General features: G+C 42.4%; 1 protein-coding gene and 2 long non-coding RNA genes across 8 annotated transcripts; 1 reads left to right on the top strand and 2 right to left on the bottom strand.

Moving 5' to 3' along the window:
• The first annotated feature begins 30,544 nt into the window (after window positions 1-30,544).
• Window positions 30,545-104,693, top strand: RBM47 (RNA binding motif protein 47). 6 transcript variants are annotated; one of them, XM_079306905.1, is made up of 6 exons: window positions 30,545-30,680; window positions 30,836-30,976; window positions 97,023-98,182; window positions 99,603-99,809; window positions 103,388-103,593; window positions 103,942-104,693. In XM_079306905.1, exons 3-6 carry the CDS (start codon window positions 97,054-97,056, stop codon window positions 104,185-104,187), a joined length of 1,788 nt encoding a protein of 595 aa, XP_079163031.1. In that variant the 5' UTR covers window positions 30,545-30,680; window positions 30,836-30,976; window positions 97,023-97,053; the 3' UTR covers window positions 104,188-104,693. The 6 variants fall into 6 exon arrangements, with proteins under 6 accessions (XP_079163031.1, XP_079163030.1, XP_079163032.1 ...); XM_079306904.1 differs by lacking the exons at window positions 30,545-30,680; window positions 30,836-30,976 and adding an exon at window positions 31,914-32,068; XM_079306906.1 differs by lacking the exons at window positions 30,545-30,680; window positions 30,836-30,976 and adding an exon at window positions 64,598-64,732.
• LOC306802525 lies at window positions 60,251-64,500 on the bottom strand. Its single transcript, XR_013774390.1, has 3 exons — window positions 64,393-64,500; window positions 63,719-63,782; window positions 60,251-61,170 (listed from the first exon to the last, which is right to left on the bottom strand). It is a non-coding gene; the product is annotated as an uncharacterized lncRNA (long non-coding RNA).
• Window positions 104,694-110,367: 5,674 nt separating the features above from the next.
• LOC306802527 lies at window positions 110,368-116,352 on the bottom strand. The gene is made up of 3 exons (XR_013774392.1): window positions 116,272-116,352; window positions 113,675-113,785; window positions 110,368-111,010 (listed from the first exon to the last, which is right to left on the bottom strand). It is a non-coding gene; the product is annotated as an uncharacterized lncRNA (long non-coding RNA).
• Between the last annotated feature and the right edge of the window lie 1,812 nt (window positions 116,353-118,164).

Genomic DNA, 118,164 nt, shown 5'->3' with positions numbered 1-118,164 from the left:
CACTGAACTAGCAGAGGCAACATATTCATCAAAGCCAGGAGGATAAAGAAGAGAAACAGTGGTTTTGAATCACATTTCTGTTCTGGTTTTATGCTGAAGTTCAATGTTGCTCACGACATAACCTGAAACTAGAAGCAGGTTGTCACTGTTTGCCTTCTGATATATCTTAGTGACTTTATTAGACCTTTTGTCTGTAAAACAGGTAACCTGCATACTGTAATGACTTTTAAAGTTGTCTTTATGTTGCACTGCTGGGGCTTGGGGCCTGTCCTCACAGTGCCCATCCTTTCCTCTCTTTGTGTTCCTCACTTTCAGCCTGGTTTCTTTCAGGCAGTGAAGAACAGATGTGACCTGTTGTAAAGTCTGGCACTTCCCTAGCTTGTATCCTGCAGTGTTTAAGTACTCTAAGAAATGGGGCAGGCTTTAGAAAACACAGCCTTCCAACTGATTTCATGCATCTAATAATAGCCTCTCTGGTGAGGAACTGTGCATGTGACTCATGCAAACGATAACAGTGTCAGAGTAGACAGAGATATACAAGCTACAAGCTAAGAAAAACAGTTTTACAGGCTGTTGATAGGTTTCTGTTCTTCCCATGCAGGACAAATCAATTCAATATTGGAATGGCCAACATGGAGATAAGAAGACAATTTTCTTCCCCATGGTTTTAGCATAAAAGGATTTATCCAGCTCCTACTGTTCTCACTGGGGACTGGCCTGAGTCTTTCTTGCATATGATTTTATGGCTTGTTTGTTTTTTTGCATTACTCATGTTGGTGATAAGGTTGCACTTTCTGAGTGACTAAATTTGTTAATATTAATAGCTGGAGATACTAAAAGCTGTTGTGCACTGCTGTGATCATATTAGGTTTCCAAGCAAAACTTTCCTCAACAGAAATAGCAGTGTGCTTGTCTGTCCTAGATCAAAACAGCCATCAGGCTTCCATTTAAAATTTCACTGATTCTGCATCTGTATTCTAGTCTGGTTCAAGCCAAAGACCACTGTGTTCATTAGCATTTCACAACTTAGTAATTGCTCTCAAGCATTTTGAGTTTCCATAGAGATTGTTGGAATTAGATCTATTGCTTTTCTTGAGAGAAAAACCAGTTCTGTTCAAGACACTGCAAGAAAACGAACAGGAAAATACTAAAAAAAAGATGAGAGTATAAAAGATTGAGAATATATTCCCATTTATCATAATATCTTTTTTTCCAAATCTTTACATATATTAAATTATTTATGAAGCCCTCATTTAGTTATACTAGCAGAGGATATCATGACATTAACTTGCAAAATGACATGGAAGGTTGTTGTTCCTCTTTCATGTGTTAAAACCTTCAGTGATATTGTTAATCATCACAGAAGCACTGCAGGGCCCTGAGTTTTGCTCTTTTTATATAGGTGAGTGAAACAATGATTGTTTGATATCAGTGTATTTATTGGCAATTTGGAGATTTTTGTTCTTCCTGACAGAGCCTCTGAATTTCACTTGGTCTGTAGAAGTATCATTGGGAAGAAAATACAAAGATGCAAGTATAAGCAACTTTTTGCCTTTCTGAAACAAGAGCTCCAGTAGGTTTATATTTCAGTTACTCAATTATTTAATCTTTTTTTTCTGATTTATTAAATCCCTGTCTTGTTCATCCAAATCAACTCCTCTTAGATTCAGCAGTGTATTATTGGTCATAGGAAGCCCTGGGCAGTCAAAGTACTACATTAGCTCACCCAGGTGGAATTAAAAATGTCTTTGTTATGTGGGAATTGCATATTTTCTTAATTTATCTGTTCAGATGATTGTCAGTTAGAAAAACTGACAAAGGTTTCTAGAACAAATGAAGAATATTTTGCTTTTGCCTGAGGATATTCACCCAGCAGATTCATGCAGCTGAATTAGTGCAATTTTTCACTTGAGATGTACCAGTGAGAAGGAGAAACAATTAATAATTGTAATTTTAGTGATATTCCAATAAAAAATCTGGACATTGTCTTCTAAACAGGCATTGGGTTACTCCTAAGAAGTCTTCCAGATTTAATCTCTCAAGTTTGTGTTGCAAGTTCACAGCATGAAGTCCAATGATCCATTCAGCAAAAATCTCATACTCTTTTTACAGATTTCTCTTCTGGCACTTGGCTGCTTTGGCTCAGCAGTAACCCCCTGATGATGTGGAAGCTCCCAGAATGTATGGAAAGGATATCTAGGGGTAGGGGGCTATTCTCCTTAGTAATGATTTGTGTTATAATTTCAGCCAAGAGAACGGTTAATAGTAGTTTAAGCCTGGTCTGATTCTGGTGCTGAATTTCCTATGGTTCTGCTGCTGCTGGCACTGTTCAGACTCTTTCAGTTTATCATGGAGAATTCAGGCCATAGTTGTATCCTCATACCTACATAGAAGGAAATTGAACATACTGCCATCTGTTTCTCCACATGAGAAGAATTCCAGAGGAAAAGCAGTATTTCCAAACTGAACTATGGCAGAATATTTTCTTAATTGAATATTACAATAAAATTCTGTAACATTACACTGAATTTGCCATACAAAACGTGTATAAATTCAATAGAAGACATTGTTAATTTGGCAATGTTTCATCAGGCATCGTAGTTATCTGATTGAATTAATGCTACATATCCAAATTCTCCTTGTTCTGGTGTTATATCTCTCCCATTGGAATCCAAGCCCTGGAGTCAAATAAGAAAATACCCCCTCCTCTTTGAACATGTTGGATCAAAGGAATGAATGACATCTCTGATCTCAGAGAACACAAAAGCAGACACTTTGGTAAGATCTTGCTTACTGTTAAGAAACCATGACTGGAGACACAGCACATGGTTAAAGGAGTTGGGACCAACCCATAAAGTCCAGAGCTCAAACTTCATCTGTAACTGAATTAATGTGATTGCTGGTGCTAATGCTCACTCAGTCCCACACTGAAAATTGCCCATCCAACTTTTCTGTGTTTGGAACATAATGCTCAAATATCATAAAAGTCATTAAACTTTTCTCTAGCTAAGCTTAATTTAATCAGAGCCTTTCTGAGACCCTCATAACAATCTGGGGGGTTTTTGCTACGTTTCTGATGCATTATCAACTGCTATGAAAAAAATATCATCTTCAATCAAATGAAACAGCATCATTAGCTGGTTCAGCGAGCTCCTCAGGCACTGAGGAGATGTTGTGGAGTCAAGCGCTCTCTGTTAATTGGTTCGTTCAGACTGCCGGGGGAAAAGCGACCATCCGCAGCGCAGCGCATCCCAAAACGCGGGCAGCAAATCAACCTGGAAGGCTGGGGCACTCTGGAGCGGTCAGAGCTCTGGCAGAGGGGATCTGTACCGCTGTAAAAGCTGCCTGCTGTGCCAGGGAGCGCCGAGGTGCCCGGCTCGGCATTGCCACCTCCCGGCCCAGCCCCGGCATCCCGCCGGGAATCCTGCTGGATTCCGCGCAGCCCGAGCGCAGCAGTGTCATTGGGACTGGGAATCCCTGCCTGTAAACCCCCGTGTGACAGTATGAAAGTGCTTTCACGCGTGTGATGTTTGTGGATTCGCACAGGACACTGCATCCTCACTGTATTTTCAAATGCTAAGCTGGGCTGAGAATCCACTGTTGCTCCAGAGATGTCCTGACCCTCCACTTTGTTGGCTCTACATGTTGGACAAAGTTCAGTATTTCTTAACTAGTACCCAGAACAAATGGGAAGTAGCTTCATTCTCCTTGCCTGTGCTTCTCCATTTATCTCACCTTTCTATATAACCAATAGTTGCTGGAGACATATGACATTTGTCCATCACAAAAATAAACCTAAGCCTAAAACATTTGTTCACTTGACAAATGGGTTGGAGCTAATGCCTTTTCGCCACACCTCTTATCCTGGGATTTCTTATCTCCTCTGTGTCAGCTATCAGCGGTGTAATGGCACCTGAACACTCTGTGCCCATATCAGTGCAAAGTCTGATGGCTCAATTTAAGCTGTTGCACAAGGCAGTTGGAGTGAAGCTGGGGGCTATTGCATAGGTGATAGAAAATGCCCACGTGTTTTCTTTCAGCAGCAGAACTGAGAGGGACACACATTCAGAGGGGAGCATTCAGTTGGGAGCCATATGCATTGTCAATCTCTGGTATTTTTTTCAGGGAATATTTGTGTATGACTTCTATCACGCCTTTCACTGGGGGCTTTTAATAAAAATGTACTTAGAGCTTGGTCTTACTTAGAGTCATTCCATTTAAATATTCCTCAGCTTGCTGTGTATGAAACATTTTAACATCAAATTTAGAAAATGCACTCTCCCCATGCAGTTTTACAGGGGCATTTTCAATTTAAATCGCATTAATACATGAAAACATTGAAGTGCTGAGTGGCTAATAAATATAACAACACCAGCAGAAAAAATTATATAGTTAGCATTATATACCTTCTCTTCTGTGCCTCTGGTGGGATGAATATGGCCAGCTATAGAGTAGTTGAGGAGCCATTTTAATTACAATTTAAATTAGATTTTGTAGACCTGTGAAGAAGCAGGAGGCAAAAGCAGGCAACTGCTCTTTCTCTGCTACCAACTGCAGAGAAACTCATCATGCAGCAGAAGTGTCCTGGTAAAGACAATAATGTTCTCTAGCAAAAGTGAGAGAGCAAAAGTGTTGCAAACTCTATTGCAGAAAGAGTGCTTATATGAGGACTTCATACCAGCAGACATGAAGAGGGTTTCTACATATTCGAACCTCTCAGGAAGACACCTAAGACAGGAAAACATGAGCTATCAGCAGTGTTTTAGGTTTTCTACATCAGTAGCTTCATATGTCATTTTCCAAATGAAAAACTAACTTGATGAAAGTTTTGTAATATCCTATGTCAAAGCTAAGGCTAGTTTTTGGATACTTCTGTCCCGTGGGCAAATAGTACATGCCAGTCTTCAGAACTGTCAGCTCAGCACTTTCACCACCGTTCCATTAAAACGAACTTAAATGTTAAAATAAAATGTCTATGGATCTGCTGTTTCTCAAATAGAGCAGATATCATGGTGCTAATGGAGAGGCAAACTTCAAAGATCTCGTTTTTTCCTAGCTGCAGGTTGTGAACTGAAACTTAACTAGATTCAAAGTGCTGACTGGGTAAAAGCACCAGCATTTGGGGTCCCACGGATCATAACATTTACTGCAAGGTCAGAAGCTGTAACATGGACGCTGACTTTTGAGCTGTTTTCTCAATTAGTCATCAGAGTGCTGTGAAACTAAGTGTCTGGACTGACTATTGTGTGTATCACAGTAATTATCAGTGCGTTTTGCCGTATATTTTTCCTGCTGTAGAATCATCACAGAGTATCTAACACACATGCAAGCCAGAAGGCAAAACTTTTGGTGGTCCATAAGGGCTATTGCAGTATATAACTGCACTGTTTTATGTCTGCAGATATTTTCAGACTTTTCCTTTGTTAAAAGACGGAACGTTTCATTCAGCTCGGAAGAATGACTGATCTTGGCAGCTGCTCCCAGCACAGAGAATGAGGAGCCGCTCTCTCCTTTTCTTCCTGCAACTCTGCTGCTTGTCCAGCAGGGGAAGCTGCAGGAACAAGGAGCCAACTCTTCTCAAGCTTACACTAAGGAAAAACACCTGGGATCATTTGACAGGAGAGTTCCCCTTTGCCTACGCTGCTGCACAACAGGTCAAATACAAGATATTTTTGAGAGACTCATTTATTATCAACCGATTTATTCTTCGTTTTGCAAGGAGTTAAAGGTCTATCAAGTAGTACAATGTTTTTCCAAGCCCCAGTGTTGCGTACTCATTTATAGCAAATCTTTTTTGACTTTCAGCTGTCAGTCATTAGCAACTGAATACATGACAGCTGTGTAGAGGAGACATAAATATGGTTGAAAAGGACAGTATAGGTTTAGCTTTTTATTACTTAGGGCATTATTTTTAAACAAACAGAATAGTGCAACTAAGCAAAGGAAACTGAAGCGACAGGCTAAATAAATTGACTGTGCATGATAATAGATATTTTACTATGGGTAAAAGGAAGTTTGGCTATCTATTCAGCATGTAATTTTTCCTGTACCTTTCTTGTATATTGGTCTGTTTCATTTTAATAATCCTGCTGCCATATCTTCATCTATATCCTTGCTTTTTTTTCCATTGACATTTTTTTCTTATTGTTCATTTGTCTTACCTTAAGACTCTCTCATGACCAGATCCTGTAACTCGTTCTCTGCATGGGCTTGATTTCATTCCTACTCTTGTGCCAACAAGCATTTTTTTATACAATGGGAGCAAATAGACAACTTATATGCTCTGAATTAAGCGAGTGCAAAGCTCTGTGAGATTTTGGCCTTATTCATACCAGGTTTATTCAATAACTTCTGTCTGGTTAGGTTTTGCTGGCTGGTTTGGTTGTTATCCTTGCTCCTCATGGCTCTTTCCCAAACTGTGCAGTGTCACTGATCTTTTTCCCCCTCTCTCTTTAGGTATTTGTTAGACCAAGCTGGGTGCTGTAATAAACCAGAAAATAACTGGTCAGGTCCTGAAAGCATTGACATTTGTGCACAAGGAATCAATATAAAGTTATTTGGCACCTCAATACCTGGATACTTACACTGTGCTTTTTGCCTTGCTCCCTTTTATAAACGATTACTGTGCAGCTCTGGTAGAGCTTTGCATTCTGGCACAGGGTGTCACACTACAACTTCCTTAATTGGGAGTGTATTTAAACTGTGAAACAGAAGCAGCCTCCAGGCTGGGTAGAAAATATTCAAATCTAAACTTTATCAAAGTTTGGGTTTAGATATGAGTCCAGAACCTCACTGCCTCTGAAGCAGTCTTTTTGGGTGGTTTTCTCAATGCCTCCCCAGAGTTCCAGAGCCATGCTCATGAGTGTTGACATGACAGTTTGCAGAATAGATAACTTTCCAGTCATATTCATGTGCTCTTCTGCCTGCTGGTTATATCAGCTTCTAAATCCAGATAAAATAGTAGCAGAATCTTACTGAGGTGAAGTTTGTCTTATCTGCCTGTTTCATCACATGGTCAAAGGATGCATTAGCAGCCACTTCACTGTGAATAAATGTGTGTTAGTCCTGCCACACACGGAATTGTTAGAGTCAGGAATTGCTTCAGTCAGACTGAGACAGACAAATCCTCTTTCCAAAGAATGGGTAAGGCAAAGCCAGAGCTTGTTCTGAAAGCTTTCCAATCCAGACTAGGCAATGGTGTCAGATCGTCTCCTTCCTTTGACCAAAAGAGTGAACTTGCAGCATGTGCACTGTGAGCATGTTTATTTGTTTTGTTACTTGATGAGGTGGAAACAGGACATGGTCACAAGGGATAACCACAGAGCAGCCAGGCTGGGAGTGGTACTCACAGAGCTGTGCAAGTCTGGAGCTGAAAAGGAACAAAACATGAGGCTGGCCTGCCTCTGCCTCAAAAGGCAGGATCACCACTGTTTTGAGGGAGGAGATAATGAAAGGAGGCTGCACATATGCACTCTGGAGGGGCTCTAGGAATTTCCCCATGTCTGCCTGCCCAAGATTCTGATGAGTGCAAAATACTGTGAAATTTTTGTGGATGTTTGTGTTTAAGAGACTGAAGATCCAGTGAGTTGGCATCTTCCTGATTTCTAATACATTTCAGGCAAGAATCTTAGGCTGGAAACAGGTGTATCTTGGGGTGTAAATCTGGTGTTATAGTATCCTTATAATTGCATGCACACACATACAATCTGGGCCTTGAAATGCTGGCTTTTGAAAACATGGAAGGGGGGGGAAAGGTGGATTTGTATTTGATAATATTGTGAAGGAATTGCACTGCTTCTGAAGATTGCCTTATGTCTACATGTTTTTTAATGTCACGCAACTAGAATTTTTCCAGTTTCTATGCCTGAGTTAATGTGCTAAGGAAATGTAGGGACTCTGTCAGTCCTATTCTAAGTCTAGTTGAGACTCAGGGATGGACACCCACCATTATCTTCCTCACACTCATTTTTCTGGAGGCCTTCCCTTTGTTTCTTGTCTCCTGAAACAAAATTTTCCTGCCACCCTGTTCAGACTACAAAGAAAGTGATTTCGCTCCCCTTTCATCATTTGTGTTTTTTTAACCATCACCTTATCTCCAGCCTGAAAGGTGGGATCAGTTGTGTCTTCATTTGAGTATAGCTTCAGGCTTCCACTTAGAACATTACAGACATGATACTTAAAAGTCTGTTAAGAGAAGTGATCCTGGTCCAGTGATCCTTTAAAAGATGTAGATATTAAAATTCCAGGATCAGTGATCCTTCACCTCTGTAAAATAATTACTTATTAGATTTTTATCAAAAATAAAGATGCTTAATTTGCTCTCTGAATATGTGTAGGGCTTATACAAATTTTTTCATCATCGATGTTTTAATGATATAAAATAGATGTGTGTGTAAAAAAAATCTTTTCTCATTACTTAGAAAAATATCTAAATAAGTATAATATGGTGTTTGATTTTGAAAGATAATAGATTTATCATCAAATGTCAGATAAACTCAGAGTTTGGCTTGATTCTAGCTCAATTTCATGAATTAAAGGCAATAAAGCATAAGTTCATGGACTATCATTTTAAATTAGCATCGTTGATGAATAACAGTTTTAAGGAAATGATCCTTGTGTGTTTTTATGTTAAATACAGTTAACTGTGTCAATTTTCTGAAGAAATGTGTATCAAATTAATATCTGTTGATAGGTTTCCTACACTTGTAACAAACTGGGTAGAGATAACAAACCAGACTGTTTGGTTTCAATACAGAGGAAAAGAATATTGAAAGTATTCTTCTTTGGTACAGATTCTTTGTAATGAAGGTATGATCATCAGAGTGGAGTCTTATTCTGGCATTTCTTGCTAGAATAAGAAAGATTTGTGTATTTTAAGGGAGTATCTCTAATAATAGTCTACACAAAGGTAGAGTCCCTGCTCCTTCTGCCCCACTCCTCCCTGCCCATGAAAAGGATAAATTACTGCTGTGTATTTTATTACAGTTTTTCTTCATCTTCATTTAGTATGTGCCCTTTAGCTCCCTGATAGATAATTAATAATATATTTGGTCTTGGGGTTTTTTGTATTTGTAACTTTACTCTTGGGGAATCTTAACCAGCTCGAACTGTATCTGACCTCATTTTTCAAGTTTTTCTTAAGAGCAAAGTTATTAATCTTCAGATTTCTCAAGCTGAGTCACGCATCAATGTTCTCAAAGTAACAGCCACAAAAAGTCCCTGCTAGCCTTTCTCTTTTTTAAAATTTTGTTTGCACAGATACCTACTAGCTAACCAAGAAAGGCAGTTTCATGCTGTGGCCTCATAGCTTTTTTTGCACTTGCACTTTTGCCTTGGTGTCATGAGCAGTACAATGCTGATGTAATCAAAAGTATAGCCATGTCCTTGAAAGCTATTAAAATCACTTTTACATTCCTTAGATCATGACAGACATACATGCATGCACATATGCACACATTCATGAGGGTAAGGACTTTGCTAGTTTGGTAGGAGTCACTGCAAAGATGCTTGTTATTAACTAAAATCTTAAAAAAACAATAATAATCACTACTGGACTTTCAGCTACATTTTTTTGTCCATCATTTGTATTGACATGCCTCCTCCTTTTCATTTGCCACAAAACTAACAAACCACTCCTTTCTAATGTGAAGAGAAGGCAGAGCATTAATTGTTTGAGTGAAACATGAGGATAACAATTGCCATGATTACCAGGATGCATTTAGTGATCCTGAAAGCTGAGCATCAAAGCATTTCCCTTTGTTTTACATTCTCACAAAGCAAATCTATAGAATCTTGATGAATGTAATTTCCACCCCCACCCCCTTCTTATGATGCAAGAACTATTCTGAGTTCCTGCTATTGTCCTGTTTTCCAATTTGTCCCCATGCCTGGAGCATGTGTGTGCCATGTCTGTGCCACTGATTATTTTTGTTGGCAGATCAATGTTACCACACAACTCCTCAGAAACCCTTTTATCTCCACTTTCTCCTGTGATAGCACAGCAGTGTGCCAGCAGCTCCTTATTTTTCATGCTTAAACCACCTAGGTTGTGTAAGGTGCACAATATTGGTTGCCACTGTTTTGGAGAGTTCTTTGTGGTGACTTTTAATATAGGAGAGCACAACCTTCATGTGGCAGAAAAGGCAGGAATGAGAGCTGTTTACCAAAGTAATCATTACTAGTCTGACCAGCTTCACCAGGTCAGTGAGTAAATGATCCATTTCTCTCTGTCATGGTGAAAATATACTGCATGTATATTTTTATGTGCTGCTGATCCCTGTAGCAATTTCACCCAAATTCATGTAGCTTGGGATTTTAGCCATTAATTAATTTTTGGAGTGGTGACATTACAGAGACATATTTCTATAGATGCAAATCCTACCCCAAATTCCTCAGAGGCAGAGTGCCCAGCTTCCAAATCTTGTCCTTTCCAGCTCAAGAGAAGGTGGTTAGAAATTATTCAGAATTTGTGAAACTGTACACCAACTACAACCCCAACTGCTGAAGAACAGAAAATTTAGGAAACTGGTGTCAGTGGCCAGAGCCACTCAGTTGGGAAAAGTATGCAAGGAAAAAAAAAAAAAACAAGGAAAAAGAGAATGATCCCTATTTATCTCCTCCAGAACTGACCAAGCAGCTGTATATCCTCTTCAGGGGTCATACATAATCAGGATGTCAGGAGCAAGCTCAGCAGTTTCAGAGCTGAAAGCCTCTTGGGCAAGCAGAGGCTTTGCTGGTAGAAGATGCAATGTTTGTGTTTCCTAACCTGCTTCAGTGAATTCATTCTTCACTGCTTGTAATCTTCAAGTATTCTAGATCTTACTCTTCTGTTCTACAGACCTTTATTCCATGACAAATAAGTAAAAGTTATAGTTTGTGATCTTTTTCTGCCTCTATGCATGCTGAATTTGAAATTTCCACTACAGTAGACCCAGGAACATCCATGTTAGCTCATCCCAATTAGACAATAAATATATCTGCTGGTTCCTGTGCATGCAGTGGAATATTAGAAAACTGAAGTGTTTTCCTGTGTTTACCCATGGCTGTTTATATTTGGGTATGCTTCCCCTAAGTGTCACTCTGGTCTTGCTTTGAAGTCTTGGACTAAAACTAGTACTGCACTGATTTCCAAGGCCTTTGTGTACATAAGAGATTTGCTAGTGATGCCAAATACCACTAGTAAATGCTGGATTTCACAATGCAAAAAAGATGGGCTAGAACAGATTTCCAGGTTTCCATTCAAATGCATCATTCAGATGTTTTCTTAGGAAGCAGGAGAAGCTTTTAATTTGAAAAAAAAAAAAAAAAACGAGAGGCAAACCTTTTCCATGAGCTTATACAAGTCAGAGACCAAATATCTGAACTTCACTTTGCTCTTAGGAATCTGCAGGTTCTGCTGCTTATGAAGCTGAAGACCTGTATTATGTAGCTCTTATCACAGTTTTCAACAGATTTCTCTTAATATATGAGCTTCCTTAAATATCCTAATATCAGACAAAGGAGCCATTGTTCAATAATGTCAGAGAATGAAATGGGGCTTATTCCACCAGTCTAGTATATGTCTGGATAAAAAATTTATTTCCAGTAAAGTTTTGAAATTCATTTGCAAGGCAGAATTAACTTAAACAGCGAAACCATACATTTTCCTACATACTAACTCAACCCTGTGCAGCTCCAGCACAAGAGAAATTTTGAATTTGACCTATTTTTAATTTCACCTTTCTTTGTAGATATGCTTAGGTACTCATTCTCACAGCCATACAGTCCCATCAGTTATGCCTGCAAACCTGGAATTTTCTATGAAGGATGGAAATGAGCACCAGAAATTAAAGAAGGGGGATAAAATGCTTATGTTTGCAGTGCTACTGGAAAAAAGACCTGTGGAACCACAGATTTACAATGGTACCTGGGCAGCTGTGTGACTCTGGTGTGTTTTTTATTGCAAACCTCTTGCTCTGGGGAAGGTGGACAGAGTGAGGGTTGATCTCCTACAAGGTGAACATTTGGCTACTTCTTCTGTAGGAGTTTTTGACCTCTTTATGTCATCTCAGGAACACAAATACAGAAATTTGAAGCCAAAACAACATCCTGAAATGGTCAATTGTTTGCTACTTTACAGCTCATCAAAATCTGGCCAGTTCTTGAAAATAATTAGGCCAATCTAAGCCAAAATTCAGAAATATTCAGTCAGACTTATACTGTGACAAAATTTCACCACATTGGATCACAAATCAGCTCTGTAATCAAGGAAAGGCTGTTATGCTGCTATTTAATGCACTGCTATGCCAGATGAGGAAACCAGAAGTGCTTCCACACATCACTTATTTAGCAAAGCTCCCACTGACTGCATGTGAGATGCAAGGAGAGATACCTTGAGGCAAGAAAGGATTCTCATCTCTCTGTGTACACCTGGTGTGCCTTCTACAAGTTCTGTTTTCTAAAATGGCCTCACCTTCACGACCTTCTCATGTGGCTTAGCAGGAGAATCCATGCAGCCTTTGTGATGGGCTGTAATATACAGCAGGGGCAATGATGAGGTTCTGGGTTATTGTGGAGGTTCCCCCAGAACTCAGCTTCATTTATCTTCTGGATGGTGTCCCCTTCTCTGCCAAGGCACCTCCCCTGGTAGGCAGCAGTGGCTGAATTGCCAAAGCTGAATGATAGCTGCTACAGAAACTAGAATCAAACCAACAATTTGCAGGAAAAGCATTCTGTTCTGAGCAATCAGATTCCAAATTTCAGAAAGAATTACCTGTGATACCTTCACACTAAGACATATGTTAATTTCTGGGTAACAAACATGATTTTCTGCCTTTCAAGACTTCCAAAGCCTTCCATTTTATGGATAACCTAATTTACTACCTATGAGGCGAGAAGGCACAGAATTTCTGAACCCGTGTTTCCTGATGGTGGTAGACTTGGAAGGTGTTCTTTTTCCATTAAATTACATTGTTAGCTTTATTTATCTTCTCAACTTCTGTATAGGATGTTGCAGGATTTGTTAAAAGGCCTTTGCTACTCCACTGGATCTGTGAATCCATACTACAGCTGACTTTGAATAGCTTACTTGTCTGCATTCACATTCTGTCTTTCAACAAGCAGGACAAAAAGAAAAAATCCAAGTAATGCTGTTGGTTAGAAGCTTCCCGTGTTGTTCATCAAAAATAAGCACATTGTTAGCTTAAAGCCAGTTGAGAGTTTTGAGGAGAGTGGACAGAGGCTGCAAAGCCCTGGTTAAAAATGGAAAATTAAAAAAAGAAAAGGTTTTAAAAAAAGGTATAAATACAGTTTTTACAGATGACGGAATTTAAGAAAGGTGCACTAGGTCTTGTACACATTGTGTTTTTCTTCCACTGAAGTTTCCCTACATACTTTACAAATGCTTACTTTAGCTGATGAATTTAAGACTATTATTCAATACAATTTTCTGTTTGCAAACACTGGAAGGGAATGTTTTTCTCCAGTGAAAAGGGTTCTTTTATATAACTATGTTTCCATTCTTTGATGTGGGAGAGGTAATCTGTACCCAGTCAGTGCTTTAGAGTGTTTAGAAAGTGTTTTCAAAAAAAAAAAAAAAAGAAATAAAAATATTCAAGATTTTCTATATATTAGATGCTTTTAATTCCCTTGCAAGATGCCAAGAACCTAAACAAAAGCCTATCTATCTATGAATAGAGCTACCTGGCAAAAGAGGGTCTCACTGAGCTTTTGTTCACCTGTTTGTTTTGTCTGAAGCCTTTCAAGCGAGTCGTATTTCTGAATTCCGTTGTTCATGTTTTATGGGAATGACTAGCTGGTTGTACGGGGTTTGTGAAATGCCTGCAGATAAAAAACCAGGTGAGCATTTTAAAGGCTTTTGTAAAGGAGCTACTTTGAGATCTACCCCAAGCTGACCACAATCCTTTGCATTTGGGGCTCAGTGTGTCCTGTGCTGTTCCTGTGGTGTTTGGGAAGGCACAAAGGCTGGAGCTCCCTCTGTTCCACCCTTGATCCCAGGGATTAGCATTTAGCAGCAGTAACTAACAACAGAGGCCTTGCAGAGAAGCCAAACCCTATAAGCACAATTTGCATTTACATCACAGCCCCTGTTACAGTGAAGGAGCACAGCCCTCTTGGTTTCAATTGCCATGTCACCCAAATGAGTTATGTCACTATTATATGATACAACTCATTATGAGGAAGATAAGGTTATTCCCCTGTAACCTGAAGTCTGTGAGTTGCATTGTTTCTGCACAGCACTATTAAGTCCAGCTTGATAGACTTACCTTAAATAGCCATGTAGGTGGGGATTTTGAACAGTTTTCTGTTGAATACAAAGGATTTGAATTTGCAGGGTGTTCTCTGGCCTCAGCAATACATTGAGTTCATATTCCTCTAAAGAGCTCATGTTCAAAGGCAGCTGCTGTTTCTGAGCAGCTCTGCATTGCCATCAAGACAATACACCAGTGTTGATCCCCACTCTCAAAGTCATGGACAGGAAAAGAGATCTTTTAGTTCTGCATCTACCTCTTCCAGTTCTTCCAGACAGCTTTGTCCAGATCAGAGCAGGAAAACGGGAGATCTGTCCTACCCTTTCATCCAGCCATATGATGGACTCCATGGAATGACACCATGGGGGTTCATCTGGGATAACCCTTCAGAGGGTGTGGAGGGATATTCACACACTTAATAATGGAACACCTTCCTTCTCCTAGTTTAAGGAGACAGAGGGACATTATCATCTCAGGAGATCCTCACTGGCCTCCTCCTGGCCCTGGTCAGACTGATCTCATATACCAGCAGCAGGAGAAAGCTGTGTAGGCACCTTGGTGGTCTGTGTCCACACCAAGCCCTCTTGAGTCCCTGTGCACAGCAACCCAGCCTCTCTGGACATCTTCAAGGAGTGGTAGGTGCTCTCAAAGATGCTCTGCTTGTTGTCTCCCTCCAGTCCTCTACAGCTCAATTTATGAGCTTGTAAACTTTACATCCTTTGCCTTTTTTTTTTTCCCATTTGTTGTCTCCTGGAAGCAGTTTTGGTTTAGGGTTTTGTGGATTTGGTTTCTGGTTTGAGTTTCTTTGTATTGTTTTAGGGTTTTGGTTTGTTTTAAGGCCTTTCCCTTGTGGGAAGGGCTTGAAGATTTTGTTAGAGCCAGGAGCAGATGAAATGATATGGTGTCCTGGGTGCAGCCAATGGTTACTTGGAGAACCTGGGAGCTTGGCTGTGGCCCAAAAGGTGTAACCTGCCTGGAGAGAGGGTGCTGAGCTCCTGGGGTTGGCAAGAGACCAGAGCGTGGCAAAAGCTGAATTGCCCAATCAGGCTGAAGGAGAAGGAGCTCTGCTTGCTCTGGTAGAGATAGGAGGAAATGAATGGCTCTTTTGAAACTCAATAGTTCTGTCTGAAATTTTACATCCCAAGAGAAGAGTCATTTGTGTTTCCTACTAATTGTTTGGTGAGCATTGTGAAAAAGAACATAGGAATTTTTGCACAGGCAGCTATTTACAAGATTTTCTGAGGCTAATAATGGCTGAGATTTGGCCCAAGGTTTTGAAACCACAGGCCAGCACACACAGATGAAAATCTTAGCAGAAGGTTTTATCCAGAATTACTTTTTCTTTAGTTAACACAAGTGAGGTCAGACCCCAGACATGAGATTTCCATAAGCAGAAGATAACCAGCCCAACTGAGAAGTTTGCACTGGAGATGTCAAGTTTAGCTGGAAGAAGTTTATATCTGGACCTTTTCAGTCTGCTGAAACTCAGAAAAACAATTTCCCATGCAAAGCATTTGAGACTCTTAGCCTCAGACTGTACTGCTGGACCTTGATGTTCTTTGGGACATTCCAACTTGGGGTTGGAAAATATACCTGTAGTTGTAGGCAGTCATGTTTGACTGTGATGGAATTTCAGTTCCTGTAGCAGCCACACACACAAGTGGAGTATAACTTGTACCAGTGTTGGTGCACATCTCCTGCCAGACCTCACAATTAAATGCATGCCTATTTAAAACACCATGACAATGTTTTTAAATATAGGGTGGCATTATAACAACTTTACTCAGCAGTTTTCTGCAAATAATAGTCACTTTATTAAAAAAATTCCAGATCAGCTTACAGCTTAACCCCAGTCATTGACAACCATTTATAACAACAAACAGCTACTTTTCAGGGAATGGGACTCATGCAAATTATTGAAAGATCAAACTTGTGGCTGACATACTTTTAAAAGATCTTCAAAATTAGATACCTCTGATATCCTTGCAGAGTGAATTCAAATCTAAAAGTTCTTTAATCCTTCTGCAGGGGCTGCATGGGCAGCATGATCATGTCTTGGCCAGGGTTGGGAGGCTTTCATCCGTTCTGTGTTTCTGAGCCCAGGGTAGCTGCCCCTGTGCAGAGAGTGCAAAGCAGATGTCCCACAGCCATCACTGCTACAGGTGTTCATCTGTCCCTCAGCCACAATGATAGATGAAGAAAAGCCCAAAGATTTCTCTTTTTCCACCTCCCAAAGGAATTTTTTTGGTTATTTCATCCAGACATTAAATAGCTTTACCTTCTTCCCATCATTGTCAAAGCTTTGAATACTCTTTGTGTATCAAAAAACAGATTTGCTTTTGACCTCAGGTAATTAAAATTAAATAGAAATAATTAAAACTTTTTTTAAAAAAAGGGCTTAAAACATGTGAGCTGAAATAAGCTGGAAATTTATTCATTTTAAGAAATTGCTTTTCCAGTTGACAGTAGTTTAGAAATCTTCTTCATGCACCTGCAATCTGTTCATCTCTTAATTTCTTCACTAAGAATTGATGTTAATAAATGGAGAAAACATTAATTCCTTCACACAAAAAGACTCATGTTGTCATATGATCAACAGGGTCAATTTTTTCTGACTTCACTATACAAAGCCAGCCATCCACATTAGCTTAGAAACCTGACTGTACTTAATGCTCTCTTTTTTCCAGCAAAGGCACATCATCTTGTTCATTGAATAATGGCAGTTTTTGGATGTTCTTTGATGTTCTTAGGCTTATCAGGTTGCTAGTGTACTGTGTACCCTGAAGTGGGTGCATTACTGGCAACTGCAGCAGTTTGAGTCCATCATTGTCTTTTGAATTTTTCAGAAGCAATATATGTTGCTTTGCTCACAGTTTTTCCTATTGCAGTCTATGGAAAATTAGAAGTAAATTCACAAATGTAGCTCTTTCATTGTAGACAACAAAAACCCCTTTTGAGAAGAACTTGAAACCACATTGATATTGCTGTATTTAATCCCTCAAATAATTTTTACTAACTAACAAGTAATTTAAAGAAAGTTTACATCAAAACTTAGGTACTAGGGTATTACTGTGCCTGCATACTGCAGGTTTATATGCAACAGCTAAAATACACTTTTGATCATGCCCTGTAGCAAGCACATCAAGCTGGTGATGTAGCATTAGGTGTCATTTAACATAAGTCTCCTAAACCTTATAGACATAATCTTCCATTTTGCTTATAAATCAGCAATAATGGTACATTTGACTTTTGATTTTCTATATTCCTCTGTTTCAGAACTAGGTCAGCAGATAAATGTACAAGTACCTAAAGGAATCCCAGTTCCATCTCAGACTGTCACTTTTCATAAAATATTGCATATGCTGACAAAATACATACTGTGACCTTCCTTCTGCATCTCTTATTTATAAGTTTTCTGGAGATGCACTCCAAAGATACATTTCTTATTTAGAAAGAACAATTTTATTCGAAGAGCAAATAATGATTCTGAACATTTGCTTATTCCAAAATGGTGCTTTTTCACATGGGCTCACAGCACCAGTCTGCTCCTCTATAGTAGCAGCAAATCAACTTTTCTTGCTGTTAAATTATTGATTCTTCTCTCTGCAAAGTTTCCCATCAGAGAAGTGCACAGGGAGTGAAGGGACAATGACAGAGGTGGGGTGCACCACAGGTAAAACACACTTTTTACCAAGTAAAAAAATGCAAAGCAATGCCCAAGAGCAATTCTGGTAGTCAGGGACTTCATGGCCCCTCCACTCCCAGCACTCCCAGTGCACCCCCAGCTCCTGGCTCTCCTGCTCACAGCCAGTGGTGGCTGCCCCTCTGGCCTGGGCACCATGGTCTGGCAGACAGGGGTTTCTAAGCATGCCAAGGAAGCTAAAACAGAAACATTTCTAGAACAGCATGGTGGAATGATTCACAGATACACAGGTCCATTACATCACCACCCATCCCAAGTGATGCCCGTGTCTCCTACATTTAGTAAGGAATTCTGAGCATTTTCTCTCCCTCCAAACAGGGGAGAAAAATTTTTTAAAATGGCCAATACAAGACAAATTAAATCATCTCTCTAATTACTTCTTGAAAGCCAAACTCCTCCTCTGACACCTTATAGCTTTATCTCCAGCTGTGTCTTGGCGTATCTCTTTCCTGGTTTGCCTATGCCCTCCTTGGGTATTTTCTCACCAGTAACTAAAGACTGTCCCCCAAAACACTCTGGAGCAGCATCTGGTGTGGGAGCTGAAGCTCAAAACCCTCCTGCCTCCCCTCCATTTGCACTTCTGGTCTCTGTCAGGGCTTGCTCCAGTTCTGCTTATCCCGGGGATTCAACACCGTCTGCTGTCTAGGAGCTGTGAGTTTCCCGAGATTACTCCCAGCTGTGGGAATTGTCCCAAAACATCTCTGCTGTTGCGGCTGCCTTAGCCAGCATCTCTTTAAAATGCAGGCTCCAGGTGATTGACTTCCAAGTAAGAGGAGCTGAATGGGTTTAGACAGATTAACATTCTAGCAGTAAGTGGCAGTCATTCCAAGGAGCTAAATCAAATTCTCAAGTGCTCATTAGCAACAGGGGAGAAAAAAGGAAAAAAAAAAAAAAAAAAAAAAAAAAAAAAAAAAAAAAAAGTAAGGGAAAAAAAAACTAGTTTGAAAACATAAAAAAGAATGAGCACATAATGGAGAGATGTGGTGGAAGGTGGCTTTTCATTAGCTGGCCATCTCCCTAACACACCAGGTCATGGGGTGCTGCTGCATGGCATTTCCTTGTAACACAGAGTACGAAGGTGCAGTTGACCCAGGGTCACCTCAAGTTCAGAATCAGGTGAGTTTGGCTTAGGATGTGTTTTTGCCACGCCACATTCAGTGTCGGGGGAGAACTGCCGCAGCTGCCATTTGCTGTCTGGGCTTGGATGGACTGCTCTGCACCCTGAAAAACAACATACAAGTGTGCTGTGATGAGTTCACTCGGTCACCCGGGGCACTTCGCGTGCTCACAGTAATTCGCCTGTTTGGAGTGTCCTGATGGAGCGGAATTGCCGCAATCGCTGACGGGGGAGGCGAGGAGAGCTCACCGCTCAGCAATCCGGACAAGGAGCGGCGCTCTGCCCCGGGGCGAGCGGGGACAGGGGCTTCACCGCAGCTTCTGAAAGGTGCACTGACACTGCCATTGCCAGGCCACAGGCTGAGGAGACAGCACAAGCTCCCGGGATGGAGCTGTCCCCTGCATGGCACGGCCACCCTGCGCTCCCCTCCCAGCACCCACACTCCTGACACTGTCCTCATCCAGCCTTAGGGTGAGTCGTGGGTCCGAGCCCTACTGCTGAGTGAAGTAGTTTACATTTATACAAAATATTTACAGCTTTTTCTCAAGCTTGTTTTCCTACAGTTCTGCAAATCATGCAAACAGATTTTTGCAGTTTAGGCAGTTGCACTGCAGAACTTCACCTGTTCTCACTAAAAACAGATGAAAAGGCCTGAACAGGAGAGATTTGGAATTATGAACAACTAGTCCCATAAAAGTAAAATCAGCTCTACCTGAGTGCAGAGGGAAGTCCTCATTTACCTTTTAAATTTCAGAAAAAGCAGAGGCAAATCCTGCCCCAGGTTCCCTTTGCTGCTTGATTTACTCAGAGGAATATTTTCGCTGCTGTTTCACAGAGCACTAATGAGTTTAAAACTCAGTGGGTTCACAGCAGCTGAACAGCAGCAAAAGCACAACCCTGAACTGTATCCAGCTCCAGACTCGCCTGCAGGAAAGGAGGAAAACCCAAAACCCTTCTGCAGGCTTGAATGCTTGAAGGAAAGTTGTCTAAAGGTTTTGTTAAAGTCAGGCACCCACCTGGCTTTGTACACATCAGAGATTCTGATGCCAGCCCTTCCAGGTTCTGCTTGGCTGCTGGCTCATGCTGCTCCATTCCCTACATCTCCACCTGCTTTGCACAGTGTACTTTGCCTAAGTGAGGCTCACCCTTGGCACAGGAACATGATGGAAAGTGCCTGGGTGTTCTGGCAACAGAGTCAGCATTAAGCCTGGAGACAGTTGAATGCATTCCTTTGACCTGCACCCACATTTTTCAATGCCTTTTAGAAAGCAGCTTTCACAGAAAAAAAGAAACAGCAGTGAAGAGATCAAGACGTCAGGAAATGCTTTTGCTGACTTGGTGTGAAGAAAATATTTTTCTTATCCAAAGCCGCAGAAGAAGCTGAATAAGTCACTTGACCTTCCTTCCTTTCCTCTCCTTACCCTCCAGGCCTTTTGGCTCTGCAAAGGACATTTCTTCAGCCATTTGCCATCCTGTCTAGCACATTTCTTCATTGTTTTTTCCTTTACATAGTCAGCTCTTTGGCCTATTCAAAACACCTCTTGATTTACTCCTACCTTGCACTGATGGGCATGGCCAAGTCTTCTTGGATCCATCACACTCACAGTGGTTATAGATTTTTGCACAAGCAGTAGCTGAAATGATAGCAAGAGAGTTTTCTTTCTGGTACTTTGAATCCCTCTGCTATAATCTCAGTAGTTTACTGCAAATACCTGCAAATGTGTGGATCTAAGCCCATTATGCTTGAAAGCACTGCATACAGTAAAAATTCGTGCAGGAATTTGAGTCATTTTGCTAGGAAGTGTCATGCATAGCTCTCATGATCACTATTACAAAGTATGATCCTAATTAAAAGAAACTCAAACCATAAAAAGCACCTTTGTGTTCAGAATCCTGATAGTTTACTAGTCTAAATTATTGTTTCTTTCCCTTCTCCTCTGGATTTCTTTGATCCTATAAGCCAACACAGGTAAGGAGCAGAAAGTTGAATCTTTTCTCTACTACACCATTCATCTGCACTGCAAGTACTGTCCTCACTGCAAACACTGTGGGAACATAGTCTCCAGGTACATAATTAACAGTGAAGATTAATAGCAAATATCAGCCAGATACTGTGGCAATAACTGCTCATCCCTTAAGGAAGGGGATTACACAGGATGACCTCTCAAAGCCTCTTCCAGCACTGTGAGTCTGTGACAATACACAAACAAAAGGTCCCCAGCTTGTTTTTCAAGTAGTCAGCTCTTGCAGGGCTACAGCCAACAGCTAGGAAAAAACATCCTTCCATCTGCAAGCAGAGCTCATGGACAAGTGTGAAAAATTCTCCTGCCATGTAAAATTTGTATAAATATTTATTTTCTTCCAATTATTACCACAATTGTACTATAATGCTAGGGACAAATGACAGGCTCTCTGTTCAAAATTATGCTTTTAGTGACAGCTGTAGTGATCTGGAAATGGAGCCCCGATTGCAATAGATGTCCTGTTGTCTTATTAGTTTAGAGACTTCAACTCCATGAACTTTTTTAGAATTCAGTCCAATGATGTATAGTAAAATTACTGTTTTCTTACCTGTTGCAATGGAAACAGGTTTATATTAGAGAAGAAAGGAAACACCACATCTCAGAGATTTAGATTTTTGTAAACCCATTTATTACCATTAATCTTCTACCTTCCACAAGAAAACTAGGAACAAGAGCACACAAGTGAATGAAAATTCCAATTTTTAGAAAAGATCCTCATCTTATTATTTTACCTGGTGAAACTTTCCATGATGTTGATATGAACAGAAGTATGATGATATGAAACTGGTGCCACTGCAGTAGCTTGTGGGCATGGGCAGGTTTTTTCCCCTGTGGTGCCCATTCCTTGGTAACTGGGCATTTCCTCCCTTGCTGCCTTCAGTAGCACCTCCCTGGCAGCTCAGGGGCTATTTATGCTGAGTAAGATTGTTCTGACCAGAACTACATTTTGGAAATGCTTACATGATTTCTCTGTGAGCTCAGCTTCAGCTTGTACTCACAAAGTGATAGCAGATGGGAGAGAATATGGTCACAGCACTCTAGGTTTTTGTGTGGTTTCTGAAATCTGTCTGAAGTCTTTCTCAGGTGTTCAAAGCCTACTTCTGGATTTCTCCATTTGCTCCAGCACAATGTAATGAAAGAAAGAAAAAAAAAGAAAAAAAGAAAGAAAGAAAAAGAAAGAAAGAAAGAAAGAAAGAAAGAAAGAAAGAAAGAAAGAAAGAAAGAAAGAAAGAAGAAAGAAGAAAGAAAGAAAGAAAGAAAGAAAGAAAGAAAGAAAGAAAGAAAGAAAGAAAGAAAGAAAGAAGAAAGAAAGAAAGAAAGAAAGAAAGAAAGAAAGAAAGAAAGAAAGAAAGAAGAAAAGAAAGAAAGAAAGAAGAAAGAAAGAAAGAAAGAAAGAAAGAAAGAAAGAAAGAAAGAAAGAAAGAAAGAAAGAAAGAAAGAAAGAAAGAAAGAAAGAAAGAAAGAAAGAAAGAAAGAAAGAAAGAAAGAAAGAAAGAAAGAAAGAAAGAAAGAAAGAAAGAAAGAAAGAAAGAAAGAAAGAAAAAGAAAGAGAAAGAAAGAGAAAAGAGTACAGTTTTTGGAAGTAGAGGAAAAAAAGAAAAAAACACAAAGAGAAGGCCAAAAGCATCTTGGCCACTGTAGTAGGAAGTGCTGCTAAAAACCCAACCATATCAGCCTTACCTAGAGGGAAGGTGTTCCTGACTCTGTGCACCCTGTTCCTCTCCATCTCTCCTGCTTAAAACAATACCAGTAGATATTTTGGCTGTGTCAAGGTTATTATTAACAGACCACTAATTACTAAGCTAATAGAATTAAAAGAAACACCCTGCAATTAAGGCCTATAAAATTCATATAATCTCTCTACTTTTGCAGGAGCAGTCCGACAGGGATGGCAGAGCCCCATTACATGGCACAGAGGGTGGCTGGCTTCCAGGCAGTCAGTGTAAGTCATCAGCTCTGTGGCAACTTGTTCTTCTTACTGCTGCTGTTAAGAGAACTCTTCAGGGAGCACAGATTTATTTGACCTTCACTTCTAAGACCAGACTAAGCCATTAGTTTTCTTCTGGTGAATCCCAAATATTTTATCAGAGTTCCTAGTGGGAAAACCTACAGAGGAGCTGTAGCTTTTCATATTGTAGATCTGGAGGGACTTGGTCATGGATCAGGATCCTGTCGTGCTAAATGCTGCCCAGTGGATCCCATCCCATGTTTTTTCCCCATAGAACTTCTTTGAATAGAGTTTGTCAGCAGATCTTCCTTAGGGTCAAGTACCTCTGGACTGGAAAGATGAAACAGCAAGGATTGCCTTTTCTGTTATGAGTGGTACTCAAACAATATAAATATAAAAGTCATACTTATTTAAAAGTCAAACCAACTGTATCTGTGCTCCTGTTCGTGACTGTGTGCCAAATTCTTCCACTTGCCATGTTATGTCTAATCAGAAGTCATAGTTTTATTTTGATCTTGTTCATATTCAGGAATTGATATATGCAATGCTAAATATTTGATTAATTTTTTAAAAGAACAGTGAACTGCTTGGAATGTTGCAACTAAGACTAAAATAAAGCATGAATTTTAGTGTGCCATATCTTTCATTCAAATATATACAGTCCACATTTTTCACAGTCCACATTTTTCACATAGACAGAGTGAATTTCACCTTTACATTGCACATTTGTAATTAATTTTCAACTAGGGAAGATTTAATTAGTCTTTAAAACTGATTTGTTTGAACTCTCAGATTGAGCTGAAAAGATGCTGTGAAATATTGAAAAAGAGGAAGAAACAGAACCATACAAATGTTCATCATTACCCAGCTGCAGGACACTGCAAGTAAGGGAATTAAGCTGATAAATATGCTTTCTGTATAACACCTCAAGTCCATGTTGTACTGTTCATCTTGATGGTATGAATTTGAAGGGGCTGTTAGGAGTAGGGATCTTCAAATATTGCAGCAAGACACAGTGTGCTGCTGTTATATGATGATCAGTTATAAAATGATTATTATAGAAATTTTTAAAACTGGACTTCAGTGCTACTGAGAGTATTCCTGCCTGAGAACAGAGAAAATATTGTGGCCTCAACTATTTTCCTGTCACACAAGCTTCTGTTCCTGTTTCCCAGATAGATGTGTGGATCTTTTGTCATGTTTAATTACTTCTTCTATCCTCACTGCTAATGCTTATCTTTCCTAGTAGTTTGCATCTTCTTTTTCCCTTGTGCGTCACCTATGATTAATTATTGTGTCCTTTTGAGAGGGTAAGAGATGTGGAGTTGGATGCTGGCACTTGTGTTTGGGGTTTACTCAGCAGTGGGAGAAGGCAGCAGCTGCCCAAAGCCTGGGATGAGAAAACATGAGTAATGTTCAATCAAGGGTGTTCAAGTGCCCAATCTTACTTTTTGCTTTGCCCTATCATGGCACAATGGGAATATTTTAAGGAATTATTTCAAAAATTAGCTTGATTTAATGGAAGTTGGTTTCTGACATCTGTCATCCATAATTGAAGGGACTCTTGTACCAAAGTGAGTATTAGAAACAATAACAATGTCCAAATCCGAGTATTGACCCAGAACTTTGATGAAAGTCAAGGCAAATGTAAAGATAACTATAATTTTCTGCTGAAATTTGTCTTTGAGCATATGTCCTTCCAGGTTTAGACAGTCAAGAACATGAAAACTCAACATTTTTACAGAAAGTGTTACTTAAAAATTTTTAAAAGTTTCAGAAAGTGTTTTAAAGTGAAAGAGTGTAGACTTAGACTAGATTTTGGGAGGAAACTCCCCACAATGAGGATGTTGGGGCACTGGAGCAGGTTGCCCAGAGAATCTGTGGATGACCCATCCCTGGAACAACCTGGTCTAGAGAAAGATGTCCCTGCCTGTGGCAGGGGGTTGGAATTAGATGGTCTTTAGGATGGTCTTTTCTTTCCAACCTGAAACATTCTACAATGCCATGTTTACTCATGGGTGGGTAGGGTGGAGACAGCTGAGGGCTCAGAAGCTGCAAGCCAATGCACAATACAGAGAAGAAAAGGGAAAAGTTACAGCAGGTGGACAATCCTACTGAAAGCCTGCAGAGGACCTTTCTTATTTATCGTCATCTGTTGCTGAAATAAGCTATTTCATTATTATCTGATTTCTCCTGTATCGAGAAAATTCCTGGTTTTGTTGCAAACTGCTAATTAAAAAAAAAAAATACCTGGCTATTTAAGTCAAGAAGAATATAATTGTTAATATAGGGCTTATGTGGTACAGAGATCTTGTGTGTCTGGGTGACCTTCCTGTTTGATGGCTTCCTTTTCTTCATTGTAGTCCCACAGCTCATGTCCTATGTCCTGCTGGAGAATTCTGTTCACTGGAGCGTGGAAAGGGTTCAGCTGCCACCATTATTTTCAAGTTCCTGAGTCATCTGAGTCCTTTTTTTCTGGTAACCACCCATGATTATTATGGGATGTATGTGAACACCCCCTCTCTCCCTCCCACAGTCACAAACTTTCCTGGTTGTTCCCCTGACCTCTACTCAAGCTCACACCCAGCTGAGCACACAAGTGTCTACCTGCACCACAGTGATATCTGATGTTGTCTCAGTGGCCTCTCAGACCTTGCTGCTTATGTGGGCTGAGAGACAGAAGTGAATTTATGCCATGTCTTTTCTCTCTTCCCTCCCCCTTTTTACAAGGATTAATAAACATCTGAATTCTACTAGGCTGGACTTTTGTTCTGCTCCTAGGGCTTGCTTCAGTACATAACGATAATTTCCTGCTGAACTGCTTCTGCTGCACTTTGCCTGTTTCACTTCCTTTCCAAAAGAAGTGACTGCAGAGTAAATACCAGACCAGAACTGTGTGACTCCCAGCCAGGGTTAAATCTGACCACACAGCCTTGTGATTTTACCCAGTTTCTGATTTCACCAGCCATGGCTTCCAGTTTTGAGCTAAAGTATGTATGCTGCGAGGAGAGCACCCAAATTTTCAGCTGTGAATCCTCAACCATCTGCAAAGAAGAACACAGCTCCAAGATAACCTGAGCAAACTATCTACTTGTCTGAGCTGCAAAACTGTGGGAGAAGGGTAATACTACATTCAGAGTGCTTGCCTTTTCAGGTCCTCATTTTATTACGAGGACTGGAAAACCACTTTGTGTGAGAGAGTTCATCACAATAATAACAGAAATGACATGACTATTATTATTTCTGTGCTGGGGGTGGTGCTGCCTGTGGCTCTGTGAAAGTGTGAAGCTCTCTTCCCTCCAAAGCTTTAATAAAATCAAGAGGGGAGAAGAGCAGCAGCTTGTTGCAGTGCTCTGTGAATTGTGGGTTTGGTTGGAGGGTTATGTAAGGGCATGTTTGCACACAGCCAAGGTGCATCATGTAGACACCCCTGAACTTAAACACCCCAATATACACCTCTGGCCAGAAACCCCCAAGGTCTATTTGCCAGCCAAACACAGCAGCAGCACATGGCATATATGCTAACATGCCACTGCCCTGAGTGAAGGGCTTACATCAAACAGCCACTGCCATCAAATGCAGCACAGCTGGGACACCCCCAGCCCAGGGCTGGTGGGCACAGAGCCCCTGGCAGCTCGCAGGCCCTGGGCCAAGGGGAGCAGCTGTGGAGCTGCTGGGGCTGCCCCTCTGCTGCTGGGGGCTCCTGCACACAGCAGATACAAACCCACTGCTTTGTACCCTGCTCCCACAGGGGTAAAAGGCTGCACAGCGTGCACAGAGACCTGGAGCTGGGACCTGGAGGTGGAGGAGAGTTACTGCAGTGAGATGAAGAGCAAAGAGAAGACAGCAGCTTCAGCACAGCCAGGCAGACAACAGAGCTTCTGCCAGGGCCAGGTGAGGGCATGCTCCAGGCTTGTCATCCCCATCCCAAAACACAAGACTGGGAATCTCACTGCTGCCACAACAGATAACCTTTAGGATGAACTCAAGGAAAAGACACCAGCGGCTTTATCTCCTTCTTTTTATTTGGGGATTGTATTTGGAATGAGGACAACATGGAGAACACTGCTGGAGTTGTGGAAAGGCAGAGGCAAAGTGCTGAGATGCAGACATGAGTGAGAAGGGCTGAGAAATGAAGAGTTTAAATGAAAGCCTGAATCTGAAATGTGTGTAGAGGAAGCAGATGTTGAGAGGGGTAGGATGGTCAAACCACCAAGCAGGAAAGCAAGAAGGACAGAAGGGGAGGAGGTGATGGTGGAGGAGACAGTGACAGAGGTTGCAAACAGATTGCATGAAAGTGTCACAAAAAAAATAAGACCTTCCTGAAGAAGAGGATGCTGTGTTACAAACCAAACATTTTGAGATCTTTTATGTAGGAAGGAACACGATTTCACAGACCACTATCAGAAATGCTCACTCTCCAAACTTCAGTTGTAACAGTGAGAAATAAAATGCTGTATGATTACAGACTTATTACAGACTCTCTGATTACTGAACTCTATTAAAATGTTTAACCTGTAGTAGGAAACATGCTGTGTTAGAAAACTTAAATAAAATTTAGAGTTGAAGTAGAAGCTTTTTAATTTTTGGCAAAAGTAGCAAGTGTTCTCCGATTATTTTTCTGATAATTAGAAATTCCTTCTTGAGTAGCATACTCTCACTTTCATAGTTTCCCAATTAGAGAGAGAGGGGGAAAAAAGTTTTGCCATAATCTCCTTACTGAAATGCAGTCCCCACATTTTCAACAAGCAGTTTTCTTGCTGCAGTAAAGTCAGCTATTTCACATAACTGATAATACAGTAAGCCATTTTCAGAAGGAAAAATTACAGCCCAGGAGACACAGCCCTCCAAAAAACACCCCAAACCTCCTGACATTTTTTATTGCAACTTTAAGATCACTTTTGGAGGACACCTTCCTTAATCAAATACTGTTGCCTTTAAAGATTAGTGTTCACAGCCTAATCATGCTGCACTTAGCTTAATTTGCTTTGCTATGGACTCATTAAATTCTTTCTTTTGGTCAGAAACCCTGCCATGGCTTGGCAGAGAAACAGGAAATCTCTTCTCCATGTTGGAGGGTTGTGACTGCTCTTTCATTTTAGCACACAGAGTGGAGAGTGCTGCAGCAAATTACATGTGGGTCACTCATTCCTTCCTATGTAAGAGCTCATAACCCCTTAAAACACTTTGTCAGCTGGAGAACTGGGAAAAGAGGGAGAAAAACAATTATTGTGTCAAAAATGTCTCAGGTTGCCACTATATCAGTTAGATCTAATGTTTAATTTTAGGTTGCCTGAAACTTCAGTGGCAACAATTCCTACAATTGATTGTTGAGGCTCCTTTTATCCCATCTCAGCTTGTGATGGATTCATTGTGATGGATTGGTGGTCAAGAAGAGACTTTCCTGAATTACTACTGTCATTTGTGCTGAGAAAGTGCACTTGAGAACAACCTGGCAACATTACCTGTTATTTGATCTGGAATCTGTGAATCTGAGTAAAGCACAAGCAATAAATAGTAGAGGTTTTGCATTATGGTTTTGCTGGCAGATGAGAAATATAAAAATAGCTTTCCTCACCAAAGTTTGAAAGTCCATTAAAAAATTGTAAGCAGATGTGTCATGATCATCCCTAGACCTGTAGGACTATGCAGACAGATGTGGTATCTTGCAGTCTCACCTGGGCCCACAGAAAGTGTCGCCTCACATCACAGTGAGCAATAAGGAGTATGTTAATTGCTGGATGAGAAACTACCAGGCATTAGCTCTAACTAGACATCCCTAGGGCTGTCATGCACTTCATCTGCAGCTGAATTGAACTAAGAGATTCTCTCCTATCTTTGGTATCTTCCAAGGAAACCTATTTGCATCCTGCACCAAAAAGTCAGGAACTGACTTTCAGAGGTAAGACCCACAAGCACATGTGAAGGGTCAGTAGAACAGGCAGAGCTACACTTTTAGCAGCATACCTTAAAAGAGTTGATTTTACCACACTGGTGCAACCATGGCTTTTGGTAGTACATATATATATATATATATATATATATATATATATATATATATATATATATATATGTATATATATATATATGTATATATATATATATAATGTGTTCTGGACATGCAGGACAATGCACTCACATCTTTCAATTTTCAGTGCTATTCATTAATTACAGAGACATTCATTTAGAAGTAATCTATACATGTTGGCAAGGAACTGCTTCTGCCAGTAATGCCAATTCTCTCCTCTAAATGGAGCAAATGGAGCATAGGTTCTCTCTGCTTGAGATGGATTGCCTGAGAGCTTTATTGGAGAACTTATCAGATGAGGACACCATGAGAAAGCCTTCCTTTGGGCAAATGGGTCATGATTTTAAAGAAGAGTACTGTGGAATACTTAGAAGGTTATTGTTATCACAAAATTCCTCATTATTTACTACTAAACTATTTTTTTCTTAAATAATTTAACTGCATAATGTTTGCTTCTAATGCTGAACTCCCATTTTAATTCACATATTTTACAAAACTTTTCCCCATCATTATTTACTCATTAATGCAGGTAAGTTCTGAAATATTTTTTTATTCTTGATGCATTTTCTAAAACTGGAATCACATGCTTTTATCAAGTTTTGCATTGCAATAGTTTGGAGAGAACACACTTGAACTAGCTTGAACTTTGCCACATTTGACTGTGAGCTTTACATATTATACCAATAGTAGTTGGATTCATTGGTTTCTGCCTGCAGCAAAACCCTCTTAGGGAGTGAATTTGGATTTGCTTAGGTAAAACCTGTGAGATTTTTCTATAGTTGAAAAAGAATACAATTACAGAGATTATTGTTTAGAAAGACAAACTGCTTTCAAAAAGCATTGGTAATATCACAGAAAAAAAACAGCATAGCAGGTACCCAGCTCTGAATAAATCTTTTAAAATTAAGAAGAATTAAGAAGAATTCTAAAGAATTAATTAAAAATAAAAATAATTATTTTTAAAATTAGGAAGAATTATGAAAATAAATTTCTTTCACTATTTTTAAGCCCAAATATTATTTATTCTCTAAAGATTTAACTCACAGGATTTCTAATCTACTGTTGGGGGCTTGAAATGTCCAGTAATCCTAGATGAAGATCCTCTGTTTACTCATCAATTACAGATGTTAATTGGGGTGGGGGTCATGATAGTAATCAGTTGCACAAATGACCTACATGGGGAAACCAAGAGATGAATAATATCTCCAGATCACCATTAGTGGTAAATATTGCACTGTTAAATATTTTCATATACATGATGGAACATTACTTGTTTGTTTTGGGATTTTGGTTGGTTGGGTTTTTGCTCTCCAGAAAGCAAACAAACAAACAAACAAAACAAAACACCAAACTCCAGCATTTTTATAAAAGTGATTGAAGGGATAAGCAAAAACTTTTTTCTTTTCTTTTTTTTTTTTTTTTTTTTTTTTTTTTCATGACAATGCTAGCAGGAATTACTACTTAAAAAAAAATCTGCTGGTGTGTGCTTCCTGTTCCAGTTTGTTTAGTCACAAGTCTGAATTAGATCTCTCTGTTGGTTGGTTTCATTTACTATAAACAGGTCCTGTGCTTCGTTTCGATACATCAAAGCCCATCGCCAGGCACAGACAGGTAAGGTAAAAGGGGGTACGAAAGTTTACAGTCTTGCTTCATTGTTTCCTTAAGCGTTCCACGCAACGGTCAGAGGGATCACACAGAGTTTAAAGGAAGGCTTGATTGTTGGTTTTGGTCTATATAAACTGGCTTCTCTTTTGTTCCTTTTCTAGAAACCACATGTAACTTTAGGTCAGAAAAGTGTAAAATGTGGGACTACTTAAACCAGCGTTACCGCTGCCTAGGGGTGACTGGATCGCGCAGAGGTGCAGGCTCCTGTCCCTCCTGTGCTGATGCCTGCTGCTGTCCTTCAGGTGAGTACCAGAGGTTTATTTTCTTATCAAATATCTATCCACCTGAAGGAGGCAGATGGCTGAGAAGGGTATTTCCTCGTGACTGACAGTGCCAAAAAAGCAACAATTAAAAAAAAATCGCTGTTTTAGCCCTTTAGAGATAAATGCGAATCACTCCCTCCTGCAGTATTTTTAGTAAAGCTGCTCTAAGTTTGCTTTCTTTCAACCCCTGACTCTCTCCGGATTTCTTCTCTGAGCTTTTTTTTTTTTTTCTTCTTTTCTTTTAATTTTGTTGTTGGGTTTTTTGTTGTTTTGGATATTTTTTTGCTTGCTTCTGGTTTTGTTTTTGGAGTTTGGGGTTGGGTTTTTTGTTTGTTTGTTTGAGGGTTGCTGGTGGTGTTTTGGGGGGTTTTGTTTGGTTTTTTGTTTTGTTTTGTTTTGTTTTTTTTTAATCTGCCCTCTTAAAACAACAGGAATGCTGGCTGGCCCTCAGCCAGCCAGAACTCAGCAAGCAGGGTAAAATTTCAGTTCAGATTTACGGGAAGGTGTTGGGAGTAAAAATCTGGTTTGGTGAGTTTAAGGCAGGGAGTAGTCCAGAGACAACCTTGCTACTGTGAGTGTGGAGAGAAAGAGAGGAGGGGGGAGGAGGATAATAAAAACCACCCAGGCTGGAGATTAGAGACCAATTTTTCTTCTGTCCGAGTTTCAGTGTTCCTGAGCTCCTGCAGCCTTATCGAGTTCGTAGGCAGAAAGCCGGGTCTGGGGGTGGGAGAGCTGCGGGGCCGGCAAAGAGCTCAGCGCCCGCTCAGCGCCCTGGAATGTGCGGCTTAGGGCAGGGGCGAGCAGGGGCTTTGGCTTAGCTGGTACTAATTGCAAGTTTTAGAGCTCAAAAACTCCGCCAAAAAAAAAAAAAAAAAAAAAAAAAAAAAAAAAAAAAAAGCGAAGAGCCAAGAGAGGGGGTTAAGATTGGGAGAGCTGTTGCTCCAAGCAGCAGTGCGAGGAGTTGCTCAACTCTCGCTTAGCAGCACGGTAAGGAAGGACAATGCATTAAGGTCGCTGCCCCAAAGCGGTGCCGCTGCTGCGGATGGTGCTGGGCGCTGAGCTGGGCTCCAGGTAGGTACCGCCGCTTCTCGGTTTGCTCGGCGCTCCCTCCGTCCTTAGCTGCCGATTGGATTGGACTTACCCTCCCCTGATTGCGTTGACAATGTAAACGACCAGAAGTTCACTCAGAAAATACGTTTTAAAGTATTTTAAATGGGGAGGACTGCACAGGTTTTCGGTGCAGTTTTGGTGACTCTTTCCGACTGACAGATTTCCGGTGATTCTGAAGAAAGATGACAGATGAGAGGCAGAGGCAGGTACTAAACAAGGACACGATTGAGAAGTGATTTGCAGATATGAGAGTTTTAATTTAAAATATGTGCTTCTCCACGTCAAAGAAAAAGCACAGGGTGACTTGCCTAATTTCTTTGGAGTCAATTTCGGAAGGAGTATTTTGTTTTATGGTTGTTTCTTCTCTTTGAACACTTAAAATGCTGTGGTTCGCACAGACCACAGAGCTGTGGCACAAGTGACAGGGAGGTGACAATAGGGCTCTGAGTGTGCTGTCTGCCAACCTGTTATCAACATTAGCATAAGAATGGGGTCTTCTCTGTGAAAAGTTTCTGAAGACCATTTAAAATACATGTATCCATCAGGAGGTCAAGCATCTTTTTCATGCTGAGATATGCGTGATTAGAAATACTAGGGTCTCCGTATTCATGTTAAAAAAAATAGCAGATTTTAAAAATATTTTTAGAGGTGAGACTACACAGCTCATTTCTTCTTAGGACTTCAAGATAAAACTTTGAGCTAAAGCCAATCTATTATAATGGTTAAAGATGAGCTAGGACCTTACAGGTCGCAAAATCCCTTCTAAATTTTATCGGCTCTACCGGGCTGACCTGGCAGAACGCAGGGGCTGAAATGAGCCGCCTGAGGCTAACGCTGGCTGAGTATCGGTGCCCTTACGTGCCTCCCAGGCTGTGCAAGTGGTGACTTGGCCGAGTCTGCGATTCCTGTGTCTCTAGCAGTCCGGCCGAGCTCACGCTGCGGGAGGAACCGAGCCGAGCCGAGCCGAGCCGAGCCGAGCCGAGCCGAGCCGAGCCGAGCCGAGCCGAGCCGAGCCGGGCCGGGACGGGCCGGGACGGGCTGGGCCGGGCCGGGCCGGGCTGGGCTGGGCTGACCGGGCTGGGCTGGCCGGGCTGGGCCGGGCCGGGCTGGGCTGGGTTGGGCTGGGCTGGGCTGGGCTGGGCTGGGCTGGGCTGGGCTGGGCCGGGCCGGGCTGGGCCGGGCCGGGCCGGGCCGGGCCGGGCCGGGCTGGGCCGGGCTGGGCCGGGCTGGGCTGGGCTGGGCTGGGCTGGGCTGGCCGGGCTCGGCCCGGGTGCGCTGCTCCCCCCGCCGGGGCAGAGGTCACCGCGGTGCTAAGCGGAGCCTGGTGTGGAGCTGGAGAGCGGGACGGCAGCTGCGCTCCCCGGGAGGAGCTGGAGATAAGGCCGGGAATGGGCTCCGCGTCCGCAGGCTCGAAGCTAAAGCTCAAGCTAAAGCTAGCAGACTGCTGTCTGCGAGATAAACCAAGAGACAAACTCTCCTTTTGCACATCAGCTCTCTCCCGCCCTCCCCTGCATATTCCCGTCCTGAGAGAGGCTGTTCTCCCACCTTGTTTCACACTCTGCATCCTGCCGGGAGCTCAGCTCTTTGCATCCTGCCCGGCTCCTCCTTGTGCTATTGGGGTCTGACCTCTTCTGGGACATAGGCTCCGGGCCCTAAGTGTTGTTAGGGAAATATTTGGAGTTGACTGGCATGTAAATAGGGCTGCTAATAATTTCTGAGTGTCCCCGCTGCAGTTGAGGATGCAAAAATCTTTGTTTGAAGTTTTAGGGAAAAAAAAGAATGTGCTGCCTTCACTGCAACAGATTCTATAAAGTTGAAAACGTAATAAAAAATATTTAATGTAAGCAGTGCAGATGATAAAGCCTTCAGGGAATACTGTTTCTGTGTGAGTTTGGTCCGAACCCTTGAACTTGCTTGGCCCTAGCCTGGCTGGCTTCAGCAGAGCTATCCCTGGCACTGGGGTCTGCTTCTGCAGCTTCCCACATTTTGGAGTCTTGGATTCCTCCACCTGGCAGAGCCCCCTCATTTGCTCCCACATGTGAAATCCTCTTCTGTGGAGGCTGTAAGAGCATCTGGTAGCTAGAGAAGACCAGAGTTGTCCTGGAGTGGTAGGAGAGTGTCTGTTGGGTTACCATAGGAGCCCACAGCACTGCTAGGGTGACAAACTCCAGCCGGTGTAATGCCACGTTTATGGGTGAAACAAAAATGCAGTCTTGGCTTTTTCAGTCAAACGGCCCTGATCACCTGTGTGTAGTGTCCTAAACCAATATTGCTCTGATTTACTGAGAAATTTAGTAGGGGCAAGTATGTGCTCTTTGTGAAGAAACAATGCCAGGTCCTATTCCTGTTAAAAAATAAATAAATGATGAACATAAAGATCAGCTTTGCTTTGTAGCAATAAAGTAGATCTAACAGATTAACTAAAAGAGACTATTTCTGTGCCTGTATATGGCTGTATGTAGTTGCCTCTTTTGCCATGAAGTTGAAATCTCCGAATTACCCATGACTTAAACCAACAAATCTTTCCTTATATTGTAGTCACTTCAAAATTTGTTTCATAAGGGGATTTAAGGCACAATTTTCAAGTTTGTCAAATGGATCCTGTGAACAGAATATTTTTGTCTGCTCCCTTCTCAGAGGGAAGGACTCTGACCTTTCTCTTTCCAGTATGAAGCCTAAAAGAATATTTCTTTCTGCTGTAGTAATTTTTTTTTCAATAAAATGCTTCTGGTACACCTAGCTCTTGCCAAGATGAGGAACATCTCAGTAGCCTTACTGAGACAATGCAGGCTTTGTATAGCTATGGCTGGTAGGGCTTCGGTGACACAGTAAACTCAACAGAGGAAAGCAACTTTTTAGTAACTGCAAAGCTGACTACCTGATATTTGAGGACATTTTTGTCCTTTCCAGACTTTCACTTGCCCTGATTCCAAGCAAGATTTTATTTGAAAAGAAGAAAGAGGTTTCTGATGTTTTTAAAGTGTGTTTTACAAAATGTGCCTAGAATCTGGAAGGTATCTTTTGCTTATGTAGGTCATAAAGCTGAAACTGAGTCAGCACTGACTTATTTGCACTGGGCTTATTTGCCATGAGATGGAAAGAAACTACAAAGGCATGAGAATCCTCAACCAACAATAATGCGACAAGAGTAACTTTTCTGTATTTCCAAAGGGGGAACAGCTTAACCAGCCACTAACAGCTGGGAGGCTTTCTATCCTATTTGCCAGTGTGAGACCCATTAGGAGGTTTGCTCTGGAGAGGCAGCACCTCAAGTGATGTAGCTCAGAGTTTTCATTCATGTTTTGGCTTTTCAAGTACCAATGGACAGTCTGGAGCTGTGCCTTAGAAAGAAACTGAGACTTCAGTTCTGCCTTTTTGTCTTTTATCAGAGAAGCTTAGTAAGCTCCACCACAGGTCAGGGTGTAGGCTGAGTTTCAGCAAGTTGAGTTCCAGGAACATTCAAGATGTCATTTATGATTGCTGTGTCACAGACTGGGATTCCTGACCTGGGTGTTTCTCTGTGTGGACCTGCTCACGCAGGTGGAGCTGAAGGACTGTCACTGCCATGTGGGGTTTGTGCAGAAAATGGCTGGTGAGAGGCAGGAGATGGGAGAGATGGCAGGTGGAGCACAAGGAAATGGTGAGGGGTCAGCTGGGTACACAGTGAGAGCAGCATGCCAGCAGATTGGCTGCTGGTAACTATTTCAGCAGCAAGAGAGAGAATTTAGAAGGAATTTAGGACAGGTGAGCAAAGCTCCTCTGCAGTTGTGACCAAGGAGGTAGTCCCAGTGAGGAATTATGAAGGAAAACAGAAGAACACATGATGGGAAGCATAAAGTGGGTGTTCATAAACTGCAAAAGACACCTGCTTGTGCTATTCAGCTCTGCTTGCCTGAGCAAGTTTTGTGTGTAAGGACACTTTTTATTTTATTTGTTAGAAGATGGTAAGAGGATCAACAGGAGCACAGAGAATGAGTGGCACATTCAAAGCTATGGAAATGACTCTTGAAGTAATATTTGGAAGATGAAACGGTGGATCAAATTATGAAAGAGCAAAAAGGAATGTCACCATAGATGAGACTCCAGGGAAGTATTTAAGTTTTGAGGGCAGATAGAACAGCCAATGACATGCATGCAAAAGGCCACAACAGAAAAAGACAACAGGCCTTAAAAACCTTGAAAGAAAGGCTGCCCAAATAAAAATTGTGCCCTGTCCACAAACAGAGGAAAGGAGAGAAAAGAGGCTTTGGGTATTCCTTGAGAGAGGGGCAGTATTAGAAACTGCTTTATCCACATATAGCTGGAAGCGGTGGCTGGGCTTTCAGCAGACAGTCTTTCAACCTTTCTAGCAGAAGAAACAACTGAAGGGTGTTGGTTGGGCTGGATATTATGGGGAAGAAAATAGAAGGAAATTGAAATGTAGGGAGAATTTTGCAATTTAATTTGGTGTAGAGATAAGGGCTAAAAGCAAAAGAGAAATTGTGAGGATTGATGAAGCAGAAATTGCAAAAAGGCTGAATGGTGGACATGATGAAGAAGGCTAATGGATGGTGCTGAATGGGATCACTTGTAGTTTAGTGCAGGAAAAACTCAGCAGTAGACAGCATGTTGACAGTGCATGCCAAATAAACAGTCTTTTCTAATGAGGAAAAGAAAAGGATCAGGGAAGGAGAGGAACAGAATTGGTAAAATGGGTGCTGTGTGACAAAGAGGGTGATATGGGTCATCAGCATAAATCAGCAACAATAAGAGAAAAATGAGGAATCAAAACCCAAGGAGGAAGGTGATGGACTTGAGCAAAGGGGAGGTATTTGCAGGGCTGGGAAGAGAAGGGAAGGGAGAAAATGAGAAATTAGTAATTCTTAAAAAGAGGAGGAGGAGGAAGAAGAGGAGGAGGAGGAGGAAGGAGACAGGGGGAAAAGGTCAGCTCACCGAGTCTGATCCCAATCAGGGAAAAGCTGAGACAGAGGTGCTTCATTAGGGTTTGAAAGCTGTGCTCAAAATTTCAAGACCTGTAAGGGTGGAATTATTAAGAGGCTGTGGCTAACAGGTCTTTAAAGCTGGAAGTTGTTCTGGGGTGACAAACAAGGGTATGAGGTCTGAGCAGTATGTGAGGGGTAACTGTGTGAGCTCTTATGGCTGGGGAGGGAGGAAGAGGCAGAGCAGGGAAAAAGCATGAAAGGCAAGGAGGGAAGGTAGAGTCAAACATGAACATGCACGCAGGGACATGTCCTCTCAATGTTTTTGCAACAAAAGAGCACGTTCAACTCACCTCAATTAAATATTAACATTATTACCATGACTTAAGGCCATGTTTCTGGCAGTAAAATTTCTGTTGACTGTGTATGCTGAAATTTCACCAGAGTTCACACACTACTATCCACATCCTAATGTGAGTGTTAGTCCTCACAGGAAGCCTTTCACTGTCATTAGCATTTTCATTGAAGGCAGCCCTAATATGGTACCTGAAGCTCACAGGAGCATGGCCACAGGTAAAGCTGCAAGCAGACCTAGACTTAATTGGTGAGTGTGTTCAAACTTTTGGGACTGTAGTGTAGTCTCTGCTGCTCTTGAAGATGGATTCTGCCTTTGTGTTCTTGGCCTCATGAAGCAGGCAAGAAAAGACTCAACTTATCTGATTTACTGAGTGCACACATTCCATGAATGTGGAGGTGCCTCTGGCTGGGTCAAGGAGATCTGAATGTGCTTGCTGCTTCTACCATTTGTGGTGTCTTAGTCAGTGTTTACAAAGTCAATGGGATGAGTAGATGCTACAGACAAAGTCGTCTGCTCACCCTGAGCAGCCAGGCCAGGGGTGGCTGCAGACATACCCAGAGGCATTGCACAACCCCAGGGCCCAGAAGCAAGCTTCAACCTGGGCAGGGCTCAAACAGGCCACAGTTGTCCTGCACGGAAGGAAAAAAATGTGATTTTAATAGAGGATAATTGTATTGAGCAACAATAAACAAAAGGGCTTTTACGTGCTTCTTCCACATACTGAAGTCCTAAGTCTCAACTTACCTATGTGAGTCACAGGTCAGACTGTATGTGTGCAGAATAAGTCTTCCTGAACCCCACAGGGGTGGTAGAGGGGCTGTCAGCACAGTGCCCTGCCTCCTGTGATGTGTGATCAGGGAACAGGCTCTGAGCAGGGAGCAGCTCCTGGGCACACCTGTGTCTGTGCTGCTCTGCTGCTCTGCTGCTCTCTGCCTTGCCAGCTGGGAGCCCTCCTGATATTTTAAGATCTCTTCCCTGACCTGTGTTCTACCAGAGGTGTTTGCAGGTCCTTGCTGGAGGTGCTGAGAAGATGTCTCCCCATGGTCACTCTATTTCTCTTGGAAAGCTCTGGTTTTCTGCAGGGAGTCATCTGCAAGCTTACATTTTTGGTAAAGCAGCAAGACCGACTGGCAAACAATTTTAGTTTTTATTGTTTGTAAACCTTAGGAGTCTAAGTAAGAAAATTCCCGTGCAAATTCCTGCACAAATTCCTGGCCATTCCCATGGCCACCTGCCTCGGCCTGGGGGAAAGTTTATCAGGTACAGTGCCTGGTAGATATACAGGGCACTGTATAAAACCTACAGCTCTGAGGAATGTGGAATGAGCTGCCAGAAGCCCTGAGTAAATACACCAAGTATTGCTAAACTGAAGGCACTGGTGCCTTTGTCTCTTGGCTTTCACATCAGAATGGGAAAAGCCCAGGGCAAGCATTTTGCTTACAGAAGAATTTCAGGGCTTTTTTCCCCCCCTTCTTTATCTAGAGCATTATCTGGAGTTTCAACAGTGACTTTTTGATTCCTGCCATCTCCCAAAAGATGGGTTTGTATAGTGTGCCACTGAGGAGAGAGGCACCCTTAAAACACACCAAGGATTTGACAGGTGTTACCAGGGATCCCCTAGTCCCTGGGCTGTGGGGTTGCTGAGTTCAGGTTGTGGTGTCCATCCCATTGGCCTTTACCAAGGAGACTGAAATCTGAGTCAAATCCTAGCATTTCCACCTGTTGATTGCTGAGGTTTGGGTTTGTTTGTTTGATTTTAAAAGAAAAATATATTATTTATATTTGTATATTTATATATATATAAAAACAGCATGTGCATTATAGGTATCAACACAAATCAGTCTCAGTGCTGATTTAATTCCTAAAGCTCTATCAGTTACCATCTGTTTCAGGAAAAAGATCTTAGGGGGTCGTTTTACCCACTGTGTTATGTTTTTTTCTCTTTTTCTGCATACCAGAAATGCACTCTTGAGGTGTGCCACAAAAGATGAGCTTTTAAAGAATATACTATATATATATAAAAGAGGTGAAGCATGAAGCATCTCTGCCTATATTTTCCAATAGACACAACAGCAGTTTTTTCTAAATAAATAAGTTGGGTAAAAAATGCAGGTTGTCCAAAGGAAATTTAAGCAAAATTGCTGACAATGTGGTCTATTTACCCATGGGTAGTGTAAGAAACTTAATTTTATGGAAAATGCCATGTGCCTGTAAGCCTAGAAGGTAAAGTTCTCAATAAAGCTTCATACTGGTAGCAGTAAAAATCAGTTAAGGACCTCAACTCTCAGTGCATGATGTCAATACACAAGACATGGATGAACAGGGGTGTGTAAGTTGGGGTGTAAATTTATGGTATCTTTGGGCTCACCTTCATGTTTTTAATACATAGGCAACTGTATGTTCTCTTTTTGGTTGTACTCCAAACTAAAGGAAGAGGATCTTGCTGTAGTTTGGGAGCTGTAATTGTGTTACCACTGGGTACATAATGGTGATCTGTCCCCTGTGCCCTAGGAACACCCACAAATGGGTACACAAACCCTATGCAGAGCTGATGTGGGTGCAAAGAGGATTAGATAAGCCTGCTAGTTGTTGTTGTTGTGCAAGTTTCTTTTGGAGTTCTGTGTTCCAAGCTTCCCCATCTTCAGAGGTTCACCTTTGCCTTCTGGCACTGGTGCCAGTTTCTGGGGCCTCCATGCCATCCTCATGCTCTGCCTGTGTCAGTCAGTGAGTCTGAATGCTGGCCAGGGATCCTGGCACAGGATATGTGCTTGAACAGGCTGTGTGTGCCCTGGTGTGTGCCCTGGTGCTCCACAGACCACACACTCTGCATCTTCTCTGAATGTGGAGACATTGGAACCATGGAAAAGCAAAAGGGGTGAGCCCCCTTCTGGCCACCATCAGGAGCTTTGGATGACAGGCAGGGTGGTTGAACCAGACTTTCATTGTCACCATATTTCTACATTGCTTGAATGTGGGTTTCAGTCACAATACCAAGACACAGAAAGGGCTTAGCTTCTGCCTGAGCCCTGGTGAGGGGACACTGCTTTTGTGTCTTCTAAATCAAGCACTGTAATGTGAACAGTGTGAGATGAACATAATTTTGTTGGTCCTTCTGTAGATCCAAACCACTTATTATCACATTTCCTCTTCATCTAATCTTATCTGTTCTGTGTTGCAATCCTTGCTGTGCTTCCCTATTTCCAAACCATAGCACAATCTTTCTGAAAAAAAATCTGAAAGCTGCTGCCATTTTGAAACATGGCCTTTTTCAAACAAAGAACATCAGGTGTTGGTTAACACATTGATTTGTTAATCCTTACCTGGAAAGTAACTAGTGCCAAAATCGTTGCATTCTTAAAGCTCCTGCAAATGTCAATCACTAATAAAGGTTTCTTCTGAGTTCACACGTACTACTGAATGCATGTGTGCTACAGGGTGTAGAACAAGCCAGGCAAGAAGCAAAAAGTATACCAATGACTGGTTTTGCAGGAAAAGCACCAGTATAAAGCTTAGGAAACCTGAGTTCATGTCCCTGCTTTGCCATAGAAAATGACATGCATGAGTTAAAAATGGGACAGTCAAGTGGTTTTTGTGGATATCTGGTCTCTGCTGGTATAGCTGAACATCCCTTCATGTTGTGAGGTCTACTATGACAAATCTGTGGGGAGCTTCAGCAAATTTTAGGGATTTTTTCTGTGTTTGGCTTATGCCTTCATTTTGATAGAGTCAGGCCATGGTGCTGTGAGAATTCTGGGGAAGGAAGACAGAAGGTGCCAATCACAGCTGGACACCCAACCCAAACCTCTGGCAGCCCCTGGGCTCCTTGCCTCAGCTCCCCTTCCTCCAGTCCCACAGCCTGGAGTGAGGGGCACTCCATGGAGCATTGCAATGGCACAAACTGTCAAGGGACAGGGAGGAGGCACTGCCAGCAGGCTGCATTTCATGATCCATGGATCCATGATCCATGATTTCATGTGTCCTGTGAAGTGAGAGCAAGGTCCTGCTGACTGAGCAGTGAGCAGCACTTGCTGTGAAACTCCAGGGGCAGGGGAGAGCTGGGAATCCCCAGGATGCTGGTGGAACAAGCCCCAGATTCTGCTTCAGATCACTGGTTTTGGAAAAGTGGTTTGAAATGCACTGCTAAAGTGCCTGTAGCTTTAGTGTTGATAAATAGATATAACTGTTGTAGCCCACTCCAGAAAAAAAAATGTCCACACAATCTAACCTGCAGAGATCTGGGACTGTGACTGCTCCAAGTGCATGACATTTTGCATCCAAAAATTTCCATTGTATAAGCAGATGTAAAAGGAAGAAGACAGAGGAACTCTGGTTAAAAAGGATGCCTGCATTTTCTATTAGGAGACCATTTTTATTTGCTCATAATTTTGCAAAGCTCTGCATTGCATGGCAAGACACCTGAGGCCTATGAATTGCTCTGCATTTACCCTAAGTGCTCTGCACTTAGCCTAAAAGTCTTGGATAATTTCTGAAAATCAAAGCCAGAGAATTTGCTTCTTTTCAAACTTTTGCAGCTTCTTCCTAAGGTTTCCTAAGTGCTTGACCTCAAGGGAAGTGGCTCTTGTGCAAGGGTCAAAGCACGATATAAACCTTTAAAAACAGAGTTTTCATGTGTTTAGTGGAAACTTCAACTTTTAATTTCCAAGTCCCCAAACTCACTGTTGACACTGCCTGTACTCTGAGAAAAACTTGTGTCAAAGCTCTAGCATGAGCCTGCTGGGCTCTCTGCCCTGAGTTCAAGAGCAGCCTATAGGGCACCTAAAGATAAAGAAAGCAAAGAAACAGGGTGTGGGGCTCCTGAAGAACAGGTTGAACCTAGTAGGGAGGGAAGAGAGAGGAGAGACAAGGAGGGAGCAGAGGGAAGACCATTGTCTGCCTTGAAGAGCTGACAAAGAGTCAGAAGGATGATGGAAAAGGGGAATTGATAACTCAGAAGTGACCGAGAAGTGGTGGCTGGGCAGGGAGACATTTGGGAGCAAGGTCTTACATGGGGGTCTGCATTCAGAGCCAGCCAGGCAGGGGTTCTCAGACTTGGAGACAATGACAGGACGAAGGAACTGTGGGAGTTTGAGGCACTCCTATTGGACAAGGGCAGGATCAGAAGAAAGAGCAAGTCATCCAAAAGACTGGATGCAGCCCAAGCTCCTTTGGGGTGTGAATCCAAGGGTTTTCACCACTCCAACTTTCCCTCCAGAAGCTGTAAGGAGTCCCCTACTCCTGCCTCTTCCCTCTTTCTCTGCTGCTGCCCTGCCTTTGTAATTTACAGTTCCTTTGTGGTACAGAAGTCCATGCAGTAAATATCATGTGCTACTCCTCTGGTGACACACACATCAGTAGGATGCCTCATGATGGAATTTGGGGTTGGGTTTCAGTTTGCATTAAAAAAAAAAAAAAAAAATGCAGGGAAGCTTAAGAAACCGTGCGCAGATATATCCTACTCATAAAAAAATACGAAGTGTGGAATTCAGATAGTGCCAGATTCATAGTCTGCACAATCCTAGCTTGCCTTCTGTTATATATATTATTATTATAATATGTCCTGGCTCTTGGACACATTCAGTACTGATGCAGGTTTTTGAAGTAGCTTTGCCATATGCCATCCATAAAAATGAGGGTGGACAATGAACTTTACATTTCCTTTTTTTCTCCTGCTATTCAGGATGTAAATGGTTCATGCTCTTGAATTCCTTTGCACTAAAGAGAGATTTATTACCCTTTTTAGAGGTACTCATTGCTATAACATTTAGATACTTACAAACAATGATGAGATATAATCTGCATAGCAATCATTTTTTACTTATTTACAAAAAAAAATAGGGACACAGGATATAAATTAAGAAGTTTGCCATATTTTTGATTATACATTTTAGGATGCCAGGGCCAGGCCCAGGTGAACTTGCTTAGTTAAAGGTCATTTTCACTGAACAGTGTACTTAAGGGTAAACAAGTTCTAGCTATAGACTTATGTCAAGCTGAGATAGCTGCCTGAAGTTAAGCTGTTTTCAGGTGAGGAGCAGGAGATTGGTCAGACACTGAGATGGTGGGACTGTGGGCTCAGGGTTTTGCACCACACAGGGCTGTGTTTCTGCTTTGCACTTTGCCTTCAGACAGCCTTGGGCTGAGGCACAGCTCTACAATGGAGCTGCTTTCTCTCCCACCAAACCATCCCAAAAGCATCTGTGACTCAAGAAATGTGCAAGGTCAGAGCATAAATGCATTACACTTCCTAGCCAGTGCATACTGGCAAAGCTTTGGTTCTTTTTAAAGCAGAAATGGACAACTGAGAAATGCTTGTTGCTCTGGGTACCTCAGATACCAGAGGAAGGCATCCCCTGGTCAATCAGCTTGAGTCAGAAATGAAACATGCACAGCAGCCTTCCTCATCCACAGCAAATGGCTCAAGGACAAAAACTCCTGTCCTGGGTGGGCTACAACACAGCAGATTGTGCTGAAGCCTTCACTGAGCAAACCTGAAGTGTGAATGTGTTTGTGGTAACTAATGGGTGAATGACTCACAAAGAGAGAAAAGGACATCCCAAAAAATAGAAGAGTATGAACCTCTAATAGTGCACAGAACAATCAAACTCTTCTCCTAGCCCAGGGTGGTAGCAGTATTTTCCTCTTCATGCACCTGTGCTTGTGCTCATCTGCACTTTCTCTGTTCTGCAAGGCCACAGGCTCTGCAGTGGAGGATCTGCAATACCTGATGATTGCTTTGTAACTTTCCAAAAGATGCAGGACTGACATTATCATTTAATGTCTGTCCATCCCTCTCTTCATTTAATAGAACAACCATAGGGAATGCAAACCACCCTCTTTTCAACTTCAAAGCTTTTTTATCAGGTCTCTCAGCTGGTCCACATGTGTAGGCCAGGTCATATTTAGTTCCTTCTTCTCTGTGTTTCACCCCTGCTGTCTCACACTGACAATACCAGGGGCCATACCTGACCACCATACCCAGAATTATTCTTCATCTACTGGCCAGATTTTGCCTGTCTAGGCTGCCTGTGAAGTGTGCTGATACAACAAACAGGAAAAGCACAGTCTGAGTTTTGTGTGAGCCAAGGCAGCTTGCAGTGGTGACAACCAAGCAGCAGCTCACAGCCACCTGGGCAGTCTAAGGCTGACAAGGACTGGGTCTGCCTGTGTCTGCACAGGTTGTCCCCACTTACCAGAAACTGGGGAAAATCAGCATACTGTTTTCTGGCTTTCAAAGCTGGTGTCAACCTTCCTGAAGATAACATGCATTATTACTGTTGTATTAGAGCAGGGTGGGGCTTTTTTTCCCCTTTGTATTGCCTCTCTGTTCAGATTTTGTTTTAATATTCCTCTCTCCCTGTGTTTTGGTTCCTTTGTGTCTTAAAGCTTAGAGATTTCCTTCCCTTATATTGAAAGTTTTTAATGAAGAATTTCAGCAACACTCAGAGTTACCAGTAAAAGCCCTCTGCAGATTTTGACAGAAGGAGTTATATGAAATTACTTCTAATCTCTTTATCCTTGTCACACCACTCTGCTATGCAGTAATACACCGAAGAATTTCCAGAAAGTGAAGGTTGGCGACTTACAATACCTACCACTTGGTTGAAAAAATAATTAATAAAGGAATTGGGAGGTGAATTCAATCTGCTGCTTTGTTAGCTGGGGGACAAAGGAGGGGAAAACTGGGGAGAGAAAACTGGAAATAGTAAAAGTTTTCCCAGTTTATTTATTTTTTCTTTTTCAAATAACAACTTGAGGCCAAGCAAGCCATTTCCCTCAAAAGTTTAGATCTATTCTGAAAGTTAAAAAATGAAGTGTTTTGGTTGACTTTATCATGGCAGCTATCAATGGCACGTGGTTAATCCCTGTCAGAGAAGCAAAGCTGCAAAACAAATAACAGTATGTCCTTGAGTGCACCAGTTCTGTGCCTGACAAGTTTTCATTTTTCACCCCGTTGCATAACGCTGGCACGCACATCCGACACGCAGCCTGTGAAACTGTCTGAGCAGGGCTTGGTCCTGCTTCCATTCAAGTCAAGGAGAGCTCTCCCAGCTCTCAACAGAGGCAAGGTCATGGCATGTGCTGGAGCTGACAGCAGCCCAATGAGGAAGCCAAGCAGCAATATTTGGGAATAGATCAGCTCCTACTACAATAGATCAGTCTCCTACTCTAGTCCAATCTTACCTGCACTTGTGTTAGGACTTAGCATTTGAAATCCCAACTAATGGCAACTAATGGCTTTCATATCTTGCTTTTTGTTTTCTCAGATTTATTTCCTTGAAAATAAAAACAAGAAAAAAAAAAAAAAAGGGAGGGGGGAACCCAGCTATTATTTCCTCCTGAAATACACACGTACAGAAAACAGCATATTGATTTTCTTGTAGTCTGTGTTTGTCAATCTTAGCCAAGCATTGTGTGTAGGTGTGACTTAAAGAAATAAGGTGAAGTGTGGGTGGGACTGAAAAATGCAGTAGCTATTATTCATCTGTTTATGCCATCATACACGTGTGATCAGGCTGTGATCTTGTGCAGCAGCCTAGGAACCTACGGATTGCTTGAATCATCTTCTGTAAAAGAGCCAGGAGATTTATTATTTAATACTTCTACTAGATCAGCAAGATCTGTATATACTACATTTGTATTTCATAGCTATAGCCAGCCTCAGCCCACACATGTGATGAAACATCAGCATAGAAATCCATACCCATTCTTTTTTTCCTTGCAATAAGCAAGCTCATCAGGATTCCAGCTAGGATAAACATAGGTGTAAACAGCTTACATACTTACCAAAAGTGAAGATTTTGTAAAAATAAAACTATTTTAAAGCTTGGGTCAAGTATGCAAAACAGACTGATCTGTATAAAAATTAAAATTCCAAGGAAAATATTTCCAATTTTCAATTGTGAGCACTTTGTGTAGAAATTGAAGTAACTTCCAAAGTGCTGGGGGTGGGGGGGGAAAATTAAACTGAAATTGATTTTTTTTTTCTTTGGTTGAGAAAAGCAAGTAAAAAGAATTTTTCTTATTGCAGTTCCTGGGGTCAACTTATGATATTAAAAAAAAAAAAAAAAAAAAAAAAGTTGTTTCTACATCTTTAGTTTTCATAAACCTCCTCAGAAGGAGTAAAAATGTGGTGCTGGCACTTGCTTGCAAAGTCATCCTTAACTGGGTAGAGTTGCTAGTTTTTCCATGGGAGTCCAGTCCTGAATGCTCCTTCAACTCTGTGGAAACTTACCTGTGACGTATGCAGACCATCCAAAAATCTTAGGTACAGATCCCTTATCAGGTTTTTGCAGGCTCAACCACATTCCTGCTTCCACAGAGAGCAGTTCTTCTAGCTGCAGGCAGTACAAACTTGCAGCACTAATTATTTGATCATCTGTCTCAGTATTTCCAGATGTAAAAGATTTCTTTATTTTGCTTGTTAAATAAGGAGTTTGGTTTTCTATCTCTGTTCCCCATTAGTTCCATCTCTGCTAGTAAATCAAATGTGCCCAGAATGGCTCTCTGGCACAGGGGCTGGCTGCCTCCAGAGGAGGATGCTGTGTCACCTGCCAAAACCAAATGGCTGCACCCCCACTGTGTGTAAGAGATAATCCAGAGCTCACCCCAACCCAACCCTGTGCCTGGGAGAGTGATGATCTCTCCTCTGGGTTGGGCAACTGGTATTTAAATAACATGGGTCTAAAGTGTGTCAGCTGTTCTGGACCTTAAAGGGTGCAATCAGTTTCCATTTCAGCATCCAGGAGTGCTCACTGACATGGTTTGTCTTCACTTACTTTTGTGGAGGTAATTCTTACATCTCTTCCTTCCTCATTGGCACTGATCAGCTCAACAATCTTCTTGCAGAGGCTCCAAAATCAGATGTATACTTATTATGTCCCCAAGCAAAGTATTTACATTCAAATAAAAGTATAATTAGTGCTAGCAGCTTTAGCAGGTGTTCTAGAATGAGGCTGGTAGGGGAGTATAAAGCCATCAAGACAAAAACCTGTGATCCATGGGATGTCTGCCCAGAAAAGAGTGAGGCAAGGCAAAATGATAGGTAGCAGCAGGTGCTGATGGAGAGAGCTGCTGGCTGCTGCTGAACTGAACAGTTTCACTGGGAATAAAGTCAAGAATTTCTAAGCAAGCATAAGACACGAGTCTGTTTGCAGAAGGGGAGAAGGAGGAGTCTGGAGGCTCTAATGGCCTGGGGTTTGTGTGGATTTTTGTAGGGAAGAAATATTTGTTTGGCACAAGTATGCTGTAGATGCAAGTTCAGTTTTCCCTAATCTATTCTTACTGGGGATGAAATTGCAAGCACTTCCCTACATGAAAAAGGAAACAGTTGACTTCTGATTCCTATGAAAATTTAAAAGAAGCTGATTCTCTTTAACTGAGACCCCCCTGGAAGGACAGGGTAGAAAGTCTTTGAAAGGCACTGACTTCCCAGCTGGTACTCTTTGGTACAACAAGACTCTTACAGTTTCTCAGTGTAGTAGCAGACCATCTTCCTGATCAAATTGTGGAGTTATGTTGTTCTCAGCCAGCTTCTGGGGCTATTTGTATATACCCGTTTAGTTGATGTGCTATAGTAGTAAACCTATATAATAATAGAAAATACCTATATGTCCTTTGCAAGAAGAATACGTGAGATCAAGACCAATTCTTACTAAAGCTGGTTTTTCCATCTGTATGTAGAATAAATATATTAGTTCCCCTGTTACATTGCAATATTGAATTAAATGAAGCACTTCTTCTGATGGGATATACCTGTCATCTGAGACTTTTGTTTCACCTATTAATCTTGTTATCCACTCCTTTCACCCGCACACAGTGGGGTAGCATTTTTAAGAATTAACAGCAGCAACTTTGTTTTCTCAGTTATGTCTAGTTTAACTAACATCTAATCTTCTTAGCTCTTATACCCTCACAAACAGGGATTTGTTGTGCTAAAAACTTTTAATTAGCCCAATCACATGGAGCAGGTATTTAACAACCCCAAGGCAAACCCATTTCAGACATCAGAGGTGTCTCACCACCAGATTGGGAGAGCTAATTCTAGGAGCCTTTTGCTGCAGGCTGCAGAACTTGAATAACAGGGTTGGTGAGCGGCTGGCACCCAGTTTTTCTACATAAGTGGGCAGCATTCTTTAATGGTAATTTGCTGGCTCCAAACAGCATTTCATGATCTTTCACCAATCCCTTGTCTCTGCTGTCCCTCCAAAGCAGCCCCTCAGTTGGTGCTTGCACAAGTCAAGCCAGTTCTGAAGAAAGGCAAGGATCTTCTCATGGGATTGCTAAGACCTGTGAGACCTGGCAGGTTGCTGGAACAAATAAATACATAAACAGGCGGATAGAACCTGAGGACAGAACCTGCTGAACTTTTGATCTCAATGATTTGAATCCAGGAGAAACATGGCTTGAGCAGTATAGGGGTCCTATCCCAGACAGCACAGGGTCACTACTGCAGGGCAGGCAAGGCTGGGGGAGAATGCTGATGCCCATGGGACCTGTGCTCCTGTGGTGTTAAATCAGTGAGAAAAGGACTGGCTGTCACAAAGTGGAAGAATGGATATTTGTGAAAAAGCAGGAGTAAATGCTTGCATAATATGCTAAACATGTAATTACTAACTTGAGACTAGTTCTGCCACAGAACCAGGGCCCTGGCTGTGCATGAGCCCATCCATAAATGATTCTCAGGTTCAGGCTGTTTCTCCAGAGGGATCCTGGGGGGCTGTGTAAAGTATTTAGCAGTGCTCCTTGAGCAGATCCCTAGGAAAACCAGGGCAATATGGTGATCAATTGAGAATGGAGGGAAAGACCATGAGTGGTGACTCCCAGGGGTCTCACTTTGCTGCACTTAATATCTTCCTCTGCTGTGTCTGCTGCCACTGAGGTGTTTTTGAAATATCAGTCAGTGGAAGTGATGCTGATCAAGTCACCCTCATTGAGCATGCTGCCATAGAGTTATTTCTGGCCTATTCTATTATCTTAAAATTGCTTTGGAAAGTTGCTAAACATAGCAAACATAAGAAAGTAAAAAATGAGAAATAGTATCAGCATCTTCTCTTTAAAGCTACAGAGATATAAGCTCTCTATATCTGCCACTTTCAGACCTGAGTTTGCAATATCATGAGAGCTTTCCTAGGCAATAGATTTAATTGCTTGTCAATTAACCTGAAGTATTTGGTACATTTTTTCCAACATTCTCCACATACTTGTTCCTGGCTCCAGCTACTCTTCTTTAGGATGCCAGTACTTACTCACAGGGCTTGGTGGCCCTGCCTCAGCAGGGGAGAAGATGCCTGGAAGGTCTGCATAGTGAGCAGGGCAGGATATGCTCTTGGGATGCTTGACAGATCTGTGAGGAATATGAATGGCCAAGCTAATTTTTACAGATGAGCTGCCCCTGCTGTAAATAATTAAAAATGCCCTCCTGTCCCAGTATGGGAGGTAAACTGGGTAGCCATATGGTGCACATGAAAACATGGGGTACCTGGTTTAAACGTATTTGCTTGTGTTCTATCTAGATATAAAATCAGTTTTTAAAGCAAATGAGTCTGATGAATGGATGTAAAATCAATTGAAGGTATGTTGCCTGAACAAGATCTGCTCGATCAGACAGGATTTCCATTCCAGCCCACTTACTGAGAGAAGTTAAAACAGCAAAAACGTGGAGCACTAGAAATGGTTCCTTAGGAAGCCAGCTTTTTTAAAAGTCTGCTGACTGAGCTCATCCTGATTTTTTGCCTTTCAGAAGGTGACTGAAAAACTTACTCAGTAGCATCACATGCAGATATTCACTGTTAGCAAGAAATATATGAATGCTTGCAGTGCTGATGACCATTAAAAGTTCTGTTTTCTGGCTTACATGCAGCTAACTGAAAGCAAACCATAAGGCAGAATGATATGATGGAAGAAAAACATGATGTCAAGTAATATAATCAAAAGCTACTGGGTGCATCTTAGTAATGAAGCTTTACTATCCCAAACTTAATACACCAGGTAAAGCAAAATCTTTGGTACTTTGCAGAGTACCATGAGAAGAGCAATTCAGCCCTCACACTTTGGCAATTAAATATTTGAGACCAGTGGTCCACACCAAGCTTTGTGTGGCTGTTGTACTCATCATGGTCAATGTTCAGCCAGCGGGTGAGGGCTGAAATTTTGCCACAAGGATGTGCAGAGACCCTGGGCAACAAGAAGATTTTAGTAAATTCCCTAATCCCTTGGAAAAAAAACCAGTCAAAACACATGTGATAGTCAGCCTCTGACTGAGTAGGCTCAGGCTCAGGCAGAGACCACCATGGGGGTTTCTTTGGTTCAGGTCTATAAACCATGGGATGGTGTGAACTGGGTGGTTTGGGATGTTGTGAACTGGGTGGTTTGGGATGTTCACAGTCTCTGTGATGTTCACAGGTAGTGGGCTGTCAGACAAAGATTTAGGAGGCTTTTTCAGAAGAAAAGGAGATATTTCTTCATGCAGCAAATACTGGTTTTGTGAAACTCTTTACCAAAGGGTATGACAATTGCAGCAATTTTTTCAGACACTCAAGGGAAGTACTTGGAAGAGAGGTCCAGCCCTGGGCAATCTAGATCAGGCTGGAGGAGTCCCTGAGCTGAAAATGTTTGGAGGCTGGGAGATGACTTGCAGAAAACATCAATTATGTTCATCCTATTGTTGCTGTTCTTCAGGGGTCAATTTTTCATCACTGCTGCAGACAGTTTACTGGGTACATGAGACCCAAAAGTTAGAAGTAGTAACACTGTTCTTATATTTTTATTTGAGTTGTGAGCCAATTGTATATCAGTTTTCTGATGTGTAGATGAATTTATGGTGCTCTATCTTCCCATCCATGCCTGAGCTGGAGGGGAGAGCACTGCAGGCAGCAGTGGTGCCACAGTACTCTGGGAAGCAGGTAGTTCTGTCAGCTACCCATGGTTATGGGTGCCAGATGCTTTGGGAGACATAGGAGTGGGGCTCAGTGGCAAGGGCAGCATTCCATGATAGTGTGTTTTGTCTGGGGCCCAGTAAGTTCAGGCTATGCTTTGTGGAACCATATGCTATAGTGCTCCCATTTATTTACACTAGGATGGTTTTTAACCCTGTTAATCTAGCCTGACAAGATAGCCCTAGCCAAGAGGATCTTCATCTCTGTCTCTTCTGTCCCACTTTGTCCTTTTTGTGCATAGGGAGAACTGAGATCTCTGCTTTCTTTTATGAAACTAAAATAATTTTTGAAAAGTTTGTGGATTAACAAATGACCCCAAATTCTTCCTTTGTCCTCCAAATAAGTAAAACACACATCAGAGCAATACTGCAAAACTTGGATTGCCCTTGTGCTTGAGAACATATAGCAAGAAACATTATACTCAGTAGTTTAAATTAACTTACTTATCTTCAGACTACCAGAAAAAAAAGTATTATTTATCCCCCTCTCTTATACTGAAGCAAAGAAAGATAAGTAATTTCTTAAGAACATCAGTGCAATTCCATTGCCTTCAAGTCTGAAGCTGTGAGGAGGGGAAGCTCTGACAAGCTGTTTCTGGCCCACTGTGTTTTGTGGGTTTATCATCTGGGTGCCAATGTGGTAAAGTACAAGCAATATGTGTTATGAAGAAAACACCACTCTGATAGTCCCATGGCTTAGTAATTGCAATTAAATACAGTTTATTATTTAAATAATAAACATTCTAAAGCTTAGAATAATAAAATAAACATTCTAAAATGTTTAAAATAGAAATAATTTTTTGTTTACAAATACTTTTTTAAAAGGATAATGCAGTTTTTGTGCTCACATATATACACAAAATCAAGAGAATTGTGTCAAGTAAGTGCACAGATGCATGTCATCACAAGATGTGAGCTTCTTTGCTGTGGCTGCAGGGAGCTAAGGCATGTTTTTTCATGGGCTTTTTGTGACATATGTACATATCTGTACTGCCTGGAATACAGGCTTTTATAAAACTTTTATAAATTATATCTGCATTATTTAAGGTTTTATATAAGCATTAACTGCTATAGCACTTCTAGGTTTTGTTTCAAAGGGGATAAAAAAAACTTATTCCTGATGTTAGCCACATTGTTTGAGGCTCTGCTGTGAAGCCCTCTGAAACAGCATCCTTGCCTTGACTCTAGTGGAACTGTGCTGATTGGTTGTAATGAAGAATGCACACTCATTAGGTTAAAAGAAATTGTGTCAACCCATGATCTGATATTCCAGGGATGGCAGTGGACTCTGACTAACACATGAATTTGCATGACTGAGCATGGTATTTTTGTTGAGGTTAGAAATGCAGACATTTAGCTTGGATATTCCTTCAGCATCTTATTGACAAGGCAAAAAGGATATTGGAGGCACAGGTTTCTGAAAGAATGTCACCAAAATATGATAGGGCTGAAACCTCCTTTTGAGTGACTGCCATAGTCTTCACTCAACTGGAATGAAATCAATAAGAAATTTAGTTTCTATAAATCAGTTTCCCAGGGATGTGTTTTTAATGAGGCCATGAGAATTCCTTTCACCTTCTCTGGAACATCATTTATCTTCTTTCCTCCCTTACATATACTACTTCACTCAGGCCTACAGGTGGCAAGGGAGGGATTTTAGCAGAACTAAGACAATACAACCCCCTTGCCTCCATTTTCACTTATCATATAGAAGGAGCAGTGCTCTAGGACTAAACAGACATGGATTCCCTGTGTTAGGTTATCCCATACAACACTCAAGGGATGCTAACCCAGGGCATGGGACATGTTAGACTGCTCACTAGAAATAAATTCCCTCAGAACACCCACCAGCACCTCTAATGGCTGCAGAAGTCCAGAAGCTTGCAGAGCTCCTAATAGCCAGCATCATCATGAGTAGTGCAGGGATGGAGTGAACTTTGCTTTAATAGTGGCAATTCCTCAGTGCAGTTCTGGGGTTATAAATGCATCTCTCCTTTGCTTCTCCACTCAGAGATACAGCATCACAGGTGAGAGATCTGCACACCAAAGGAGCCACACACTACCATTTTATTTACTGTTCCTTAACAAAGAAAGCAATCAGCAAGATGTTAACACCCAAAACATTGACTAAGTGATGAGAATGAAGTTTCGACAAGGCTTACTCCATTTTTGTGCAAAGGATCACTAAAGGCTCTGCCACACAGTCCACAGACTGATTCACAGTCTGGGATTTCAGGCTCATAAACACTGTGATCCCACAAGCTTATATTCATTGATGCTCTGCCTTGTTCATGTTTTTAGTGGGTTTAGCACTGCAAGAAAATAAGATTTTCACTGATTATTTACTTAACCATAAGCAAATGAAATTATATTCAACCTATCAATTAAGTGATGTCAGTGAAGAACAAGAAATTGGCTCAGTAACTTGGTTTCAATCAATAACTGAACCATGGCACCCATTGCAATAACATTTAAGTGTCAAATGTGCACAGAAAGAATAGCAGCAAATCCAAAAGGTGAAATTTTTCCTTCCTCTGTGCTTCTGTTTGTTTGTTTAGACTGGCTGAGCTGCCCTCACTTGTTTGTATCGAGGAGTGACGGTGTTCCAACACGCCATCCTCCATCCCTGAGAGAGGCCTCTTGTGAAGAGACAGCTCACCTTTCCCCTGGATCTGCTGGGCTTACACCTCCCCTTTCCCCTGGATCTGCTGGGGTTACACCTCCCCTTTCCCCTGGATCTGCTGGGGTTACACCTCAGCCCAGGAGGGCACTCCCCAGACCTGGCTGCTCTCCCAGCTCCCCTGTGGCCATGCTGGGAGTGAATGCCAGGGCAGAGGGAGGATCACAGGAGATCTGCCTGTGGCAGGATCTGCCTGGTGGCGGCTCTCAGGTGCAGCTCTTGCAGCAGTGCCCCAGCCTAAAGTGAGCTTGCAGAGAGGAGTGAGGCTGGGCAGAGCTGGTGCCAGCAGGAGGCCAGGCTCACGCTGGCAAAGGATGCTGCAATGGCAATTCTTACCTTGGCTCAAACAGACCTAGTGTCAAGCAGGAGATAATCCATTTCTTCTAATGAAGCAAGTATAAGAGGCAAATAGGAAATTTTTAGCAGTGTTGGCTGTCCCAAATAAAACACAGCAGAGACGTTGCTCCTTGTTCTGTTGGACCTGTTCTTGTCCTCTGCAGTTCTCCCCTTTTGAGTAGCCTGGTGTCCCCACTGCCAGCCCAAGCAATGGGTAAAGGAAACCACTTTCAATTGTAATAATAAAATAGATGAGAGCATTCTGACTTTTCCTGTGGTGAATGGTGCTTGTCTCTGTTACGTTTGTCTGGAGACAGTATTGTTCTTTAGTAAGAAGAAAATCTTTTCAAGTGGCCAAGACACTTAGTTTCCCATCCCTACATTTCTAAACTGTATTTGATTATAGTCAAATATAAGAGACTGTAAGAGATAAGATAAATGGCTATCTTATACTCAAAATGGTCACACTAAGCTTAGTGAAACCAAGTATTATTTTTTAAAAATTTCTGACTTTAATGATTTCTATGTTCTCCTTCAGAGCTGATTGTATATCAAAGGAGGTGAAAGCACCATGTAAAAAACAAGAGAGCTAGGATTCCTTCAAGGGAAAGGTTAAGGAAATGTACACCATTAAGAGGATTTGAAAGCCCACAAGTACGTAGCTGTAACATGAAATACCAACTATCACTGCAGAATACTTCAGGATTATTCCAAACTACCAGTCAAGTTACAGTTAAGAGTCAGGTGACAAATTGAAAAAAAAAAGGGAAAAGAAAAGAACAATCAATCATGTCAAAACTCTGCTAACAGGTTTGTAGCACTGTTCTCACACTTGGGGACAGGACACTAATAGTTTGGGTTCAGAATTTGATAATTTGATATTTTGATGATGATAAATTGAGTGACTTAGACTCTGCCTAGCAATCTTTACTAAGGTATCTTCTAAGACCTTTCTCATAATCTGGTGATACTTGGAGTCTTGGTAATCATTAAAATACAATTCATCATCTCCCTTCACAGTGGTCTGTGACATCCATTTAGGACTCTATGTATGTTATTTCTGAATGGCTGTCGTCATACATCTATTCTGTTGTTTATAAAACAGGAAAAAAATGTAGTTTTCCATGACATGCAGTACCATAAAAATGATTCAGCTAGGAGTCCACAACACAGGCAAAATTTCAGTGCTCTTCAATATCCTCATGGAACAAATGGAGTTGTGTTGAATCAAATTAAATAATTTCAGGTGTTTAAATCCTTGCTGCTTAGGGGACTGTTTTGAAAGCACAAAGCCAAAGAGTGCACTCTCAGCAAATATGCAGATGGCACCAAGCTGAGTCATGCTGTTCCCAACCTGAGGGATGGGATGCCATCCCTAGGGACCATGACAAGCTCCAGAAGTGGTCTCATGGGAACCTCATGAGGCACAAGGCTTTGTGCAAGGGCTGTACCTGGGTAAGGAAAGCCCCTGGTATCAAGGCAGGCTGGGGGATGAAGGAACTGAGAATGGCTCTATAGAGAAGGACTTGGGGGTGCTGGTGGATGAGAGGCTGGATGTGAGCTGGCAGTGTCCTCAAAGTCCAATAAGCCAACCAAGGCTGAGCAGCATCAAGAGAAATGTGGCCAACAGGACGAGGGAGGTGATTCTCCCCCTCCACTCCTGGAACCCACATGTGGGGTGCTGCTTTCAGCTCTGGAGCTCTCAGCATAGGAAAGACATGGACCTGTTGGAGCAAGTACAGAGGAAGGTCATGAAGATGATCAGAGGGCTGGATCACCTCTCCTTTGAGGAAAATCTGAGAGTTCAGGTTGTTCAGCCAGGAGAAAAGAAGGCTCTGGGGAGATCTTATAGCATCTTCCAGTAGCTCAAGGGAGAAAGATGGGGCCAGATTTTTAGTGGGCTCTGTTGCAGTAGGACAAGGGTAATGGTTTTAAAATACATAAGAGTAAAGAGATACAGTATATCTATATAGATATAGTATGCAGACTAGATATAAGGAAGACCTTTTTGTTATGATGGTGGTTACAATGCTGGAACACATAGCCCAGAGAGATGTTAGATGCTTCATTCCTGCAAATGTCCAAGTTCAGGCTGGACAGGGGTCTGACCAACCTGATCAAGCTGATGTATCTGTTCACTGGAGGGGTTGGAGTATATTTTCTTTAAGGGCTCCTTCCAACTGAAATTATTCTATGACTCTATAATTCCAGTATTATAAGATCTTGCCCTAGTACAGGTGAAGCTAAACTCAAATGCAAACTGTTGTCCTCTGAGAAGGTTTGTTCTAAGCAGAAGGCTTGGAAGAACAAGCTAGTCCTGAGAGTCCCTCCATCTTGTGCAAAGATTAGTGAGAGCACAGTGTAATTACAGTTCTAATATAAATTAAATCCAACCCTCAAATCTGAATTGTAGCCTGCAGCTAAGCTGGACTGAGACCTAGCCAACCACAAATATCTGTGACTGTGCTTATAAGTAGATAGTACTTTTTACACTGAAGTACATGTGTAGGCCAACTCCTGATTTAATAGTAGTGAATACAGTAGGGCTCTGTATATCAGCTCTCCAAATACATTGCCTGCATAAGATGAAATGTTATTAAGTGAATTCTGCATAATCTGGTGGAAGGTTTTTAAATTCTAAAATCTTAAGCAGGAGCAAGATGAATTTTGTAACCTGGGAGTTTGAATCATGATTTGGTCACTAGCCATGCTGTTTGCCTCAGGACAGCCAGATTGAAGATCAGCTTGCACAGAGCTCAGAAAATGTATCAATGTGCTTGCTGGAGTAGGCATTGCAGATTTGCTCTTGAATAATTTCTTTGCATGGAAAAACAAATCCACTTTCACTGTTACTGGAAGGTTTAAAAAATAGAAATACCATAAAATTACTCGGGGGAACTGATAGACTGGCTAAATGCTCCAGTTTTCTGGTACAGAACATTGTGTTACTCAACTCTCCAGCTCTCATACAATAGATGGGAACTCTACAAGCATGAGCTATTACTGGTTGTGTGTGCATAGGAGCAAATGATATCTGGTTTTAGCCCTTACATAGAAAAAAACAAGTTTAACAACATATTTTATTTGCACATGTGATGTAGCTATTGTAGAGAGGGCATGGCTGACTCTCCTAGGCACCTTTTACATGAATATTTCTAATTAGTATGAAAATCTGCTTGAGGGCATTTTTATCATAAACAGGAAAAGATTCATTGTACATTACCACTCCAGTTCCTGCTCCTCCTTTCGCCCTGGCAGCAGCTGGACCTGCCCTCCCCACCCTCCCTGCTGCCTTGGCAGTGCCCCATCCCCTGCATCCAGCAGCAGCCGCAGTGCCCGCCCTTTCTGACACTGCACCACTGATTGTCAGCAAGGGTTAACAACTCAAGCCCTGCAGCTGGCACCCAGCACTGCCTCTCTTTCCTCCCCCTGCAGACACACTGCTCTCCATTGTTTTCCTCCCAAAGTTTTGCCCTTCAGGCACTCTCCAGCTGCCCCAAAGATCTCTCATTTCTCAGCACAGCAACTGTCCCATGTCCCTGTTAGCTTTCTACCTTCTCAGCCTCACTGCTTTGCTTGACTTCATGAAAGTGAAGCAAGACTTCACCCTGGTCACAAAAATGCTGCCTAACTGACCAGATCCCCATAGGCAGTTTATCTTCCGATCTTTAAACCTCTGAGTTCTCATCACTTTGGTTTTCCCACCAGTTTGTCTTGAATAATTTGCATCCTTCCAGCTTCACCACACAAGGAATTTTGTCCCTAATATCCCTGTTTTAATATGGTCAGGCTCCATTGAACAGTCCCCTCTGACCCTTTTCCATTTCTCTCTCTAGATTGACTCAATTTCTTCAATTTTTGAGCAGTGTGGCTTCCAGCACCCAGTACAGTGGTGCCAGATGCATGGCTTGAAGGCACACTACCCACCAATTCTTCCTTCACGAGGGACTAGATGTCCTTTTGGTTATGATCTTCCAGTATGCTATTATTTTACCTGACTCACAGGCACTCCTTCAGAGCCATCATCTGCACATCCTGTATTTACTGCTTCCTCTTTCCAATTCAACCCTCATTTTCTCCCTTATCACAAGCATTACTGTGTCTCATCAGTTGTCCCTCCAAAACAATTTACTTCACTCCAGCAGCTGGGTTGCCCCATCCTATTTTTTTTCCCTTCAGAAACTGGATTTCCTCCTATCTCTTGTATCCACAAGATGCCTTCCAGCTCTATCCCACCTTGCTCTGCATCTGTCACTCACCCTGTAAGCAGTTCCCAATATCCTGTACCTCCTGAACCATGTCTGTTAATCTCTGTGATTTTCTCCTAACTTCTTTTCAGACAATTATCAAGTCACTCACTTTATCTTTGGCATCTTAACTAACTCGTGTTTTTGTGGTAACCCATCTACCTCCAGCTGTGTCTTAGCCATTCTGCTATTTCTAGGCAGGAGCTCTTAATTGGTTTCCACCAAAAGAGAGAAGTGAGAGGCAGCCAGACACCTCCTACAGGCAGATGATAGGAAAACCACAAAGCAAGAGTTCCACTGTGTGTATCCTACCTTCAGATCCTCATCCCACTCACCTACAAATGTTTTTTCTTGTGCCTTGAATTTGATGATGACGTTGGTGTGTTGTAAAAGGCATCTGTGTCCTGAACTCTGGGATGTTTTGGGGTGCATGGAGATAATTAAGTAAATTATAGCTTCCAAATACGTAAGTACAGTTCTCAAGAACTGGCCTCACAGAGATCTGTATCAATATCTCCTCTGAGATTTTGAGTAAAGCAAATAAGAATAAAAATATTTCATTCATCATCTTGGCAGTATGTTCTGGAAAGGCTGATTCAGACCAATTCTTTTCCATTCAGCTATAAATCTCTGTATGTACTATCTTCTTAAGCGTTATCTTAAATTAGAAACATTATTTGTCTCCTGGGGTTCATTCAAGGCAGCTAGCTGCATATTTGTAGTGTAATGAAGGTGCTTCTTGTCATCTAATGTTAGGAACTGAGAGCAAATATTTGCCCAAATTTAACATAAGGTGCTAAGGACAGTGTAAGAATAATCAATGCTAAAATGGTTACAGGTTAGTTTCAGTTCCAATGTTAATGTCCATGAAAGTAGAATCAATGTATTGTTAGTGACACATGTATTCTCTTGTATTAAAAATTCTAACTTTTTAGATCTCCACATGTCCAGTCAGCTCTTACAAAGCATTTTAAAACCTAATATATCTTGACATAAGGATAGATAATAAATAAATTAATGTCATGGTCCCTACAGAGCAATGCCCCAGAGGCACTGCTACCTGCAGCCAGTGCCATCCCAATGGCTGCCAGGGCAGCTGTGCCTGCCAGGCTCTCCTGGTGCCACAGGTGCTCCTCCCAGACCTGTCCATTTGCTCCTCTGCACCTGTCTCCACAACTGGACACAAGGGTCCAGGGGTAAGATGTTAAAGCATCCAGACCACAAATACCCCTCCCAGCTGTCCAGTGAGGATCCTGACTAAACCAGCACCACCAAAGCCTGAGCCTGAGATTCTCCCTGTTTACATGAATTGTCCCAGAAGCAGCTGAACTGAGAGACTTTTGCATTAAAATCAAACCCATGGGGTATGTACATCCCTGATTTTAAAACATCCAGTTTCCCAGGTCCTTTCCTAACAGTGACTGTGGGTGGCATCACAAAATGCAGCAATACATGTAAAAGTGGTTTAACAGCTATGTGTTCAGAAGAAGGGAATATTTTGAAATATTTGTCCGCAGTGTGAAGTTGCCAAATCATTAGTGTAGTGTGGTCTTACAAAACAAGATAGAGTAAAAATAGGCAATACTCTCTGAAAGCTTTGGATGATAATGTTTTGTAATACTATTTTTGAAAAAAACCAAAACAAAACAAAAAAACAAACCTGTAAATAAGGGAGTGAACAAGAAAGGTAGGATATGTTGCTTTTTCTAAAAAAAAACCAAAAACTTTTCTGTTGGGTGTTTTCTAGCCTGACATATGATTTTGTATCAGGGTTGCCCATTCATTGTTAGCTCAACAGAAACAGCTTGCAAATGTTCTTTCCCATCAACATTGGCTTTCTCTGTGAATCATGAGCAAGTTTTCTTACATATCTTGTGTATTTTGCAAGGTTGGCTCCCTCTAAGGGAATAGTGATGACTAAAACTCCTATCCATTGAAACCACAAGCCAAACCACTCTGGGATCAGCTAGCAGCAACATTTCACAGTTTCCTTACCATCTTTTTTATCATCCAGAGGAGTACTTTGTCAAGTGCTGAGGGCTCATTCTCCAATAGAAGGCATTTTGCTTTGAAAGCTCAGCACAAGGTACTAAATTATGGACCAAAGGGATGAGTAGGTATGGCAGGACTGTACATCTTGCACTGGTGGCATGTCCGGGTAGGATTTCCAAGAGCCCAGAGACCCAGTCAAGCCCACAGCTGGAGAGGTGTCCTCATGTGTGCAGAGTTCAGGCCACTGCTGAAAGAGTGCTCTCGATTCATACTTCAGGTCTCTGCTGTTTTGCTGTGATAAAGATCTCCCACAGCTCACAGCAATTATTTTCCCCCTCCCACCTGTTTTTTAGCAGCAGGTAGTTGCTAGTCCTTCTGCTCCAGAGAAGGGGATGTAGCTCCTGTCAGGGGAGATCAGTGCTGTACCAGTATTTCCTGGGGAGGTGGTTTCGACACGTTGCTTAGGGATGGGTCTAAACATATTCCTAATAGCCCCATGTGCTCAGATGCAGGTTCTTTACTGGGAATGGAAAGTTTTCACAGCCTCTGCACAGCCCCTCTGGATCTGCCTGTACTCTTTTCCAAAGTAAGTGTTGCCCTGCAGGATGAAATATAAATGCATATGATGAAAAAGAACTGGAACAAAATTAAACCCCATTTAAGATTCACAGAAATTTCCCCTGGTTACCTGATACCCATGGTTTAGTTTTGTTGTTTGATCTCTGTGTTGTTAAGGTTGTTAACAATTTGTAAGTAATTTGGTGTTTCATTGAAAGAGCTCTGTGAATTTTAGGTGCTTTCTCACTTTTAATATCCCTATGTATTAGTTGTTCCCAAGCCACTATGGAGTTATAGGATGTCTGTATGAAATTAATGTTTGACTTTACAGTCTGTATGCTGTCCAAGCAGGCATCTCCTCCATTTGCAGTGAGTAAATATTCAAGTGTTACATTGCCCTTGAAGCCTGTGCTCTGTGACAAAGGTTGTGTGCTGGAAAGAGACTGAAGTGCCAAGTCCCCATGGCCCCAGTGCTTTCTGTCAGCCATGTGCTATCAGATGCCACCCCCAGTGATCTGTGAAGGCAAGGTGCAGCACACCTCAGACCAGCTGACACCAGGGCAGACTTGGCCTCCTCACAAGCATCCACCTCTCTCTGAGCCCTGTGGAAACCTCATCTTGGAGAGAGGAAAATGTGTGAATAACAGACTGAGTTTTCTCAAGGTGATGGCTATACAGGGAAGGCCATTTTTAAATTTCTTGTGCAACAATGAAAAAAGGTTTGGTTTCTGTTGCTTTATATCAGCTGATCTACAAGGGCAGATTTAGAGAGAGGACCCATCAAATTTTCCACTGCTCTATTTGCCCAGGGGACATGATACAACTTCAGATGTGCTGTAGTAGAGCCATCATTTTTCTGTGGTAGCTATACCTGGCAGCTACAACTGATAACTGAGTTTCTTCAGAGTTCTCTGGCCTCATAGTGTTAATACTACACACTATTTGACTCTCTTAGGCTTGTACCAGGCTAACACAATTTGTAGAAGTGGAAAATTGAGTATTTGTACAATAACAAATCCCATAACAGGCAGTAACCTTGTCTATGCTGCCAGGCAAATTTGAGCTGGCTCCATAAGCCAAGTACCAGTGTACTGCTCTTCTACTTCCAAATCTCACCACTGCAGCCTCAGTTTTGAGCTTGCCAAAGACCAGACCATGACATGGAATACAGAAGTGACAAAAACTATATCTGATGAAGGTGTGTGGCCAGGTCTCCTTCAGACTCTTCTGCTGAAATGCTACTTCAACCACAAAACATCAAACTGGCAAAAGCAAATCTTTTCGCAGAAACATGGTCTTTTCCAAGCAGGTTTTGTTGGAAAAATCTGAGAGATCTTGGATGGGCTCCTTATCCAAACTGAAGAGAAAAACAGCTTGACTGGACCTCCTCCCTTGCCTGTCTAGTGCACCTCTCTGAGAGCAGCATTTGTTACCAGGTGGAGCAAGAGTGCCATGAGGAGTTCCTGCTCCCTGCATCTGGCTAGGCAGTGTCTTAAGCCCAGATAAACTATTTCAGATAAATCCCCTCCTTCTGCCTGGGGGTCTGGAGGCGATAGCCACAGCTGAGACTCCAAGCAGCTCTGTGGAACAGCACAGTGTTCTTACTTCTACTGGGATATCAGCAAGGCATGATGTGGCTTACAAGCCTGAGAAGCTGTCAGAAGATGGGTCTCTCCCTCCCCTGCACAATTATGGCACTTTTCCTCACATATTGGGAGTAGATGCTGTAAAGCAGCTGTGGGGGATTTTCATCCAGATATACAAATTGATGTTGGGAATTCATGAGGTTTATGCAAAAGATATGGATAAGTCTTGCAGGTTGTGCTACAGCAGCAGGATTGTGTCTGGCAGCTGTAGGGAAGTCCATATGACTTTTCTAATCATCATCCTGCCCATTGCCAGTAAAGAACCACCCTAGCAGGCAGTCACAGGCTGCTGCCATGGTGCCATAGTACCAAATGTGTGACATTCCCCTTCTGCCTCTCCTTTTCCAGGCAAAAGGGGAGGGGAGGTGAATTCAGACTGGCAGGAGGGAGCAACACACCTGAAAACACACCGAGCAAATGGACCTTGAGAGCTGAGCAGACTTTTGTGCTGGGCACATTGGGCATCTGGTAAAGGCTTGTGTTGCTGCAGCAAGTGGCCATGCATCAGCCCCTGCAGGCTTGCCCTGGGCCCTGAGGAGTCCTGGCTCAGGGAAGGCACCTGATTCCAGTGACGCATCAGCTCGGGTCAAGCCACAGCCCAGTGCTGAAGCAATGGTGTCACATGTGCATGCAAGCTGTTGAGCTGGATGGAGCTGTGCTGCTTGCCACCTGTGAATACACACACAGTGTACCCAGCACGCAGAGGCTGCCTCTCCAACCTGACTGGACTCAGCTGGTGTCCCTCAGCCCAGTGCCACTGGGTGTGGACATCCCCAGCCCTGTCAAAGGCTGTACGAGGTCCAGACCAACACCAACCCATCACACGGACCCCATTACAGTGACTGCTGTTGCACCATGTGGCAGGTCTCAGCAGCTGATCTGAATAGCTGCAGCAGCTGTGGCGCAGATTTTTTTCTTAAACATCTACATTAAAATACATACTGTTAAGACTGGAGATCCAAATTAGAGAAAATTAATTGCTCTGCCCCAAACCAGGATTGAAATCCTGTGACAGACAAGGCAGTATCACAAAACCAGAACATACAGCATAGCCTAGATTTTTCCATTGTTCCTCCATGAGCAAACATCTGTGTGCCAGGTTCAGAAAATGTCTCCCATGCTGGGAGCAGCCTCTCCATGTGGAGTTCCAGCCTCTGGGTGCTTCCCAAGCTCAGCAGCTACCCTTTCCTCCTCAGGGAGCAGCAGTGCCACCTTATCAGCACTGTGCTCAGTTGGCAGCCCATTTCGTCTGCCCTCTGCTTTTAATTGTTAACTTCCTGAGAACAGGAAAGCTCTGTTTAGTACAGGTAGAGCTTTAACTCTGGGGCACTCCTGAAAAGTCAAGATACAGGGATAGAGCAAGGTGTTGCAGTTTGCTTTGGCCATTTCTTTCCCCTGCCTTTGTGTTTAGGCTCCCTTTTCATTATTTCATCGTGCAGTTCAAGTCTTTTTGTTATGATTTTGGAATTTTAGCTGTCATTTGAATGAATGCCACAGATTTACTTGGAAATTTATGTACTCCCACAAATTAAGCATTCCCTCTCAGCTCTCAGCAAGGCACGCCTAGGCTTGCCTGCAACCTTACAACAATACAGAGAAAGGTTATCATGACTTACCTGCCACAAATTATCTATTAATAGCACCACTTATGTACCTTTTTTTTTCCCTTCGTGACATGCTTTCCCTAGCTCCCCCTCTCAGCAGGTTTCCCTTTTCCCGAGTGTTCCCCGGGAGAACAGGGAGCAGGGCAGGTAGAAGAGGAGCGACCTTTGCAGCCCTGGCTCTGCCCCTGTGGCCCCGGCACTGCCTTCTCGCACAGATGTTTGCCAGGAGGGTGGGACAGGGCAGGTTCCCAGCCTGGTAAAACATTGACCAGCCGGCAGACGAGGCGCTGGAAGCGCTGGGCTGCCCAGGCAGGCGGCGAGAGCCCCAAGGAACACAGCAGCTTCTGCCCAGGTACCGCTTCCCACTTTCATTTTCCCTGCCTCCAGGGGCAGAAGGGTTTGGGGTGCTAGGGTTTGCCTGGAGGGTCTCCCTGGAAGCAGGAAGATGAGTTAGCCTTGTTATTTTGCAGTTTGCTTTTACCAGCTGTAGTTGGCTGAATGGTGTCATCTAGAGCACGGGTTGATTAACTCAGGCTTGATTAGCTAGTTGTTTGGGTTTTGTTGTATCTTCAAATAAGCAAAAATGAGTGCATAATTGCGTTGGAAAACTTCATTGTCTCCTAATAAAAATCAAACCTGGCTTTTGCTCATCTTCTAACTGAAGAGTAGGAACAAGAGTCAGAGATTTTAATGAAAATGTGTAATCCAATTATTGCAACAGGGATGTGGGTAGTGACTCATGGTGAAAAATACTTGCTGAATTTTGACCAAGCTTTGCAAAAATAGGCAAAGTGACTAATTTTTTCAAGATTATTTCCATGTTCCTTGGAACATGGAACATGGACAGTAGACAGAAAAAATACCAGGATTTAAGTTCCTAGTATGCATATGCCACTCAGAGAGGTGAAGATGAATAGATTCAAATAATTGTTTCAATTTTGCTCAGTGACTGAAAGTTTCTGCCAGCCAGTGGAAACTGACTCATTCATGCAGGAACCATCCTCCACGTGTGCTTTGCTGATCTGCATGTGTATTTATAAAAGTCTATCTATCTTTGAGTGAGTCTTCAAAAACTACTTTTTACACCCCAGGCAGCTGTCAAATAATCCTGAAGAGGGCTCAGTGTGAAGTGAATGACATGGTGTCTGTATTCATGATTTATTGTGTGTTTTGTGTGCTAAACAAAATGCAAGATTTTTTTTTTATAAAGAACTCATCACTTCCAGTTTATCGGTGTCTGGCTCTAGCTGTGCTTGCTCCGTGTTTAAATCCTTCCTGATTTAAGAGAGATTTTCCTGATGTGTTTGCTAACTCTTGTTTGCACACAGCATGATATTTATGCTCAGTACATGTTCCGTGTAGCTAGGTTGTAGTGAAGTGTAGTAACCCATTTATTTTATTAAAACTAGTCTAAGTGTGTCTCCAATTCTTAGCAGTACCTAAAACTCCTAGAGCAAAGTGCAAGGAAAGGCTGCTGGAGAACAAAGCAACTGGGTTCCCACAAATGGCTGCTTTAAAGGATTGAAATATGATTCAATAAAAATATTGGTAAAGGCTGCATCATAGTTTCAGTCTGCTGGTGAATTTGTAGACATAAAGCATGACTATGATTAAAACCTGTGATTTTCATGTGTGTCACAGTGTTGTGGGAGTCTTTCCCTTTCCTCCCAGGAACAGTATTTGACAGTAAATTGTATATTCCAGTATTTGTCAGTAAATTGGACTGATGTAAAAATTTCTTTTGCAGTAACAAAAAAAAAAAAAAAAAAAAAGTGGTAAAATCTCATCAGAGAGTTCACAGAGATTGGAATTTTAAAAATAAATATCTAAAACAAAAGACAGTATTGACAAAATTATCTTGTCTGTTTTCACACAAAGATAGGGTTCTAGCTGGTGACTATAGGAGAGATTACTTGGCTTAAATGGCAGGAATAAGGCTGTTGACAAAATCTGTTCAGTCTAAGTCCTGTTTGAGACAGCTTTCAGGATAACAATCTGTAAATTATGAACAATTTAAATTGTTTCTGTCAATAGTAATATATCGTTGCATGCTAAAATGAAGCAAACTGGTTTCATGCCCTGTGCTTGGTGTTCAGCACAGCTGTTTACCAAGTTTCAGTTGGTTAAACCTGTGTACATAGACCGAAAGGAGCAGGGCTGTGCAGCCATCATGGGGACAAGCTGGTCTGCAAAGTCATTTTCTGGATATATAAGGCAAAAAAGGCTGAGACTAGTGTTTAGACTGGGCTAGTTAGAGCTGCTAGTTAAAAACAAGTCTCTCTTCGCCCTTAAAGGCAGCTCCTGTGGTATGGATCCCACAAAGTTCACATAGTGATGCTATTTTAGATTTCCAATTTATATTTGAAGCAGAAATTACCACATTAAAAAGGTATATTAAATGATCTCTTCAGATGCTTTGGGAGTGATGTTCTCAATGTAAGGGCCAGCTATTTGAATGGCAAAAAATAAAACAAACCCTGCCAAACAAAAACCCTCGTGCGACCAGGATTGCAGAACGGGCATTGCAAAACTCAGCTGTCTCCTCCCAGAAAGCGTCAGGGTTTCCCAGCTTGCCCATGCTTGCCAGGGCCCCACGAGGTGAGCAGTGCCCTTTGGGAGGCTGGAACAGCCTCAGTCCCCAGCCTCTGGGGGTGAGTGAGAGGGCTGTCACTGGGAGGGTGCCAAGAGGAGCATCTGGACCCTGTTTGCAGTGACCTCCTGCACTCCAGCACTCGTTCCAGGGGCTCACATTTGCTTACTGTGCTTGTTTGTGTAGCAGCTATCACACCATTGCTGATTCCCCATTACAAGGATGTTGACAACAAATCACCTGGATCAGATGGGTAACTTGTGTCACTGTGCTGGACCTCTTTGTTTAAGAGCCTACCCCAAATCAGAACTCTGTAGTTAATATTTTTCTCCCTGACAGCCACATGGCAGCTGATTATGGCCATTGCAGCTGCTTTGGGCTTGAGGAAAAAGAGCAACAGCTCTGCAGTCTCTGGCAGAAGACTCATTCCTTCTATGAAGAAAAGCTACTGACTTTTCTTTCAAAGTATTGGACAATCTTTTCTATAGAAGCCTACTTGTACACCACCCACACGACCAGAAAAATTGTGACTTTGTGTCACTTTGGGAGCAATTTAAAACACTAGCATTTCTGTAGTTTATTTCCTTAAGGCAGAAGTGTAAATATTACTGTGGGACACTTTCTTTTATAGGAGTAAGACTTTTCTGAGGGATGATATTTACTTTTCCAGAGCCAATTGAAGAAGCATATTTTGAGACAATAAGCTAACTTTCCTCTTTCTGTTGCAGTGAATGAAATTATCAGGTAAAATGCAAACATTAATAGACAGTTATCAGAGACAAGCAAACTTACCTCTGCACATTTGTAGCTGAGCAGAAGTGATGCATTGAAACCCAAGCTTTTCAATTTTACTTAAATAACACAAGGTTAACCTATGAATTGCAGCTGAATGTGAAATATAATTTCCATAAAATTAAGTAATTTTACTTATTTTAATTACAAAAATTATTTTGTGCTGCATGCATGTGTATGTGGTTCCCAATTGTGCCAAAGAGAAATGAATGCTTAGATCTTGATTTAATTTTTCCTTCTTTGCAATGTGTATTTTCAATGATAATATTTCTTTATGCAATTTGTGCTTCCTGTAATAACTTTCAGAACTTTTATCTTCTCAGAACTCAGATGTTGCACAGATCAGAGTGCAGTATATAGTTGATGATTAAGCATATCTGTCCAGATGAATGGCAATTCTGCCTTCCCCTCCCTGGTACTGGGTCACAATGTTTCCCTTTTAATTCCAGCATTAAATGACTGTCAATATCAAACATCATTTGCTTGCACTTTAAAAGGCAGAAGTAATAACAAATAATTGTGTACAGATGCTTTTTAAAGGTTGAACTTAAACTTAATTCTCACACCACAGTATTCTGACTCAGAGATTTACTGCTCCTCTTCCCTGCAACTCCCAGGGTGTAAGAGTGAAAAGCAAAAAACACTGAGTAAAAGTGGCATAGTGCCATTAAATCTTTGTATTTTGAAAGAAACAAGTTTGAGAGGTCATCAGATTGTATCTCTTGCATCTAATGAGTATTTGGATTAAAAATGAAAATGCATTGTTCAAACCAAATTTTTTTGGGTTTTGTGTGAAGAGTCAGCCTCTACCAACTGTAAAACCACTTTTGAAGAACTTCAGGAAACAGTCATTATTCCAGTCCTTCCTACCTCCTGCAAAGATATTATCAGACAAAATGCTGTGGTACTATAGCAGCAATGTGTTTTTTAATGGTCTCCAGAAAAATTGCACATCTTGCTCTTATCTTCTTTTCTTTGGGAAGTCTCTGTTACTGCAACTGGAAGCAGCCCCCACAAAACCCCTTAAACAAACTGTTAGCTGGGATCCTGCTAAGCTTTACTGAACAGAATACTTTCACCTGGAAAAATTGGGATGCTTTAAAAGGAACATTGCTATGTAAGCATTCTGTAATGCACAGAAACAACTTTTGCCACCCTGGTTTATGGCACTTTTGTTAATGCTTCTCCAAGTTGTGGCCACTCTATCGTGAAGTTCTTCCTTGAATGGTTCTCAGAGAGGATCAAACCTGTAGTTAACTCTTAGTGGGCAGACAACTTTATAAACCTGAAACCAAGGACTTGACAAAATAAAATTCATTGATAGGCATCTTCAGGATGAATTTAAGAGAATTACTTGGTCCATTGGTGTTAATCAATGGGAATAATAGATAAAATCTTGATTCTGCAAACCCTCCTCCATCTGGTAGCAGATTTATACCTGCTAACTTTATCCTGGAGACCTATATTGTAATTACTTCCTCCATACTGAAGGGGCTGTGCTTATGAATAAATCTGAAAGGGCAATGCCTGGGTCATTGTATGGACATAACATCAAGGATAGCTCTGAATGGATTTCCAGGGAAAAACAGGCTGTAGTCCAAAAAATTTGTAGGATGTGCCTATGGACCCCATTGCATATATTCCTATATTTTCATCTGCACAACATTTTTATTAAAACTTCTTGTCAATCAGTATGGAAGCCAAAGCTTAGCTCGGCATCAGCAGTTAGGTGGAAATCTCTCAGCAGAGGGGACAGTTTGAAACTGAGTAATGCTCACAAGTCATGATCATACCACAGTGCCTGCAAAACCAGTGTCATAGGGGAGAGTGGGAGAGGATCCAGTACATCTATCCAAATGAGCTCCATCAATCCCTGTGGAGAGGACTTGGTATGGTGATGGGCATGGGGGAACCCTGCTGCCCTTGGTTGGGCGAAAGCTGTAAAGGCAGGAAAAGGGTTCTGGACACCTGGTGTATCAGGACAACATTGAGAGAAAATTCCATGGAAGGGAGCAATATAACAGAAACAAACAGGGAGGGTGGTAGGAGAAGGGAGTGGGGAGCAGTAAGATGGGCTGATGATCAGCTGCCTGGGCTTCAGAAGAGCTGCCTGTTTCAGGGGTGTATCACACCCCTCAGCAGAAAGGTGTCATTTGGCTGGAAATCCAGGACTAGAGTACTGAGAAACAGTATAAAGTGCCTAAAAAAGCCTGTTTTAGCAACAGGCTCCTCCTTTTCACAATCTAGATATAAGGCTCAATATATCAAGTGGAAATATATTTTGACAGGCTTGACAGTCCTCTTCCTCAAAGCCCTGATGAGGTTTCACCCTGAACTAAAGTCAGAAAAGACCCTCCTGATCCATTTTGTGTTGTGAAGTTGCTCCAATGAGGCTGAAGAAAATTTCCTTCTGATCAGCCAGAGTGAAAGTCACCATTATAAATCTGTACTACCACCAAAATTACAGACAGCCCACAATAGTCATACACAGCTGTTTAATATTGTACTGTTGTATATGCTAAGTTTCTCACTCTAGTAGTACTCTGTTTTATGCTGCAGAATATTTTGATGAAAATGGGAAGTTTGTTTTGATGTCGGATACAAATGCTATGACTTTCACTAATTGGAATAATGTACATGACTGTAGCTGAGCATTTTTCAAGGTGACTGCTTTCTGCACAGGTGTAAAGGGTAGGTTTCAATGAAGAGTCTGTTTCTTTCTACTTGGTCTTAAAATGGCAAATGGGAAGGAGAGCAGCCCTCTGTAAATAGAAACGGGATGCACAGGGAGATTTCTTTTAAACTTTGTGATGACACATCTTCCCAACAGAAGAAAAGAGAGAAGGCATGGAAATTAAATCCGGTTAAGGCGTTTCAATTTTTGTTCATTCAATGCTGTAGGCTCAGCTCTGCTCTTCATTTGCATTTAAACAAGGAAGTTTCAATAAAGGAATTGTTGAATTACTTGGGAGTGTCTTTAGGGCAGTGTGGAAAGACAGTGGAAACTCCTCTGTTCATTAACCACAGTGGTAGGAAGTTTACTGAGACTTCGGGCTATATTTTGGGAGATGCAGGGAGGGCCCACCCCCAAGAGCACATGTGTGGTTTCAGACACAGGGTAATTGTGTTAGTGTGATGAGATTTAAACTGCTTTCACTTGCTTAGATATTTTCCTGCATCAGGAGTCTAATTAGAGCTTTGTTTTGTGGAAAACTAAAGAACTAGGTTAAAAACGGGTCAAGAAGGAATTGTCTCAAAAACACACATAATAATAATTCTTAGTCAAGTTTAGGAATTTCTGATGGACAAAGGCAAAACTGGTAAGCTCATGTTTTCATGAATTCTTTCCTCATGGTGATGAGCAGCCTTCTTAAACTCCTACCTGATGAAGGGACTCTGTGCTAGCACCAGCTAGCAAAGCTTCATGGTGCAGCTCTCCATTAGCCCAGGCTATGTGGGACACTTCAGCCACCTCACTAGACTTTGTGTCCAGAGTCCATGATTGGTCTCCTTGGCAAGTTATTAACTGGCACTTAATTTTATCATGGTGCTGAACTTTGATGCCTGATTGTTTTGTTCTTGACTATACCATAAAGGTGCATTTTAAAAAAAAGGGGTGGGGGCAGGTTGAAGGTTATTTTCAAGAAGTCAGATTTTTAGGAATTAAATTTTTGGAATCAAGTTGTGCTAACGTGCCAGGCTATGGGAGATAGGATCAGTGTCTTCTCGGGTTTCTTTTCTTTTTTTTTTTCCTTTTTTCCCCTGCTTATCCAATCCAGTTCCAGGGATTTTGCTGTTTTGTTTAAACTCAGGTTTTCCAGAGTAGTAACTATGTAAATTACTTAAAGTTAATGCTGTATTTCTGTGATTGGACTGCAAACAATTTAAAAATGTTTTTTTGAGTCTTGTAGATTAGTTTCTGTGTCAAGACAGCAGGCAAAACATCTGTTTTATGTCCTTCAGGCTGTTAGCAAGCAAGATCTGTGAGTTTGTGTGAGGGGGACATACTCAAGGACCTGACACACATATGTGCAAGCAAGTTCCTCTGCTCCACCTCTTTAATCCCTCTGATTACCTTGAGTCTGGAATGCAGTTAATAATCAATATTCCTGTACCTGCAGGTAGAGTTCTGGTATTAGAGATTATGACAATTCCTGACAAATAATCAATTGCAATACAACTGGCATTTGACCATTCCAGATCGAACTTTCAGCTGATCAAAAAAGCAAAAAAAGCTGATTTTTTTAATTAAGCAACTTTACAAATGTTAAATATTTTTGAGACCTCAGATTAACATATTACATTGGTAATTTTTTTTACATGCAATAGATTTTCCTGTTTGCTTATATAAATGTCTGGTACTGGCAGTTTTTAGTCATATAGTTAATCCATAATCTCCTGTCAGCTCTATCAGTAAGATATGAATAAGGTCAAATATTTGGGTTTTGCTGTTTTGGTTTTTTTTAATTAATGTGGGATTGAGAGGCTGGGAGGTGGTTTTTTATGAAAACCATCACCAGAATAAATGTACCCATCTGGATCATCTCTTCAGCTTTCAAATAAGATTTATTTCTGATTCCTGAACATGCTAAACTTCTCATTTTTTCTTCTGGCTGCTCATGTGAAAAAGAACAGACATTAATACCAGGAAGATGGGACCCCATCCCCAGACACAAAAGCAAGGGAAGTTCACAGGGAAGGGACAGGAGAGCTGCAGCCCAGGTCACAGTCCCAGCTGTCCAGAGAGCACATGCATGACCCTGATCCATGACCAGACAGATCCAGTGGGGAGGGACAGTTTTGCCTTGCTGATGAGGACACCATGCACAACCATGACTGGGCAGGTTCTGAAGGGGGAAGTGTTCAACCCTTTGCAGCTTCTCAGATTATTATACAGCAACTAAAACAGCTCCCCCCATGTAAAAACATGCCATCAGATAACAGGACACTCTGACTCATTAAATGGACCCTTGCCAAAATTGCTTCTGGAGTGTTTCAGTTTCTTGCTTGGGTCATGATGTTAAATCATTACTTGCACTCAAGTTCTATGAGCCAGCTACTCACTGGTTGAATACACCCATAAACACAGCTGTACTGGAGGCTACCTTTTGGAAGGTTTTCTCCAAGTGTTGGGCTTGAATTTTAAAAACAGCCAGTTTCTTTTGCACAGCCTCTCATCTTCAAAGCATGACCCCCTTGCTAAAATCTGGTTGTGAAATATGACTTTCCCATTCACCTGCTAGCAGTGGGATGCTTTCTGTGCAGGCTGGGTGTAATGACACAGTATTTCATTCCTGTTTGGTGATTTAATGCTCCCAGCAGCAGGCTGTGCCATGATGTGCCTCTCTCTCCTCTGCTTGCCTGTCTCTTCCCAGGGGAAGATGACATTTCTCTTTGTGTAGTGTTTTTTTAACCACTTGCACTGCAAATGCCTATGAGAGGGGACAGACATAGGGATGTTTGCAGCATCCTCAAAATTGGTCCAGTGCTAAATGCAAGTTTCTGCACATTCATAAATAAAATAATCTTTTAATTATCGGCCCACATTTCATACAACTACTCTACTTCTGAGAAACCAGAAGGAAAATAAATTTTGCCTCACCTGATCCCAGGGTAGGTTTTTCCTGGCAGGTTTCAATCTGTACAATCACAGAAAGTCATTTGGAGGTATGACACCAAGCATGTGCAGCTTGTACCTCAGACCTCCAAATTTATTTTGCCTACTAGACTTTGTTTTTGTTTGGAGTAACTTTTGCAACCAGCAGCTTTCATTTATGTTTACTAACTATGCTGTGTTGCTTAAGGAAAATAAAAGTAGCTAGCAGACAGTGTTCTAATTTAAATTAATGTCAATTTATTATTTGTATCAGAAACTGAGAGTAGCCTCTCCAGCAGGCTGGCTCATCCATATAACAGGTGTCCTATGTCTTCTCTAGTACCTGTGATGACCCTCCCAGTTCTGGGGCATAATTATAATTTCTCATATGCTTTTTGTTTGCTGCCAGCTCCTGAGGTATAGCAGAGGGCTGTCATGGAACTGAAGGTGTGCATTTGACCAGAGCATAGGGTCACACAGGGTCATCTGGGAGTGCAACAATCCTCTTAGAAGATTCTGCTGTGTCAGCCAGGCAACCATTCCTGGCACTAGCTGACCCATGGAGCCTATCTGTCCCTGGAGCCACATTTGGACTTTGGTCAGGAAGGATAGGTTGATTCTCTCTAAAGAGGACCCAAAAGAAGCACTGATGCTGTGTGGATGCTCAGCAGACCAGGACAGGGAACGACCTGGAGAACTGAGCTATCATGTGTGCTGATGTGCAGAGGGCAGGGGACTGCCCTGAGCTGCTCCAGGAATCCAAGTGAGCACAGGTCTCACTGGCTGGGAATGGACAGGACACAGGTGCCATCCCTGCTGCCTCACATGTCCAGTGCAGGCAGTGGACCAGTCCTTCCTCCACCAGGAATCTCTTCCTAGAAGTAAAAGTGATCCTCGTTGAGAAGGGAGTTTCTGCAGCTCCTCCTCAAGAGATGAGAGCTCAAATCCAGGTGATGTGCTTATGTTATGGCCTGTTGAGAATTTTTTTAAGCAAAAAAGCTCTGCAGTTTTGGTGCAGAGAATACATTATTAGAACCACAAACACTCTTTTAAGAGTTTCAATTGAACTTTCATGTCTAGAGTGTAGTTTATGGTCCATACCAAGAGAAAGAACTACTGCAAAGCCAGGCAGAGAATCTGCGTTGTGAGATCCCAGAAGTAACCTCTATGCCAGCTACAAAAGCTGGGGCTCATGTGTGCCACTCTGCACTGAAATGCAACATTTTCCTTTTCCCCATGCCACATCTCCAGTCCTTGGTTCCTCTTTCAGAGCTAAGAACTGACACTGAGTTGTGTAAAACATTGTGCTCCTAGCTTGACAGGCACTTAGAGAAACTCCTAACAGGTTGTGCTGCTGTCATAAATTTACCCTGCTCTCCTGCTGCTCCTTATTTTCTTTGATAATCCCAGTCTAAGTGTATAATTATATTCATTCTAGCTGTGCAGCTGGGGAAGCATTGACTTCCCTGTTCTGATGAGAAACAAGAGTATTGTTTGATATTAAACAGTATGTTGTTTTGGTGCATTTGCTGCTTTGGAGTGTAAGGACATCAGAAACAAAGCCCTATAATGGGATAATAAATAAACTGTGTTTTCCCTTTGCTGAAATAAAGGCACAGTAGTGCAGTATATTAGCTGTAGGGGTTTCCAAACCAGCAGGCAGACAAGCAGTGGGATTGTTCCCTTCCACATCCTTATCAGGAGATACTGTCTACTCTTCAGATTTCTACCTGCCCTCGGTGGTTTTTCCTTGTTTCATTATAAGGTCAGCTCTTCTGGAATATGTTTCTTTAAGTCTAGGTTAATTTTAAACAGTTAGATGCTTAATGAAAAGAAGTGCAGCACAGTCTCAGAAAATTGATTTTTGCTGGGTTAGAATGTAACTGTGTGCTTTTTTCGATAAAGTTTCGGTGACCTGGGCACTAGGTGAGTGATTAAAGTGTGTGTTTGAAAGACAGGACTGCTTTTTTATATGTTGCTGTTTTAAGACATGAGTAATTAAAGTCAGATCTCCCAAGCCCAGTGTCTAGGCACCCATACAGTCTTCAAAGGCTCTTGAGCATGCTAAGTTCCTACTTATCTCAGTGTGAATTTGACAGACATGTAATGGAGGATTTAAAATCATTACAGCAGGCTGATCCATGACTAACATAACTTATTAAGTCTGCTTTCCTACAACACCACTGTAGGAATGCAGAGCAATTCCAGCTCTAGTCCAGGTTCCCAGCAATTCTCATCCTCCCAACCTTTGTCCCTCTCCTGAGCTCCTCTCTGCACCCTGTCCTGCAGGCTGTGTGGCTGCTGAGGGCCACAGGTGCTGTTGTACAGCCCTTCTGACCACTGCTTCCCCAAATAGCACTGGGGGAAAGCTCAGCTTCTCTCCCAGCTTCATACAAATGTGATCTCAGAGTTAGTTCTGGCTTTCCCAAGGCTGTATGAACTCTCTGAGACCTCTCTCCACCTGTGAGCAGCTTGACTGCACCTGGTGCAGACATCCACAGTGGGAATGTGCAGATGAAAGACTGGCAGACATGTCACAAGTTTGTAGGCACCGTAGGGACAGGGTGTGGGACCATTTTTAGGAAACCAGGATGGGAACACCACACATTCAGCAAAACCAGGAAAAGCATGCAAGTATTAGGATGTGCAAACAGGGAAATTAACTCAGGCAAAGACAATGAGTCTATTATTGCCTGTTTGCTCAGTTACAGCAGCAAATGTTTGCCTTCTGTGCCAAAATGCACTCTCCCCTCTTCCAAATTTTACAGTAGTTTCTATGTATGCTTTTCAGTGTCACAGCAGCTTCACTGCTAGAGCACCTGCCATAAGCCAGGGTGGCTTTAGCCTTTTAACCATGAACTAGTGCTGGACTTTGCTCACTCTGCCGTGCTAACCTTTGGCCAGCTGGAGCAGGAGAGGCTGGCTGCTCTTGGCGAAACACGGTCACAGTGTACCCAGGGAGGAACCTTCTGTAAAGTGCCCTTTAATCAGCTCCAGTCATCCTTAGGGGTTGTAATGATTTAGCTTTCGTTGATAGCTTCAGTAAAAGAGCATCTGAAAGCACAAGGTCTGTCCTGCTGCTTCTCTGTGACCTCCAAAGTCCCAGGCTGAGGTCTCAGGAGCTGGGAACACAACGCTGACAGAGGCACCGGGAGTGTGACAGCTCAGCAGGGCACGAATCTCCTTCTGCCACTGAGGAACAGCCTGTAGGTCAGTAACCATACCCCATGGAAATACTTATATATGTTTCTTATGGTATTTAGGAGGGGTTCAGGCTGTGTCAAAGGGAGCCTGGACAGTGAGAGACTGTTTCAGTCTCTTGGGGAGTAGTAGATGCTCTGAAATGCAATGTTCATTGAGGAAGTGGTTATGGAAAATCTTGTTTCAAAGTCTGTCTTCTTAGCCACTAAATGCATGAGACTGTCTTATGCTTTAGATAGGGAAGTTGATCCTTTTGAGAAGCTGACCCTGCTCTGAGCATGACTGAGGATCCCTGTTAGAAGCAGGCAGTCACTCTGGAGGCTGCTGCTCTTCCAGGTCACCAGGGTCCTGTGTATGTATAGCAACCCTCATGCTCTGCTCTCCAAGTGCTCTTTTAATGCTATATTTCATTCTCTAAGGTGATCAGTAACAGACCAAAAGTAACCTTTTCAAGTGTATAAAATGTTCTCTTCTGGAGTAAATACACAGAGAAAAAATATTACATTTTTTCCTCTGTGAAAATACATAGCTCAGTAACTGCATAAAAAAATTACTTTTCCTTTGTTGGCATCATCAAGGCAATTTTAATCCACTTAGATTTCATTTCTAGCAATAATTGTTCCCAAAAGATTTGAGAGTTTCCAAAGAAAAACAGTTTAAAACCTCAGAATAACCGTACTACTCTTCATCGGTCTTGTGTTACATCTTCAGAAAATAATTTTGCTTCACTTTCCAAAGACCAGAGATTAGAGCAAGGCAAACCTCACCACCTGATAGCTTTATTTGCTTTTTCTGGAATGTGCTCTCTTTTACATACCACCAGTTTCATACCATGAAACATACAAGAAGTCAAATTAAAATCCTGATATGACGTGGTTCATGTCAAGCATGATGATGTGGCACCAAGTGTGTATTGGTTTCATTCAACTAAACTTATACACTAACAAAATTTCAACCACCTCTTCATATACATCCTTAAATATAAACTGAGCAAATATTTTTCCCTACAGATAGAAAATTCAGACCTCAGAGGTGGTGTGAAAGTCTAAGTACTTGGACAGATGACAATCTGGTGGTTGCCACACTAATCTAGATAGCAATGTATTTCATATTCATATTAGCATTCTATGCTGATCTTCTGGAATACTCACCAGTGAGGTAGCAGGAAGGACAATGTCCTCATGCATAGGTCTCTGCCCACCTCCTTTGGTCTCTGAAGACAGCACACAGCCCTACAAAGGTCACATTTCAACCATTTTAGCTTGCATAGAGACTGTTGCAGCTCTTTCTTTGGATATTTGGTAAAATGCTTACTTTGAAGATGAAACCTATACATATTCCCATCAATTAAACGTGCTTCCTTTCGGAGTAAGTTTACTTTGTTTATTTTTAGGAGGGCAAAGTCACTGAAAAAATCCTTTTAAAGTTCCTGAGAAGATTTTTTCCCAAAGAAAGGGAGTATCTCTGCATACTTACTGCCATTTGTCACTCATTTAACACACACTGACAAGCTGCAATTTCCTGTTTAATTGCAGATGCATCCTTGCATCTCGTATCTCAGGTGCACAGTGAGCAATATTTCTGCCCCACAGCTGAGAACAGTTGATCATATGGGTTATAGCTCTACTAGCAAATAAGGCATGCTGGAGTGTTTTCCTTGAACCCAAAGACAGCACAGCAGACAACCTTTTAGGTGAAGTATTGTCCTTCCCCCCAAATCAAGGTGACCTCAGCCACAGGGCCTGGCTTAGACAGTCCACATCCACCCTGCAGAAGACAAGAAATATGAAACACAGCAGAGCTGAGAGTGCAGATATGGTCAGAAGAGCTCGTTTTGTGGCTCCAGCCCCTCCTTTAGCCAAAGTAAAAGTATCTCCCTATCTCAGGACCATTTCATGTAGCTTCCAAGCCTGAACTTAAGGATTTAGTTGCTGCCAGTTTGGAAATGTCCTCTTGAAAATACAGACCTTTTCTTACAGACAGGAACTGTGGGGCTTAGGTTCTTCCTGAATGAGACATATCTCCTGCTTAGGTGTTGTCAATGGCTCAAGAGTGGCAGATCCTGGGTCATTGCAGAGGTATTTTCTTTAGTGAGAAAGGGAAAGAGCAATTTGGCTAGTGGATTTAATAATTACAGCCATTCAGACCATTCTTTTCATTCCTAAATGTTTCAGCTATTATGGTCCTTGAAATCACAGACACTTTGCCTGGTTTATCTTGTCAAATATCTCTTGAAGTAAGTTATGTGAACAGTACTCTGAGATTTTTCTTTGACAAAGAAGCATTTTATAGCAGAAGTGTAGTTCTGAAAAAACCCACCTTTCTGTGATTATTGAGAGCTGCCCATTAACGCAGCCTTTGAGCACTTTCAAGTTTAATTAGACTGGCTGTACCCCACAGGGGAATCTGAGCAGCTCTGGCAGTCAGGGGGATGATGCCTGAGAGCCCCACACCAGCAGTGGGCCTTGGCCCAGGTGCAGCTGCAGAGGTGACAGTCCCCTTTCACTATTTAAGCACGTTTGGTTAAGGTGAACATTTTACCACAAGGTTGCAAAGCTTCTATCAAGAGTCACTAATGTTACACTTCTGTTTGCATGCTGTGAAACTGGCTTGGTACAGATGTAGCTCTAGGACTTTCCTGTGCTGCAGATAACTTTTGGTGGAATAACAGGCAAATCCATCCTGTTTCCTACAGTGCAGAGGCACATCTTAGACTGGCAACATAGTTCAAGTCACCCCAAAGCAGTGGCTCAGGAGCAGCATGCCTGCAGCTTGTTTGTGGTACAATGTTGGCTGCTGAGAAGAAAGCTCAGCTGCAGGTTTGCAGCCCCAGCTCTGCCTGCCCTAGGGAAGGTCAGCAGTGGAGAGGAGCAGACAGGATACAGATGCTGGCAGAGGAGGAGCCAGAGTGCTGGGCTGGGGTTAGGTAAGGCAAGGGCATGTGAGAGAATGGGTAAATCTGTGCTGGAGCACATGGACAAAAATCTGCCCTGCGATGGGCCAAGAGATGTGAGCCCACTCCTGACTCATGGCAGCACCCACCACTGATGGGTGACCCAGTCATAGCAAATTCCTTCCTTGTGAAGCCCCATGACAGGTGTGCTAACAATGGGGCTGGTATAAAGCTCAGTCTGCTCAACACAGACTTCTCTGGCAATGGTGCCTTTGCTGTGCATGCCAGCTCAGACTCTGCCAACATCATCAAATCCTGATAGTAAATCAGTTTTCTGAGAAATGGAAGTTGTGGACATGTAATAAAATATAAGAGATGCTGGAGTTAATGGATATTGTAAATTCCCCAGCAGATTATTCAGTCTGCTGTGGTCTAGAATTTTCCTTCTTGTTACCGGGAGGCAGAAAAATAAATTTGCCTTCCTAAAGGAAATTCTGTCAGTTTCCTTATTGGATAACCTCCTTTTGCACACAATTTCCAAGTGATGCTTATTGTTTCATTTTCAATAAGACATTAAGAATGAAAATAGGAAAGCTTATGCCCCAGCCCAAGTTGATGTCTATTGGCTGAAGAGTTTTCCCTTTGGTATACTTATATTCTACCATGAACTGTAAAAAAGCAAAGCAATTATTGGAAAAGACTGTGTGTGCTAACCACACTCATTTTCATACCCTGGTTCTGAAAGCCACCTATAAATATACATTTGGAGGTCTTTACTCTCCTTCTTGTGAATATATATCACACTAACCTGTGGTTTTCTGTGCAAAAAGAAAACCATGAGAGGAACCAGCAAGAATGTTGTTTGTCTGTAACCTGTTAATTATCAAAATTGGTTGGTACACGGTTGGCTTGTGCTGGTTGGATATCCCTGCTAGCCACAGGAAGTGGCCATTTGGTACCTTATGGTGACCTATTGAGCTCAAACTACTTTGCTGCCCCTCCTTCTTTGATCCCTCCAAGACCTTCAGCCCCTGAATAGCTACAGTGCCAAAATTCACCAGCAGCACACAAATTTATAAAGAGTTGCAATTTGCTATTCTACCCTCTGGTCTCCTGGGATGATTCAGTGAACTCCCTGGTGTTCCAGAAAGGCTGTCCTTTACCCCACTGTGGAATCTCATTGGCCTCTTCAGAGGAGGAGCTGTGCTGTGAAACTAGATTCAGCAGGTTTTAAAAGAAACCCTTCCCCTGTTTTCCCATGGATTTGCTCAATGCCGGTGACCCGGCAAATGCTTTAAGCCAGCAGGGCTGGCAGAGGGACAGGTCCCACCCTCCTTTAGCCTCTGCCAGCACAGGTGCTCAGGTGCTGGGGGGGTGCATGGTGCAGCTGCTCAATGCTTGTGGCAGCTCACAGAGGCTGCAGTAAGGATGGAGTGGGACCCTGTGTAGGCAGCACCAGTTTAATGTGAAGCTATGGTGTGAAAGAGTGGTCTGGAGCAGCCACATCAGGCTAGCAAGGGCAAAACCTTTTTCCTATGGAGTGTTTTATTTACTCTAGGACTGAAAGGCAATTATTGTATTAACCTCCCTTATAGATACGTCTATCCAGAACCTACCCTGTATTTATTTTCATGGAAAGCAAACATGCCACAGAAATCTAATGGCTATGGTCATATAAAAAAACCCAAACCAATCAATTTTGTGTTTTGCTGGTTTCCTTCTGTTTTGTGTGCTAATTAAAATCTATTCCACTCCATGGGTTTATTCACTGTCTGTCTTCTTACATTTTGGAACCTAAAGCCTGCTTTCAAGTTTAAATGAAAACACAAAATTCTACATGGGGAAACTGAGTCTGATTTTTACAGTGATCCTCTGTGCTGACTTTCATTGCAGAATGACAATAAAATAGATTTTTGCTAAAAATAAACAAAACCTTTGCCTAGTGACCGTAAAGGTTATCAGAGCAAATCCCACTGCCCATGAACCAGAGAAACCTAAGACTAAAAAACAAACTGGGAAAGCCCAATGTGTCCTTGGCCAAATTTCCTCCTGTTGGTACTCCACCTTCAGGTCTGTGGTTTTGTCATCTCCGTGGTGGGATAAGGCATGTGGCTGGCAGAGCAGATGGGGAGTCCATCTTTAAAAGGGCAATTCTCTGTGATGTGGCAAGGTAAAGATCAAAACATTGGTCTGCAACAGCTTAGGAAAGTCAGGAAATGACAAAATGTGCCGTATTAACTCACATTGTATAAGAACATGTGTAAAATAACATGTTGTTAATTTAAATAAAGTGGTGTTGTCCCTTTAAACATTCAAATAGTCAATAAAATTGTTCTATAAACATGTGGGAACCTGTTCCACCAAATACAGAGTGGCTTTGTTAAAAAGAGAAGGAAATTATAGAAAACGAAAAAAAAATGCTGTTTGTTACATTATGAGGTGCCAATTTTTGTGGCTGTATTGTGACTGATACTGGGTTTATGTGGGAATATACCGATCAAGACGTTTTGAGATTGAGATTAGAGACCTTACCAGTCACTCTTAGATTCCTGTGTCCTTTCAATGAAATATTTTACTTGGTACATTCCCTTCCCATTCCACTGCAGTGTCTCAGTAGTTTGTGAAGTCTAAATAAAACCATAAAGCCCAACCTATTGCTCATTCCTCATTCTCCCTTCTCATTTCACTTGCTCACAAGTCTGCACTGTCACATAATGCTAAGTTTCCATCATGAAATATCTCCTGAAAATCTATCTACTACCATAATCAAAAAAGACTCACTCTTATCTGGACAATGACATCTCGCCAATAAAATGATGAGCCTGTGGTCAGCTTCTGGATCTCCCAAAGCATTTGGGTTTGGTCTTTCTAAAAATCTCAGAAGGCAGATCCAATGCTTCATTAGTGCTTGTTTTCATACCAAGGAGCCCAGTGCACTCCATCTGTAAAGGCCAGTTGGTGTCTGCTTGTAGAAGAGATATAGCTGAGGGGAAGCACACCAACTTGTTGAAAGTCTTTTCTTCATCAGGGAGAAGATCCCCATTCACAGGCATTACTATATTCCAGTGAATATCATTTTTTTCCTTCAAATTTCCAGCCTTTTCTATCACTGTATTCAGGAGAATAATTATTTAGGAAAAATCTTTCATTTGCAATAGGAAGAATAAAAGACAATGGAAGGTTTAAGGGAAACATGGGCATGGACTGGTCTGGACTGTTCCCTTTCACACCTCTTAGGATTTAGCCCCTGCTTCACTGTCAATAATTTAAATGACGAAACAACTAAATATATATGTCATTATTGTAACACTGGGTGGGTTTTATTCATTGTAGTCACTGTCCATTAGGAAATAAGTGTTATATTTTCACCCCAGAGCAATGGATGCTGTATAGAGGAACATGTGGTATATATATATAACCCATCCTCCCTGCTGCTTACATGGCTCTGCCCTTAACACTTTTCCACTCCTCCTTACATGCCATCATAAGGAAGTATATAAAGAGCCATGCAATCATTATGAACACAGTGGTTTTAAAGTCAAAGGAAACCAGGTGTCTAATGTCAGGGAAAGCTGGGAGGTACACTGCAGAATTCTGCCCAGACTCCTGAAGTTCCTTATAAAAGCACAGTCTGCGGGTAAAATTAATATATTTTTAAATTCTGCCACTCAGAATGGTAACACTTGAGAATACCCTGCAGCAGATGATCTGTTGATGATCCTTGCTTTAAACAGTAATGGGAAAATAACTTGGAACCTAACAACAGGGTGCAGCTAAAAGTGAACATATGAAATGAAAGCCAAGGGTTTGAGAGGCCTTCCTACATGATCCTAATTGACACAGCCTTTGAACAGCCTTCTAAAAATTAGCCCATCAGCTCCTGAGCATCAATGCTTTTCCACTTACACCACAATACCATCATTATTTCATTTATACCACCAGTCTTCTCTGGGCTTTCAAGTACATACACAATTGTAGCTGATAGGATTCACTTTACAATACTTTTAGCTTTAAGTTTGGTTTGTTTTCCAACAGAAAAATATGAAGTAAGAGAAAGATATTGATTTCTTAAAATCAATTAATTTGATGGAATTTTGCAAATTCTTAACTGCCAATTTTTATACTCACTTTCTTATAGCGATCAGTAGGATTGAGGGATGGATCTTATTTCGGCAGAATCTCCTAGATTTTATCCCCAGTTTTGATACTCATTTTTTCCATAGTCTTGGGTAGACTATTTAAATTTCCATGCTGCAGCTTCCTTGCCTGCAGGGCAGTACCTGCTTCTCTGCAGCTCTTGTAACCAACGGGTTAACATTTGCAGGGATGAATTCTGAAGATGAAAGACTTGCACAGTAGGCTTGGGCTGCCAACACTCTGGGACCAGGATCCAGGCTCCAGGTGTGTTTGTACAGTGTCTAACACACCACAGCCCCAGTACAGTGGGTAAACAAGTATAAAAATCAGGAGCAGAGTGATTGCAATCACCCATTGGTTTGCAGTGTAAGTAGAACTGCTCTCCTTCATGTTTGCTTTCAGAAACCGCCAAAAAGATGCATCTTTTGCCAGCTTTGCCATCCTCCACATTTTTCTCTCTAACTTGGAGCCTTCTAATATTAGAGGGCTTATCTCTACGCTCACTGACTCCCTTACCCCTCTTCCCTATTGGCCAGCCTCTGATTTGGCAATATAAGGTTGTTTGTTAAGTTTTACATGTCCAGACTAAAGGACTCAGAGGACAAGAATAAATTATGTAGGGTCATCTCGAACAAACTGACAGTGCTTCCTGTGCAGAATATACTTGTATTTATGGTTTGTCACTGAGAGTTTAAGACACTTTTCCTTGCACATGTGGATGCCCTGAGGTTGTTGCTTGTGTGCTGCTTGGATGGAGGTTTGGACCAAGCTTTCTTTTTGGGGTGGGAAAAAAACAGTAAAAAAGGAGAGAAAGAAGAAAATCATGATTATGCCAGTAAAAAACACCAGGGAAAGGACAGAATACTGTAGTTGTTTTGCTGCTGCAATATGCTGTTTGCTTTTCACCTTCTTCAGGCTGTCTCCTTTCCCAGAAACTAGCCCTGCTCCCTCTTCTCCCGCCGGCTGGTTGTGCACACTGCTTGCCAACCGGGCAAATCTATCATCCAAAGAGTGTTTCGGAGCGGTTCCTCCTCTTGGCTGCTTGAGAAGGTGTGTTGTTTGCTTTGCCTAAGTGCTCCCAGGGCCTAATGCTCCGTTGTTATGTACAGACCATTTCTACTGTCATGAATCATGTTTTACCACCCCTGTGCTTTTACTTCTGCACCAGGTGCTTTTTTTCCTTTTGAGCAAACACATTGGAGTTTCCGTGTTTACTGCTGACACAGTGCATGTCGGGTACACGGCATAGGCTGAGTTATTCCTGCCGTCCCACCACCGACAGGATCAGTAAATCTATAGCTCACCCCACGAGCTGCAGACCCTTTGTTTTGCCTACAACCAAAGGTAAATTGATTCAGTGCAGCCTGAAATAATTTTGCCAGACAACATAAAGAAAACAAAATGTTTCAGTGAAAAAGACTCATGCAGTCAAGCAAAATATGCCCTTTTCTTATCTTATCTGTTGTGAGTAACCCAAGCTATTTGCACAACGCCTTGTGCTAGGAAGAAGTTGTTTGTACATGTTTCACTCCTTTTTTTTCCAAGATTCGAATTTTAAATGAAATCTTTCTCTTGAAATTCTTATTACCTGTGAAAATATTAGGTTCCTCTTTCCTGTGCTTCCCTGAAGGTTGGACGCAGTCCTCCCTCCAAAGATCCCTTTGTTGCAGATAGTTTTCTATTAATCTTCAAACCACTTTGGAGAGCTCTCCGCGTCTGGCAGCACTAACATCCCCTTTCCCTCCGTCCCACCCACTTAGCCTCAGCCTAAGAGCCCTTAACAAATGACTCCCAAGGAATTTAAATGGCTAACGCTCGCTGGCCAATAAAGAGATGCATAAACTCTATAACCAGGTTGCACAGCTCTTGCCATTAGGAAGAAAGGTTGCTCGGGCAAGGGTGCGAGTCCCCTTAACTTGTTGCACTTCGATCACAGGAACGGAGAGGTAAGGGAAATCTTGTTTGCTCTGCAGGGCTTTTTATCTGGGTTTCATTTATCAGGGAGCTGAGACCAAAAGTATGTCATCATCAAGGTATGAGTTCAGGGGTTTGCCTTCTTTTAGAGGGTCCTAAGGGGTTGTTTGAGAATTGGGCAACTGCTTGTAAGAATGAACTGTGAGATCGATATGTGAATATCTGAAAGAATTTACATAGCAAATACCAAAACGAATGTCAGAACAATGAACACTAAACCACTGATTATTTAGACAGAAGAAAACAAAATCATGTTTCAGAGCTATCTTTTCTGCTATCTTAAATTAATGAAGCAAAAGATAGCCAATTTCAGGTGCTTGACATTGTGTTTTCAGTCAGTCAGTCCGACTCTGCCATTGTCTGCGCCGCCTGGTATTTTGTTCTGCCTTTTCAAGAGACTGACATAAAAAATCAAATTTTAAAAGTGGATTATCATTTTTGGTGCTGAATTTGGGGCTTATAGATTGAAGGTGGCTAGGAAGGTTTAAGTAAACTATATATATGCAAGTATTATCAGTATAAATGAATCTATATAGCTCAATCGGCATACTGAAAAATTTGACAGCACTCAAAGAAAGTCAGCTTTGGTATTTTTCTACTCATTCCACTTAAGCAACATGTGAAATGTGTAAGACTTGTATGTGACATTAGACACATGACATTAATCTATTCACCCTTCTTTATTTAATCATTAATTTATTGTTTTATTGGGGTCAGTACTGATAACAATAGCGAAGTTTGAACTTAAACCAGAAAAAAAAAATTGTAGTTGTTGAAAGTTAAGGTTCAATTAAAACCAGTGACAAAAATGTCAGTTTACATGTAGACCAGGTGCAGCTGCTGTATGTAATGGTGTCCTGTCCTGAGCCAGGTGGGATGGAAACCATGATTCAAAATGTATCTGCACAGCACTCCCTCTCCCTTTGCCCAAGCTTGCCATGATGACACAGGGTGACAGCCTGTGCCCAGAACATCCGAGGGACGTCATGGCAGATGTTACTGCTGTCCCCTGCAGTGCTCCTTGGCCTGGCAGGCTGGGTGGCAGAAAGGACATCTTCTTCAATGTTATTATCACAGCTGATCTCTGCAGACCTTCACACCCAGAGCAATCTGAAGTCAGTGTTAGCTGGTGGTGTTGCACCAAAGACCTTGCCAGTGTGCATAAGAGTTGAGAGAGGTTTTTAATTAAATTGACATGGTTAATCCAACAGAACTTCAAAACGTGTCCTTTATGTTTGTCAAGACAAGGCCACATGACTGTCTGTCAAGAACTTGTTGTAATATTGTTGGTTTGATTATTTTTCCATGGGTTTCTCATACAGCTTTGCACTATATAACCAAGATTAGATAATCTCTTGCATAAAAATAAAGCTAACAAGGGAGTCATCATTTTGCTACTCTTTTTAATAATTTCCATTCAATTCTGCATTTCAGCTCAGTCTTTGCTGAAGAAATTATATTTAATCAAATGATCCTTGTCTTCTTTCTTCAGCTTCTAATTAGAAAAGAAATAATCTCACTTAAGGTCAACAAAGGTGAATTTCAAATTATATCTGTCTGAAATCCCACTCCTTTTCTGGAGTGAACAGAAATTTAATTTCAAAACCATAAGTATTTCCAAGTGAGTTTTAATTTCAGTAGACTTAAATTGTCTTGAATTAACCCAGCACAGGAGAGTTGCCCCCTGAGAGAGTTCTTGCCTTGGTTAAACATTTTTTTAATTTATAATATTAACACTGGGCACAGGTAACGAGTGCTGCAAATCTCTTCCTTGTACTTGTAAACCTCATTTCTCAATTCTCCAATCCAGCGTTCAAAGGTCTGTACAAACTTCTTAGATCAGAGGTCAGGTGCAAATTGCTGCACTTTGCAGCTCCTTTCTGCCGACATGACAGAATTTCACAGGACAGACGATTGACTTCCAGCCCCCACTCCCGGGCAGCGCCAGGCAGTTAAAATGGTGATATGTACAAGTCAGCCATTGGTACCTGAGTTTAATTAATAACTAGCTGGGTTTCAGTGGTGCAAGGTGCATATTATAAAAAAGGGTCAAATGTCAGTGCACAAAGGAAAAAAAAAAAAAAAAAAAAAAAAAAAAAAAAAGGACAAAACCCCAGCCACTGACTAAGCCAAATGCTTTGAATTTAATGTACTTTCAGTAGCGAACGTTCACATCCCAGCTGTGGTTTGCTTTCTGTTGATTTTATTTTCATTTCAGTGACCTGAGGGGGAGGGAACATGTTGAGCCACTTTGAGCTTTCCCTGGAATTTCTGCCTCCTGCTGAAAGCAGGGTTGCAGGTTGGGCCCCCTGTTGTTGCAGTGTTCACGTGGTATCCAAAGCTTAGAATGTTGCAATAAAAGTAGTGCATGGGATAAGGGTAAACTGAAAATACTGAAGCTATTTTTATTGTAATAAATTTGACTAAGCGAGTAGACTGTATATGAACAGGCAGGATGTGTTATGTTTCACTCTGGGATCTCCAGGAAAGTTAGAGGAAAAAGTTTGATCAGAAAAACTGAAAAGACGACTGTAAGTTTTCAACTTTTTAAGATACTGTTGGTTCCACTGCAGAGTGGAACATGTTACTATAATATTTATGTAGACAGACAGGTAGATAAAGTGTCCTGTGTCACAAAAACAAAGAAGTGCATGCACACATATCCCTGCACCATAGAGTTCAGCAAAGCCTTTGACAGATATTTTCAGTGATTGAATTAAATCACTATGTTCATAAGATTTTTCTTCAGGACAAGAAGTGAAATAAGTGAATGTATTATCTTTCCTGTGTAATGATTAACAGAAGAGTCTAGCTGTGGTTTTGTTTTTTTCAGTTGCAGAACATTACTCCTCCTGTCCTTCTCATGTGAGCTTCTAGTCCATCCTGAATGAAACTCTTATCCCTTTCCAAGCAGAATGCCTTCTAAAGCAGACAGTTAATGAGGAGGAGAGGAGGACACACTTACCTGTATCAGCATCTGCAGAGAACAGTGTTTAATCACATTTTTGGTAAAGAAACACTGCAAAAAGTTTCCCATCAAGTACAACTCATGCAGTATAGGAAAGACTACACTGAAATGTATATATAATTTTTTTTATATATATAATTTTCCTGTCTGATCATAGTAATTATTGACTCTTTTTACTAGATTGAAATATGGGAATTCGGGGAGAAGGGAATGGTTGTGCTGTTTCCTGATTAGACAGACGAAAACAGTGAATATACAAACCGTGTCTCATCTTCTCAGCTTTCCTCAACATGTGGCTTCAGTATATTGGAGGGTAATATCTTCAGTCTCAGCCAGTAACAAGTCCTATCAAAAGAGGTGAGACTTAGGAATTAGTATCAACTGGAGTGGGTAAAAGATGGAGCTGGGGCAAACAGGATAACACAGGGGTTACACAATTTGCTGGACAAAGTTCTGAATGACTTGCAGGAAAGTGCATTATAAAATAAGGGAGGAGACTGGGTTTTGCTTACCCAAACTTCCTTCAGAAGTGGTTTGAGGTGGCTGGTTTGGCACTGCAGTAGCATAAAAACACTCAAGAAGCACACATTGCATTGGCAGAATTCACATTGCAGAAGCAGGGTCATGTTAGTAGGATTCTCCAGGTGTTGGTGATGCTGTGATACATCAGTAACTTTTTCATCAGCATGGGTTCATTCTTACCATGGTAAAACCATATTTCTGAACACATTTTGACTTGTGATCATCAAAAAGCCATGGCAGGAGACAAAGCTTCACTCAGGAAAGTTCTCTTACTTCATTGTTTGAAATATCATTACTCACATCTCATTGAATGTAATTTTTGCAGTTTTTAAGCAGGAGGTCAGGTCATTGAGAGACCTTCCTCCTGGGACTGTTCACTGCTAGACATGGATAGTGCTTACAGATAATGCAAGTGGATCACACACAAGATTAAATACACCATAGAAAGATGATGCAGAGAGGATTGGTAACAGAATAGGCAGAACATTTGCACAACACAAGCTGACTTTATTTTGTATGGGAATCATAATTTTAGCTCCATTTTTTAAATTATAAATAAAATTGCTGTGAGGTAAAATTAACAGGCCAAGGGAACTGGTATAGTATGTTTAAGGGAATTAGATCTGTAACTGTTACTTTTCTAATGATAATGGTAAAAATAAGAAGTTTAACCTTCAAATCCTAGATTGAATCTGTAGCCAATTGTTGACTGTACAAATTCCTTGTTGAATTATCTGATTAGCATTCAAGTTTTAACCTGGGAAATTCCAGGATGCTAATCTTCAGAACAATTTTAGGTGTTTTCCTCCTAAAAAGGAGCAAGAAACAAGAGAATAGATTTCTGGTAATTTTGTTAAATTTTTTAAGCCAAATACATCACTTTTAATTGGTGCCTGGAGAACATAACCTGTCCCTGCCAGACCTTTAAAGTAGAACTTTCTGTTGTGCTCCTCCCTATTTTAGATATATCCCTCACCCTGATGTCAGTCAACTGTGCTAGATGAGAATACTGTTAGAAATATCACACTTTATTTTCTGTCTCTTTCTTTGAACCTAATACAATCAAAAGTCAAAATCAACAGATTTTGCTGAGTTTTAAATGGAACCAACCATTTTTAACACATTTAGCCACTTAGGATAAATTTAAGCAACTGAAAACCATGCACAGACCCTCTCTGCAGTAAATCCACCCTGAAAACAGCTTTTCAGGCACTGAACCTTATCTCCTCCCATACAGAGCAAACATAACTAACTGACCAGAATAAAATTGAAAGTTTAGACATGAAATACAAACTCTTGCAATGAAATCAATGGTCAGAACTCTGATAAAACGGCTCTAGATTAGAATGCCAATTGTCACCATAGCAGAAATGGGAATTTCATACAATCATAGAATCTATAGGTTGGAAAAGACCTCTAAGATCGTTGAGTCCAACCATTAGCTGAACACAGCCAACTCCACCACTAAACCATGTCCCTAAGTGCCACATCTTCATGTCTTTTAAATACTTCTGGAGATGGTTACTCAACTGCATCCCTGAGCAGCAGTTCCAGTGCTTGACAGCTCTTTTGGTGAAGAAATCTTTCCTTCCCTGGTGCAACTTGAGGCTGTTTCCTTTTCTCCTAGTTTCAGTAGGTAGCCTCAGGATGAAGTAGGCTGGTTTTATCCTACCTCTCAGGCACTGTTGCTCTCTGTATTTGAATATACTACTTTTAGTGGGCAGAGAGCCTCTGCTTGTACATGTTCTTGTGTGAACATACGTGGGAAATACACAGTGCTGCAAATGCTGCTCCATGCACATGTCATTGTGTTCTGTGCAGCACCTTCCCAAAAAGCTCCTGACCCTGGCTGAGGAGGGACAAGGTCAATGACCCAACGGAGGCATGCAGATGATGATGGGAATAAGCAGCCCTTTTGCAGTGGTGGCAGCAGGATAAATTGCACAGCAGACAGACACATCATTGTCAATGATCCCTGAGGATGTTTTCTTCCAGGCTGCTCATCACAAGCTGCTCATCAAGTCTCTCACCAGCCATTGTTCCTGCCCCTTTAGTCTGCTGACACAGTTCACCACTTTTTCCACAGAGCTTTGCCAAAGTGGTCCAGATTAAGAAAATTCACCTTTTCAAAATGTTTCACCTAGCCTAGGGGCAACTTCTTCACTCAGTTCAGCTGCAGGTAAAGAAGTGTGTCTGACACATTGCAGATGTTGTCATGGCCTGTTGGCCTCAGTATTGCTTTTTTTAAAAGGGTAAAGGCATTCTTCATCCCATGTAACTCTCTCTTTCCTGCCTGAAAGACCTTCAGAAAAAGGCCTTGACCAAAAAGCTGTGCTGAAATGCTGCACTCTCTTGCACTGACCCACCATAAGTTTCAGCTTTGGACACCTGCATTTCATTAATGGCAGAATGTAGGAAACCAAGTGAGATCCAATTCTTTTGATCCCCACAGTGGCCCTGGATCCTGCAGCTGGGCATGGCATGGCTCAGCTTCGGCAACAGTCTCAATGACACCTGCTTTGTTCAGCTCATTTGTGAAAATAATGAGGAGGAAAAGAGTGACAGTGATGTATAATGATACTCTAATTGTCTTTAAACTTGCACATGAGACTTGAAGCAATGCACGAGTCACTTACTTATTTAGAATTGACGAGGCCATTGAATTTTTCTGTTCAGGGAATAGATCTCTAAACTGAGATCTAAGGCTCCTGTGTTTTCAGCATTTCTGGGGTGTCTGATGTTTGCGATAAAATAACACAGTTGTTCTTAGTAAACTGTTGTTTTTGTATGCATTTTATGAATATAAAGTTGTCATGAAAACAAAGAACTTTAATGACAGCCATGCTTTTAGAGATGCTGCCTATCATCATCATCATCAGGATCAACACTTTCCCTTATTATTTCAAGTAAAATACTAGGAAGATCACATTTAAACCAGCAGCTGTTATTTCCCTCTGCTAACAGGGTGTATTTGAAATTTCAGCAGCTGTCTTTCCCTCTGTGGTTAAAAATGCAAAGCTGTGGCAGTTTCTTGAAGGAAGAAGTAGCTGTGCAGTGTGCATGAGGACACACCCTGTCAGTTCAGCAGGAGTTGGCACAGTACAGGGTCTCCAGGTGGGACACAGGTGTCCCCATCCCTCCCCTGGACAGTTACCACAGACACAGCACATCTCCCTGGTCTCTCCAGCTGCCTGTGGTGGTGCTGGCACTTGTCCCCAGGCTTTGTGACTGCTGGCAGTTGTGTCACCCACAGAAGGACACATGATGCCACTAAATCTATGTAACACAAAACTGGAGGGATTAATTAAGTCCAAACATAAACAACCTCATTTTATAGGAGCACACGAGTGGACACACAGTTACTTCCACAAGGACACTGGCTGTGCCCCTGTGCTTGTAAAAGCCTGTTTGACCACACTAGGATCAACAGAGGAGAACGTGTCTGCCCAACTTCACAGGGCACTGCCCAGTGCTGGACTAACCCAGGGATAAGCTGGTGTGTGGACTTTGGGCATTGCTTTCTTGCTGGGGCCCCAAGCTGCCTTTGCCCTGGGACAAGGGACATCACCGTTTGGCCCTGTATTGCTGTTGATCAGGGTGTGGTATTTCTGCTTAATAAAATACCTGTCTCAGTTAATCAACCTGCTCACAGTATGCTTTAGGTCAGTCACTGCCAACACAGTAAGTTTGCTGTTTAATATTCTGGGATGTGGGGAAAAAAAGTACCTTTAAAAAGAAGGAAATTCATGTTTAGGGCAAGAACAATTTAGGCCCTTTCTACTGGCAGCAGAAGAGTTTCATAAGCAAAGTGAAATTTGAATGGTTTCAGTGAAACGTATATATCTGGGAGTTCACCTGTACAAGGAAGAGTCCTTGGAACAGAGATGCTGAGCTGAGGGGCTCATAAGCCTCACTCCTGGTAGGCTAGCAGATGTTAGCATCCATCTAATGTGGTGTTGAACAATCAAGCAAGATTTACCCTTTTTTAAAAAGAAGTCAAGGACTTGTTTCAGTCCTGATAATGAGTAATTTAAAACTTAGCTGTCTGCAAACCACAACTTTTCTTGTTAAAAATATTTTTGTCTGTCTCTCTATTTTGAATCTATGTTATCAAGTTCAGCCATGCCTTCCTCCTCAGAGTCTAGAAACCAAGCACTTATATTTCACAAGACACTGCATTTTAATGGAGATTAAATTTATGTCTTTTCTTGCATTAATCTCACACATCAGATGTTGGAAATCAGTTTGGCATTATTGAGGCCACCAGACCCATAGTACCAGCCCATGACTTGTGTGGACACACAACACATGATAGCAAGTTTACTGTTGACTTAAAAAATGCACAAGCAGGTTTCAGCACTTTGGAAACTGGTATTTTCAAAAAGTATTTTCTTGAGAGGAATTGCATTTCAATCTGAAAAGGGTTAGATTGTGCTGGTAGCCCATTTTGAAAGGTGGTAATAGCAAGAGAGAAGAGCTCTTGGGCCAGACAGCCTGTGCATTTTCTCATAAAGCTACAGATGATCACTGATGATAAATGTTCTGGTAAATGATACTTGAACTTAGTCAAGGTGTTGACTGTATAACGTGGCAATGAACAAGTTGTTAAGTGTGTGTTTAGTTACAACAATATGGGCTCTATAACTTTTTTTTGGGTAGTACCTACTTAAGAAACCCAGCTCTATGTAGCTGCACAGGAAAAAAATAACAACCACATTTGATCATCAATCTTGATTCAAAATAAATTACATAGGGATAAATGCATTTTAGGTTCACAAGGAATTTTTAATTATGCACTATCACAAATGGTGTGTGGCAGTGTCTGCAGCAAGGATGGCCAGCAGCTGTTAGAAGTAACTTCATGTACAACTTACAGTATAAGAAATCATCCTGCTGGTGCAATGCAAAGTGCTGAAGAACATGTAATCTCCTGCATATCCATTGAATTACCAACTGGTTTCTAGGGGTCAGGGGGGATTCTGTTTCATCTCCCCTCATTGCACAAACCCAGCAGTCAATTGCAGCTTTCCAGATGACAGCCCCAGACACAGAGCCCTGCAGATAACAGATATACAGACTTATTTTACAAGTTGACCTAAATCAGGAGGTTTGAATGGAATTGCTAATTTTTAAACTTAGTCTAACTTGGGGTGATAAGTACTTCACTTGCCAACAGGTGGCCCATGTAAAGGTAATAATTATTTCCCACCAAAGTGTTTGTATAACTAGCTTTGCTTTATTCTAAGAAAGGTGGTCACACTTCTAGAGCCAAGTTGTCAAGTGAAAAATGAAGCTGTTTTGCTCTGCCTTAATTTTCTTAATTATTTCAAGTAATTCCCATAAATAAAATTAAAATATCTGGTTGTTAAAGGGTATTATCTGAATCTGAGAGAAACATGTACCAACAGCAGTTCAAGAAGCTACCTGTGACAGACCTGGCTTCAAAGGAATTGTGTTTCCTAAAGTATCATAATGATGCTAAGGATCAGCATCACTATTATTCCCCTCCACTTTCTTTGTCATCTTCTCCACGTTTTTAGATTAAAATGGCTCAGAAGCATCAGCATGCAACACTCATGGCCCAAAACTCATGCAGGATCAGGTCCAACCACAGACCAAAGCTCAGAGGTCTGGGTTCCCAATCCCAAATGCATTTAGGAGAACCAGGCTCAATGGTGTTTGCCCTAGCTCATGCAGAGGCATCTCTGGGTATAGACCAGCACAATTCTGGGCAGCTCAGGAGCTTTATTGAAAAAAATCTGAGGTGCTGAGGTTACCAGGATTTAAATGGATTTTGTGAGCCATACAAATCAGACTTTGGTGCTGAAAATTTTTGCCGATATTTATGTGGACTTGGGCTTGCTGTGCTAATGAAAGATCTTCCTTAGTGTTAACCAATGCAATGGACAAATTATTCAGATGAAAGGTGTGTATATATACATGTATATATATATATATATATATATTATGGGACAGAGAGAAACCTGTGTCTCACTGAATAAGACAACTATATAGAATAAATAAATCTCTGTGAAGCCTTGCCCTTTTTAAAACAAACAAAAAAAAAAAAAAAAAAAAAACCTATCAAACCCATATATTGGGATCATTTCTTATGGTGGTTTGCAGTGTCCTATAAGGGTCAGTGTATTTTGATAGTTCCATCAACAGACTGGTGATGAATGCAAATCATGACAAATAAATCAGTGAAGGGAAGACTGATGGAGTTGTAAAACACAATGGGGAGGAGCTAATTGTGTAAATCCCAATAGGTGGGATCTACTCAAGAGGCAGTTGGGATAGGGCTGAATGCAAGGTTGTGGCATTTGGGAGTAATAAATATGAGTCATGCCTGCTACATGGGACATAACCAGAGCAAGTGGCACTTCTATGAAGGATTTGAGGTTAGAATTTTAAAACCCCACCCAACTCCATATGACTTGCTAGTCAGAAGATGTGAAGAAACAGGCTTTGGCATGACAGAGACATGGGGAGAAGAAGGAGGGGTGATCTTCTTCCCTGTGTATACCAAATGTGAAAAAGGCTAAAGCTCTAGAGAACCGCTCAAAGACCAAGAAACAAGAATTTTAGGAGAAAAAATTACTAATTGTGAGTTCAGCCTGCAAGTTTTATTCAAAAGATAGAATTGTGTCTTGATTAAATGACTTAAATACCACTAAAAGGCATAGAGAGAGGTCTTGAAGGAGTCTTTAGTCTATCTAGTCCTATCTGGAAGCAAAAGCCAGACAAATTCTCATGAGAAATGCTGCACACTTGCTTGTGTGATGTAGTGGTTAGCAAACAAGTCATACAGGGATGTGGCAGGGTCCACAGCTCCCTGATTCCTTAAAGCCAAGGTCCTTGTGGAAGATACAGTTTACTCAGATAAATGCTATAGCACCTAATGTGCAAATAACACTAAAATGTAATGGTCCATGTCATATACAATCACTTGTATTAAATTGTCTGATGGAGCCTTGCAACTTTAAAAGTCAATGAACTAACTACTCTCAGAGTCCTAAGGTGTCTTATTTAATTTGCTCTGAAAGAAAGTCCACTGTCTTGCAGTTTTGGTTATTAGCATGGTCATTTCCTGTATGTCTGCATTTCCTGCTCTCTGCCTGTGCTCAAATGCAGACTAAGGTTTCTGAGATTTGCCTTCCTCTCCCTGGCTTACAGTGCTGTTCTCTTTGCTTGGTCTAAAGCAAGCTGCCTCTCATAAAGGAGTGATTCTCTTCAGCTTTTGTCAAATCCTGCTGTAATAATGGAAGAGACAAATATATCAGACATTGTGACACAAGCAGCAGGCAAGTCAGAAGCTTGTCAGATCTCTTTGCACAAAAGAACAAGGATTTCCTCCCACCTCTGCTGCTAAAATGTATTTATTATTTCCTACTTGACAGTTACTGTGGAGGTCTAGAGGAGCAAGGGATTGTTATCAAACACAAAGTGTCTGGTGCTTCTCATGCATTTGCCACCTTTCACCATATGGCACCTGGTATTTGTGCTGCTCAGGAGTAAATGGATTAACTGAGGAGTGACTGAGAGGGAGGAGAAGGCTCTGTAGATGGGTACTGCTGGCGTTCTGTCAGTATCTTCTCTCTCCCAGTTCTTCATAATCTCCTTCCTACCATTGCAAAGAGAAGACAATGGTCTCAAAGGTCCTGAGATTTTGAGGTGCTTGTTGGCATCCATTCATGTGCATTTGGTGTCCTGTGACAGCAGCTCTTGATGCCCAGGATGTGTGGGCAGCTGATCCTCGACCATTCCCTCAAAGAGGAGCTTTGCCTGTCCAGGGTGCACTACACGTGCAGAATCACTCTTCAGGCTGGTGTGGCTTGTTCCTCTGTTCTTCTGCAGCCTTAGCCCCAGTTTGAAAAACAACCTTGCAGAACTACAGGAAAATGAAAGAGAGGTGGAATTCTGATGGTAGCTAATAGCTAACGAGTGTCCTCCTCCTTCATTTGCCCAGGTTCCATCAGGCTGTGAATGAGTTTGACACCATGACTGCTGAGGATTCCACTGCAAGGATGAGCAATGATTCTGCTAACGTGGCCACCACAAAAGTGCCCGAGGGTGTGGCCGGTGCCCCCAACGAGGCGGCCCTGCTGGCCCTGATGGCCCGCACCGGGTACAGCATGATCCAGGAGAACGGGCAGCGCAAGTACGGGGGCCCTCCTCCCGGCTGGGACGGGCTGCACCCTCCGCGCGGCTGCGAGGTCTTCGTGGGCAAAATCCCCCGCGACGTCTACGAGGACGAGCTCGTGCCCGTCTTCGAGTCCGTGGGCCGCATCTACGAGATGCGCCTGATGATGGACTTCGACGGGAAGAACCGCGGCTATGCCTTCGTCATGTACACGCAGAAGCACGAGGCGAAGCGCGCCGTCAGGGAGCTGAACAACTACGAGATCCGCCCCGGCAGGCTGCTGGGCGTCTGCTGCAGCGTGGACAACTGCCGCCTCTTCATCGGAGGCATTCCCAAGATGAAGAAGAGAGAGGAGATCCTGGAAGAGATTGCCAAGGTGACAGAAGGTGTGCTGGATGTCATCGTGTATGCCAGCGCCGCAGACAAGATGAAGAACAGAGGCTTTGCCTTTGTGGAGTACGAGAGCCATCGAGCAGCGGCCATGGCCAGGAGAAAACTCATGCCAGGAAGGATCCAGCTGTGGGGACATCAAATCGCTGTTGACTGGGCAGAACCAGAGATAGATGTGGATGAAGATGTCATGGAGACTGTTAAAATCCTATATGTGAGGAATTTAATGATTGAGACCACAGAGGACACCATTAAAAAGGTGTTTGGTCAGTTTAACCCTGGCTGTGTAGAGAGAGTGAAAAAAATACGCGATTACGCCTTTGTGCACTTTACAACCAGGGAAGATGCCATTCATGCCATGAACAACCTCAACGGTGTTGAACTGGAGGGCTCGTGCCTGGAGGTTACCTTGGCCAAGCCGGTAGACAAGGAGCAGTACACTCGCTACCAGAAAGCAGCAAAAGGAGGGGCTGCAGCAACCTCCGAAGTAACTCAGCAGCCTAACTATGTTTACTCTTGTGATCCATACACACTGGCATACTATGGATACCCATACAATGCCCTGATCGGGCCCAACAGAGATTACTTTGTGAAAGGTTAGTAAGCACAATTAGGGGATGTGATGGGCAGGGTTGATCTTAGGCTGATGCCACAGGTCTGCCTCAGCCAAAGGACAGCTAGTGCCATGCAATTTTTTCTTAATACTGTCTTATAGGCCTTTTTGTCATATTGCTGTCTGGTCTTACTTTAGTTTATGAATGCACAAAGTGCATTTATCTATAAATAATTGCTAATGTACAAGATAGTATGACAGAAGTTTCAAATATATGCTTAGGAATAGGTAAAAAACAAGCATGGGATGGGGAACAGAGGGAGCTGGGTTTTACGAGTGTTGTATAAAGTCTGAGCAAATCTAAAAATTCCAGCTTCTGATGTCTCCTTTCAAAGAGCTGGATCCTATGACAGAGTGCTCTGGAGACTTGGGTATGGTAACTATCCAAAGGGAGGGAGGTTAGGGAAAGCCTTAAGAACTCTCTAGGTGTCATTTACATTCCGCATTAAAATTACAGTAATGGTGTCCATCATAAAGTCATTTGAGAACTACAAGCAGAAGGAATCATGTGAGTGAAAAATAATTTTTATTATGTATACCTAATTAGTAATCAGTTACAGTTATTAAAAATTAATCAAAAATCACTTATTCATAAAAAACCCTAACAGCTATAACTGGTATTATAATTACAATTATCCTGCACTTATAAGAGTTTTCTGAAATTTGATGTGTATTTCCATAGAAGAAACAATTTAACATCAATATATTCTTAAAGCACCCATATAAGCAGAGAAGTATTTTTAACCCTAGTTGTTCAAGAATTTCAGCTTCTTCTCAATTTCCAGATTTGTGCTTGCAATGAACTGTGACAGAGTTGAGTAACAGTCTAAATATTCAATTAGATCATCATAAAGTACATCAATACTGCAGTGTTCAAAGTACAGTCATGACACATGTAGAGTCACTAAGATTAATATAGGCAATATTTTTGGAAATGGGTTATATGAACCTAATAAAATGGCAGAGAAAATAATTAAACAACATAAGTAAAAATATATGCAGTGGTGGGACAATATTGTTGTGCCTTCTTGGCAGGGCTAATAAGTTGATAAGTTTGATCTCTTCTGGAGGACAGCTGAAAGCAGATGCTGTTCCTAACACACAGAAATCATCCTGAGGATCCCATCACTCTCTACGGACTGCATTGAACCTGTAACACTTGCTACCAGAGCTCCACCAATATAAATGAGCACTTAATATATGCCCAGGAACATCAAAAGCTAAACAAGCATGGGCTTACTGGATGCTACTTAGGCACTTCTGTTCTCCTAAGAGGGGTTGCTGACAATCATGCTGACTTCAGCAGCTACATTTCTAAGCACAAGGCTGTGGATTTCAGCCTCATGCTCCCCACGGGGCTGTCACTCTCTGTTGTTCACCATCTTCTGTGTTGTTTTCATAAGCAGGCAGCATACGAGGCAGAGGGCGAGGTGCAGCTGGCAACAGAGCTCCAGGTCCCAGGGGCTCCTACCTGGGGGGATACTCTGCTGGCCGTGGAATCTACAGCAGGTACCATGAAGGCAAAGGAAAACAGCAAGAGAAAGGATATGAGCTGGTTCCCAACTTGGAGCTACCTGCAGTCAACCCAGTGGCCATTAAGCCTGGAGCAGGTTAGTGTGTGTGAGGAGGGGAGGAGAGCAGCGTGGTGGGCAGGCCCCCTCTCCATGCCATGTCTCAAGCATGTGAGGACCCCTCCAGGGCCAGTCCATGGCTCCAACTGTGGCAGTGGGGATGGCCCCCGGGCTGGGACTCAGTGCTCCCTTGTGCTGAATGCTTTCTGGCCCTGGCCAGACTTTCTTCACACAAGAGGCACACAGTGAGATAGGGGACATGAATATCTGGAAGCTCTTCAGGCCAAGAGAAAAGGACTAACTCAATGCCCACTCCTCCAGATCACTTTTGCATTTGTTAAGAAGGAAGCAGGCTTTCCTCTCTTTCTAGCCATGTACACCAGAACATGATGATTTAGAGCAATCTTCCTCTCTTTTAATATCTTCAGTGCTAATTTCACCCTAGGAGATTCCTATCTTAGATTTCCAGCCAGGCTGGAGCCCTGTCCTGTTTAGTCCTTATTTCTCCAGTGATACAAGGCTGAGAAAAAGATCTGGGGCTTTCCCATTGCAGGAAAGTCCCTGACTGAGGCAAGCTCCTCCACCTCCATCAGTGGCATGGGAAAGGAGCAAGGCAGGGAGCCCTCGGGGTGCATCTTGCAGCAGTGCAGTGCCTGCAGGAGTGCTCTCATCTCTGCTGGGCTCTGATCAGCCTGTCCAAGGGCTGGGCCAGGGATTGCTCCCTTCTGCCACTTTGTCAGATGAGTACCCAGCCCTTGCCATTCCTAGGTGAACAAGACAAAAGCTGAAGCTCTGGAATTCCTCAAGATCCCATTTGGAAAGATTTTTATTTGTAAAAGTGATCTGAGGATGAAGGTCCTTGAAGATGATGGACACTAATCCTCTTGCAGAAGTGCTGATGTCTTCTCTCCATTTCTCTTTCCAAGTAAATTGCAATGGCAGGATTAAGCATTGCTTAATAATGGAGCTACTGTGGTTTCCCAAAACATATTTAATTTATTTATGTCAGTGAAAATTACAGCTTGCATCTAATGAAGTCTGTGAAGAGCTCTTCCTAACAGCTGGATGAGACAATGTCAGAAGAAGTCTAGAGACAAAGGGAGGCTGTTAAGATTAAAGTTGGAGAAAGATCAGAGTTCCTCAGAAAACTACCCACTTGCCACCAGAAAATATTACCGCTATGTGTGTTTGCAAAGATACTTTAGGAATTCCAGGTATTACTAAAGGATGCTTGAAAAGTGAGCTTGGAAATGCATGCTTATTAGTAGTGTCTATATTTAATCCTACTGCCAAACAAAAGCTTGAAGCTCAAGTCAAAATGTTTCTACACTTGAAGCATGTTGAGATTCAGGTTTTTTCATCAGACCTTCCCCTATCATATGGTTCCAGCCTCTGAGCACAGAAATACCTGGTCTGTTTTCCCCAGTCAGATCAGCTGATCTAATAAGTATCACACACAAGACTTACCTCTGTAATGAAGGGGGTTATAACTTCGAGAGCACATTACCAGAACAGAGGAGTAGAATTGTGCTGACTGCAAAGTTTCCTGCCTACTGTTTAGATCAACCTTAAAGCTCATTTCTTTGCAAATAGTTGGAATGCTCCTGGGAGGTCACCCCAATACCCCAGATTCCTGCTACTGTTTTTCTGCCAGAACTTATTGTAGAATGGATCATGTGAGCTCTTTGCCTTGGTGAGAAATGATCCAGGATATTTAAACTAGAGATAAAAGTGGTTTGACCTGACCAGGTGGACTTGGTGTAAAGGGAGAACTGGAAAACCTCATGAGTTGGAGGTCTCTGCTTGGGGAAACAGTAGTCCACTGGTGGAGGACACATCTCTGCCTGGAAGATATCTGATCAGCTTTCTTCTTGCAGTCTCCTGGATCAGAGCAAGATTAGTGCTTTCTGTCACCTCCTTCCACCAGGCATAACTGCCCACTTTAACACTGCAAAGTCTCATTGCACAGAAAGAAACCTGTGTGTATATTAGGCTTCATTTCTGCCTTTCTGAGTGGCTGCACCTCCCATAAGTGCCAACACCACCTTTTAGCCCATCATCCATTATTTATTGATTACTTTGTTTTCCTTGTGAATAACCTTACTGCTAAAAAGGTCACAAGCAGAATGTTGAAGTGTGCAATATGAGGCAGTGATGGAAATCATAGTGTCATAGAATGGTTTCCATTGGAAGGAAACTTAAAGATCATCTAATCCAATGCCCCTGTCATGGGCAGAGGTGTCTTAAACTAGATCAGGTTGCTCAAAGGCTCATCCAACCTGAACCTGAAGACTTCCAATAATGGGGCACACAAAACTTCTCTGGACAGCCAGTCCAGTGTCTCATTCTTCATTATAGAGTATTCCTTTCTTATGCCTAACCCTTTTTCAACTTAAAACTGTTATCCCTTGTCCTATCACTACAGGCCTTACCATAAAGTCTTTCTTGTAGGTCCCCTTTAAGTACAGAAAAGGTCCAGTACAGGTTTTTATCCCAGAGTCATCTTTTCTCCAGGCTGAACAACCCCAGCTCTCTCAGTCTGAGATGCTCCATCTCATTTAACATCCTCTGAACCTGCTCCAACAGGTTCACATCCTTTGTGTACTGGGGGACCCAGAACTGGACACAGCACTCCATTCTGCTCATCTGAACAGAGCAGAGGGGCAGAATCACCTCCCTCAACCTGCTGGCCACACTGCTTTTGATACAGCCCAGAATGCAGCTGGTTTTTCTGGACCTCAAGTGCACATTTCCAGGCCACATGCAATTACTGTGATTACTGGGAATGTTCAGCAAAGAATTCTTTTCAGTTTCTTCCCTAAGTAAGCCATGAAACTCCATTTTGGATCAGCTCATCATCCTGAATGCTATTATTCTGGCCAGAGTGTTCTCCCTTTATCTGAAAGACCATGGCTCAAATTATATCATGTTGTCCAATTTTGTCATGAGGGAGAATTCCCTAAAGAGAAGTTTATTTTATTTTAATGTCATTAAGTACATTGATCTTGTAGCAGACAGATGGGATAAAACATATTTAGCCAAGGTAGTCCTGGGAAATGCTCGTAAAAGAGCTGATATTTCACAGGTTTGGCCAAAGGATGGCATGTAAAGCAGACTGGTTGCTGCCTGTCACTTCTGCAGTACAAAACACAACTTTCTGACCTGGAGCAGCTCTTCCTGTGGCAGTTACATATTCCTTGATGTCAACAGCTGGAGCAGGGACCTCACTGGGACATTGCACACTCTTACCCCTTGTGTTCAGGCCACACTCTCAGCCAGTGGGAATTACAGCAGTGGTCAGAAGGGATTATGTAAATCTGGGTAAAGCTCCCATTCCCCAGGAGCACTCTGGCTCTAGGGCACTTATGGCAGGAGCATGGGGGGAAATGCTGGACCAAACAGCACTGAGCCTGTCACTGTGCATCAGCTTTGGTGCTCCCATGCCTGGGGAGGGCAGAGGTGCCCCAGTCCCCTGCCTGCACACAAGGCTACGTCCCCTGATAAGAGCAGCACAGGATCACTGCTGGAGAGTTTGTGCAGCTGGGAGGGAGAGCTCTTTGACAAGAGGTCCTGGAAACTCTCTTCTGATGTATCTGATGATGTCTGGTCTTTCCTAGTGGCCATCCCTGCCATTGGTGCCCAGTACTCCATGTTTCAGGCGGCACCACCAGCTAAGATGATGGAAGATGGCAAAATTCACACTGTTGAGCACATCATCAACCCTATAGCTGTCCAGCAGGACCCAGCCAGTGCAGCAGCTGCCGCAGCAGCAGCAGCAGCTGCAGCTGTAATACCAGCTGTCTCAACACCTCCTCCCTTCCAGGTGAGTTCAGCACGTGGGAAGTTCCTGCCTCCCATACTTCCAGCTTCCCGTACATCCTGCTATGCTATCCAATGGGGGGGGGATTGTGCTTCCATTCAGGACATACTTTTGGGGATGTCACAATGCCCTGAGGTTCATCTGACCTGTCTTAGACATCTGCACATTTCTTTCCCCACTATGGGGGACCAAACTGTGAGGGGGAGAACAGCCTCGCATGACAGCATAACCCAACAGGGATGGACTGCCCGTTCTCCCCATTACCTCCTCCCTTTCTAGGGCTTTCTCCAGGGCATGGGAGTGGGATGTTACAGCAGTCCTTCATTTGAGCTCTGACCCCTTTCCTCGCAGGGCCGCCCCATCACGCCGGTGTACACCATGGCTCCCAACGTGCCGCGGATCCCCGCCGCCGGGATTTACGGGACAAGTTACGTGCCGTTCGCGGCGCCCGCCGCGGCCACGGCCACAATAGCCACGCTACAGAAGAACGCGGCGGCCGCCGCCGCTGCCTACGGAGGGTACGCGGGCTACATCCCGCCGGCATTCCCGGCCGCCGCCATCCAGGTGCCCATCCACGACGTCTACCAGACGTACTGACACTGTCGCAGAGCAGGCTGCTGGGGAAACACACACTGAAGGAACACTTTACTATTTATGAAGAAAGAACTGTCTGCGGGAGAGTAAACGTTTGGGCTTGGTAAAACAGTGCGGAAAGTGAAGAATGTCATAGAAAAATGTGTTTGAAATATTTTCTATGCTTGAAGTTTTCACTAACTTTTTTAGGCTATTTTTAAAAATTTAACATGCCTGTATTCATACATTTCCAAAGGACCTCGGTGCATCCAGCCCACCACTGACGTGCTTTTATACGTATTGTAGTGGGCTTGCATGGGGTCTTTTTTTTTTTTTTTTTTAGCAGTTATATTTTCAATATATTTGTGGTATGAAGGTTATTTTTTAGTAATTTCTGCACTCCAGAGATGTCTATTTTGTAGTGCCTTTAATAATATATCAGCTATATATTAAAAAGCACACCTGAGCAGCTAGGGAAAGTTTTAACAATATATTTTGAAGAGTATATTCAATATTTAAAGAATACATAACTTAGTTTGTTTTGTTTTGTTTTGTTTCGTTTTTTAAGAAGAAAACAACAAGTATCTTATTTAAAAATTATACTGGAAAGTGCAATTTGAAAAATGTGCAAGACCTCTGCATTTTTGTGCTGGCATTAATACAATCTGCTCATTCTCATTTGAAACAACAAGTAACTAATATTGCCTGTTTGGAAGAAAGAGAAAAGAAAAAAAAAGCCTCCTCACACATACCTCTTCACAGTGTGATTTGCAGGCTTGTTTTTAGCTGAAGAAAGGCTCCAAGTTTTCCATAGCAACTGGATTTTTTATTTATTGAAGCTACTTGTAGTTGGAGCATGTACAGAAACGAGTAGCTGATGTTTCACGCGAGGTGTCTTGACTTAGATCTTCATCCAGTATAAAGCCAAGGCTTTTTTTCATTTTATTTTCTTCATTTTATTCTTTGAAGTATATGTTGTAGTGACTGAGAACTATTCTGCTGCTGGCAAGAGTAACCACGCTCTGGCTGAGACGATTTGCAGCATTACTTACCCATTGCTCCATCATGTTCCATGAGAAATTTCAAAGGTACTAGGGGTGGTAGTGATACTGGAATTAGTGAAACAGGGCTAGCCTCCCTCCCAGCCTCCCTTCCACTCTTAATTCCCCTTCTCCACAACTGGAGTTAACATGCACATCAGGGTTGGGAGTGATTAGACCCAAGGATTTTAACACATTTTAGAGCTTGTAAATATCTTTTAATATACGTTTTTAAAGTCATTTTATGTTGCAAATTTACATGGTATGTGGTTTGCCACAAAACAAAAACCTTTTATTGCAATGTTATGAAAAAGTTTGTTTTATTAAGAAGTAAATATATTATTGCAGTGTTTTGTGGCCTGTTTAAAGGCTTTTATTTAGTAGTGCAGTGAATGTAAAATAGAGTAAAATGGTAAAAAAATATCTTGCCCTTTGTATGAAGTTCATCAGCTCTGTAAACACAAGCCTGGTGACAAAAGGTAAGAAGCAGGGAGTCAGTAAACAATGTTCTTCTACTTTTTGTGGTATAAGTGCATACCAAAGGGGTTTCACATTGGCCATATTTTGACAACTGAACCACTTTCAGACTGCATCAAGCTCAGTTAAGTGACCTTTTCAATACACTTCTTTTTCTTGCCTCAAAATGGAGCAGTTGTATTTTAGGTGCTCTTGCTCAGACAAGCTGAGCTCCCCTTGACCCTGTCGACCCATTAGCAGAAGCACTGTGAGGTTACCCATTAGCTTGGACTCTGCCCCTCCACGCCCCTTCCCAGGAAACTTTTATGGTCTGTACCTGCACATCTGAAAGCACACCCAGACCTCAGCCCCAAGGTCCTGCCCTTGTATAGGGTGAGAGAGGAGGAGATCTGGGCAAAGACTGGGGGGCAAGCCCCAGCCAGAGTCTAGCACTGCCTCCTCCAGCCCTCCAGTCTAAGGCCTTACATGGCTCAACACTAAATGTCAGAGGGTCCGTGGGCCATGCACAAACACCCCTGGAGCCAGGAAAGGCCAGTCTAGTGGCCTCTGCTTCCAGCCCCATGCCACAGCTGACCCTAGAGGAGAGAGGAAGGGCAATGGCTCCCTTCCCACTAATCCTCTCCCTGCCAACAGGACAAGGGACCTGCCACTTACAGAGATGGCAGGAAGAGAAAGGAGCCAATGAGGGAAAACCCTGAGGTGCCCTGGCCAACAGTGGGTGCTGCCTGTGCCAGGGCAGAAGCAGGCAGCACCCAGGGATGGAGGCAGGACCCAGGCATGCAGGCAGCCAGGTCATGCTGAGCCTCCTGCCCATGCCTGTCTTGACACTTGCTTCTAAACCATTTCATGTACACTACTACTGAGGTAAGTCTAATAACTTGAAATGTGAACATCTTTAGGTTAAGAACAAACTATTCTAAGAAAAAAAAGTATATTAAAAAAAAAACAAAACTAGTGTGCCTTATTCTCAAAAGAGCTGATATTTTAGATATTTTATTGTATCTCTCTTCTCTGTATTGTCAGAAGCCTTTGAGTTTATTTAGTTCTTGCTCCATTTACGGTACATTTCTAGGTTGTAGTGAATAAAGCATTCTTTAAAAACAGAGACTGTTCCTTCATTGCAACATTCCACTCTGCCAAGGCTGTGCTCCCCTCCAAGCTGGGAAGAGGATTTTTGGGGCAGGAGAGGAGCAGGCACTGCATCCCTGCAGGCTCCTGCGGGGTGAGGAGTTGAACTGCTCCACTGACTCCTCTGTCCTACCACTGCAGAGGACAGGGACCTTCCCAGCACACATATTGGGCATCTCTCTGTTCTTCCAGCATCCTCTGAACAACCTAAATTTCTCCTTGTCTGCAGTTTAGAGTTGGTGCCGAGAAATGGATGGAGCTGGAGCTAATATCTCTTTATGCTTTCCATCCACCCAGTGCACAAATTCCTGTGTCTCTGTTGTATGGCCTCCGTGCCAGGCAGGAGCACTGGGAACTGGGTCATCCTTTTAATTTCAGCATGCTCCATGCTTCAAACATGGAGAAAGTTAAGCTGCACCTCATTTGCAGTGCTCTGGACTCCTTAGCTTTTTCCTTGGTGTAAACACACCTGGAGAAAATTTGCTGCAAATACAGTTTGTGGAAAATAGCAGTCTGAGAGAGTAGTCCTGGCTAACCAGAGAGGTCCCAGATGCTGGAAGATATCAGATCTGACAACTATCTACAAAAAGGAATGGAAGGAGAAACCAGGGAACTATCAGGATTGACCCACTTCGTTGGTGAGGGAAAGTTGTCTAACTTAATTTTAGTAAAACCTTTGACACTGTGTCTCACAATATCCTCATGGAGAAACTGGCTTGCCATGGCATGAAGGAGCACACTGTTCACTGGGTAAAAAACTGTCTGAATGGCCAAGGCCAGAGTTACATCCATGGATGGAGTTAAACCCAGCTGATAGCCAGTCAAGAGCAGCGTTCTCTGGGACTCAGTATTGGGACCAGCCCTGTTAAATGTCTTTGTTAATGACCTGAGCAAGGACATAGAGTGCCCCTCAGCTCACAGATGACACCAAGCTGGGTGGGAGCAGGAAGGCTCTGCAGAGAGACCTGGACAAAATGGATCAATGGGCCAAGGCCAATCTTATGGGGCTCAACAAGGCCAAGTGCCAGATCCTGCACTGCACCACAGGCTGGGGCAGGGTGGCTGGAATGTGGCCCAGAGGAAAAGGCCCTGGGAATGCTGTTTGGGAGCTGCTGAACAGGAGCCAGGGTGTGCCCAGGAGGCCAATGGCATCTTGTGTCAGAAATAGCATGGCCAGCAGGACCAGGGCAGGGATCATCCCCCTATACCTGGCACTGGTGACACCCCAAATCATGTGTCCAGTTCTGGATCCCTCAGCACAGAAAGGACATTGAGGGGCTGGAGTGAGTCCAGAGAAGGGCAATGGAGCTGGGGAAGGGTCAATTCCTGTGAGGAGCAGCTGAGGGAGATGGAGGAAAGGAGGCTCACAGGAGACCTGATCACTCTCTACAACTGCCTGAAATGAGATTGTAACCAGGTGGGGGTTGTTCTCTTTTCCCAAGTAACAGGTGACAGGACAAGTGGAAATGACCCGAAGATGTGCCAGGTGAGGTTTAGATTGGATATTAGGAAGAATTTCCTCACTGAAAAGGTGGTGAAGCATTGGAAAGTGGTGGAATCACCATTCCCTGACAGTGTTAACAAAGCATATGGGTGTGGTACCGGGGGCATGGTTTACTAGTGAACATGGCAGTGCTAGGTTAGTAGGATTCAATTATTTCAAAGGTCTTTTCCAACCTGAATGATTCTATAATTCACTTGGATGAGAAAGAAACCACCAGCAAACCATGGCCCTTTATAGATGTTTAAACATGAGGCATGACCTTGACAAAAAGCAATGTTTTCCAATGAGATGAACTGTGCCACTTTGAAATGTGTTTCTGCTCTTTCATTTTCCCTTTATCCAAGCTACCCAAGATTAAAATTAATCTACATAACTTTTTCTAAATATACACTTTAGAAGATAATTTCTTTCTTTTTCTAGGCTGCTGATTTCTGTCTTCAGTTTTGTAAGATCTTAATTAATGATTAACTCTTCGTAAGGTTGAAATATGCAAGTCACTCTCAGGATATTAACATAAACAATGCCAGAGAAATGCAATTGTGCTTTCAAGATGACCTTGCTGCCTTGGGAATGTCAGGAGCTCTGCTGAGGCCTTGGGCACTGTGACAACTCAAAATGCTGCCAAGGTGATCCCATTCTCTTTTTCAATGTCTTTCTTCATGGTCTTGAAGAGTAGATGGTATCCTGGCTGGTATCATCCTAAAAACCATGCTAGAAACCAGATTTGGCTTTCTTCAGGAAATGCCATCCTGTAGCACAACTGTGATACAACTATTATATGAACAGATTTAGAAGAAACTCAAGTGCACCACTCTGATATGGCAACATCTCACTTATAAAAACACTCAGAGTATATGCAAAATTAATTTTTCATACATATAAAAAGGTAGATACAGTACTTCATCTCCTTTTCTGTGGTTGGTGTTACACCCTTAACACTTCTGGTCTGAGTGAGTCTTGAGCACTTACAGAACTCTCTGCTCCCTGGATGCCAATCAGCCACAAAACTGGCCCATCATGCTGACCTGTAAAATAAATAAACTTGAGACCTACGCTGTAACAAGAGAAACTACCTCTGCTGTGCATCTAAAAGTCAGCAAAAGTCAGGTTTTATGCTCCACTGTGTCAATTAAATGCTGAATCACACTTGACTGAGTTTTAGAGCCAGGTCCTGCCTAGCAGCAAAATGGTTGGAACGGTGTTGCAGGGAGGAGCTGCAAGCTAGGGAATATTTTTTTTAAAAAGTAGTTTTGTGGCATTGAGTCCTTCCCTTTTGGCACAAAGACAGGCTGTGCCATGCAATTATGATTGTTCAAGTTGCCAAAGAGGAAAGAGACTACAGAAAGTTTTAGAAATTTGGTACTGTAGAAGTACTTCCACATGAAATGTTTCCTGTCAAGCTGATTAATTAGATCAGGTTTTTTTTTCCTCTAGACAGAAGACAAGACCTGGAGCTCACTTGGTTCCTAACCAAAGAAGATAGAGGTTGTATCTCACAGTCCTTGCTCAGGCAAAACTGCAGATTCTGGATGTGAGAGGTGACCAGTCAAGGATTGTCTGCACCAGAAAACTTTACAGGGAAAATGTTCAGGTGTGCTCAGCTTTGTCCCACATGTACCAAATGCCTGTGTCTTCCCAACACAGTGTCAGATGTTTTGTCCCTTTGTCTGAACAGGTTGAGTCAGTTGTCAGACACCTCCATCCAACAGACTGTGAAGTCAGATCTGCCCCACAATGGGCCCTGGGGCTTCACCTCCTCTGACCAGGGCTCCCCACAGCCACCTTTCCCCAGGGCATTTGGAGACACACCATCACAAACCTGGGCTGTGGGCTGGTGCCCACCCTGGCTGCTCCTGTGCTTCTGCATGCAGCTGGTCTGTGGGGTGGTGGCTGCCCTGGAGGAAGGTGGGTCACTTTTCATGTTCTGTCTGACACCATCATACATATCATCATTACAGGGAAGATATATGTTTTTGTCCTTTTTTATATTTTTTTCACTTCTTTGCAAACACACACATACATAATTTTTGCCAGCCAGGTTGTACTTTGAGCCCATCCTTGCATGTTTTTGCAATGTCACAGAAGCTCATCATTAGCTCAGCCTCTACTGCAATCTGTGCACTGGTGGGAAGCAGGAAGCCACAGGTAAGCCCGAAGATCTTCATGAAGCATGAAATAAACCTCTGCAAACAGCCTACACAAGCCACAGCAGTGACCTCAAGCTAACCAGCAGAGAGAAAAATGCATTTAACTCAGTCAGAGGCAAAACAGCCTACTCTTAGAGCAGGTCCTTTGTTCCAAAGCTTTGAAGCAATAACTACAATAAGCAATTCTCACTCCTGTAACAAATCCATAGGTTATGGACCAAGGTTTCTTACAGACACTCCAAAGGGCTTGCAATGACAAGGAGCTACTAATTAAACTCATTATGCATGCACTGGCTGTACACAGGGCATCCCTAGTTCCTCAAGTCTTTGACTTTTCAAATGCTGTCCCTTCCACAAGGCTTTCTGGACATGTGGATAAGCTAAGAATTCCCTTAAAGCTTGTCTTCACTCCAGGAGATGGATCCCTTGGCTCACCAGCCTTTGTGCAGGACACAGAGGGACACAGTCCTAGTCAGCAGCTGCAGTGCAGGTATCCAGCAGCAATGGGGCAGCTAATGGGAGCTTGGCAGAGCACTGAAGAACTGAAGCTGCTTCCACCACAGCCAACATAAGCTGCTGCTCATGGAAAAATAAATCATGGAAGTCTGCTATGATTTGTAGCTGAGAAGAAAAATCAAGTCTTGTATGGCACTGTACTGTCTCTGAGTCCCAAACTCCTTTACACCCTTCACCCTTAGGAGCCAATTCCCAAATGCTGATTCAAATCACCAGTCTCCTCAGTGTCCTGCCAGGCAGGGGTTCACCAGGTTCAGCCAGCTCACCTTGGCCTGAGCCCCTGCCTGGGTGTGTAGACACCCCAAAAGGGACCTGCACTGCTCTTTTCAGAAAAGGCCACGTGGTGCACAAGGGCCCCACCTCACATTTCTGGGCCCACTTCTTGCAGCTCCTGTGAGGTTTTGAGACACTCTCAAATTAAGTGACTTGGTTACACACTTTGGCTTTTGTACAAGTTTTTTTTCAGACTGTTCCTTTTGGATTTGGGACTAGGATAGGATCATGGTCTAAAAGGATTAGATTTAAAGATAATAAATAGTACTTTAAATTTACACTGAAAAAGAAAATCTGCCTCTTGAGAAAATGAACTTCCTTGTCTTTCTGTGACATCTTTGTGAGCGATAGGAAGGGAGGGAGAACACGGAAATGTACAACACTTGGCACTGGCTACACCTCAAACTAGTATTTCAACATTTTACAATCAACTTTGGCCATGTGACCTATGTGGAAAGATAAACTGAGATATTTAATCCTATTTTTCTTGTCTTTTTTTTTTTCAACATAAGGAAGTAAATTTCATGTGGTTGTGATCATTAAATTACAGTAAATGATTTGCCCATAAGAGAGAAAAAAAACCATTATTGAGTTATTTAACATAGGTAAGGCTGTTTGTGATCAAATACTCTTTCTTACCTTGAAAATTCTCAGTGAGCTTCACCATTTCTCCCTGGCTGTGGCATTTAGGGACATAACAGCTCATCACAGGTGAGGAATGGCCATCATTTGGTTTTACAACAGGAGTATGAGTTACAACTTTCCAAAAGCCAATTGTGTTTTGAGATAAAGCAGCAGCCATTACTATAATTTCTGCTTCATCTCCAGAATATCATAAACTGTTGAAATGACAGCTGGGTGTTTGGTAAGCTGCACACCCTGTATTAGGGAAAGCCAGTTCAGACCAACCAGAGGCACAGGTCTGCCACGACCCTGGATCAGGAGCATGCTCCAAGAATGTGTGGAGATGCCAGGCTGCACTCAGCAACTCCCTCCTGATGGAGCATCCCCAGGGACCAGCATGCAGCCCTGAAGTGACAAGGGCAGTCTTAGCCCCTGAGACACAGTAGGTGAGGTTATGAGTAGGGGGCCATCCTTAGGCAATGTTTAGTCAGCATTGTCAGCTGAGATGAGGACACAGGCTGGGAAAATCTTAATGGAGACAGAAGATGCTCAAGAAACTCTGCAGACTGTGCCCATGACTTGCTCCAGCACAGTCCAGAGGGTACACTGATTTTCCTGTTAGCACAGAGAGCTGACTTCACGTGACTGAGGGCTGCAATAGCACTTGTCAGAGTGCCAGGCACTGGAGGTTGTCTTCTTCAGCACCAAGGGTGGCATGCCTGCTGATTTCTGAGAACTGTGGCTTTTTGCTTTTGGCTTTTTTTTGTTTGGCTTCACTCCCACATGCTAACACATACTAATACCTTCTTTAGGGCAACATTTGTCTCATTATATTATTTAAACAGCTTTTTGTTGCAGTGTGCTCAATCCATGGAAATGTTGCCCTAAGCATGATAGCAGCTAAAGATGAAAAGTACTTTTGTGAAGGTACTGCTGCAATCTCCTGGAGCCTGCCAGCTGGACATCTGTACAGGCTAAGCAGGGCTATGGGAGAATGACAGAGCTTTCCATACTGGAGCTGGCTCAGCTGTGAGCAGCCCAGAGCAGTGGTGGGTGAGCCACACACCCCAAGTACCTGTCACCATCCCTGGAGAGCCACTACTGCCAGCCCAGCCTGGCTCCAGCAGCTCCCCCCGGCCAGGAGGAGCCAAGGGGAGGAGCAAGGGCTTGTGTTTAACCACGTCTGCCTGCCACATCCCCACAGGAGCCATTGCACAGGCAGAGGGCTGAGCTGTGCAGCCCAAGGCAGTCCTGCAGGATCAGCCCAGCATCTGCTCCCGTCCCAGCCTGCCTGCACACAGGGCGATGGAGAGGGCACAGCAGCAGGAGCACAGCCAGCAATGCCCTGGCAGCCAGGCATGGCACAGCAGAGCCATGTGAAAGCCCCACCTTTGGCACAGAAAACATCTTGTACCTGAAATTGGGCAACCACTATGCACTGTGACTCTGCCTGTCAGGCTGCCTCTGATGCTCAGCCCCAATATTTTCTGCTATGAACTTTTTTATTAACTGGCAGCTCTCCTGCTCCCATTTATTCTCATGAGTAGGTTTATTGTTAAGATAATTCTTGGGCCCAACACAGCCCTGCCTGTCAGCTTATTCCACCAGGCTCCTCTCATCTCCCAACTCTCCCACTGTTTGCACAATGGCATTAGGATCTCCTCAGGGCTTAGGAGGGGCCAGCAGCAAGAGCCACCAGTGAGAGAAGAACTGAGCACCAAGAGCCTTTCCAGAGATGGGCACTGCTGCCCCAGCTCCTCCTGCCACGTCTCAGCATCCCACACACGGCAACCACAGCTCACCTTTGAGAGGTGAACCTCCAGTTCTCCAGCCTCAGAAATGGATTTTCATGTCTGCAAACAGGGAAAGCTGTGGGGAGACCTGGCTGTTGTGATCCCCAGAGACTACATGGCCTGCAATAAGGAACAGACCAAAATATTAATGAAAAGCAAAAGATGAGCAGGCTTCCTGTGGCATCACTCCTCCATGGGTCTGCTTTGCTGCTATATCACACTGCCCCTGCACAGAGGCACATTCTTCTCGTCTTACCACAACTGTGGAAAATTCCTACCAAGGAGCATTTCAGGGTTTGACTTTGACAGAACTTAGGAACACCCTGGAACCGACTGTATAAGATAAGGGATCACATGTAGTAGTCTTATATACACAACTCAATGACTTTGTATATTTCATGACAAATCTTTAAGAATAGATTCCTAAGACATGCTAGCACCACATGTTAAGCTGGGGGAAAAAAGAGAACATGCCTACCAAAAGATGTTTCAGCACAGCTTTCAGATACTTCAATTAGAAACATAAAAGCATTATTATAAATTAAGCTTGGCAGACTTTCTAGGAGTCTCTCCGTGTTTTCCCATTGTTTATTCCAGTCTTACGGTAATTTTTCTCTTTTTTTCTTTCCTTTTTTTTTTTTTTTTTTATTAGTTGTTACCAGGCTATTTATTAATTAGCCAATCGATAAGCCCCAAAATTAGTAGAAGGGATGGAATCATAGTCATCATCTGACAAAATTCTATCTATATGCTCTTCCAGAATGCTTTTCCTTGCAATCTGACATTACACCCTCGTTGTTATGAGCATGACAATGTCACAGGGTTGGACAGAATTTAGAGGTCTGAGGTCTTGTTCCCTGTAAGTTTTCCAGTTTTGCTGAGTTTGATGTGAAAGCAACACAAAAGGGCCAGCACATGAGTGCACACGTGAAACACACACCTCCCAAAACAAAAGATGAAAGCTACTCTTTTAATGAAATCAGAAGGGGGAAGGAAAAAAGTGAAGGCAAAGTGGAAAAACCTGCAAGAGGTCAACAAGGAAAACAAAGGGCGGCTTTATGCAAGCAGCTATTTCACTCCAGAAATGGCAGGGCAGGCTAAGGAGCTGCTACCCAGTGTTTTTAATATAGAAATTCAATGTAATTAGGGCTTTGCTTGTTCTAAGAAGATAATGGCAACCCAAATGATAATATTTAATAGTAGATGATGCTTAAGAAGGTGGAGAAGAGAGAAAGTAGACAAGGAATAAGGGTTTTCTTCTCAAAAAGCAGAGGAATGCTAAGGAAAATGGAGGTGATTCTCTTCATTTTACTTTTCCACTTTGATCAGAAAGAAGAAAAGCTTTTTATGACTGTTACAGGATCTATTGATCAAAGATAAAAACCAGGCCCAAATGAGCTAATATCTCTGATTGAAGGGTAAATATAGCAGATCACAATTTTCTAGTAAGAAAGCAACTTTTGGACATCTAGCAGATGGCATAAGAGGCTCAAAGTGATGAAAGCTAGAAATAGATGCATTTAAATTGACATAAAAGGCTCAATAACAAGGATGAGCTGATACAGGAACTGTGATACAAATGATAAAGCTGGGCAAATCACTGTAAAATTTCTGCCAAAAAGCTGTTCAGGGGCATCCACTTGGGCTGCATCCCAAACAGGACAGACACGTTGAGTGAGCAGTGCTGTGCTGGGCAGTGTCAGCCCCGTACTGCAGCCCTGACCCATCACTTCTGCTCCCATGGGCTGGAGCTGCCAACACCTCCCCACTTGGTAAAGAGTTACCCTGGCAGCTTGCTAGATGACAGCTTGCTAGCAGGCTGTTGCCAGAGCGACTGCTCGTGTGAAATTTTGATTTTTGGTTGGACATTCCCACTATAAGGAGCCTCATGCTGTGGCTGTTCTGGGCTGGTGTACTATGGGGACTATCTGCCAGAAAAGAGACAACTGTGAGTACTTTCAACTCTTATTTCTACATTTGCTCAGCCCAAACTGCAAAGCAGCTTGAATTTACTCAACCTGCTTGCCACTAAAAGGAGTGCTAAGAAAGAAGATGGTATTTCAGAGTAGCCCAAGATGAATGGTGGAGAAGAAGCAGAGTGAATTTGAGAGATGGATTTGCTTCCATACCTTTTACCACCTAGGAGGAAATACATCAACTCCCCAGGAAGCTCTTTCCATCTCTTTAGCATCTGCACAGTTAGAATTTATGGGTGCCTGTGCTGAGTCTGATGCAGGATCCATTTAACCCAAGATTTAGTGAACACCACTGTCACAAGTCAATAACCAGGGAAGAGAAAGAACAGGACAAGTTTATCTAACTGTTCTCCAGCATCCCTTCAGCCCCCAGGCCAGCTTGGGGGATTTCTGCAGATGAACATGTTTTCTGTTTATTTAGTAACTGTCAACACACAAGTACTCTCCCTCTCAAGTAAAACAGATTAAGCTCAACCAGACATTGTTCCTTTTTATTCTGCATAGGTACTTTTTACACTTTCTTTACTTTACTGTCATTACTTCCATTTAAATTGTACATGACTTTCCTGGGTCTGAAATATAAAAGGAGAACAATGTGTCATTGTGGGGAAGGTGGGAAGGAACACTCACCTTTGGGGACTGTGGTAGTTACTCTGACATGCTTACCCGTCTAGCAGAATTTCTCTACAGTCCTGAAGATTTAGTCTTCATTCTGTCTTGACTTTTGAGGCACTAAACACAGTCTAGAGCAATGTGCTCTTGAAAAATCTCATCTTGAGCATTTCTGAAAATGTTGGTATTTGCTATCATTGATTTTTAAGGAAGGAGTTATGGATAAAAGAGCTACTTTCCACAAGGCAATTCAAGATAAGCACATTGAGAAATAACAGACACACTGTGTCCACAGGAACAAATAAAGCTTACAACAGCCCCAATATTGCAGAAAGCAATTTGTGTTGGCAGGTAGGTGGCAACTTCAGTGCCAGGGGTTGCCATAGGTGTTCAAGTTATTCAAATCATGCCCAAACACTGTACTGGCTAGGAGTATAACCTGACATCTGGCAGAAATGCAGCAGATGTAATAGACATACTGGGCATAGTACTGCTAAAGTATCAAGGATGTCCTGTGCACAAGGGGCAGCAAAGTCTGGCTCCAGCTGGGAGTCTCATGTATCCAAGATCAAGTACAAGGACATGCTGCAAATGATTTCCAAGTTGGGAAGTGATAGAGCAGAGGAGATGTGAAGCTGGGCTTTGGAAAAATGGAGTGCAGTGACTAAGTGAAAAAGGAGACATGAGGACTCGGTGTTCTGGAAAAAGAAGGCAAATGCATCCTAAGAATAATTTTAAATGTTGCCTTTAGATCTTGCTTGGAGGGTCTTTTCTCCCTAAAGCTGCTCTTACTTTCACTACAGTGAAGTGCCAGAAAAGCTGCTTCAAAAGTACATTTAATTATTGCATTCATAAATTCTGTGCTAAAGCACAATCCAGCAAAGGCACTGAAATCAGTTTCCCCCCAGCACAATGGGACACAGATGTTATAGTGTACATTTCTTCTCCAAATGCTCTGCAAAGCTCCCAAAGGCTTGGTCTGGCATGGAGAAGAGCTGCCAGGGGTGGTCAGGCAGCTGCAGCACCCTGGCCCCAGCCCAGCCTGAGCTGGGCTTCAGCACTGGGAATTGGATGAGCAGAGAGCTGGAGAGGGACTGTCACAAGGGCATGTTGGGACAGGAAAAGGGAGAATGGCTTTGCTGAGAAAGGGTAAATTGAAGTTAAGTATTAGGAAGGAATTCTTCACTATGGGGGTCATGAGGCACTGAAACAGGTTGCCCAGAGAAATTGTGAATGACCCATCCCTGGAAATGTTCAAGGCCAGGCTGGATAGGGACTTGAGCAACTTGGTCTAGTGGAAGGTGTCTCTACCCGTGGCAAGGCTTGGAAGTAGATGATCTTTTTTGTCCTTTCCAACTCTAACCATTCAATAATTCTGGAAATGCAATGATCATATCTTACCTTGTGATTTTTATAGCCATATGTATATTTTATTACCTATTTTTAACATTATAATCTACATTTTAGAGGTACCACAGTGGCTTTTCTGAAACTGCCTTGGAGAGGATCTTGGTAGGAAGGGCAAGGCTGCAATGCTAGTCCATAGGGACCCCAAACCACAACAAGGAGATGTTTGAGATGTCCCTGGGTTAATTACCTCTGCAGGTAGTGGCCTCTTCTGCTGCAGTGGCTCTGGGGAGGTCTCTAAGCTTCAATAAGTGTCAGCACATCAGTTATATTCCAACAACTCCAGAAGAGCTGCAATGCCATGTTTGCAATGCTGTACCCAGTGATAGAACATGGTAAGGATCCCCTCAGCAAAGAAAAGCAGGGGGGGACAGCATGCAGAAGGGACAGCGGCATTTGCTTTTACACATCCTCCCCAACAGCTCAAAAAGGGCTGTTCTGCATGATGTGGCATTAACTCAGCTGTCCCCACCCTGCTGGACTCTGGCAGTGTGACTGTCAGGA

The sequence above is a fragment of the Erithacus rubecula genome (assembly GCF_903797595.1).
Source record: "Erithacus rubecula genome assembly, chromosome: 5".
NCBI classification, from domain to species: Eukaryota; Metazoa; Chordata; class Aves; order Passeriformes; family Muscicapidae; genus Erithacus; species Erithacus rubecula.
This window is presented reverse-complemented; position numbering and strand designations above follow the sequence as displayed.

What these genes read in the sequence shown, in the direction of transcription:
- RBM47 (XM_079306902.1), top strand. Translation starts at nt 85,423, where the DNA reads ATGCATAAACTCTATAACCAGGTTGCACAGCTCTTGCCATTAGGAAGA. An exon ending in TCGATCACAGGAACGGAGAG is followed by an intron (nt 85,536 to 97,022) that starts GTAAGGGAAATC and finishes TCATTTGCCCAG; the next exon opens with GTTCCATCAGGCTGTGAATG. An exon ending in CAGAGATTACTTTGTGAAAG is followed by an intron (nt 98,183 to 99,602) that starts GTTAGTAAGCAC and finishes TGTTTTCATAAG; the next exon opens with CAGGCAGCATACGAGGCAGA.